The sequence below is a fragment of the Anguilla rostrata genome, chromosome 18, assembly GCF_018555375.3.
Source record: "Anguilla rostrata isolate EN2019 chromosome 18, ASM1855537v3, whole genome shotgun sequence".
NCBI lineage: Eukaryota > Metazoa > Chordata > Actinopteri > Anguilliformes > Anguillidae > Anguilla > Anguilla rostrata.
In genome coordinates this window covers 19,697,657-19,819,552 of record NC_057950.1, presented here as the reverse complement: position 1 = coordinate 19,819,552, position 121,896 = coordinate 19,697,657, and the positions used below count along the sequence as shown (strand labels likewise).

At 42.7% G+C, this 121,896-nt stretch overlaps 5 protein-coding genes across 16 annotated transcripts; 2 read left to right on the top strand and 3 right to left on the bottom strand.

Annotated features, from left to right (window-relative positions):
• Positions 1 to 1,623: 1,623 nt before the first annotated feature.
• On the bottom strand, positions 1,624 to 26,204 carry pcnx2 (pecanex 2). 3 transcript variants are annotated; one of them, XM_064318164.1, is made up of 34 exons: positions 25,478 to 26,204; positions 21,583 to 21,785; positions 20,682 to 20,799; positions 20,188 to 20,224; positions 18,386 to 19,483; positions 17,914 to 18,055; positions 17,630 to 17,772; positions 16,829 to 16,907; positions 16,056 to 16,191; positions 15,803 to 15,945; positions 15,460 to 15,613; positions 15,026 to 15,058; positions 14,751 to 14,922; positions 14,514 to 14,624; positions 14,332 to 14,423; positions 14,001 to 14,110; positions 13,787 to 13,895; positions 13,280 to 13,372; positions 12,698 to 12,848; positions 12,191 to 12,332; positions 11,028 to 11,205; positions 10,663 to 10,771; positions 10,262 to 10,391; positions 9,620 to 9,678; positions 8,432 to 8,647; positions 7,721 to 7,974; positions 7,176 to 7,409; positions 6,272 to 6,375; positions 5,093 to 5,240; positions 4,117 to 4,347; positions 3,527 to 3,801; positions 2,946 to 3,118; positions 2,281 to 2,708; positions 1,624 to 2,016 (listed from the first exon to the last, which is right to left on the bottom strand). In XM_064318164.1, exons 1-34 carry the CDS (start codon positions 25,628 to 25,630, stop codon positions 1,849 to 1,851), a joined length of 6,126 nt encoding a protein of 2,041 aa, XP_064174234.1. In that variant the 5' UTR covers positions 25,631 to 26,204; the 3' UTR covers positions 1,624 to 1,848. The 3 variants fall into 3 exon arrangements, with proteins under 3 accessions (XP_064174234.1, XP_064174236.1, XP_064174235.1); XM_064318166.1 differs by having other exon boundaries at positions 17,914 to 18,052; XM_064318165.1 differs by having other exon boundaries at positions 5,093 to 5,237; positions 25,478 to 26,203.
• Positions 26,205 to 27,899: 1,695 nt separating this feature from the next.
• On the top strand, positions 27,900 to 49,625 carry map3k21 (mitogen-activated protein kinase kinase kinase 21). Of its 2 annotated transcripts, XM_064318167.1 has the most exons (11): positions 27,900 to 29,687; positions 39,853 to 40,033; positions 40,438 to 40,586; positions 41,101 to 41,276; positions 41,475 to 41,715; positions 41,942 to 42,064; positions 42,837 to 42,935; positions 43,992 to 44,142; positions 45,223 to 45,317; positions 45,433 to 46,152; positions 46,863 to 49,625. In XM_064318167.1, the coding sequence occupies exons 1-11, from the start codon at positions 28,904 to 28,906 to the stop codon at positions 47,264 to 47,266; spliced, it is 3,123 nt and encodes a 1,040-aa protein (XP_064174237.1). In that variant the 5' UTR covers positions 27,900 to 28,903; the 3' UTR covers positions 47,267 to 49,625. The 2 variants fall into 2 exon arrangements, with proteins under 2 accessions (XP_064174237.1, XP_064174238.1); XM_064318168.1 differs by lacking the exon at positions 42,837 to 42,935.
• Positions 49,626 to 51,747: 2,122 nt separating this feature from the next.
• Positions 51,748 to 61,371, bottom strand: LOC135245248 (interleukin-22 receptor subunit alpha-2-like). Its single transcript, XM_064318169.1, has 6 exons — positions 55,655 to 61,371; positions 55,424 to 55,562; positions 54,292 to 54,470; positions 53,606 to 53,775; positions 53,010 to 53,184; positions 51,748 to 51,975 (listed from the first exon to the last, which is right to left on the bottom strand). Exons 1-5 carry the CDS (start codon positions 55,713 to 55,715, stop codon positions 53,035 to 53,037), a joined length of 699 nt encoding a protein of 232 aa, XP_064174239.1. The 5' UTR covers positions 55,716 to 61,371; the 3' UTR covers positions 51,748 to 51,975; positions 53,010 to 53,034.
• A 1,893-nt stretch (positions 61,372 to 63,264) lies between these two features.
• Positions 63,265 to 80,284, bottom strand: LOC135244741 (interferon gamma receptor 1-like). Of its 8 annotated transcripts, none has more exons than XM_064317264.1 (7): positions 79,908 to 80,284; positions 65,274 to 65,391; positions 64,740 to 64,790; positions 64,311 to 64,492; positions 63,998 to 64,149; positions 63,645 to 63,828; positions 63,265 to 63,561 (listed from the first exon to the last, which is right to left on the bottom strand). In XM_064317264.1, the coding sequence occupies exons 1-7, from the start codon at positions 79,972 to 79,974 to the stop codon at positions 63,287 to 63,289; spliced, it is 1,029 nt and encodes a 342-aa protein (XP_064173334.1). In that variant the 5' UTR covers positions 79,975 to 80,284; the 3' UTR covers positions 63,265 to 63,286. The 8 variants fall into 8 exon arrangements, with proteins under 8 accessions (XP_064173334.1, XP_064173335.1, XP_064173332.1 ...); XM_064317265.1 differs by having other exon boundaries at positions 64,740 to 64,787; positions 79,908 to 80,280; XM_064317262.1 differs by lacking the exon at positions 79,908 to 80,284 and adding an exon at positions 79,036 to 79,595.
• A 2,954-nt stretch (positions 80,285 to 83,238) lies between these two features.
• Positions 83,239 to 87,662, top strand: si:ch73-52p7.1 (uncharacterized protein LOC100321084 homolog). Of its 2 annotated transcripts, XM_064317586.1 has the most exons (3): positions 83,243 to 83,783; positions 85,238 to 85,537; positions 85,641 to 87,662. In XM_064317586.1, the coding sequence occupies exon 3, from the start codon at positions 85,752 to 85,754 to the stop codon at positions 86,385 to 86,387; it is 636 nt and encodes a 211-aa protein (XP_064173656.1). In that variant the 5' UTR covers positions 83,243 to 83,783; positions 85,238 to 85,537; positions 85,641 to 85,751; the 3' UTR covers positions 86,388 to 87,662. The 2 variants fall into 2 exon arrangements, with proteins under 2 accessions (XP_064173655.1, XP_064173656.1); XM_064317585.1 differs by having other exon boundaries at positions 83,239 to 83,783; positions 85,238 to 87,662.
• The last annotated feature ends 34,234 nt before the right edge of the window (positions 87,663 to 121,896 follow it).

Sequence of the window (121,896 nt, the reverse complement as noted above, 5' to 3'; positions counted from 1 at the left end):
TGGTTGCCTTTAATATAAGACTTTTATATTTTTTATTCAGCATATATTTAGTTTATTCAGCATTTCAATGTTTGTTAAATTAATAAAACCTTTTCTGCTTTGAAATCTAAAAACTGATTAATTGAAATTTAAATTTTTAAATAGTGTTTAAATAGTTCCATTTGTTTGAGTAGTTATGAGCACAGAAATTATTTTCTGTAGAACAAAGAAAAACAGTTAATGTTGTGCCCTACCACTTTTGTACATATCTTTCTTCTGATTTTATAGATTTGTAGAAATCCTACATCCTACATTTAAAACATAATGCTACTGTTTGGGTGCTGATTAGATCACTGTTTATTTTGCATTGGCGTCGATAAAGCATCTGTTAGTTTTTCATTAGGAATAGCTGCCTGCTTCTGTTATTTAAAGGGACAGTGAAAGGTGAATGGTATTAGGTGTAAAAGCATTAATATGAACACCCTCGCCTAAAAATAAGAAAATAAACCCTGACTTACCTGAGGAATCAGATACAGGCCTGTGCGTTGAAGAAAAGATACTTTGTAGGAGTGAGAATCATCATTGTGAGCAGGTGAGCAGGTGAAACTAAGTCCTTCAACGGGGCAAACACCAACATCCTCCCTGCTAAAATACCCCCCTGTTCAATCCACTGGCCTCCCAGAGGCAGGAAGTGAATGGCCTCTCAAATTCATATGTTCAGCATGGTGAATACTGCGATAGAGTCACATGACCGTTTTATTTTAATGGTGAAGACACTCAGGTCTCAGTGGATATGAAGATTGGGATACAGGACAATAACTAAGATTCACTTCCCTGTCATGGTGTGGCAAGACACAGCTGTGATTGTTCCTGCATTCTCTTATTTTCTAATCATCTGTATGCGGTATACGTGTGTGTGTGTGTGTGTGTGCGTGTGGAAAATCACTGTAGAAATACTTGAAGTGTATTTTAAATCAAACAATAAAACAAAGATAGTTCATTAAGAGATTGTTTTATTTTCACTTTTAAATGTGTGGTTGGCTGGATCAGTTCATTTGAGATACTTTTTTAATCATGAATTAGAGGTGATCATGGCAAATTGAACTTTTTTCCTTCTGATGGCAAATCACACAACAATACACCTTTCTGATTAGGGTAAGAACAAATGGCAATTTCTTTGAACAATCAATAACATGAAGCATCCCATTGGTGCTCCATAGTATTTAAAGTCCTTGAAAAGGAGGAACTGCTAAAGTGAATTCAAACTTAAGACACTCTCACTGGAAAGCCTGTATGGAACCTGACTGCCTGAGCAGCAAAATCCAAACCTGGAATTAATCTTTAAATGGAAAAGCAAGGGTCATGTTCTAAAGACATAAACCCAGAACACCTTCACATAATTGTGGCACACCGTGAAAAAGCGAATATATGACTGCACCAACAGTGTATTCCATGCACCAACAATCAATTGAGTGATTCTTGAAGTGCTGAAAACCACAATGTCCTCACTTACTGGCCACACCTACCGGAACTAAGCTCCAGGGTGTCTGGAACATTCTGGAGATGACCTGATTCCACAGCTTCTCTCAACTGAGCACCTATCAGCAGCTTGGGCTGCTTCAAAAGCACTCACATGGCTCGCTATTGTAGTGTAATTTTATACCCAGATACCTCCTTTTGCAACTAGCTGTCTAGCTCTTGAAAAAAGAAACCAAAATATTATAACCGTATGTGTCAAGGGGCAACAAAAGTCTGGGATCGTTTGATAAAAAGGTGTTCATTTTTTCTATTGAATAAAGGGCAACATAAGTGTCCAAATCCAGAGCACCAGGGCAAGCATGCTGACCAGTAGAGACGGTGTCAGTGCTCTCATATAGTCTTTTGTTCTGGCAGTTCGTGGAAGGCTGAGGTGGTGGAATCCTCTTGGCTGTTGTCTGTCCCCTGGACACAGTCTTTATCACCAGAGGCGCTGTCTTTGGGTATAGTCACCACATTGGAGATGGTGGCATCCAGGCTTTCATAGGCCTCTGAGGTCCACTATGAACGAGGAGAGATCAGATGCCATGTCACAATACCTCAAAGGTCCACTACAAACAAGAAAATGTTAGATACTCTGTCACATGACCTCCACGGTCCACTATGAACAAGCAGTGATCAGATACTACTTCTTTTTTTCTTTTTTTTTTCCCCTTTTTTGTGAGGGTCCTGACAGATAAAGGAGAATAAATCCTCACGATGTGTGTGCAGGTAAATGTTCTCCAGGTTTAGTGAAGAAGGACCAGGGAGTGGGTGTGATCCTACCTGTGTCCCTCTGCTCCCAGACCTGCAGGAAGGGCCAATAGCGATGTTGACACTGCTGGAAGACTGGGTATCGGTGGTGTTCCCCCCCTCGGCCGCCGACAGCCCCGAGATGACCAGGCCGCTGGAGAAGCTCCTCTTGCCGAAGAGCAGGCTGAGGGTGGAGCTGGAGGAGGATATCTGGCTGGAGCGGTGATGGCCGGCTGCCTGGGCCTGTGAGCTCAGGGGCCCCCCGGTGGAGAGGCGGGGGACCTGCGAGAAGATGGAGGCGATGGAGGTGTTGAAGGACAGCTGGCTGTTGGAGAGGCGCTGGACCAGGCCGTGAGCAGAGTTAGACCCCTGGTGGCTGTCCAGGATTGGCCCAGACTGGCTGGTGACAGGAAGCCGCTGCTGCTGAGGCTGAACGGACCGGCTCCTGTACTCTCTGCGCGCTGAGGACACAGACATGAATCACTGATCACTGACTGCTCCTGTACTCACTGCGTACTGAGGACACAGACATGAATCACTGACCACTGACTGCTCCTGTACTCATTGACCACTGACTGCTCCTGTACACTCTGTGTGCTGAGGACACAGACATGAATCACTGACCACTGACTGCTCCTGTAATCTGCGTGCTGAGGACACAGACATTAATCACTGACAACTAACTGTTCCAGTGGTACCTGCTGCATTCTGCCTGCCGCTCTGTGAGGTTCTGGGCCGGGCCGGGCAGAGACTCAGGCTCTGGGACGTGATGGAGTTTTGGTTCTGGCTGAGAGAGGAAGAGGCGCCTGTACAGTCCACATCCTCCATGTTGACCCCACTGTTACAGCTGGTCAGATTGTCCTTCCGCACCCTACAACAGACATGTGAGAGGGTACAGCTGGTGGTAAAGCATCAGACAAGCGCGGGCATGCACACACACACACACTCATATGAGAATTAAAGTACTCCAAATAAATTTAAGAGCAAAGTACAAACCTTAAATTTTCTCTAATTCAAAAAATTAATATACTGGAGTGGCATACCCCAGATTAATATATAATGGACCATGTATCAAATGTTTCAGTATATTGATGTCAAATGAAGGCTTTAAATGTCACCTGAATGGCACTGAATAGCTGACATATGCTGCCAATCGTGGGCTGGTCTGAGCCAGCCTGAATGCTGTGCTCTCCCCAGTGTAACGCTCAAACTCTTGGAAGGTTCTATAGCAGTGCGTCCAGTAGCCAGAGATGATCGAGCCCCTCCCCCAGTCACTCACCGCCTCCACTTGGACAGCACCCAGGTAGCCATGTTCTCCAGGCTGATGGGGCCTCCCAGAATGCTTGTCAGCTGCTTGTGGGTGCCCATGTAGGACGTGGTGAGCGGGGACACATACATGGGGTACCCCAGCGGCTGGTCGCAGGACGAGTTGATCATGTTGCGCAGGGCCTGCTTAGAGTTCTGGATGCTTCCGCGCTCTGGGTTGCGGTTCCGCAGGAAGACCAGTTCCTGCTGTTGCCCCGCCCACAGGCCCCGCACACACTCCTTATTGATCTAGGGATAACAGCAGGCATCAGCGGACCCCACTGTCTCAGAAAGCCTCTCATGATCTAATCTTTAATAAATCTCACCACTTGTCACTAATCACTCAAAATGACTACAGGTTCCAAGGGCTCTTTCCAATCACTTATTTTATCCAATCATCTCTCCTCAGTCCTTGACTGGCCCGTAAATTGACTGAGGTCGATATACCCTTGTATAACACACGCTCGTACACACACGCACACACACGCACGCACGCAAGCACGCACTCACACACATGTGCTCACAAACACACTCATACACACACAGAAACCCTGCCCAGCTTACCTTGATGACCTTGAAGCTGAGGTGCCGCTTGTAGAGCATTATGATCTTGTACTCGTCCGAGCCGTCGTCCACCATGTGGCGCAAGGTGAGCAGCGTGTCCTGGCTGGACAGTACCGCTTTTCGCCAGGCGGGGTCGCCCTCGTGGCAGATCACCAGGCTGGTCTGGTAGTTGCTGATGGCCTCATACAGAACAGCAGGCTCCTCTGTCTCCTCCAGACAGGTGAAGTGATCCTGACCGGCGACATAAGGGCCATCAGCCAATCAGCCGGCACAATGACCCATTTGCAGGATTTGTTAGACACGGCAGCTTATCATAATTGTTAGGGAACTGGGCTATTTAAACCAAGGTTGTATGTTTTGTTGTATGGTTGTATGTATGCCAAGTAGAGGCACTGACATTCTACTCCTCAGCAAGATACTTAACCTGAATTTCTTCAGTCAACATCCAGCTGTATAAATGAATTCAGACTGTAAGCAGCATAAATCCCTCTGTATTAGAGCATCTTCTAAGTGCAGCTACTTCAGCTACACAGTCAGAAGCTATTAATATATATAATGTGATTTAACTCTGCCGCTACTGCTACTATTGAATGCTGTGTGTGTGAAGGAGAATTTAACCTTTGGAAAAAGGGTCTTTACAGAATCAGCTCAATCCAGATACCATTCTATCCCTGGCCATTTTTACATTTTTGTACAGAGCACTGCGTGACAGGAACTGGATTGCTATAGAGTTTAAGATGCCATGTTCTACTGAGTTTCTAAATCATTTCCCCACTCACTGTTCTTTGTATTGTTATGTACTGTTGTGTTGCTTCAAGGTTTATAGCTTTATTAACTATGTATGTAGGCCTACTGCTGACATCAGGACCAGGCCTCTCTTGAAAAAGACATTTTTATCCCATCAAGGCTTTCTGGTGACACAAAGTGTGTGAAGGAGAAATGTAACCTTGCAGAAAAGGTGAACCAGCCACAGTACCTGGTGCAGTTTCAGGCTCATCCTCACACCTGGGGCCAGCACCTTCTGAAGCAGATCCACGTCAGCGAACACCCACTCGTCCTTGGTGGCAATGCGGAAGTCCCCTTTGAACAGTGCGTTAAAGCCGTACAGGAAGGACTCCAAGCTGCTGGAGAGAGGCTGCGCTCAGTCTAGGTTTGTGTGATGTGCTGTAGCAGTCTATATCATGGCACTGAAATATCATCGCAGAAATGTTGGGAGAGCCAAATGCCTTTCAAAGACACTAGGAGGCGCTCTCTCCAATCCTTTGTATTGTCGTCCACTGTCTCCACCTTGTGGTAAAGTTTGGAAACTTCCTCCTAATATAAACGTGACTTACTATTCCAGCTGTGATCAAGCAAAATAGCACAGAAAAATCTCATCCACACTGGAAACTCACCTTATTAATATGTGATTTAAGACCACGGCAGAGTCTTATTTAATCGAAAAAGATCAATTAGAAAAATATGCCTGTAAATGTGACACTTCAAAAAAGTCTGTGTACAGTTCTCATGAGTATATGGCACATGGAATACTAAATCCTCAGACTGACAGAGAAGTTCAGTAGAGCCAGCATCTCTCATAATATCGGCAGTTAGTTACTAGATGGGCCTGAGCCATGTTCATGTTCTGAATGAACACTGTGATATTGTATCTTCCATGTGAAATCAGAATGGTTTGATGTGCTACCATTGATCCTGATGAGCGCCCAAAGAGATTCTGAATACAGATGTTATTTCAGCGATGATGCTTCTTTTGGAAATGTTAAAGTAATGACCAGCTAACAATAATGAACAAAGTGGCTCATACACAGAGCAGCTCCAAGTGTTCCACAGCAGGCAAACAGAAAAAATGACAATAGTGTGTTAGCATTGTGAGATTCTGTGGTAGATATTTCCCCAGAGGTTGAGGAGACCACAGTTGTGTTTTAAAATCATTAATGTTATATCATGTCATGTATGTATGTATGTTATGAGTCCTTATCTCCATGATACATTTTTAGGGTAACACAGTTCTCTTACATCCCATTACTGTTTCATCCTGCATTCAGTATCTCAACCCACGTCCGTGGTGGCCATTTTCAAATCATACACATTTGCTTATAACATCTATGACAATACTGAGAGCTCACATTGAACAGTGGCGGTTCAGCGTGCTGACCTGTTCGACATGTTGTGAGAAGCTGTCCCCAAGGATCTTCTGCCAAGAACCGACAGCGCAAAGCAGAGAGTGACCAAGGGGGAGTCCTCATCGCTGTCCAGGGGCTGGGGACATCAGACAGTCTCTTTAGGCCCAAATAACCTTCACAGTTACTCCACAAAAGTAACCTCTTACACAGAAAATATATATTTCCTGTATATGGGCATCTAATATGCCGCCATTTTTGATATGTCATTTACAGTACTGTGACAACGGATGGCTGGTCTGGAAATATTTTTAGCATTTCACTATATTAATTTTATTAAGACATAACATTGACTCATTTGTGAAATGAGAAATGGATACTTGAAAAGAACAACATATTTTAATTTGTATTGGTAGTAAATAATTTTTAAAATTCTTCTGCGAAATATATTGCTGTTTTGGACTCAGTGGGTAGAATCAACAGACTGTATCACTAATGCAAACAACAACATATTGGCATATATCGCAAAATATATTTGGACTGGCTCAATATATTCAAACATATTATTAATATATTATGGTATTTTTCAATATACAGTATGGCAATATACTTTTGTCGGATTAGGGATGGCTTTGGATCACTGTACAAATTTGTATGATCCTCTGCAGAATACAAACACATATTCAAAACATTTCTGTGACAAATGTCATTATACTGATACATAATTAAGTTGATATCAGCACAGAATAGACAGCCTAAGAGGTAAATCACGATGAAATTAATTTAAATATATATTTAGCTAATACAAAACATACTGCTTGTACATTAAACCAGCGGTTTACCAGTAGCATCATGCTAATGTACTACTACAAGTGAGTACTGTTAATGGAGAGATGGTCAGCGAGGCCGTAGCCGCCATCTTGGATGATCCCAGCCCACCTCGTCCTGTTTGCTGGCGCAGTACTGGATCCACTCCAGGTACACGCTGCAGAAGCTGGCCCTGGTGACCCCCTGCAGGCAGTGCACGTAGTCCTCGTCGATCTTGACGCTGAACACGGCCGGGTCCCGCTCAATGTAGTGCCACTTGCTGTAGGACTGCAGCGCCTCCTGAATGGAGGACTCTTTGAGCCACACGGAGAGTTTGGGCGAGTGGATCAGGTAGTACATGACGCTCTGAAGGGAAAGTGACAGGAACAAAGACTGCAGGCGAGCGTCCAACACAAACAAGTTTTTCACATTTTTGTTTGAATAAATAATGAAATCTGTGTGTTATCTGTCACGAGGTTGGATTTACTGTGCGGACAAAAAAATTATTTTAATACTCAATTTGTAATGTGCGGCCATATTTATTCAGAGCTCACTGGCAAGGTCAGTCCACCCTGTGCTCTCCTCCAAAGCACATCATGTCAGTCACAGGTTGTTATCATGGGTCAAGCTCACACAGGCGCTTCACACACAGTGAAGCTGACAGGACAGCTCAGTACCTTCAGGTAGAAGGTGACGAGGAGCTTGCGCAGGTCGTACACCTGCAGCATGGTGGCGGCGTTGTTCTCGCTGATGCTGTAGCCCTCCAGCAGGTACTTGGTGGTGGTGACCTCCCAGGCCAGCCAGCGCAGGTTGAAGGCCGCGTTGCAGGACAGGATGTGGGGCAGGTGGCCCGGCTCGCAGCAGCAGCAGGCGTCATCCTCCTCCACCCCCTCCGTGATGGCCTCCACCTCCCTCTGCTGGCAGTACGTGCCTCGATAAAGAGAAACGCCCAGGGCCCGATTCACTAGCCTGTTCAGCAGGTCACCAGAAGGAAACATTAATCCTGGATGTATGTGGAGTAATTGAGGAGAGGTAATTTATCAACCAAGAGAAATTCTGTGTATCTGCAAAATATATTTATGCCAAAGGGAACCGATGTGTGAAGCTCACATTGAGTACACACCGCTTTGTACAGCTGAACTGAAAACTCTGACTGAAATAGGATGAGGAAGGGATCCTTACTCAGGTGACTTCAGAAATGACTATCCAGAATAAACACAGAGAGCTGGAGCATGCCGAACTGTGATACCTTCCTCAGGCTGCTGAGCACCTATATTTTCCTCTTCATATTGACTGGGTCTGAATTGTACCAGGTGCTGCTTTTGAGCTACGACCTATTATCACAATTCCATCAGAATCGCCAAACCCCAGCCCCTAACCCCCGGTACCTCTGAACTCCAGGCCCCGGAGCTGGAAGGTGACGAGGCCGTTCCCGATCTCGATGAGGTGCACGAAGGCGTTGAGGTAGTCGGAGGCCAGGATGAAGCAGTCCCCGGAGCTGTAGTTGCCCCAGCGGCCCAGGAGCAGGTCCCCGCACAGAGAGTGCTGGAGCGAGCGTGTCAGGTATTCATAGAAGATGGAGTTCAGGTTGTTGTCATCACACCCTGGGGACGGGCATATGATACAAACTTATCCATCTGTCATCAAATCAGCATGTATTTATGCACTGGACTTTGATGACCGTTGTCATAATGCACCTGACAGTGTACCCCAGTGTAAAACCCTCACAAAAGCAAGCCTAGGCTGACAGTAGCAAAAAAGTATCTTTTCTTTCTCCGTCAATGCAACACTAACTAAACACAAGGGACAGCCAACCTTTTCATAAGGAAGACAATGATATGTGCCATGTTTATCACTTGTAAATAATTGTAGGGCAGAGTGGTATATGGTGTCTAATCGTTTGCGGGTAGTAGTGGCTACATGCGTGTCAATGATGTCTCCATTTTTGGCATCAATCGCAAGAAGGGCATCAAGTACTCTATCAGTGCTAAACAACGCAGGCTAAAATAAGCTGAAGCGCTCAAATCAGTGATGGCATGGGGGTCCATAGAGCCCCTAGAAGTCTTCAAGACGATGTTTAACACAAATGTAACAGTATGAATGAAAAATTAATTAAAGTAATTATTTTAGAATAATTTCAAACATAAACAAACAGTAATAAGAATTGAATTGATTTTGAATTTGAATGCTCTTAACAGGCGTACAGCACAGGGGAAGTGCATTCCCCTAATTAATATGACTAATGGTGTCAGACCAGGCTAACAACATTCCTAGACCAGTGAATAACAATATATGGAATGTCACAAAATCGCTAATGCTAGATAACTATGCTAACCAACAACCAAAGTACAAATTCTAAATACATACATATTACATCTATAACAAGCCCAAATAATTAACATTATAAACTATATAAATATAACCTAAAATCAGTATATAACCTGAATCAGTACAAAAGTCAAGAGTGATATGAGTGGAGATGGGAGGGGAACCAACATACAGTCTGAAAAGGTGGGTCTTAAAACCTGTTCATCTTAGAATGGCATTCCAACACAATGTTTAAAATGAGCTGTTACCTGTATCCTTGTCAATCTGAGACACGAGCCTGCTGTTGGAGTTGTCAATGCGCCTGGTGCTGGACAAGCACAAAACATTATTATAATTTTGACATACAAATAACATTTCCAGCAAGAGTACATTATAATAGCATTGAGCACAATGACAGTTAATAACACGTCAAGCTACCAGAACTATCATACTAGCGCCTGTCTCTGCTTGCTGGTTTATTTTCAGCTGAATCTCTGTTTGCACGATTGCAGTGTAAACATGGATCTTTATGCATTATTCACGGCTGAAGTGCCTTTTTTCAGTCTGCAATAACTCAGCCACTCAGCCAGGTCCACTCTACAGCCTTGGAAAGGAGGAACTGAACCCACATCATCTGGACTGTACTATTTTCACAGGGGTGTTCACTGGAGCCACTTAATTCTTTATTCAAAGCAAAGGCATAAATTGCAACAGAATGCAAAAGAAAGGAACATTGCATGACAAAGCTATTAGTGCATGTAAAAGACTTTGGAAATACACTGCTCAGTCATACAGCAATGGACCAGCTGCCTTCACTGAACCAATCCTGCAGGATTTTATGGATGAAGACATTATGCTCTCCTTAGGAAGGGGTGCATGGCTCACCAAAGCAGCCAGAGGGCGTCACTTACTTGTAATTCCTCTCCCAGAATTTGACAGGCCGGGGGTAGGAGGTGATAAAGATGGCGCTGCCCAGGAAGGGGCTGAGAGGGGTGTAGAACAGGGTGGTGACAAAGGTCTGCAGAAGCAACATGGCAGAGTCTGCGTTGCATGTGAAGGAAATCAGAGTCTCCGCCCACCTCAAACTCTTTGTGTTCTGTGTGTGAGTGTGTGTGTGTCTGTGTGTGTGAGTGTGTGTGCCTGTGCGTAAAAAGCCACTGCACACACAAATGCCTTTGTTGTCTGGTGTTCTACACGCTGTATTTCAACCAAAACACATAATTTAAATTCCCTAAATGTTTGATCAAATCTACCAGATTCCCAGAGATGTGTCCATCTGAACCCGGGTTTTTCTGTGACGGAGAAAGGATACGAGGTACAGCGAAGGGCTGAGCAAAGGCGTGAAACGCACTGCCCCAGGAAATCTGCCAGGGGGCGATGTACACCATGATAAAGTTCAGCTTGTACAGAAGATCCCACAGCTGGGGACAGACAGGCAGACAGCAACATCAGCTACATTTCTGAAATTTACTTTTAAGCATTTACAGTACCATTTCTGTTGCTATTCAAAGTTACTCCTGTTATTCCTGTAATAATATAATATAATATAATATAATTTGAAAACCATATCTGAATGGTAACTGTCCAGTGAGTGGAGTCTGTTGAAGAAGCAGCGAGGGACGGTTGTTTTTCCTGTGTTGCCATGAGACAGGCGGAGGAATGGGGAATGGCACTGACCTTATGGAAGACGATAGACATGAGGAAGAAGTCCAGCAGGAAGGTCTCGGAGGCCTTGCTGCAGTCAAACTCGAAGAAAACGACGGTGAAGATGAGCGTGACAAACTGGAAGCTGGGATTGCAGAAGGAGCTGCGGAGAAGCTTCATCCCAGCAACTGTCATCAACAAGACATCACAGCTGGAGCGAGACACAGACACCTGAGAAACTCAGACTGGCCTGGCACAGGGCAGGGGCACAGGGCACAGGGCAGGAACACAGGGTAGGAGCACAGGGTACAGGGCAGAAACACAGGGCATGAGGCAGGAACACAGAGCACAGGGCACAGGGCAGGAGCACAGGTAAGGAATACAGGGCAAAGGGCAGGATCACAGGGCACAGGGCAGGGGCACAGGGTACAAGGCAGGAGTACAGGGCAGAAACACAGGGCATGAGGCAGGAATACGGGGCACAGGGCAGGAACACAGGGCACAGGGTAGGAGCACAGGGCAGGAACACAGGGAAGGAATACAGGGCACAGGGGAGGAGTAGAAGGCACAGGGCAGGAGCACAGGGCAGGAATACGGGGCACAGGGTAGGAACACAGAGCACAGGGTAGGAGCACAGGGAAGGGATATGGGGCACAGGGCAGGAATACGGGACACAGGGCAGGAGTACAGCGCACAGGGCAGGAGCACAGGTACAGTACAGTATCCTGCTGCTATGCTACATACAGCAATAGCCTACAGTGCTACATCTCTGCTGCTAAGCTACATGCACTTCAATACCAGGAGGCAATGGAGGGCAGAGAGTATTAGCAGATAATTTACGCAGCCCATTGGTACATCATATCACTCCTTGTTTACATACTCTTTCTGATTGGTCAACAGAGTATTGCTCACTGCTATCAGTGCAGAAATGCCCTGCATTTCCCCAGTGTAGCAGGGAGGCAGATGTCCCACTTACTGCATCCACTCAACCAACATGCAAATAACCTGGGATTGGCTGGAATACTGAACTGACAGGGAGGTAAAAAGCCACCGGATTCAATGAAATTCAACGGTACAGCAGAAGTACTGCACTGAAAACCCCTATTGAGCTTACTCTATTTTTAAACAGAGGATGCGTGGGGTTCCTGCAGCTTTTATGCACTGTATCTTTTGTGGAGAATATAAGCAGTACTCACTGGATGCCCAGCTTCTTGCGGTGACTCAGGGAGAAGCCGTCGTTGGTAAGAGCACTGAGGACAATGGCCGGGTACACCACATACTTCTCAAAACACAGCAGGCACACATAGAGACGCTCAAACCACATCAAGTGGGCATCATCTGAAACACGACAACAAAGAGAAGACTATCTTACAACATTCTGCCTGTCGTACAGTATACCTAATAAAGCAATACAATTATTCCTATTTCTAATTTAATAAGTAAACACTCTCAAAAAATAGGGGTTCGGCTTTAGTGGTTTAGAGGTTGGGGTTTAAGTCAGGGATACTCAAATCATAGTGATGCTGATTTTCATTCCTTCCCAAGGGACTGGTTTAAACCTGACGCACCAGGTGAGCGTCTCTGGCCAATCAGTGACATTATTGAGCTATGGAACTATCAGGCATAAGAGAAAACCAGTAGTACTGCTACTGACCTTGAGGGCCATTTTTGAGTACATCTGGTTTAGGGTTTTAGAGACTCACCTCTGGGCTCAAACTGGGAGTACTCCTTGCTCTTTAGCACAGGTTGTGAAATCCAGAGCCAGGGGTGGTGCTTGCGTAACTGAGGTATCAGGTAGTGTGTGATGAAGCCTACTGTAGCAGCCAGAGCGTACAGCACTATGGTGACAAAGGGCTGTATGACATGGAGGGAAAGAGCACAGATTGCCACAGGAATCCGTCTGGGGATCTCACACTTTATCTTACACTCAAACCTAATGTGTACACTGTTAAATACAGACTGCTAATATGCTAATGTGTATATACAGTGATGGTTCTGGAATACGATGTTAATTAAACCTTTAGCATACAAAGCTACCATTACCAAGTATATGCTATTGTTACCTTTTTAAATAAGCAATATCAAATACATTTGTTGTGTATTTATCAGTGCATCTCTCATGTTATCTATGCAACACTACTATACATTTATAACTGCTCACAAGTAAAACAGTCTGCAGCTTACATAACACAGTAGTAGTCTACATAGCTGCAGTGTGTGGGTTCTGCATTAATAATGACTGATTAATGATAAAATGAGCAGGAAGCAGTAGGGCGAGGAGTCACCTTCAGGGACAGGAACACAGTGCTGGCGGTCACAGCGAAGGTTAGCACTGAGGCTAGCGTGCACACCACCAGGTCCGAGTGCAGAATCTCCTTCTGCGATGGGACAGAACAGCCACACTTACAACCATTAATACCAACATATGGAGTTATACAGTCTTGCATTAAGCTGGAGGCTGACTCACAATCTCCCGTTTTATGAGAGAAAGCAAGTAGACTAGTAGAGTAGAATAATTACAGAAAAAACATGAATCATTTATTACAATAATACAAAAATAATACATTCATCCTACTTTGTGCATCCAACTAAATTGCTTCTGTCAGCATCATAAGTTCTAGCTGTATACACTAAAATATTTGTAATTTACAAAATAAAGGAAATGTATAATAGAAAACACAATGCATTATTTCAATTCATGTACATTTATATTTGTCATATCATGATATCATATTAGAGGGAGCGATCATTCATAAAGTAAGCAGATGGAAGTGTCCGGTGTGCTACATTACCACTGAATTCCTCAGCTTCTCCGGGAGGGGATCACCCGCCTCCTCCAAGTCGTTTTCAGCCTTGAAACCGTCTCCCAGAATGGGCATCAGTTTGGACTTTATCAGGGACCTTGAGGACAACAAACACACAGAAACGCATGAGGACGCTGACCCTGAGGCCCGGTACTGGGACCCCAAAAACAGCACTGGGGGCGCAGGGAGGCGGGTCGCTCACATCAGTACAGTAGGGTCACTGCTCTGCCGGCTCAGGTGGTAGGACAGGACCACCAGGAGCCCGCAGAAACCGGAGAACAGGGCCGGGATGTGCTGCTCGTCCCACGGCTCCTGCAGGATCACACACCACCAATCAACCAATCGCAAGTGTAGTGATAAATTCCACAGACATCAAGGACAGCTGTGTAACTCCTCAGTTAAAATCCCATTTTAGACAGTCTAAGACTTGGTTGGTCACACTAAAACAAGGTTTCTCCTGAGAAGGTTCAGAACACATCTCATTTTTTTCCTGACGGCTTTCTGATCTGAAGTGGCCTTTAGATCAAACCTACTTTGAGAGCACCGAAGCAGAATCCGTACAGGATGGACAACGCCAGCAGACTCCGTGTGATGCTATAGATGGCCGAGCTCAGCCCAGTGGCAGCTGCCCAAAGGAATAGAAACCTGCAGTGAAACTCAGTGCATTTTCTTCCACCACCAGAGCTTCACTGGAGCGGGGCCAAGGCACACCTACCTGTCCCACCAAAGAAATGCACGTCGATCTGCTCCAGCAGGTAAATCACAAAGGTGTTGATTTGGGGGAGTAGGCCCACAAGAAATGTAATTGGAAAACAATATGTAAAGCCTGCAGAGAAGAAAAACTTTTGCATTTTAATGCATATACACAAACACAGAATTTTAAGCTTGTCAACCTAAAAAAAAACAAACAAACATAGCCTAACTACAACTGTAAATAATCAAATATACTCACCCACTAAAATATCTCTTGTGAACTTAAGGGCATCTGACAGCACTATAGTTATTCCGTATACAGTTGACACGGGGAGATCTTGTCTCTTCAGTATCAGTTCCAGCACCCAGATAAGGCAACAGAATATGCAGAAATACGCCGCCCGGCTGTAGGCCACCATTTGATTGTGCCCCTGAAAAATCAGCCATAATGCAGATGTGTCATCAGGTCAGCCAAACAACAGTTAACAAAATGGTTGAACATGCCTAAAAGATGTGCTCAATGGACACACTCACATGAGTTGGTGAGGCGGCATCGGGCTGAACGCTCTGCAACACAAATAAAAAACATTCACTAATAAAACCTTTTTCATAATAAAAAGCAAAACTATAATAGCTTTGACATTGGAGTGCCTTTCCAGTCTTTATTTCATTGGCTGAACAGAATATTTAATTAGAGGTTGGTGGGACAGATATTACCAAAGTATCACTTTCATATTTCACCATATCATTTTACCACAGCATAGATATGTTTCTGAATTAATAAAAGGGCAAATAAAGAGCAATCAATCATTCAGGGCAAAATTGCGCAGTTCATAATTGTTTAAATATAGACAATTAGAGAGCAGTTAGATAATTGAGAGCTACCTTAAACAGTCAAGCTGGCAAGGCCAGATAACGCTACTTTAAAACAAATAGTACATAGCAAAACCGAATAAAGTAATATTTACCTTTAACAAGGAGTAGTGGCAGCTTGCAATGACCAGACAGAACTGGAACACCCAAATGTCTTTGAAGCATCCATGATTCAACAGCATGAATCCAAGGAAGGCAACCAGGAATGCCAGAATCACAGCCACCATGTTCTCCACCACTTCCTGATTTCTGCATTAAAATATCAGAGAGTTAATTCAATAACTCTTATAAAGTGGGGTCCGCTGCAGCTGGGGAATCAAAGCAGGGGAGCTGTTACCTGTAGGGATGTAGGGGAGATGTTACCTGTAGTAGTGCGGGGGAGATGTTACCTGTAGGGGAGGTTTACCTGTAGCAGTGCATGAACAGGGGAATTCTTACCTGTCTAATAATGCCAGCAGAGTGAGCCGATCATATAAGATGTTCACCCACTTCCCAGGAAAAACCATCAATTTGTAGTAAAATTTTCTGGAAGGCTTTTCTTGCGTAGACGTTTCAGAGGATTCCTCTATTGAGTCCTCCTCCTGAAGATACAGTGGAGATAAGTGTTACAGTTTAGGTGAATCTCACCTGTGGCCTGCCAGGTAAAAGGAGGCCACACCTCTAACCCTTCAAGACCCAGGACCGAGCTTACCTGGAAGACTTCGGGATGCGTTCTCCGTGGGCGGAGCCTGTGTGTAGGGATTATTCGCCGCTGGAAGGGGCAGTCTGAATGCCCCCCTACCAGCCCATCTTGGCACTCAGAGTTGGACGATGTAGACAGAAGGTCACTGGGCACACGAAGGACATGGGTTACCATGGTGATGAATATAAAATAAAAGATAAATAAGCTGAGCTACATATACTCACAGAACTGTGATTTCTTTTTTGAATAAAAAATTACAAAATACAATTTAAAAATAAGACAAATACACAGGTTACATATTATAAACTGCTTGATATGGTGTATCATATATAAAATAAAATACATTTTGACATGTTAACAAGCATATTTCCCACATTTAAACAGAGTATCCCATAAATCTATATTTGGAATTTCTAATCCCACAATTTGAAAGTTTTTGCATAGTGATTTAAAATTGTAATGAGGCAAAGTACCCACATTACCGTGTCTACATACAAACTGATGCACAGCTGTCAACCTATCAGAATTGAGTATTTATAAAAGCCATTGTATAAATACATACTTATTACCAATATTGCATTATATGCACTTCCTGTTTTGTTGTGTAGCCCAAATATCAATGCTATATACACACCAGAGGACATTAATGGTTTGTTATTGTTGTTAAATACATATCTGCCAGGCCAGGTCCATCCATATATGAAAATATTCCGTTTACTCCTACAACATTTTTTGTACAACCAAATGTGCAGAACTGTAATGAGTAATAAAAGGTTTCTAACCACATATTGCCTGTAATCAGCTCTGCTCCAAGGGGCAAATTTAAAGCTCTCTCGGCGTACAGCTTGCGAGGTCTGTCTCCTGCAAAGGAAAAAATAATAAAAGGTATTACATTCACACCACACTGAATTTCTGAAACCTAGTGCTGTAAATGGTTTGGAAATTGCTGTAATTCTATAGTCTTTTATATACCCAGGAAATGATGACTGCAAGACACTTAATTATGACCACTGATAAGAGAAACCACACACTTCATACTTTCATTATCTAATGAATTACAGGCATAGTTATTTCAGTTCACTTGACTACTGCTCATTTGTTCAGTTTCAGGGTAAATTAAGTGCCTCAGTTTGGCGATAAAAGCCCCCCACCTGGGCGTGGACACCAGGAGGTCCACTTCCCAGGTACAGGATCCATTTCTCATCATTGTGCCATTTAGTGCTTGACCCTTTACTTTATATTACAGTGAATACTGAATAGTTTCAATGTCAGGAGAAAAATCGTTACAGCATACCTGTTACCACATTTTAGAGCATGTTATTTAAGGTGTCCGTCAATTCAAATGGATATCTGAAGGCATATTTTACATGGAAGTGATCATTCACCACCTTTTGTTGAAGGTACAGCTTAGTGCAGTGGTTTACACTCACTGTGGACTGTATAAAAGCAGTACACAGGTAGGTACAGGTATTCCCACTCATTGTGGACTGTATGGAAAGTGTACACAGGTAGGTACAGGTATTCCCACTCACTGTGAACTGTATGGAAAGTGTACACAGGTAAGTGCAGGTGTTCCCACTCACTGTGGACTGTATGGAAGGTGTATGCCTCCTCTTTGGAAGTGGCCTCCGGCCTGCATATGACCTGGAGCATGGAGCTTTCTGACTGGGATGTCTGGGAAGGCAGGGAGTCGTAATCCGGGTCCCTGTCCTTGTCTGTCTGAGGACTGAGGAGGAAATGAGGGGGCTGACTTGGAGGCAGTGGCAGTAGCATTTAATTTAAGGTGCTCTTTCATGGCCACGGGACACAGCAGTAAACCATTGCTCAATACTGCCTTCATGCTGACAAGCTACCTGTAAAAGGTTACCTGTCTGGAGACACGATGGGGATGGGTTTGTCTGATGTTGCATTGGCTGCGCCTGTCACGGCCAGGCTAGAGGGAGCTTTCATGCACTCCTGCTGCCTCGCTTTCTCCACCTCCTCCTCCCTCATACCTGCAGGGATATCTTCTGGAAGATGAGGAGATGCCAGAAATATCTCATGCCCAACAAAAATTGGCTTTATGGGAAATTATTTGTGTCACACATTGAACCAGTAAACTGCATAAGGGAGGATGCATTCTGAACAAATCTACTGAGGAACAAAGCCACCATTACTCTGAGAACTGGATGAAACTGAAAACTGCACACAACAGAAGGTCATTCATGGCAGAATGACTGGTCACATGACAGAACATATGGCTCATCTTCATGGGACCAGTCCTTCTGCCATGAATGACCTTCTGTTGTGTGCAGTTTTCAGTTTCATCCAGTTCTCACAGGTCCCATGACATAACTCACCTTCATGGGACGCTTTCTGTCCGTCCTCTGTCAGCTCATCAGGAGGGATCCCCGTGCTGGCCCTGGTGCTGCTGATGGACTCCAGCAGAGAAACAAACTCCAGGAAGTTCGACTCGTTGGGAATCTGGCCCTCCTTCGCTTCCAAGTCCGACTTAGAGGAGGTGAGGGTACGCAGCTTGTCCTTAGCCCTGTCGGCGCTGAGGACGGCGTCTGTGCCGCTGTCCATGCTCAGGCCCCTCACGTGGGTCCTCGACCCCGGGCCGTACTTCCCCGGTGCAGAGGGGATCTGCAGAAACCCCTCGGGGTCCATGTTCAGCTCCGGCAGGTCGGTCTCGTCCGGGTGCGAACGGACATCAATCCCCGAGGAGCTGTTGTCGTTGGTCAGCTGCGGGCTCGGGTGCTCGAACTCCGGATCGTTGGACTCGACGTCTCGGCAGTCCTGGGTGGCCGAGTCGGAGCTCACCTGCTCTTTGGAGAGACGGGCATCCGGCATGGGCAGCTGTGGAAAACAGGTTTCAGCGGCGTCGGGTTTGGGGTCGTCTTCGCTTGCCGCACCATCGTCTTCAGGGGAGTCGAAGGTGATGACGGGAATTTTGATGAGGCACTCCCCGGCGGCCCCAGCCTGTCTCTCCAGACCCATCTGAGCAGAACCCAGGATGCTCAGCTTCACGGACTCCTCCAGCTCGGCGGCCGTCTGCGCGTCACAGCTCATGGTGATGATGATCTTCACAGTGTCGCTCTCGTCCAGGTGGGTCGAGGGGCCGGATGTGTCCACCAGGACCACCGCGATTTCATCCGAGCAGTACGTCTCCTCCAGCTGGCCCTCCTGCAGGGGCGAGGCGGCGTCCTCGTGCTCCTGGCCGGCCTCCAGGGAGTTGTTGTTAGGGTCTTGCCTCAGCTTCTCCACCTCCTGACTGGTCTCCTCGTCGCTCTCTTTGGAGGGAGGCAGGCCCTCGTCCGCCGTGTCCCTGCTGGACTGCGGCTTCTCTTCCTGCCCCTCGCTCGCAGGGTGAGCTGATGGATCCTCTACAGCTGGTCTGTCTTCAGCCACATAATTATTCTCTCCTGGCTTTTCCTGATAGGGGGTGCCGCTCAAGGCTGCCAAAACACAAGAGACGCACAATGATCATCTTCCATGAGTCAGCCAGGTGCGCTAATGTAGTGCTTCAGGTGGAAGGAAAAACGTTGTGGTAAACTGTGCCATTCAAAAAATCCTGCCTCAGTGAATATGTAAATGCATATATGAATTGTCAATACTGATTGACAGATGGCCTAAAAGGATTTCAATAACTCTTTCAGATTTAAGGCAAAACTAAACTGGACTATAAATGCTTTCCAGAATAGGGCACAAAGCATTCGTGTTCCTGTTCACGTAAGCATTATTAATAAACAAACATATGTAAACATCTTCAGTGATCATGCCAGTTGGTGGAATGCCACGTCTCTGAAACGCAGGACATTTCAGAATCTGTGTTTTACAATAATTCACTTCCGTTCTGATAGAAACTATTATAGAACGCAGTGTATTTTTCTCCTGTATTTTTTTTCTCCATAAAATAGCAGAATCCTGGATTAACATGACCACTAATCATCTGCGCATCCATTCTCTCACTGAAGAACATTATTTCACCAAATTAGGATGAAATGACATTCAAAACTGGGTCATTTAGCCTAGGTCAGAGACATGGTAACATACAAACTGCAGGTTTTCAGTGAAGGGAACATATCAACAATACATACTCAAGATAACAATTCCTGCAAAAAATGTAAAATAAATGTGTTTTGTACAAATGTACAAGTACCTTCATTGTTTTTTGTGTCATCAGACTTCATATACTCCTGTGTGAGGAAAAAGAGCATTTTAAAAGAGCGTATTAAGCTTGAATGGAAGAAACATCACAACTGTCATTAAATATTCAGTAGTGCCTAAAATGCAACCACATCAACCCAATAATAGGATTGTGGGAAGATCCATCAATTCAAAACAGCCTGTACAAATTGTCCTTTTCCTCATTTCCTAGCAAACTATTGAAAATGAAAATAATTTTTGCCATTGTTAGCACAGAAACACAAAAATGTCTAAAAAGCCATTAAGGTTGTTTGGCTTTTATCACAAACAAATTATTTCTGAGTAAGTTGGAGAGGTGAAATGGGAAATTGCATCATGGGTAAATACATTAAAACTGTGTCCACTTTCTATAAACCCAAAATATTTTGACCATAGTTGTTGGCACAAAATAAATAATAAATAAAACAAATATATTAAGAAATAAAACATAGATAAGTATACACTGACCACTCCTATTAACCCTGTGTCTGTCTCTGTCTGCTTCACTGTGACCTGGATTACCGGACTGGGTCTGTTTCGGGTCAACATCGTCATGGCAACGCTGTCAGGGGCTGTGCTGCTTTTCCTGTTTATGAAATCAGAACCACACACAAAACCACCCAGTGAGCAAAAGCCGAAATCTAGGTGTCTAGAGAGGTGGAAGTCTTGCTTGAGAGACATTTTAACATAAACGGACTAGGATAACCGCAGTATATAGCCTGGCTATGTCCTAATCGGCTGGAAAACTTTCACTTTTCAAAATGTAGCCGGGTTTTCACCTGAATGCCTTGACAGCATTTCACCAAATTTTCACTGACTTTTCACCTCAAAAATGTTCACTGGTCAAAACCTGCAGCTCCATGTGTGCCCAGAATAATGTCACAGTTTCCACATTATAGACAGTAATATAAAATGACAGAAATTGATTTTAAAAATTGATGATGTAACAGAAAACACTAACTGTCAAAAGGAATCACTTACTCACACTGCTACAGCAGTCATTCTAATTCACATAATTTGTAAAGACCACCAACAGAATACACAGTAGCTGCTATGAAACACATGGGATACAATGCCTGCCCCTCAGATGTGAGTCAAGACTCACTTCATACTATGAGTGTTTCTGAGAATGATGGGAAAAAGACCGAATCAGGACTCAACTCATACTATGACTCCTTCTGAGAATGATGGGGAAAAAACCGAATCAGGACTCAACTCATACTATGACTCCTTCTGAGAATGATGGGGAAAAAAACGAATCAGGACTCAATTCATACTATGACTCCTTCTGAGAATGATGGGGAAAAAACCGAATGCGATTCCATGATCTGTGGAAAGTCTGCCAGTCGATGCATTCCTGATGCCGTACCTGATACTGGCCGGAAGACATGGGTCTGAGGCATCGCTCTTTTTCTCTCCTGCCTTGCTGACATCAGACATGCTGCTCTGGGCCACAATCTCGCCCTGGTCAAACATCACGTGAAGGCGATAATTCACCATCTTAATTAGGATGAAGAAGATGGTCACGGCACTGCAGTAGATACTAAGTGCCACCGTGGTGGGAGGCAAAGCCTTGGAAGAAACACAAACACACACACCCCTGTAAATATAACATAAACCTGTAAATACAACACACCTGCAAATATAGCACACACCTGTAAATATAACATAAACCTGTAAATATAACACACCAGTAAATATAACATAAACCTGTAAATATAACACACACCTGTAAATATAACATAAACCTGTAAATACAACACACCTGCAAATATAGCACACACCTGTAAATATAACATAAACCTGTAAATATAACACACCAGTAAATATAACATAAACCTGTAAATATAACACCTGTAAATATAACACACCTCAAAATATAGCACACACCTGTAAATGTAAAACACCGTAAAATATAACATGATCCCGTAAATATTACATAAATCTGTAATTATAACACACCTGTAAATATAACATATACCTGCAAATATAACAAGCACCTGTAAATACAATACGCACCTGCAAATAGAGTACACACACACACACACCTATAAGCAGCTCACTTGCCGCATAAAAAGTCCCACCTTCAGGCTGGGCACCACAGTATTCAGGCCACACTTTTCCTGTTTCCTTGATGTTTTAGTCCTTATGAGAATAAGACTGGTTTGACTGAATCAGGACAAACTTCAAACTTGCTATAATTACATTTGCCCTTCCAATGTACAAAAAGTGCATCTGACTGAAGTCTGAGCTTACCGTTGCAAAAACAAAAATAGCAGACATATTTGATTGTCACCAAAAACAAGCAAGACATTTGCTATTTAAAGACAAAAATTCTGCATACGGTGTTTTTAAGAAATAGCATTCTGGAGTATACACTGTATAGACATGCTACTAAAAGCTGACAGTGTCCCTTTTCATTCAGTTCTCTGGGGAAATACTGAAGTTAATTTTGCTCTCTTTTTTATTGAAATATATAAAGAACCTGTATAAACATCAATTCCTGTTGTCTTCTCAAAAAATAAAAAATGGATGTTTTATGTAATATACTTACTTTTCCATGCCTTAACTATATTACATTGTGTACTGTCGGGGATCAGGGGAAATCGCTGAATGCTATAAATAGCTCTTAACCCCAGCTCCATGATTGTAGTACACAATATTATGGAGATAAATAATACACTATATAGCCAGAAAAAAATGGACACCTGACATCCAACATCTCATCCAAAATTATGGGCTTTAATATGGAGTTGGCCCACCCTTTGCTCCTATAACAATCTTCACTCTTCTGGGAAGGCCTTATACTCAATGTTAGAGCATTGCTGCAGGGATTTGCTTCCATTCCGTCAGAGCATTAGTGAGTTCAGGCACTGATTGGGTGATTAGGCCTGGCTTGCAGTTGGCTTTCCAATTGATCCCAAAGGTATTGGGTGGAGTTGAGATCAGGGCAGGCCAGACTAGTCCTTCCACACCATTCTTGGCAAAACCATTTCTATATGGACCATTGTCATGCTGAAACAGGAAAAGAATTTCCTAAACTGTTGGGGAAGCACAGGATTTTCTAGAGTATGGTTGTATGCTGTAGCATTAAGATTTACCGTCACTGGAACTAAGGGGCCTAGCGCAAACCACGAAAAACAGCCCTAGATCAAGGGGTCTCCAGATACTTGGTCATATAGTGTACATGTAGATGCCATTCAGGAAACAAGTAATTCACAATACACACTCACCCAAAAATACAATTAGACACACTGAATGCATTGATTGATGATTGGACATTAAAATTGCAGGCTTCATTGCAGCAAAATTCACACCTAGCCTAACCACACTGTCACGTAAATGTAAGAGGTGGCATGCTTTTGCTACAAATTCAGCAGCAGAATTCTATGAGCATTTGCATCCCATTCTAGAAGTCCTGGACTGCACAAGGCATCATGGTCCATCCAATTAGTAATGACAAGCAAGGAAGTCTACCAACTACATGCATTTTCCAAAGACTTGAAGACAATACACCAGTGAGAGATTACAAGACTCCCTCAGATCATTAAGGGGTTAGAATTTAAGTTTATGTGATGTCATACAGAATTCCCAGTGATTCCTCTCTTAAAACATTGGATTAAATGTCCAACTCATGCTCTCCCTTTAAACTAATGCAAGAATAACACAATAGTTAAAGTTCTGAGAACACAAAAATAAGTCATACAAAACAAAAAGATACTTGAGAATGCAACACTACAGTGGCTGAATGCTTGCATAATTATAAATGAAGACAGTACTTGTCTCAGCAGCACATGTTATAGGGTAGTAGGAGGGTATCAAATATAATACTGATCAACAATAAAACTGAAAATTGGCTATGAAGCACCTGGAGTATTATCCAATCAATATCCTTAACAATACAGTATTACCCCTGGATGAACTATGGTAACAAGATAAATATTTCCACGTTGTCTGATAAAAAGATGGTTGTGTGCGTGTGTGTGTTGATCCCAAGATGTAATCAATATGTTAAGAACCTGGAATTTTATTTTTTGACATGTACATTTGTATTTACAGTAAGCCTGTGTAACTAGGGAAATTAATTTACAATAGTTATGTTTAAAATCCAGTATAGGCTAAAGAGAATTCATCTAAATTCAACTACATCCTGAATGTTTGCTTATCTTCTTGAACATTGGTTGGTACAGTGTCAATACCTTCCGTAAGGATAACATTTCTTCTGTAAGTATAGCATGCTTTTATAAAAATGTTCAAACTTATTAGACGCACAAAAGACTGTTTTTAGACTAAAAGGGAGACTACAGCATTTTATTCTAAAACATACACTGTATATCAGATACACATGCGTTCTAGAAGTTGTAAAATTTACATATTAGACTAATTCGTTTATAGTTAATCGTTTTTGCATTATATGGTCCTATGAAGCATGTTCTAATAGATCTCTACTGATGAATAAATTGGATTATATTCTTTAAAAGTCGATTCTTGATCACACGGGTTACATTCCCTGTCCAATTGTAGAACAGGCAATTCCGGAGAAATAAATAAGACGCACTCGTTTAGTTAAATAACAACTAAATACAGCTCATCAATATCACCCGATGGAAATAGCTTTAATCAGGCAACCAATGACCTTCGCTACAACACAACCTGGCAAACGGCATCATTTCCCATTGACAAGGATTCGCGTAGCAGGTTATATCCTTCCGATAAAAGCATGCCCTGCCGATACAAGCAAATGGCTGTTACACACTGTAGCCTATCATACATTTGTAAGCATCCATGCGCACCACAGGGATTTATTCACATCTCTGCATATAAGCTAATTTTTTAACCTTAGTATACCATAGTATACTAAGTGTACTATATAGTAACCATAGTACACGCATTATCCTTTCAGCGGTGAAACTGGGAGTGTACAATAGTCTGCTTTGTCACCTAGCTGCCATGCGTTCTATCATCACTTTACAGTATGCAGACAAAAAATGCGACGATAGCAGTAATTACTAATACAGATAAAAGCGGACCTGGACGATTTAAGAAAAGGCATGTCCCCACTGGCCTACCTTACAAATATGGTACGTAAGGGCCACAATTCAATTTCTTAGCATTACATAGTAGTCGATTTTAACTGACGTCTGATTGCTCAGGGTTATGCGCAGAGGAATTTTGAAAATTGGATACCATCAAAAAATAGCTATTCTTGTAAAATTAATTTACATTGGCTTTTGTCTTATGTCTCGGGCCTATTTCATACTCACCAAATGTAGTGACAGTGGTAACATAAGCAGAAACATCCATAGGTAGAGGTGGCAGGAGTTATTAAATTTGTTCTGGTCCGGGTCATGGTACCAGCCTCCGGTCAGAGATGCCCAGACCCCCTGTCGCAGAGTTTGGACCACCTGAGAGCCCATCTCGCCAAACAGAATGGACGCTAGAAATAACAATGTATGCTATAATCCGAATATGATATTCAGGGCGCTGCCATGTTGAAGCTCCGCGGTTATATTGTTTATTTATATATTTCACCCAGCAACCCCTTAATCCTAAAACCAGGTCTCACGTCTTGACGCATTTTCCCTCTCCGTGCTACACCCCTCTCCGTATACCGTCAGATGGGTTGCGTAGTTCTGCGGCTACGCAGCTACACCAGATATATGATGCAGCCCGAGACAAACACAATAGCCGCGCATCTGCATTCGGTGATGTGACTTCCATGGGTTGGACCAATAAGGTGGGGTGACGAAGTCCGCGTACAATAAAATACAGCCTGCTCTGCGCATATGCGTTCTGTGATCTATACGTTTCAGTTGTATAGATTAAAAATGAAGATGAATGATCGCAAACAGGAAACATATATAAGGTTTTCTGGGAGACGGGGAACTAAACACCTAAAGCGGAATTAGAGAGAACCTAGTTCATGAAAACCAATCAATTAATTATTTTAAACGAAGGAAACAGGACACATCATGCTCAGTGAATATACTGTGCATGAGTCATTCTGTCACATAGGTCTGTGTGCATGGCCTAATCATGACTCGGAACAAACATATGTTAGGCTACAGCCAACCTATAACATTTCAATACCATAACAAATAACAAATAAACCTCGAATGATAATGGAATAGAAGTAGGCGGCACAAAAATAAAAGCATATGACAGTGGCGAGGAATCAGTGTTACGTATGAGTTGCTGTGAAATCCATCTGCCTTCACGTAAGCATTTTCATAGCCTACTTGTAACCGCGGTCGACTATTATAAATACTGGCTGTCATTGCAAACCATATTTTAATATTACCACATATTGGGCTCTCGGTGTTGCTTATGTTGAAAACACATTGGGGAAGCATTGTTTTCATCTCCACATTTGTTGCTTTATGCCTACGACTCATTTCAGACGTATGAATGCGTTTTTCAATAATTACCAAAACACTCATTTAATGGTTTCTTTGAAATCCAGGGCGTTTTTTCAAAGTATTCCATTATTTAATTAAGCAGAGTTTTATGGAATAAAAATTAATTCGTTTTGGTTAATGTTGTCTCCAAAACAGAAAACGTTGATGGAACACAACGCATCATTAAATAACTTTACGAGAAAGCAGTAAAGTAATTTTGTGAATTTCGTGAGATGCAGGCTACACCCTGCATGTCCACACATGCGACGGAATAAATGACTTATCCGGCGTAAGTAAATTTCGGATATAGTGTAATACAGTAATTACGCATGGACAGTACACGGAGCGCGAACTTAACCTTATGTATTTCTGCTTTAGACTTAAAGCACGGGAGTTTTTTAAGTCTATAGCAGATCCCATCGATCCTCTGTCGCCCCCTACTGAAATAAAAAGAGTACAATTAAAAAGCCATTACAATACATTCTCACCATATTGAGAATGTAATTTACTCGCAAAAATAGATCCCATATGAGATTGCACAAATAGGGCTATATTGCAGACAAAGTTGTGAGATTCAAGGATAACATAACTTTAAATTTCCATATGTCAAAAAAAATAAATAAAAACATTATAATATCTGTGGTGCTCCAAATTTAGATCTATTTTTTCAGCCACCCATCCAGGATGATATAGTGCCAGAATTTTCACCTGCATTTAAATAAAACAATGTTGAATATAAACTTGAATACAAGGATTGTTCATCTGAATAGCAACCCTGGGTTAAATCTAAATTTAAATTCTGAATATGAAAAAAGTTTACATTTGACAATTTGAATCTGTGTTTACAAACTGAATTCAGAGTTCACAGCTTGTAGGCTACTTGTGATTTTTTGACCAGATGTACTCTGTAAGAGTTGTTTTAACATTGAAAATTTTACAGTGGGGACAGTCTATGTGGTTTTAAAAATTCACAATTACAAGCAGTGACATATGAATTCAGTTTGTAAACAGATTCAATTGTTCATTCATCAATACATATTGGGGAATGCACTTTCAAAGTGATAGTTCAAAGTTAAATGTTAAAACATTGACAAATAGTTCAGAAATGTGATTAAATAGTTACTGTTCATTATCTTTCAAGGCTTGTAATTAAGGTAAAGTCGCCTGGCAATAGCTTTTCTGAACTTTGTAATAGAGCTGTGTCTGTGACTGTGTGTGTAGCACTTTGTCACCAATGCGCAAACTTATCAACTTTCAAAGGTAGCTCCTCCCGTTGTTTTCTTCCAGGGACACACACGTCACGTGCACCGGAGCCGCCAATCCGCGGGTAATACTTTCTACTTCTCTCGGGTCAGACGGGTCGGAGGAGTCCGGGAGCCATGGCGGCGCCGTATGGATTGTTTTGAGCAGAGTTGTACGGGGCTTTTTGGATCTTCCACTGGATCCTGAAACATATGGAGCGTAAAGATGATCTCGGATCGAAAAAGATACATTCAGACCGAAAGTGTTTTGGAAAAATTCTAGTTAAGAGATTTATCGGAACCTTGTGCCACAAGTGTGGAAGTGTCAGTGTGCATGCAGTGGAAACGGAGGGGGTGAGGGTTTAGAAATCGTTAAAAGTGTGTAAATGAGTGGCAAGTGTTTTTTTAAACAAATAAATATATACATTCGGAAGAGTGGAGTCGGGGATATAGTGCATTCCACTACTTACAGGGTGTTTGAGTAGTTTCTTTTTTCATTTTGGGTGTACGTAACCTAGTCGTAATTTTCAGGTGTCTAGTTACACTTTTATCAGCAACTGTATAGCTCATTCAGTGGCTCACACTGTGCTCGAAGATATGTTCACGTTACTTGGATATTTTATTAGTTCCGAGACGTGAGAGGCGTTGTGCAAGGATTACATTTATGATGTTACTTCGTTTCACGTTGATTTACGTTTTAAAAAGTTACTTTTAAACTTGGTGGCAGAAATTAGGAATCGCGAAGAAACGCTGCCTAACCCCAAACTGGCTACGTGGTTAGAAAGTAACGCGTAGCCGCGAGAACAGGACTTTGGAATGCTTCGAAATTTAATCAGAGCATCGACCTGTTGCCAAATCGGAGCTGCGTTGAAGATATAGTCTCTCAGAACGGTTCGTACAGATCATCCTGGAATAGGTTGATAGCTGCCTAACCTTTTTATATCCTGTGATCGTATACTTGCAAGCGTGATCACAACTTTTTTGGACATTTTCACGCCAGTTTTTGCACCCACTACTCAGCACCTTATGGTGCGGCTGCAGGGACCGAGACATGGATATTTCACAGGCCGGTTTCCCAAACGGTGAAGGGCAGCCGAGCAGTAGCGGTGACCATGCCTGGACAGAGTCCCCCACCGCCCGGGCCTGGGCTCACTCCGCTCCCTTGTGCTCCCGTGCGTTATGGACCGCAGTCTATGACTATGAAGCGAGCGGGGAAGACGAGCTTAGCCTGCGGCGTGGGGACGTGGTGGAAGTGTTGTCTAAAGATGCTGCCATCTCGGGGGACGAAGGATGGTGGACGGGGAAAATTAACCACCGCGTTGGCATTTTCCCTTCCAATTACGTTACCTACCAGCCAGCCATTTACCATAGACTTCCCGCCGGCGGCGCGGCAGGGGTGCAAGAGAGTGGACCAAGTTCTCCCGTTCAAATAATCTTCAACGAACTGGTGTTGGAGGAGATTATCGGTGTAGGTGGTTTTGGAAAAGTTTACAGAGGGACTTGGAAGGACCAAGAAGTAGCAGTGAAGGCAGCTCGGCAGGATCCGGACGAAGATATCACGGCCACCGCAAACAGCGTTAAACAAGAGGCTAAACTTTTCTCCATGCTACAACACCCAAATATAATAAAACTTGAAGGGGTCTGCCTAGAGGAGCCTAACCTGTGCTTGGTTATGGAATATGCCAGAGGAGGGACGTTGAATCGGGCTTTGACGGGTAGGAGGATACCTCCACACATTCTTGTGAACTGGGCTGTCCAGATCGCGAAGGGTATGCATTACCTCCACGAAGAAGCGGTTGTTCCAATTATTCATCGAGACTTGAAATCCAGCAACAGTAAGAAAACATTTAAAAAAACATTTATTTAATACCCAAAACATTCACTGTGTTGTGTATGCAATTAAACATCCCGGTTGATTTAAAGTGTTAATTTCATACGTGTAATACACAGGCTATATTGACTTAAGACTTATGAATGTAGCCTACAAAATTGCACAGCAATTCCATTCACTAGGTATTTCATGTCGCGTGGCAATATGTCTGAAAATTTTCTGAGCTGTTATTTAATGCAAGTAAACACAAATTACGTTGAAATATTTACAAACTATTCACATTTCATTTGGGAAATGCGAGCAAGGTGTAAACATGTTAGGAGAATCATTGCACGTGTCACAGATACATGCGCACTAGGTTATACCATGCTGGACAGTTGTGCCTCTTATAAATTCTCACAACCGTATCTGGGCTAAAGTTTGATGTGAAATCCACGTTTTGAGTTCATATACATATTAAAAACAGGTGGCAGATGGCGAGCTGAAAATAAGGGGGGAGAAGTGTGAACTTAATCGCATTATTGCCCTTGGTGATCCGTTTTTTATTTTCCTTGATTAACAATAAAGTAGATAAGTAGCTGGATAATCAGTAGTACCAAATGGTATTTATAATTCTCATTAATTAGGCTATTTATGTCAGCATACCATTTTTACATTGCAAAATTGTGCTAATTGGCCAATATCCATCTTAGTATTTATAACTGTGAATATATGTAGGCCTGCTCTCTTCACTCTTGTCCACATTCATGGATATATTGATTGAAAAGATTCCGATTCTGTAAGTAGTCAAATGGCACAGAATTCCAAGAGTTTGCAAATTATCTGGACAGTTAGCTTGCTTGTTAAACAAACTAAATGAAAGCAGTTTGCGACCGATGAGTAGTTTCTGAAAGGTCTCCTGGTGGTCTGAACGTTCCTGAACACAGCACAATAACTCCTGCTCTCCCTCTTCCTCTTTCTCTCTCTCTCTCTCATATATTCAGTAGAGTAACTTTGCCCCAATGTCAAAGGTCAACCATTGCCTTGTCCTTCCAGCATTATCAGTTTCACGTTCATCTCAGAATTTATATGCTTTGTCATTGTCCTTTTTTTCTTTTTGGTTGGTTACCCCTTCAATGTTTTCTCCACATGATGTTAAACACTGCTGGCTACACGAGGTCACACTGAAACCTCAAGTAGGAAATAAGTTTGGAGAGTTTAGCCATGGGGCGGAGGGGGCTGTCATCATTCAGAACTAAACTCATACTGATGTGCTAACCAAAAGCGTGCGCTAAGCGAAACTCTATTTAAATGCTGAAGGAACATCCTGCAAAATGGCAGGAAACCAGGACGAATATGCTGCAGCATGGTGTTGGTGTTGGAGTTGGGCCAGCAGGTGTTAACTCATGGGCCAGCAGTCCTATTGCCTTCTCATGTCAAACATGAGCACTTGGATAGGAGGCCTCCTAAGAATGAAGTGTGGGACTATACTCGATAAGGAGGTGAACTGGGCCAAGATCGAACCACAGCCAAACACAGGGCTGCATACAACCGTATATATAACGTGTGTATACTCACTGCGGATTCAAACCGTTCCTTTAATGAGACACTATGCCAGTGGGGGTTGCAGGTTCAAATTCGATGGCTGTGATAGCCACGGGAAACAAGGAAGTGACAATTTTTGGCGCACCAAATGCAGAAAACAACTGCTTGCAGTAAAGGAGCAGAAATTTCAACAGATGAACATTGATTATTTCAAAGTCGCTTTAGTGAATCAGTTCTCTGACACAAACTAAAGGTCCCAAGTCATTGGATTTTTAGTTAAACATTTTTTTGTAAGTGTGTTTATACTACTCTATGAATTTGTTGCACTTAAGAATGATTTAATAATGATTTAATAATGCTCGATGTTAAAGAAAAAGTATTATTGATTCTGAGATCTAAGTGTTTATAGGCAGTCAGGCAGTGTGTGTCAGGAGTAAAGGTGTAAATTTGATGACTGTGCCAGAGCTGAAATGAGCCTGGATAGGTTAACGAGGTGAAAACCTGTTCTTTCAGATGAGGTACTTCTGCCCAGCCAGATGTCAGCCATACTTAAAACGACATGTTTTTCTTTTGTCAAATAAGTCAAATACCACAGTTTCAGCTTAGGAAAGGCTTTCTTTTACCTTGACATGACCTTGTTCCCATTGTATAATCAGGTTAGTTTTTAACTTACCTATGTAAAAATGTGTTTGAAGAAAGCCTACACCCTATTTAAACGAGCAGTGTGTGAGAAGGAGGAAAAAACCACTGCTGTCCACGCACTGACATGGGAAATCTGGTGCCCTGAACCACAGAGTTGAAGTCACCTACTATACAAGCAAACTGCTAGCCGCGTAGTCCACAGTGAGAAAACGTACCACATTGCCATTCTGTTATGCTCCTTGCACACAAAGTTGACAACCCCCAAAAGCATGGTCGCTGGGACCTGTCTGGTGAGTTTAACAGGGAGGCTGGACTGTGTGGACTGACCAGTCAACCAAAATAGGGTATGAACCCAGAAGTTTCATGAGCAATTCCACCTTTTTTAGCTCCCTATGAAGCAATGCATATATTATCTTTGTTATGGTCAAATGTAAAAGATGAGCATTAAACTGGAACAAGTCACACCGATTGGGGGGAGGGGAAAGATTTTTGATCAATTGAAAATCTGTGAGTTGGGGGCAAGAGTCTGAAGTGGTGGCATAATGAAAGCAGCAGGATGTTCTCTTGCGCAATGAAACACTCATCTTAAGGAGTAATTGCACTCAGTTTCAGCCTGACTCCGCCTACTACACAATTCTGAAAAATGCATCCTGGGGTGGGTGGAGTAGGTGTTTCCTTCTCATTTTCATAAGTATTCCACATGCAAATTATTTGTACAGTGTAGGCTCATGAAACACGGATCAAACTGTCAAAACAAGGCATTGCAGATCAAATATGAACCAAGATTCAGCAATTACATGGCCTATTTCTCATCTAAAATGTTTTCAGAAACATATTTTAAATGGACCGTTTTGGTGGAATATGTGAGAGTTTATGAAGAGGCTGCCATGTTTTCTCCGGTTTGAAACCAATCTTGCCAATCAGGTGCCGACAGTCTTCCATCGTATTGAAAAGTAAAAGGACAAATTGTGGGTGGCAACAATTTTTTGACTGGATATCTTGATTGACATCTACATGTCAGTATTACGTGTAGTAGTATCTCCGAAGAGGTACTTAGATATCACGATTGGGGTGGGGCCAGAGTGGAACGCAGAAAGCATTCTTCAAACAGGACCGCACCAGGACTTTTTTTTTAACCAGTTTTTTCAGATAAAAAGATATTATTTCAGAAATGTTGAAATAATAGCCTGGGTTAAAATATTTCATTATAAAGTTGGCTTACAAACATGTTTACTGCTAAAAGTAAAAATAAAAAGTAATCTAGGGTGTAATTGCCCTTTAATGGATTTTTCATGGCTGGTGCTGAGTCTTATGACCCCGTCCCTAGCTTACTCTGCGATTATGGTTCACCTGCTCTGTCCTTTATAGCACGGTCCCTGGTCAGTTTTCAGTTCCTCTGTAATAAACACCAATAAGCTGCATTCTTTAGGACATTAACCAGCAGTTTGGAATGTCTTTCAAAGAGGTAGCATTTTCTGCTAGCAGTTCTCAGCTATAGACAGGCTGTAATCATGTTCCATCATATTATTCTGTATTTTTTGGAGACCATAAAAGTTCATATTCTAATGAAACCCAGCTTGCAACTGGTTGACTATTGGTCATTCATTTCCATGGCTACAAAATGATGGCCTGATTAACCAGGAAGTCTCACTGAGATGAAAATGTGTTTTGAGATTTGGCCTAGATTTTGACTTCACATTCAAAGTTACAAATATTTCAGAGTTCAAAATGACCCCAAAAGCAAAGGGTTTATATCTCTGAGGTTCTGTTGGATATTAGTTCTACACTGGGTAAAGTAAACAATACATATATATATATATATGCAGACCAAAAAGAAAGGTGAAAAAGACTTGATTTGACAATAAGGAAAGTGGACCATCAGAGCTTCCTGAACAACGTGCTGGATCCCCTGTGTGTTTAACTCTCCCAGAGTGCATTTCACCTTACTGCAATAGCAACCATAAAATTATCAAAAGGCATTCTGAACAGCACTTCATCACCCACCAAACGTTTTGCGTATGTTTTTTTATTATTTTTTTTAATGCTCACTTCCTGTGGTCAGATGTTAACTTACAGAAAATTAGAAAAAATGTAAGGGCCTAAGTTATATTACTTTTTGTGCTTCAAAAGGTTTTTATGACTACAAGACTTGAAAGTGTAGACTAAGGTTTGATGTGGTACTTTTGTTAAAAAATACTCACCCTTCTTTTGCATGGCATAGGATTTCTGCAGGATGGTGTCTTTAATGTTCCATGATATGGACTTTTCTCCCTTGTTGATCTCAGTGGAGATCAGTGCAGTTGTGCTAGCTGAAATCCGGCTGGTGTGAGCTCACTTCCACAGAGGAATGGGAAGACTGTGACGTATCCTGGGAGCTCAAAGAAAGTGGAGCAGCTTAGAAACTGAAAGCAAAAACATTAATTGGCTACTGCAGTCTTGAGAACTATGGAATTAGACTGAGAGAAAATGGCCTTTGTATAAAGGAGAGTAGAGGTTGATCTGATTTTTGGTTTTTCATCTAATTGTCTCATTGGACTTTGGACTAAATTGAAGTATTTTGAAGGTAAAGCCCCCAGTTGAAGTGTTTATTTGATGTTTGCTAAGCACACCAAGTCTGGTGGCAGTGTAGCATAATGGTTAGGGAACAGGGAATGCTACTAAAAGGCTGTGGGTTTGATTCCCTGGTGGGGTGCTGTCTTTGTACCCCTGAGTAGAGGCACTTACCCTGAACTGCTTGAGTAACTAATGGATTGTATGTGAAAGAATATAAGCTGTGTAAGTCACTCTGGATGAAAGCATCTGCTAAATGCTTAAAATATAATATAGAATGGACTATCTTTGTTTTTTAACAGGTACCTCTGAATTCATAACTTTTTTGCATGTGAAAATGTGGGCTTTGCAGATATAGCTCTGGCCCGATGTTGAATCTGTGTCTGTGCATTTCTGCGGGTGGTGTGAGTAGGGGGATGTGCAAGATGCTCAAGAGCGGAGGACCTGCACAGGGCGTTCAGGAGGACTCTGTGTGTGGGGCATTCAGGAGGACTCTGTGTGTGGGGCATTCAGGAGGACTCTGTGTGTGGGGCATTCAGGAGGAATCTGTGTCTGGGGCATTCAGGAGGACTCTGTGTCTGGGGCATTCAGCAGGACTCTGTGTGTGGGGCATTCAGGAGGACTCTGTGTGGGGCATTCAGGAGGACTCTGTGTGTGGGGCATTCAGGAGGACTCTGTGTAGTGCAGTGCAGCTGAGCATTCAGGAGGACTCTGTGTGTGGGGCATTCAGGAGAACCATACGTGCGGGGCATTCAGGAGGACCCTGTGTGTGGGGCATCCAGGAGGATGTGAAATGGGGCCAGTTTGCTCAGCTGCACTGCTCAGTCAAGATGTGATGTTATCCCGGTGTCACTGAAATTGCCAAACGTGAAGCACATCAGCCAGCAACACCTGACAAAACATAGGATAACTTTTTATGGGTTCTTAAATTAATATGATTAAATTGAATGGAAAGCAGTTTTACATCTTAATTTTTTACAGCTTTCTATTCAGTTGGAATTGAATGTGTGCTAAGTGTTAAATGCACAGTCTTTACATAAGATAAAGAGTGAATGCCGTGTGTCTCATGTTTGTGAAATCAGAAATTTGCTGTGATTGAGCTGATGTACCCGTGAGAGAATTCCGTTTAGATTATGGTATTATTTTGAAACTTGGGAGGGGCCAGATATCAGGATGTTGACCACACAGCATCTGAACAAATCCTTTGCACTTATTGGTACAAAAATGCTTGGTGTTGGGGGGGTGGGGGGTGGGGGTGGTTGTGGAAGAGCTATGAGCCAAGGACCAAATTATAGTGGCAGTCAGATTGGAGATATAACACATGGACAATGATAACACTGACATTGGACAGTAATTTTTTTTCAGGCATGAAGGAAAATCCAATTTTTCAGGCAACCTGAACATTGTTTGTTTAAATACTGTTGCAGCCAGTTTCAAATGGCCGTCTTTCCTACAGCTGTCTTTCTGTAGGGAAGGGGTGGTGGGGCATTTAAAGGCATTACTGGGACCTTCCTGGCAGTGGATTAGATAAAGTACAGCATTCTATATCAGTGTGCAGCTTGGGAAAAAAAATTGATGTACCCTGTACCCTTTTTTTCTTTTTACTGTCAAATTGACAAGTGCAACTGTGGTTGAGTTGCAGACCCTCTAGGTATGTAAAACACATGACTATTTCTCTTATTTTTCTCTATTTTACAGGTCATTGTAAACTTCACAAACTGAAACTTTTGGTTCTTTTCAATAATCTAGTTTGCACTTCAGTCTGTGCTGGAAAATATGACCTGTGAGACGTATTCAGTCTCTGTGTCTCAAACCATTACCAACGAGCTGGATTCTTAATTTTGGTACGACGCTGTTGAAATGTCACCTTGCTCTGCGCCCTTTAAAACTCTCACAATACACTTCATTTCCTCTCTGGTCTGAGCAGATCAGCTTGTAGCCAATCAGTGAGCGGCAGCACCCTCCCCCACAGACCCCGGAGAACCACTCCATCGTTAAAGGAACGGTTAATCTGTTTGTTTTCACATACATTTGTGACAAACAACCACCACAGCTTGTAGAAGTTAATTGGAAGGGTAATGTGTGTTTGTGGAGGTACATATTGTGTGCTCTGAACCAGACCTTGCTAAAGTTTTTCACCAAAATCTTGGTTCATTGGGACACATTGCAATTTGGCCAACTTGCAGAACAACAGCGTGTTCTACGAAGGGCTTATCTGGTAAATCCACTCTAATGGTAGAGCAAGTAAATAGCAGCAAGTGCTTTTGTTTGTCATAATTACCAGGTTGGGAGAAGAATGTTCAATTATCAACCCTCAGATTGCATTTTAAGTTCTTCCTCTGCACATTGGCCGACTTGATAAAACGTTACCTTAAAGAAATATCAAGAAGTCACCAAAATTGTTTCTTTGTATGTCTTAATCTTTTAATACCTTACTGAAGGAATGTTGCTAATGAGAGGGCAAAAGATTAGCACAAGTCTCCACAAAAGAGTGGTCAAGCACTAGTTGCTAGGTGACCACTAACAGAAGAATGCCGAGGCTCCTGACTCTGAAAGCCGTATTTTCATTATATTTGATCTGCTCGGTGCCTGCTGTTCCTCCTGACTGGGCGCAGGGGAACGTAATCGTACTGTAGGTAGCAGCCCTTCGTCGGTAGTCCCACTGAAACTTGTCCCGCTGCCAGTTCTCATAACACACTTTAATTCCGTAGTTTCGGGCACACAGATTCCTGGGTGAAAGAATGTCAGATATGCATTCGCTGCGGTGTGCACTTGCCTGAAACGCGGACAGGGAACAACAATAGATTCCTTTTAAAACAAGCTGCACTGTCATGCATGTGTAGACCATGACCAACGTAGCATCTTCTTCAAAAGATATCCTGTAACCCACTGGCGTGAATACTGTTGAAGAAAGTTGAGTGTGCTTCTGGGCTGCATGGCTACTTTAGCCTTTTAGTGACCAAGGACCCACATAAGCAGACATTTTATTGCAGCTGTAAGACCAGAGAGTTGTATATGAACTTTCTGCTGCACTGTAGGCGTAATCTTAGCATTAAGTACATCCAAAGAAACTGTGCAACTGTGGAATAACATACAGACTTTGAGAAAGATCAGAAAAGGGATTTCATTAAGTAAGCTATTGCTTATATTTGGTGCACTTACAAAGGCCACCTAGGCATGTATGACATTTAGTAACATTTTTTACTAAAAATGTAAAAGTAATTTCATTTATCTTTGAATTTTCTTAATGTTACGGCAGTGGCAGATCAGAGAAATTGTAAATGGACCCACATAGAGCTTGGTGAATATATTACTGATTATTTTGAGGATGGATTATGTTTGTAGCTGCAAAAGCCAAATGGACAGAGCAACCACACCAAACATTTCAGGAATGGCCTATTACCATATCAGGGATGTTTTGCTTTGAGAGACCAACTTACTTCCTTCTCAGTATAACAGAATAATTTGAGTGCAGTTAGGGACTTTTTCTTGCCTCATCTTCAAAACATTTAGATTAATGAATTCACCAGCATAAAATAGGTGTTCCGCACATATATGATGGAATTTGCTGTTGTTACTGAATACATACTATTAAATACATGTATGGGTACGTTACATTACAGCTCTTATCCAGAGTGACTTCACCTAATTTACATGAGAAACTGTGCCAGACCTGGCAAACAACATTCCCAGACTAGTGGTTAATATATGTAACATTAAAATGCGAATGCTAATGGAAGATATGTTCATCGAGAAACAAATACAATTCCTGAATACTTACAAATTACATTTAGAACAAGCCCTGAGAAGAAAATTGTAAAACCATAAAAGCACCTTAACTTGAACTAGTAAAAAAAGGGTAGGACTCCTACCGTAGGAGTATTATGTAGGTGTGTGTATATTATGTAGGTATCCCTATACCTGTACATATGTTTGTTCATTTTCTTTCAGTTCCCTGATGTAGTGTTAACATACTGCAGACAACTTGGTATGAAATGTAAAAGGGTAATTTCATAAAACTCACTATTCAATGTAAGTGGGACATTTAATTTCCTACCCCTCTTAGAATTCCAGAAAGGTTCAGGTGTGCAGATAAAAATAAATAAATATATATATATTTTTTTTTTACTATTTTTGAAATACAGGAAAAACTTAAACCTCATTTATAGAGAATTTGAAGTTATGAGGTTTCCCCACCCATATTTATGCTCTATAGGGGATGCAGTTTCTGAAATTCAGCAGTTTTTATTCGAGTCTGAGGTGCAAGTAAAACATCTTTTCTTTAATGTCTCCATATATTATTTTTAATATCACAAGAAAGCTGAGATTCCTGTATTTAAGCCATATATGAACCCCCAAAAAAATGTCTGTGGTCAAAACGACACAAAATGGTGGAGCAGGTCATGCCATACTTAATCCAAACTGTTAGCTGGATTGCATTTTTAATCAGGGGGATGACCGCACACTAGTTTTGTGGGGATATGGAATAAAATCTCTTTTTTTTTTACTGAATGAGGAGGTTCAATATGACTCAATATTTTCTTAAAAATTATTGCGGACTGGGTAGTTGGGGAGAGGGTAAATTAACCTTGGCCCAATGTTTTTCTACCCAATGATTTGTCAGCTACCCATGTGCAGCTCTGAATAAGAGAACAAAAGAGCCTCTCTGTAGTTTTACGGCCAAGGCCACCACTAAAAAAAAGTCCATTCTTACAGTGAATGCTGGATATTTTGTAATATTTATGATGCACGCCTTTCATTTCTTCCATTACGATCCTCCCACTGGCGGTAACTACTTCAGTCGCTGTGAGATGGCAGTGAAGTCAAGGTCTTTGCCAGGTTATCTTTTGTGTGTTTAGAAGTAGATGATTATTAAATGTCAACATTCAGGGGCATGGGAAAGTCAAAAAGCACTCTTGTTCATGGAAATCTGCTTGTGTTATTTAATTTGGCGGTCTTTGGCAGATTATTGAGTGTCTGTCATCGCCAATGGTACCATTGTAGTGCCTAAGAACCTGTATAAAATATGTGTTAACTAAAATGACTACTTCTACCGACTCAGTTTCCCAGATATGTGTTTGAAAATATATGAAGCAAATCGATACAGGTGCAATTCAGCTCATTCGTTTTAATTATGGGGCTTGCCCAAGAAATTCATGTGTGAACTGAGGGATCCTTGAATATGGGGTATCAGATTTAGGTATGTTTGTGTAATATTTTTAAGTGGAGGAAAGGAAACACAAAGCATGTGCACGTTGAATAAATGACTAAATATCTAGATGTTGTATTTCTTGTATAATAATATCAATTTTTTCCCTCACAAACCGTATTGAATCCCCCCTATATTGTGCATGGTTTGTGAGGTCTGGAAATGTAGCTTGTCACTGTTGAGTTCATGCCCTGTCTCCATGGTCTGCACCAATCAAACTCTGATTTCTCTCTTTGTGTTGCAGTATTATTACTTGAAAAAATCGAGAACGATGACATAGGTAAGAAGACGCTGAAAATCACGGACTTCGGGCTGGCCAGAGAGTGGCACAAGACCACTAAAATGAGCGCAGCGGGCACCTACTCTTGGATGGCTCCTGAGGTCATCAAGTCCTCTCTATTCTCCAAAGGCAGCGATGTATGGAGGTAAACATGAGTTGTGAAAGTGTGTGTGTGTGTGTTTGAAAGTGTATGGTGACTGAAAGTTTCTGTGTGGTAGTATGTCTGATTGAAAGATGTGTTTTGGCGTGTGTGTGATTATTTTGGTGTGTGTGATTGAAAGTGTATGTTTTGACGTGATCGATGGTGTGCGTGTGTGTTTGAAAGTTTGTGTGATTGAAAATGTGTGTTTTGACATGTGATCGATGGTGTGTGTGTGTGTGTGTGTGTGTGTGTGTTTGAAAGTTTGTGTGATCGAAAGTGTGTGTTTAGGCATGTGATCGATGGTGTGTGTGTTTGAAGGTTTGTGTGATTGAAAGTGTGTTTAGACATGTGACCGATGGTGTGTGTGTTTGAAGGTTTGTGTGATTGAAAGTGTGTGTTTCTCTCAGCTACGGGGTGCTGCTCTGGGAGCTGCTGACGGGGGAGGTTCCATACAGAGGGATTGACGGCCTGGCGGTGGCGTACGGCGTGGCAGTCAACAAGTTAACCCTTCCCATCCCTTCTACCTGTCCTGAACCCTTCGCCAAGCTTATGGAAGGTACACCAACCTCCTGCTCTCATCAGTCAATGGAACAGTACAACCAAAGCACATATTCAGTCAATAAACATCTCTCTTACACAAAGCACAGATCCAGCCAACCAGCACTTCTCTTACACAAAGCACATATCCAGTCAATAAAGATCTCTCTTACACAAAGCACATATCCAGCCAACCAGCACTTCTCTTACCCAAAGCACCGATCTAGCCAACCAGTCAACCTCTCTCCTATCCAGCCAAACTACTTCTCTGTAATGAAATTCATTATTTTTTTCTTAGAGCATAACAGACTTAATTTATTAAAAATCTTATGAGTTAAAATCCCTTTTTGGAAGTAGGCATGGACCAGTATGACATTTTGATGATATGATGCCCTTAGCCAAAATTGCCATGGTACTGTGCATCTCTAAAATGGGTTATTGTAAATTTACCAGATTACAAAACATTACGCATTTTTCGCAAAAAGTGTATTCTGCTTCGTAAAGAGGAGAAATGATTCCCAATGCGTCCCCAGAATGTTGGGAACAGGACCCCCACATCCGGCCCCCCTTCGCTGCCATCCTGGAGCAGCTGACAGCCATTGAGGAGGCGGTGATGGCCACCATGCCCCGGGAGTCCTTCCACTCCATGCAGGAGGACTGGAGAGTGGAGATACAGGAGATGTTTGATGAGCTGCGGACCAAGGAGAAGGTGAGCTGCTCATCTCATCGCTTACTGGTGAATGTGATTATTAAAAACACCTCATCTCATCGCTTACTGGTGAATGCGCTGATTAAAAACATCTGATTTCATCTGGTGAATGTGATGATTAAAAAGACCTCAAAAAACCAAAGACACCTTCCAGAAACTGATAATGGAGGTTATCCCCCACCTCTTGTGCACCCCCAGGAGCTGCGCTCTCGGGAGGAGGAGCTGACGCGGGCGGCGCTGCAACAGAAATCGCAGGAGGAGCTGCTGAAGAGGAGGGAGCAGCAGCTGGCCGAGCGGGAGATCAACGTCCTGGAACGCGAGCTCAACATCCTCATCTTCCAGCTCAACAAGGACAAGCCCAACGTCAAGAAGAGGAAGGGCAAGTTCAAGCGCAGCCGGCTCAAGCTGAAAGACGGAAACCGCATCAGTCTGCCTTCAGGTGAGACAGTGGAAGCCTGCTGCGTAAACCACCCCTTCCAGTTACCCTAATTTTGGACGCTTGTGTGCTAACGGCTTTCTGCGCTACCCAAAACCTTGAGGACAGTTATAACTCAGCTTTGCCAGTAGTTGTTGTGGTATTGCTTCACACAGGAAGAGTACAAGACTGGTTTTGTTGGAAATGCTCAGTGGTTTTTAAGAACATGGCGGTCTTGTGCCCCCCTCAGATTTCCAGCACAAGATCACGGTTCAGGCCTCCCCCACCATGGACAAGAGGAGGAGCTTCAACAGCAGCAGCTCCAGCCCCCCTAGTAGTCCCACACTCATCCCCCGCCTCAGAGCTATACAGCGTAAGTGTTCCTGTCACAGAGCAGTAGATCCCCTGCCTCAGAGCTATACAGCGTAAGTGTTTCTATCACAGAGCAGTAGATCCCCTGCCTCAGAGCTATACAGCGTAAGTGTTTCTATCACAGAGCAGTAGATCCCCTGCCTCAGAGCTATACAGCGTAAGTGTTTCTATCACAGAGCAGTAGATCCCCTGCCTCAGAGCTATACAGCGTCAGTGTTTCTATCACAGAGCAGTAGATCCCCTGCCTCAGAGCTATAAAGTGTTTCTATTACTGAGTGGTAGATCTCCTTGCCACAGGATCAACTACCAAACAATATCCATTTAGCACAGGCAGTCTGTTACTAAACAGACTAGGGCACAAAACCAACATAGAATCACGGGTGAGCAGTTACAGAAATATTGCACAGATAATCGCCTGTGTTTTTTATGTTCTTTTTTTACTGTTCTGCGCAGCAATGAAAGAGCATCTGTGTCACTCTAATCCTCTATGCGGACATGTTATGAAGCTTCTCACATGTCTGAACCATGTGTTCATTAACTAATGTCATGTCATTGTAAGTGACTGTAGATAACTGGAGCATCTACTGGATGGGATGCATTACAGTCCCATACCTTTACCAGGTATTGACTAGAGAAGTTCCTCCAGCTTTTCTTCCTCTGACTCTCCTCATATCTCCAATTTGTACTTTTTTGTGTTGAGCCCACGGTCGCCTCCAGATAGGGCCCCACCCTGCCCCCTCTAACGGGCCTGTAATAATGTTCTTTCCCCTTAGTGAGCTCCTTCAGCGGCAGAAAGGGCAGTTTGTTTGTGTACCACCAGGATGTGGATATCACCAGCGAGTGCGTGCCTCCCACTGGCTTTAAGAAGAAAGGCAAGGAACTGAGGCATTGTGGGAAATCCCCATGCTCTTTACCGATTCTGTTCCCAACCAACAGGGTTCTAACCCAACACTGCCACAAATCTGCAGGGTCCTAACCCAACAGTGCCACCATTCAGCAGGGTCCTAACCCAGCACTGTCACCGTTCTGCAGGGTCCTAACCCAACAGTGCCACTATTCTGCAGGGTCCTAACCCAGCACTGTCACCGTTCTGCAGGGTCCTAACCCAACAGTGCCACCATTCTGCAGGGTCCTAACCCAGCACTGTCACCATTCTGCATTCTTAAAATCATTTACAGACCTGGGTAAAATACATGTTTGTTTTGGATTCAAATACTTTTCTACACTTTACTGATCTTGTCTGCAATTAAAAACTCTCAAAAAGTACAAACCCTGCCTTCTGGTCATATTGGCAGGCTCAATTACACCAGGCAAGATGAATAGAGCACAGAAAAGTATTTGAATCCAAAACAAATATGTATTTGACCCAGGTCTGATCATTTAATATCCATTAATCAGATGGTACTATTAATTTCTCTCTCCAAAACCTCTCTGGGTGTCTAAGGCTCCTTGGCTTTCTTCCTGCTAGGTGGTTGATACTTTGACTACTAGGAGTGACTACTATTTTCACATAATATGGAATGTGTGACATGAATTATATCTTAGCTCTGAAAAATAGTCACTCTACTGTGGTGTGTGTTCGAATAATAGCCATCCTCTTCCCAGAGAGAGAAGCTTTCAGCACTGACTGCTGGCTACATAAAGGGCCATTTGTTCCCTTCCTTACAGCCATTCTAGAGCAACCCAAGGTGTGTTTTAGGTAAACACTGATTAGTGTTACTCTTGAACTTTGAGATCTCTCCTTTCACGGAGATCTCAGTGTTTCTTTCCTGTCTTTGTTTGACTGAGAATGGGCAGGTTGGTTTCTGATTGGCTGATGGCGCACTAATACATTTAATCTTGGTTTGAAATCACGCGGCACGGACGGGGGCAGAGGGTTCGAGATCTCCGCCCCGCTCAGACGTTAACACCCTCTTCTCCCAACTCAGTGACCCTGGACGAGAGCAACAGAACCTGGGGACGGAGCACCATTTACAAGCCAGAGGAGTTTGAAGACGTCAGGAAAGGGTTTAAGAAGAAGGGGCGCACGTGGGGACCCAGCTCAGTTCAGACGAAGGACCGGCCTACCGGTGCTGAAAGGTGCTGAGGTCTTGTGTGTCTGTACTGTGCTAACAGCCTGTCTGTGCTGAAAGGTGCTGAGGTCTTGTGTGTCTGTACTGTGCTAACAGCCTGTCTGTGCTGAAAGGTGCTGAGGTCTTGTGTGTCTGTACTGTGCTAACAGCCTGTCTGTGCTGAAAGGTGCTGAGGTCTTGTGTGTCTGTACTGTGCTACAGCCTGTCTGTGCTATAAGTCTGAGGTCTTGTTGTCTGTACTTGTAACAGCTGTCTGTGCTATAAGGCTGAGTTCTTGTGTTCTGTACTGTGCTACAGCCTTCTGTGCTGAAGTTTGCTGAGGTTTTGGGTCGTACTGTGCTAACTCCGTTGTGCTAAAGTGCTGAGTCCTTTTTGTTTTGTACTTTCTAACAGCTGTCGGTGCGAAGTTCAGTTCTCTTGTGTTTCTGTACTGTGCATCGCTGTCTGTGCTGAAAGTGCTGAGGTCTTGTGGTCTGTATACTAAGTTGCACAGCCTTCTGTGCTAAAAGGTACTGAGTTCTTGTGTGTCTGTGCTGTGCTAACAGCCTGTCTGTGCTCAAAGGTGCTGAGGTCTTGTGTGTCTGTGCTGTGCTAACAGCCTGTCTGTGCTGAAAGGTGCTGAGGTCTTGGGTGTCTGTACTGTGCTAACAGCCTTTCTGTGCTATAAGGTGCTGAGGTCTTGAGTGTCTGTGCTGTGCCACAGCCTGTCTGTGCTGAAACGTGAGGTCTTGTGTGTTTGTAATTTTTAACGGAATTTTAAGGTGCTAAGCATGATTTGTGTAATTTATTTTATGTCACCCTCTGGTGGTAATTTGGAGTTTGATATTTTTGGAGCGCATGACAAGAAATGAGCTCTCAGTGAATGCAAGTGCCTTCCTATTTTTGTCTTCATGGAGGTTGGTGAGAATTCCATTCTCTCACTTAATGATTAGCTTTTCCTGGGTTCAGAGCATTCGTGTGGTTACTGTTATTAAATTTATTATGGGTTCAGTGGAGTAGTTATTACTATTAAAGGTTTTTCCTGGGTTTAGAGCATACAAGTGGTTATTGTGAGTAAATTTCTTTTGTCTGTCTGTCTGTCTGGCAGAGTGCGGCCTCTGTCTGATGGCAGCAACCCCTGGTCCACCAGCCTGATGAAGACGCAGAAGTCTGTGCCACTGGCAGCCTTATTCGTGGAACAGGGTGAGTGCAGGAGTGGTTTAATTAAACTATAATAATAATAATAAGAAGAAGAAGAAGAAGAAATAAAAGAAGAATAATATTAATTTAGATCTGTTTTACCTGATTTTTGTTCCAGGGGTGAATCCAGATGAACTGTCTGCTGCTGAAGGCCTGGACAGTGGCAAACCAAAGCAGCTCAAGTTCCCCAGTCAGGTGTACATCGATCTACCTCTGTGGAAGGATGAGTCGGGTGACGGCGGGCCAGCCACGGAGAGCCAGGAGGACCCCGCCACGTCCGCCAGCTCCACCAGCACCACGCCGCAGCTCACCCCCACCAACAGCCTGAAGAGGGCGCCGCGGCGGCGCACGGACTCGGCCCTGTACGGCTGCGCCGCCCTCCTGGCCTCCGTGGGGCTGGGGGCGGACCTGCGGGACGTCCTGAGGACGGCGGCGGCCGCGGCGGTGGTGGCGGAGGACGCAGAGCCCCGCGAGGAGAGGAAGAAGCGGGAGGGCCTGTTCCAGCGCGCCACCCGCTTCCGCCGGAGCTCCAGCCCCCCCGGGAGCCGCGCCCGGAAAGAAGAGGCCCAGCCCGGCCCCGCCCCCGGACACGCCCTGCTGTCCGGGACCTCCATCTCCACACGCTGCCTCCTGCTGCCCGACCCCGAGGGCCCAGAGTGCAGCTCCGTGAAGGAGGGGCCCCCTGCCACCGCACCCCCCGACAGCAGGCCGCACGCGGGCTGGCAGGCCCCCAAAGCCCCCGTCAAGCCTGAGCCCCTCCCCCCGCCCCCCGCCTCCGACCACAGCAGCAGCACCTGGCTCAGACGCAGGAAGCCCGGACCCCCCGCCGCACACATCAGTGAGTGAGACACACACCATCGTACACTATCCCACAATCCCACTGCTCTGTAACACAGATCCACTATCCCACAATCCCACTGCTCTGTAACACAGATCCACTATCCCACAATCCCACTGCTCTGTAACACAGATCCACTATCCCACAATCCCACTGCTCTGTAACACAGATCCACTATCCCACAATCCCACTGCTCTGTAACACAGATCCACTATCCCACAATCCCACTGCTCTGTAACACAGATCCACTACCCCACAATCCCACTGCTCTGTAACACAGATCAACTATCCCACAATCCCACTGCTCTGTAACACAGATCCACTATCCCACAATCCCACTGCTCTGTAACACAGATCCACTATCCCACAATCCCACTGCTCTGTGATACAGATCCACTTTCCCACAATCCTACTGCTCTGTGATACAGATCCACTATCCCACAATCCTACTGCCGTTTGATACAGATCCACTATCCCACAATCCTACTGCTCTGTGATACAGATCCACTATCCCACAATCCTACTGCTCTGTGATACAGATCCACTATCCCACAATGCCACACTGCTGCTCTGTAACACAGATCCACTATCCCACAATGCCACACTGCTGCTCTGTAACACAGATCCACTATCCCACAATGCCACACTGTTGTTCTGTGACACAGATCCACTATCCCTCAGTGCTGTTATTCTCTGCTTTTTGCACCTAGCTAATGGCACCAAACCCCACGGAGCCCCCTCAGCGTACCCCTCTGCCCCGGGCTCCGAGGCCACTGTCCCAGAGAGGAAGAGGTCCGAGGGAGACAGCGCCCCCGACAGGCCGCGCTCCGGGGACGGCACGTCCAGGCCACGGCCCCTGTCCCTCAGGGGGAAGCCCCACTCCTGGGGCCTCCTGAAGGGCCGAAACAAGAGCTACTCCCTGGGCCACTACTCCGGAGAGAAGAGCGCCAGGAGCCTGAGCATCCTCCTGTCGGCCGAGGCCAAAGATGGCTGCTCCCTGCTGGACGTGGACACCGAGGGGCAGAAGCGGGACTGCACCGTGCCCCTCTGCCGGATCCAGAGCTCCCCGGCCCGGCCCTCGCTCTACGAGCTGGAGAAAGAGTTCCTGTCCTAAAACATGGCCCTACGGGTGTGCCCTGGGACAGGGGCGGGGCAGGGGTGTGAGAACTTATACTGTGCTGGATACACGGCCTCGGGTTTGTTCATACCAACCAGGTACCCCCCCCCCCCTTTTTTTATTTATGTACATCTCTGCTAGTTTATTTAATGTGAGAGGACTTGTGAACACTGCCAATAGCTCGGAAATCAACACATCCTGAGTTAGTTTAGATTATTATACAGATATGCCCTGGTTTTGTTTTCTTTCAAATTCACGGTGGATTTTGGTTCCAAGTTATGCAATCACACACACTTCTCTGAAGGGCACTGAATGGAAATATTGATGTCCTGCATTTTTGTCTTTTTTTTTCCTACATTGAAATTGTGAAAGTGCTTAGGTACTATTGTGACCGTATCAGACGGCATTTGTGCAGTGTTAGCAGATACCACAGTGTTTGATAAATGCCAGGACAAGCTACAGCCGAGACGATATCGGATTTCTCAGACTGACTTCCTCCAGGAAGCTTCTCTGGAGCTCAAGTGACAGATTAATGTAGGGTAATTCACCGGGGACTGTAGAACTGGAACGGCCCTACCAGCTGCTATTTATGGTAGAGTGAGTTTGAATGTGTACGTTATGCTTAAAAACAGGTTGACCTGTAAATCCTACTGAACACACTGTACATTCTTCTGAAATAGAACTGACGGAAAGTTTATAAAAGGTTTAGGATTGTAGAACGCCCCCTGGGGGGCATCTGAGGAGTAACAGAGGCAGACAACTCGGAACATCACCTGTCTGTAAACGCTTAGAGGGTAAGTTTACCCAAAAGTCACATTTGCATGTTTTTCTTTAACCCATGATGTCTATCTGTGAACATATTTTTTCTGGATACTATATGAGAGACTTCCTGGTTTAGAGAACAGACACCATGACTGCAGGCCAGCAAAGATACAAGGATTTGTTTTGCGTTTACCTTCTCCTCACGTTCAGAGTCCGAGCGCGTTGCTGGGACTCTTGGCATTGGCTTGCAGGTATCCTGCACGTATTAAGCTATTTTTCTACAATTTTACACAGGACAGTGATCCCTTTTTCGTTTCCCCACTGCCTCAATTTCCCAGACTGCAATTATTGTACCTTGAATAATTCCTTTGTCTTCAACAAATTTTTGCTATGGCATTCGTACTATAAGGATGAAGGACAAAACCATTCATATGGGTAATATCCTCCTTTAATGGTTCTTATTGTGAGACCCACAGTACCCACTTTCAGTCTTAATGTAAAATACAACACTCCAGGACAAGTGTCCTCTAGCACCGAGTGCCTTGTTCACTTGTCATTTTAATCTTAAATGATATGCTGCAGCATCTCTGCTGAGATACACAAAGCTTTGTAAAGAATGTCTGTTTAGTGTTGGGTGGTGCTGAAAAATGTTGTTTGGTCGGTAACTGGGTAATTCTACAAACTGTGATGGCCAAACTTCAAGTGCGGGTGAAACCACTGTGTTCTGTCACTGAATTGATGGGAGCATTTGAGCGCAAACAGCAATAATAAAATATAAGAAGGAAAGAAAATATGAAGACTGAAACAGAGTCACTGCAGCCTGTACACCTCCCCCCACCCACCTCCACTCCTCTAATTTACACTTTAAATGACAATGAAATTGCATTGACTTGCCACATTTAATGACAATGAAACCCATATCCTTATGGATTCCTTCATACTCGTGGTGTTTTTTTAGCAATCCCATTTCTCAAATTTGTACTTCAACCAAATGTTTAGCACAAGCTAAACCATTCCAAACAAATGGAGTAAAGCATGATATATTAGTGAAAGCGTCAGGGAATCTCCTCCCTACACAGACAATATAAAGACTATGCAAAATGCTGTTTCTTGTCCTTAACCATCACTAGACTGTTTGGGTTTTGCACCAGTTTTGCTGCTGAATTACTAAAATTACACAACAATTCAGTTGAATTGGTCTGAAATATTCCCAAATAGGTATCTTGACAAAAAAAAGTCCATGCATATCCGACCGATTTTAATCCTACCATTTTTACCTTCTTTCCAACAAATATAAACTTGCATTGTGGCCAGTTCTGAAGGTATTTGTTTATGATTATCACTGAAGAGCTTTTATTAAAATACAATCTCAGGTAGATATCTTGGCGCGGAGCCCGTTTCTTGCTGAATAGTGAGACAGGTCATTTGCTTGAACATATCAATATGAGTAATGTACCTGTCCTTATTCTGTATTTGTTTGTCTTTTGTACAAAGCTTTCTCCAGCCTGAATGACCACTGTTCAAATCGTTAGAAGTACTGTAAATTTTTATGAGCACTTTCTGTAAAAAAAAAAAAGAACAAAAGATGAAATAATGAGACTGAAAACTCTCACCTGTAACTCTCCCTGGAGCCACAGTTCTAGTGGTCAGAGTCTGGTGCTGCAAACACACCTGCTATTAACAAAGGGCCTTCCTCCTGGTTAGCAAACCTGCCCTCACCGGTATTTGTATCTAATCCGTTTTCTGTTCTACAACTCTGACAGTAACAGTCTCAGCAGTTAACAGGAATTCAGAATGATGCGTTTTTATATTACAGGACCACATAATACAAAAACCCTCATCAATGGGCCATAGACCACATTGTCCCATTACAAACGGATATTTAACATAAAGAATAAAACTGTATTTAAAATAGGGGCTCTGTGTTCTTCTTACTTCCACATGTATTTTACATGTTCTCTGTGTGGACTTACAGAAGCTGAATTTTATATTACGCTTCTTAATTCTACCCGAGTGAAGGTACGCCAGTGTATTTGCATCTCGCAGATAATTCATGTTATGGTTTTTTTTGGGATTGTCAGGAGTATTCCGCTGTTATAATGTTCCCTGTGTTGAGAATGACCAGACTGGTGTATGGATTCATTGGCATTTTCCTGATGGAATATTTTGTGATTCTGCATGAATCATTAATGAGCACAAAGGGTTCCCTTCTAGACTGATTAGTCAGATGTGAATATTAATATTTTATACCACTGATAAAAGCTGAGGACTGGCAGGAGAAGACTGTCTTTGTGTGGGTTGTAAATCATGTGCAGTGTCAACTTCTAAAGATGTGTCAAAGCAACAGGACTGTCCATCTTCAGAACGTACCTGATGTTGGAATACATGAAATTATGAACTGCCTGATTTTAGATGTGTTAAAAATGAATCTTTAAAAATAAATCTTGTCATCGTTTTATGTTGTTTTAGCAAGGGTTCATCTTGTGCCCCAGAAAGGTGCTGTGATGACTTCTACAGTACAGTCTTTCCAGGAGGCAAAGGAGTAAAGAAGGGTACACCTACTGTGAAAGAACGGATGGTGTGTTAAAGTATTTGTAGTCTCCCATTGGCAAATGCAACATACCGTTTGTGTGTGTGTGTGTGTGTGTGAATGTGTGTGCACGTGTGTGCACGTGTGTTTGTTTCCATGAGAAACAGCTATTCCTGTGCCCTTGTTTGTCCTCTCCAAAATAAAGACAGATGAACAGCGATCTCTCTTCTGAAATGACCAGGGACCAAACAAGCCTGTCTGCTGTGTCAATAATACGTTCACCAAAGCTCCTGTTACCTGTATGTCATGAGGGACACAAATACATTTAAGTATTTTCTTTTACAAGCAGTTGTGTTTTATGATGTAAATGTCAAATTGACAAATGTATTTTTTAAACATGCATTGCTGCATAGTGTCTCTGTACATAACTCTGTTTCAATGACTTTTTTCTTTTCTTTTTTTTTTTGCTTCTTTGGATGGTAAGAATTCCAGCTTTGTTATTTATGACTAGCACAAAGAATTTGTTTTTTTATTGTTTCGTTACAAAATTGGCTGTGGAGTTACCATTAAATCTGTCCATTCAGCATTATCAGTGTTAAAACGATCCATCTGTCCAATGTAAATAGCCTCTGAAAAAGATATGCGTGAAGGAAAAGCTTTTATCACTGTATGATGCTGAAATTGTTCTCTAACAGTACCGGATACGACAAACAACTGGCCCAAATGAGCATGTTTAGAAGTGTTTAGGTATCAGGGCCTAGGGACATCTCTGAGCATGAACCATAGAACAGTATTGTTTGGTTTATAGTGTCAGACATTGAAATCCTGTTACAGGCCCATGGCTTATTTTATAGAAGGTAATACTGCACTTGTATCCATGTGTCTTAATTGAGTGAACTGGAAAGGAGAATTGAAATGGCCACACAGAAATAAATACTGCAGGATGTTTAACTTTGAATGATGTCAGATTACTTGTGCAACTGAAGTAATTGCTCAAAATTAATAGCATTTTGAGGGCTATTTTCCCATCTGTTCTTCTTTTGGTTTTGTTACCATGTGTAAAGCGACTTCAATAAAGCTGATCCAAGACGCATTGTTTGTGTGGAAAAAAAACCCATTGGAGCTGAACTTAATTTAAGTAATTCATGTTTGTAATCTGAATATTACTAATCACATAAAGCACCAAAATGTCAACAGCATTTAATCTCGTCTCGCTGTAGCCACACCCACCTGCAAATAAAGTGATAATCCACATAATTAATTATTTGTGCATTATCCACATAATCCCTGAGGTCTCAAGTGTTTCCTTCCTGCAGAACTTAGGGTTTCCCTGCATACATGCTTCCAGATCATTTTCATGTGAATGTGAAGTTTTCTGCACAGCGGTGAAATTCAGAAGTAGCTCTTCCTCTTCCTGAGGGTGGAGGAAGTGAAGAAGGAAGTCAGAGGTCTAAAAATACAAAATTATCAGCTACTGATTTGCATTTAAAACTGGTAACTGCAACACTAATTTTAGTCAGAGGCCAAGGGCGTAAAGCTCTCTACAGGAAGAGAATATTTTGAAATATTTTGAAATATTTCAGTGGTAGACAACAGAAATGACAGAGCCAGCAACAATACTGGCTTCATACTGAAGGGGGCATCCCAGAGTTCTTTGTATAATCTTTGTGAGTGGCCCTCAATGTGATGTCAGCGTGTTATAATACTGCGGGCACTCCAGGGGAACTACGAGGGGCTAGGGGTTGAATTTGGATTATGGGCAAGGGTAGCCTACATTGGCAATTTTAAACATCACATGCGCTGCCTTAATCAGACTTAAAGTTAGTGTCCTTTTACTGTATTTCCTCTTTTTTTCTGTTGTCAGAGCATTCAACAGCCATGTGTGCAGTTCCATCTTTTACATCTTGTAAGGTTAGACACTGATGAAATAGAATTCAGCCGTGCACCATTCACTACCAATTAACAATGGTAAATCGGTACAATTGGACTGGGGCTGTCAGCAGGCATGTTCTCATCAAAATAGTGTCCTCTAATCAGACAAAATTCTCAACTTTCAGAGCTGATAGGGTCCTGCATATCCAGTGCTTTTCAAGTCTTTCAAGAGCTTGATGCAATTGTGCATGTTGCACCACTGGCCTTCTGTTGTGAAAGCATTTTCAAATAATTCCATTAAATCAAACACTTTGTATTTGAAAATTCGATGTTTTAAATGTTTTAAGACATATTTATTTGCAAATATACGCACATGCTCCTTAAATGTATTTTTAAATACTCAGTATTTGTAAATGCTGTATTTCAAATAATTTCTAAAAAAGTATTTAAAAGTAATTGAAATACTTGAAATATGTATTTGACCCAGGTCTGTTGCCTGTGCTAGGTAATGCGTACCTGTGCTAGATAATGCATGCCTGTGCTAGGTAATGCATGCCTGTGCTAGGTAATGCGTACCTGTACAGGTAGCGGATCCTTCCTCTCAGGGCGTGGTGACGCAGACGGCCTGGCTCTTCCCGCTCCGCCGGCCCAGCAGCAGGATGTGGGTTTCGGCCTGGAGGCAGTAGGTGGTCCTGCGTTTCAGATCCGTGATGAGGACCTTCCTGACACAGCCCTCCAGGTCATGCTGTTCCTGCTCTACCGCGAGAGAGGGAGAAAGAGTGAGAGAGGGGGTGAAAGAGGGAGGGAGAGAGTGAGAGAAAGAGAACCACCTTTATTGGCAATATTCAGAGCCGAAAAACTTAACACACATTCCATGTCCTCAGACTAAGCAAAAAAGAAAAATCAATACGTGCAAACAGTATTCACTGCAACCATCAAAGTACAAAAAACAACAAGGGTTAATATATAAATTCACACAAATAGACAGGAGGCTTTTCATTTTACACAGTCACAGAATATAATTTTCAGATAAGAATACAACAAAAATCTAGTTATTTTGGTTTGCAAAAGCCAAGCACTGATTAGCACAAGTAGACAAAAAAAAATGTCCCCAGTGCAGTCTCAGTGACTTATCATGCACTCTTGTTTCTGGTGTACTCAGCAGAACTTGCCTGTACGATGCCATTGTGGGTGAGGTATACTCTGTACAGCAGTCTCTGCAGCTTCCTCACAGCTATCCGGCTGCCGTTTCGTCTCCTGTAGGGGGAGCTTGGAGGCCGAAGTTGGACCATAATGCCTTGCTCCGTCACATGCATCTTCACCTTGGGAGGGCTGACGGAAGCTACCGGAACCAATGCAGAAAGCAATTGAGACACAAGCGAGAATGATAGCACTGGATCCACTGAACATGCACTAATCCAGGAGTTCTTCAAATTTGCCCTGGGGCCCCACAATGTGAATTGTAACAACCTGTTCATTCATCTTCAATTCCCCACTTTTAATGTCTGTTGTAGGATGATTTGTCTCATTAAGTCAGAAATACGAATTCCATTAATAAATGATCACATCCCAGGACTTCTAATCAGTCAGATCAAAAATTGCTTTCAGATCAAATCAGTAAATTTTCATTAGTGATGTCACATAAACTCACTGGTCTGGGAATGCTGTTAGCCAGAACTATTAATCGTTTAATCAGGCAAATAGACTTACAAAATGTTTCTCCTACAGCGTAAGTCACTGTGGATAAGAGTGGGTGCTAAATTAAAGGAATGTAATGTAATGATTCAGTTCACAGAAGACATTATTGGACAAGACACATTCACCATCACTGTGAATAGCAGGCTGCTCTGCCACTTACTCTCCCAGTGTGAGTTGAACCTGGGGCTGAGGGTCCATGAGGACTGGGCCCCGTGGAGAACCGCCTGCACCCTGGCGTAGTACCACTCCCTGAGTTCTGACATCTCCTGGCTCAGGTCACAGTGAAGTTCTCTGATACCTTGACAGTGAGTGGCGTTGGTCCAGTGCTTTTCCCCATAGCTGGGACAGGAGAGGGGAGTCAGGGGTAACTGCACCTATATCACAACTAAGGTGACCATGTAGATTACAGTACACATTATGACCATATTTGTACATCCCCATCTTGCAGTGTGGGAGCAGGGCCACTCCTACACACTTGCCGCCCTTCACGGAATCAACAGGACTTCCCCTGCAGATCCACTTCAGATCCAACACAAAAAAAATCTGCAGGTATTCTAATAAGAGTTCTGATGGGTGTATGATGTTGGAAGTGTAACGTGAGTAATTCAGGACTGGTACATATGATGGTAGAATGTGAAAAACGAAAATAATTTTGGAATAGAATATTTTTTGATATTATAAGGATAACTAGGGGCAACTTAATACTGTTGGTATTACAGCTCTAAGAAAACTCAAGCAATGCTGAATTAATTGGAACACTTACAACTCACTAAAAGAAATACCGGAAAGGCACTGGAAGGAAGAACCTCAATCATATGCTGATTGGTTAAAACTGCCAATGAATATAGTTAAATTGGAAAAAATATGAGCTAAAACAAAAGGCAAGTGTAAAGAATATGAAAAGACCTGGGATAATTTTGAATCATTTTTTATGCAATAAGGTGTAATTGTATGGACTTAATCTTCTTCAGTGTTTAACTCTCATTTATAGTCTATATCTATTAATAATTATACTTGCACCAACATTAACGGGATGGATAAAATGAACTGGAAGTTATAACTGATACTATATAAGAGTGTACATGTATATGTTTATATGTGTATGAATGCGACAGCAATACTGGTTTATGAATTCTTGCAGTTTATAGGTATGGCGTAGTTGCGCATGTATCTATATAGTGTTCATCCCCTTTGTTTGTGAATGAATGTTTTTATATATAAACAAAAAAAAAACCTGCAGGAACTTTCAGTGCAGACCTAATCCAGGGAAGTCTCAGTCTGCGGATACTCACATTTTGTACTGAACAAAGTACTGTGGGTTCCCATGTACTTGGCCATGGTGCTCCCAGCGTAGAACGTTCCGGTAGTCTAACGACTCAAAGTGCACTTCCTGTGGCGCTACGTCCTCCCGCAGATCCGCACTACCTGGGACTGAAGAAACACCTGCACCGTTACACAACATTTAAATCAAACCTGCGATTTGTCATGCGCTGGTGTGAAGGGACACTGTTCAGCACGCGTACTTTCCAGGCCCCAGGAGAAGGTGACGTTACACAGCAGCAGAAGTGCAGCAGGGATGGTCATGTCCGCAGCGATGCCTAGGGAAAAGAGAACACAGAGACCTGCCCGCTACCTTTTATATGAGGCCAGCCCGATTCACAAAAAAAACAGGAACACTTTCTCACCTCAGGTCACATGAAGGCAAACACATATTTTTCTTCATTTAATAAATAAATACACATTTCATGTTGAATTGTATGGACAGTTATATTTTGCTCATTTCATATTAAAAATAATTGACTGAAATGAAACACTTATCACTGCCTGGATTACTGAAAGTCCCAGAATATTTTAAACAAGGATGTCGGATGGTCAACCATTTTAATCATTTGATGCTTACAACCAAAAAACAAATTTGACAAAGTTTCAAGTCCAGCCATGTACTGAAATTGGCCAAAGAAATGACCATGCTTCCATTCTTAAAGTAACACTGTTAATACGTGTTAAAGACAAATGTCAATATTGTATGTATCATGATGTGTGTGATATTCCACATTATCACAACAATAAGCAGGCACAGCTAGAGATATGTATTCAGGTGTCATTGTGACACTTGCACATGCTCAGTGAGTTCCCCTTTAAACAGCACCTGCTGCGAAGCCCTAAATAATGATCTGAAACATACCCTCAATTACATTTACAACTGTGAGAATTTGAACATTAGTCTCCAGGAAGTGTTCAGTTGGGCTTTCAAATGCAAAGGAATTCACTGATGAGCCGACTGTAAAGAAGTGGGACCCTTCATTGGCCGGTTTCTCAGAGACCCTTCATTGGCTGTTTTCGTGTAGTTCCTCCTCCCAAGGCAGCAGAATCAAACTGGAAGACGTAAATGTCAGTGTTTCCCCACCACCTGGAAGCTGCATGAAAAGGTATTATTCATCTGGCCCTGTGACTCAGAGACTGTGACCTTTCCTTCTGTTCCTCAGTCTTTGTCCCTGTTCGTTGTCTCACTTCCTTGATGGTAAGTGTGACACAGGTGAGGGTACAGTAACACCGTCTGACTGACACCCTTCGGCCACACTCACACAAACCCTTAAAGCTCCAGGATACTGGATTCAAATTGTGATTATATTCCCCAGAAGTGAGAGTTGAGCGTCTTCTTAATATTTCTTTCAAGTTTTTAATCCAATTGGATTAAATTAAATTGCAATGAACACTATTCGATTATTGTGACCTGTTCAGCAGAGAAGGACAGGGTGGGCGTGCATCCTGTGCTCATTAACATTCATATCCATAAGACACATCCATGTAAACCAGTCCTCATCTCTAGCTAGGTTAGAGCCAGTCCGAGCAGATTGTCCCATGCAGTAACTTTACACTACCAGACAAAACAAAAGAAAGCAATATAAACTAAGCTTTACCATCATACAGTTAAACCTGAAGATCATTCAATGTGTAATAATGTGTGACAATACACATAAATAAAGAAAGTCTTTGATTCGACATGTCTAAGCTAGAAAGCTATTTAACTGTGGCTAGTCAACGGTAGGCCTACTTACCGATCCACCTCGTTCTACGAGAAGTTCTTGGTGAGAATGGACACTGAAAATACTAACAGTATGGATTATTGTAACATTGCAGCGCCTGTGGGCTCCAGTAATGAAACACATTTCTTGTAAGTCCCTTAATTTTCTTGGGAAACTAAAAAAGCATTTTGCTTTTTCAACATAGCTTGAATTACCAAGCATTTACATATTACATGTAGAAAGGATTTCACTTTTCACTGGATTTAAGGTTGTTGTTAAATGACAAACATCCAGTTAATCCCGCCTACTAAAACCCTGTCAAGGGGGAAAGCAAGCCAATTCTAGCACTGGTTTTTATACTTCTTTTCCCCCCCCCAAGAATTATTTAAAAATATTTCTTGGCTGTTAGTGAATTAATCAGCAAAGAATTCACAGATTTCTGTTTCCTAGACCATTATGTATTTTAGTTCTTTATTTTGTCTGTGCTAAGTAAGAAAGATTTCCAATGAGGCAAGACTAATTTTTCTGAGTCACTCAGACTTTACTCATTTGAAGATTTAGCATTGGGTTAAGACAATTTCACTTGTCAAGCAAAAAGTAACTTAAAACAAGCTAAAATTTTCTATTTGAGAAGAACAAAAAAATTAAGTCTCAGTACAAGACTAAAACACAAGACAGACATTTCTGCAGGATATACCAGTCATTTATCCAGCAGTTTGTACAGCTAACCTTTCTTTTGGCACACAATATATTTACACAGCTGGGTGTTTATTTAATTAATTCAGGTTAAGTATTGCAATCAATGGTGCGAACAGCAAAACCCATGTGGGAATCAAGACCTACGACCTTGGAGCTGTAAGCTCAGCACATGCTTGCATGACTGCATGACCAGCGCGAAGGCCAGGAACACACACCAGGGAAATAAAACCAGACCTGACACAAAATTGATTTTTTAAAAACAATCATTTTAAAATGATCTGTCCAGGTACCAGTCCTGCACATCACACCAGCCTATTTTATCCACCTGCATTTTACCTTTTACCTCGTCACATAATTTCGGAAATATCACGTATTCGTATGAGGACGCAAGGGTGCTTTTAAAAGGCAGGACCCTGAGAAACTCTGTCTGGTTGCCATAGTCTCACATGTGCTATTCTATGATGCTCAGTTGCTCTAGCAACATAGGCGCCATTCTGTGATGCTCAGTTGCCCAGCAGTACCGTTCTGATGTCACACATTAAGACCGGACCCTGCTTTGTGGCTGCCCCGGAACCTCTGGCTCCCTTCCTAGCTGACCACAGGTTAGGCGCCAGGGAGACACAGCTGCTGCGTGCCACACCGCACCACGAGCCCCGGCGCAGCACAGGCTTTTAGAGAAGTAGGGCCGTCCTGTGCCATCGGCAGCAAAGCGGATGTCATTCTCTTAGTGTCACTTTCAGGTTCACATTCATCCGATGCAATGCATTCCATTTTACTGAACTATCCACTTCCCTTTCCGCTCCGTTCCACAGCTCAGTTTCACTGGCACAGATACAGACACAGATTCACGGACTGAGAGGTCTGCGCAGGGGAGGAGGGACCTCTGACTACACGCTGGCTGAACTGCCACTGGGACAGTGACAAAGGACACTGCTTATTAATACTTAACTTTGTAATAAACTAATGAACCGCTTTAGTTATTTTTTGTCATTTGGACAACACTTGTATCCACTAACGCAGTCTTATAATAAGAACACATCAATCTATTCAATAGTGCAAATCGCGTTCTACAGTGCAAATGGAAGGCAATTCAACAAAACGCTACCAAGTCCACCGTGCTGTAAAGTAGGCTTCTTGATGTACAGCAAACAAAAAATATAAGTAAAGGCATAAAATATAATGAAATGCCATGAAACCCACTCATTGGGAATATTCCTGAAAGCTGTAACTGTAAGTAACCATATAGCCATAACATGAACAGAAAAGCCTATATGCCATTACCTTACTTAATACCTAAGCACTTTAAAGTGCTTAAACTCAACTGTGAAAAAACTGAAATCATTCTCATTGGACCAAAACCCCAGCTCACAAAACTACACAACTTCTCCCTCACCATTGACGGTACCCCTGTCTCCCCCTCCCCCCTGGTCCGCAATATCGGTGTCATACTCGATCCATCCCTCTCCTTTGAAAAGCACATCAACAACACTGTCAAGGTTTCATTTTTTCATCTATGCAATATCTCCAGTCTCAGACCCTCTCTCAGCCATCCCGATGCAGAAAAACTCATTCACGCCTTCATTTCCAGCAGACTGGACTACTGCAATGCACTCCTCACTGGTCTTCCCTCCCGTCTCCTACACAAACTGCAATTGGTTCAGAACTCGGCCGCAAGAATACTGTCCTGCACATCCTCCCGGTCTCACATCACCCCTATCTTGAAAGATTTACACTGGCTCCCAATCACATCACGCATCACATTCAAACTCCTCCTCCTAGTTTACAAATCCCTAAATGGCCTCGCACCCACTTACCTCTCTGATCTCCTGCTCCCCTACCAGCCACCCAGACAGTTACGTTCATCCACTACTGGCCTCCTCACCACTATCCCCTCAGCGCCGTTCTTTTGGCGACCGCGCCTTCTCAGTTGCCGCCCCCAAACTCTGGAATGCCCTCCCCCCTGACATCCGTACCTCTGACTCACTCACCTCCTTCAAATCACGTCTTAAAACCCACCTCTTTTCTCTAGCTTTCCCTTGATGTTTGTCTTCCCCCCTTTTCTTTTTGTCTCTGAATTGTGTTTCATTGTATGTATGTATGTATGCATGTACCACTCATTGTAAAGCGTCTTTGAGTTCATGAAAAGCGCTATATAAAATAAATAATAATAATAATAATAATTATTATTATTATTATTATTAAAGAACATGAGCATGTCCACGTGGAGTCAGTCCGCTGAGATGGCACTGAGGTTCTAGGAACGGGCAAATAACGCTTCGCTAATGCTGCCAATCGAGGGAACCGCGACTTGCCAGCTTCCAACCAGGGGGGGTTTATATCCGACTGAGAAACATTCATGTAAAATCAAATCGCCAACATTAGGTTAGTCAAGGAATGGTTTATTGAAATTTAACCATATAAATCAATTAAATTAAATCGATCAACGTTATTACCGATTAACAGTTAATCGATGAACTGTTAAAATCCCTATTTCACATTCAATTCAATGTCATGCAATTGAGTATTAATTGCAATTGCATGCAATTGAGTAGACATTGAAATACAGAAATACAAAAAAAGGGTAGTTTGAAAACATTTACAACATACAATATGTTTTGGACAAACTGAAATGTTTACAATGGTTTCAGTAGGCAGATTCTTGGCTAGACTCAACTACTGTCAGACAGTATTACAATGAAAAGTGTTTCCAGCAACAAAATATAGTGGCACGGCATAAGCATTAATTAAAAAAAAAAAAGTGTGTATATATATATATACATACATAAGTGCCATATATATATATATATACATATATATATACATACATAAGTGCCAAATAAAGTATGTATGCAATTGTTAGGCTTTGTTGTTAGGCTTTAATGCAAAATTCAGCTACAATGATCAAGGCACACATATCTGCTGAACCCGTGGAACAGTAACTGGGAGAAACTTGTTCAATCAAATTTGACCAATTATCACCTGATCTTTCCACCTCACTCTCTATAGTGAAGTTCGACATTTGCGCATGTGTCACTGGCTGACTGTCCCAAGCAATGATTTTGACCCCCAACTCGTTTGCTTCTATCTTTGAATTGACCTAGGTAAGTATCTTTGTCCTTCTATGCTTTTAAAATGTAACCCTGATGAAGGTATAAAACCAAAACCTGTTGGTGTTAATATCCTAGTGAACTTTTCCCTTCTTTAACACCAAGCCTGGCTGGAATCTCACTTTCATTCCATTAGTAACAAATTCCATGACGAGATCGGATCTTTGCTGACGTTCGGTCATTATGCTTCGGTTTGTAGCGAGAAAATAAAAAAATACGCCACATTTTCATATAAGGCGAGGAAACTGGTTTGACAGAACAAGGAATGTAGACCTTTGTTGACAGCTGTTAAAGGGTGTTGGTTATTCAAGATATTACCAAAAACAAGTAAAATGACCGTTATCCCAGGAAGAAGCAGATCAGAAGGTCGTAGTAAAAACAGGAAGATTTATTAAGCAGCCGGCTACGACATCATGAGAAGTTTCAAGGTACTCGGCATAGATTATACAGTTTCCTACATTGACATTGCATATGTGGAATTCTAGGCCGCATTTAGCACAGTAGGTAGGAACTGGGCTTCAACCGAATCATAGTTCATTCCTGGGTTAAACTGCCGTATACCCTGAGCAAGTACTAATCTGCATTGCTTCAGTATAGCTGTATAAAGGAACAATAATGCATGTAAGTCGCTCTGGAAAGAGCCTGCAATGCTGTATTAAGCACCCCTCTGATTGGTGATACAGGGCCGTGCTTCCTTCCATTGACCATTCAAATCCATTAAGCATGGGGGCTGCACCACAGGGGCCTCATGTGAATTCCCAGGAGGGAAACTGAACCCAAGGATGAGGCCCATATGTCTGGGGTTTCTCCGCCCTCTGGGACTAGATACACAAACTGTCTTTTCCCAACAGGGTACACACCTATCTTAGGTCACTAAGGAACATGTTTTGCAAAGCTACAGATAAGAAAATTTACTTTAAGGCCCTCTAAAGACAGGCAGCTAGCATGTTAGGACTTCCCTCAACCTCAAATACACTGCTTTTACAAGATGCTTGAGCTCCACCAATATTTAGGCCAAAAAGCAGATTTGCCAAAAAAAGCAGGCTCAAAAACTACAACAATGAATTTCATGGCCTGGGACTCAGCCTACAGAGCAACCTTAATAATAGCCTAGGAGCAACGGTAATAAGCTAAGGATGCGTGGTCACCCCCCCTACCAACACTCGAAGAAGGTCCCCAACCAGATGCCATTGTTCCACTTATTGTTACCTGGTGATTGGCTGTGCAATGCAACATCTCACGACAGAAATGACTGGACCCTGACTAATGACATACGACTTGTCCGATTGGATTCATTTCAATAAAGCAGCTGATAATACAGTGCTTTAGAACATGTCGTGGTTTTTTATTCCGTACCTTGAGCGTGGGAAGTTGGCCGAGGAGCAGGTTTGAGATGACTGAGATCTCAGGCCTGGTAGCTGGTCCCCACGCGTCCTGGCTAACTCAATTCAGGAAAACATGGGGCCGGTCGTAGCCAGAGGACTCCACGCCTCGGCAGGCGCTGTTCTCCTGCTCCTCCTCCTCGCTCCTGCTCCCCTGCTCCGATCCGCCCAACCCATCGTAGGTCTGGCCCTCGCTGAAGCTGCCGCCACGTCCTATGACCGTGCCGATGGGGAATCGGGACCCTTCCTCGGGGATGAGAGTGCCTGTAGGGACCTGGCCATCGGGGGACTCTTGTTCAGAGTCAGAACGGGGGGCCACAGACAGAACCTCCGACGTGGCGTCAGTCTCGGGCTGCAGTAACCGCCTGCCGGATGCGGATTGCCGCATGCGCCTCCAAAACAGATACGTACTCTAACAGACACCATTAAGCATACTCATGCCTAACAACTGTAACACAGATATTTATAGTCAGACCTTCTCCCATGTGAATGACCCCTGGGTGAGAGAGAGAGAGAGACCCCACTGACCCCTGTGTGAGAGAGAGAGAGAGAGAGAGAGAGAGACCCCCTGCCTGGTGAGAAGAGAGAGAGAGAGACCCCACTGACCCCTGGGTGAGAGAGAGAGAGACCCCACTGACCCCTGGGTGAGAGAGAGAGAGAGCGGAGACCCCACTGACCCCTGGGTGAGAGAGAGAGACCCCACTGACCCCTGTGTGTGTGAGAGAGAGAGAGAGAGAGAGAGAGACCCCACAGACCCCTGTGTGTGTGAGAGAGAGGGGGGAGGTGACCACTGCCATTTCCCTTAGCTTATTACCGTTGATCCGTATGGGGCTATGTATTAATACCGGTTACTCAATATGTCTCAGCTTGTCAAAACCTGAGGGACACCGAGTGACCATCCTGCATAATTATAATTATCTATTTATTTTATTATTATTTATTTATTTATTTGAATTTGAGAGAGAGAGAGCCCAATGACCCGTGTGTGTGTGTGTGTGAGTGTGAGTGAGAGAGAGAGAGAGAGAGAGACCCCACTGACCCCTGTGTGAGAGAGAGGGAGACCCCAGATCACAGAAACGTACCATAATCTTGGGGAAGGCAGTGCTGCCCTTAGTCTTTCTTCTGAACACCAGACCCGCACAAACAGTAAAGACCACCACGGCAGCACCAGCACCCGCCAGGGCGAGGATTAAGGACCAATTATCTGCAGAATAGGCTCAAATTAAAATTAAAATAAAAAGTACAGCAGGCAAGCGGAACTACAGTACTGGATATTCCAAACTGAAATGTGCAATGCACCTTTCGGGGGTTGAATGGTTAGGGCAGTCTGGTTGAGCTCCTGGAGGCAGACTTCCTCAGCGGTTTCGATGTGTATGTTGTTCATCGTGCCTTTCAGCCGGATGCAGGGTTTCTCCTGGGCCCCGGGGGCCGACACGAGTTCCTCGCACAGGCCCTGCTCCCTCTCGCAGACCAGCCGCATGTTCTCCAGAGAGCCAATCAGGAGAAAGGAGCAGAGTGAGAATGCGGGTGGCCCGACTGAGCATAAAACGTCAAAAACTTACAAAAGAAACACAATGGCCGACGAAAGCTTTTGTGTGCAAATGCGTTTAAAGAGCCCGGGTTCCTGGCCACAGCGCAGTCTCCATGCTCACCTGCCCTAGGACCTCGTAGGTGAAGCTCTTGTAGTACTTTTTATCATTAACGTGACGCAGGGCCTTACGGTAGATGTCGAAGGGGTGACGGAACTCAAGTTTGAGCATGCCGCCTGACTTAGACAGGTTAACGGGCGGGAAATCCAGAAAGCCTGAAAGAGAGAGAGAGGCGGTACAGTCACAGCGCAACTCGCCCATCTGGGAAAACCAACAAAACCTGAGCGGGAAATAAGCCCATTATGCAAACATAATAAGCACGTAAGAGATTCAGAATGACGATGAGACCTGGTTTGAAAGCTGCAGAGAAACTCACAGAGTTTTTCCTGAAACTCGTTTGAGTTGTAGGTGAATTCTGCAGATGCAGCGGGCTCCGACCGGTTCAATCCGACCACTGCTGTTACGTTGAGGTAGAAGCCGAGCTGGATTGAGCGCAGGACCGGCTCGGACACGTTGCAGTGGCGATGCGTGATGTTGAAGCAGCTCTTAACCGAGTCACTGTGAGTGAGAAGGCAATCCGAGCAACCCGTTAATGCAGCACAGACTAGACCATTAATAACAGAAGGACATTAGCCCTGCATTTGGCCTTTTGTCCAGAAATATGATCAATGCCAATGGACCATGTTTTAATCAGAGGGTATTCAGCTTATTTGATAAAAACAAGAAATTGTAATAACCGATCAGCACTGAAATCTTGCAGTCAAGCAGGTATATTTAGGATGGATCAGGCAGACAACATTCTTACCTCTCACTTATACTGTCTGGCTTCAAGTAACGACTGTTCTTTTCTCTGCTGCTTAAATGTGTTGAGATGAAAGGGTTCAGTTCAGAAGCATACGTTAGCACGTGAATATCCACTGCAGACCGTCAGCACATGAACGTTCACTGTGGACTGTTAGCACGTGAACGTCCACTGCAGACCGTTAACACGTGAACGCTCACTGTGGAACGTTAGCACGTGAATATCCACTGCAGACCTTTAGCTCATGAACGTCCACTATGGACTGTTAGCACGTGAAATTTAAATGCTGAACGTTAACATGTGAACGTTCACTGCATAATATTAGCACGTGAATGTTTACTGCGGAACATTAGCACGTGAACATCCACTACAGAACCATCACCCCTGGAGAAGCAATAAGTGTCTTGAGCTTGGTGGGTTTACTGGATCTGCTCAAAACTCGCAGCAGCCTGACAGCCATTACATGAGATAGAGTCGCACAAACATAAATACTTGATTTCACAAACATTAATTCATAGGCTTAATGGAAGCACATACCTGCCATAAGGGAAGAGCTCCACAATGAAGCGGGGATGTAGAGAGGGCTGGCTGTAGTTCCAGTAGGCCACTGTTTTGAAATTGTGGCACTGTATTGTTACGTTGTCTGGAGGGGGAACTACAGGACAGAAAAAAAAACAATTTAAATCAAAAACAGCTGGATTCAGTCAATCAGGACACAGACAACCTGCTTTCAGATACAACTATAACTCAAAGGAGAAATATATACAACATTAATATTGCTTAAAACTTCTCTTGTCAACCAAGCCACTGGATCACTGCTCTGAAAGATCCACAAGGGGGCACTAGCAGTCCATATATTTTAGGCATTTCAGCCTTACAATTGTACTGTAGGGTCTTTGTATCAACAGTATCAAATTCAAAAGATAAAATGTTGAGTAAAACCGAGTTCAAGTAAGGTCTGTTAATCAATGGTTTGGTAATGGATTGCAGGAGTGTAAGGTTTGGTAGTAGATTGCAGGAGTGTATGGTTTGGTAGTAGACTGCAGGAGTGTAAGGTTTGGTAGTAGACTGCAGGAGTGTAAGGTTTTGTAATAGATTGCAGGAGTGTAAGGTTTGGTAGTAGATTGCAGGAGTGTAAGGTTTGGTAATAGATTGCAGGAGTGTAAGGTTTGGTAATAGATTGCAGGAGTGTAAGGTTTGGTAGTAGACTGCAGGAGTGTAAGGTTTGGTAATAGATTGCAGGAGTGTAACGTTTGGTAATAGAGTGCAGGAGTGTAAGGTTTGGTAATAGAGTGCAGGAGTGTAAGGTTTGGTAATAGATTGCAGGAGTGTAAGGTTTGGTAGTAGATTGCAGGAGTGTAAGGTTTGGTAATAGATTGCAGGAGTGTAAGGTTTGGTAATAGAGTGCAGGAGTGTAAGGTTTGGTAATGGATTTGTTACGACCAGCTCAAAAAGCTACAACATAAGGAGGGACACGACACCAGTTTTTACGCAAAAGAATATGGACTTTTATTTACAAAAAGACAACAGGGAAAACAGAAAAACAAACAGAAAAGCTGTGTCTTGTATCAGGGAGTGAGAGAGTGTGAACAGGGCAAGGAGCCTCTTATATAGGCCCAGCCCATGCCTTCACACAGGTGCCCTCACTCAGCTCATCAGTGAGCTGCACCTAGAATTTAAAGACACACACACACAAACAAAATAATAACAGGACAGAGTACGTAACACCCCCTCCCTTAAGATGACAGCCATACTGGTGTCATTCTACTGTAGCGCGTGAGAGGGCATCGGCCACAACATTATCAAACCCCTTTTTGTGACGGATTTTCAAACTGAAGTTCTGGGCCATAAGTGCCCAACACATAAGCCGTTGATTACTGTTATACATACGACTCAGGAACACAAGAGGGTTGTGATCTGTAAAAACTGTAACCGGCTGCGGAGTAGAGCCAACGTAAGCCTCGAAATGCTGGAGGGGCCCAGGGCCCAGAGCATAGCTAAGGCCTCTTTTTCGATCGTGCTGTAGTTACGCTGAGCTGCAGAGAACTTCTTAGAGATGTAACAGACAGGGTGATCGATGCTGGAGGAATATTCCTGTAGCAACACAGCACCAGCTCCAGTACCACTCGCATCAACCTCCAACTTGAACGGTACTGCAAAGTCAGGAGCCGACAGCACTGGGGAGCTACAGAGAAGAGTTTTAACTGTCTGAAAGGCCTGCTCACTTTGCTTCCCAAACCAAACTCTTAGTGGGGCTAAGGAGGTCTGTTAAAGGGGACACAATGGAAGCAAAGTTACGGCGAAACCCTCGGTAATAACCAGCTAAGCCAAGAAAACGACATAGCTCCCGCTTAGTAGTGGGAACAGGGAACTTAGTGATAGCGGTTACCTTAGCATCTATTGGATGCACTTGGCCCTGACCGACCTGCTTGCCTAGGTAGGTGATGGTAGCCTTGGCAAACTCACATTTTACAAGGTTCAAGGTGAGAGAAGCTTCTTGCAGACACTGAAACACAGTGGACAGGGCTTCCACATGAGATTGCCAGTCAGCTGAATAGATTACAACATCATCGAGATATGCCTCACAGTATGCTACTCCAGACAATACCCTCCGCATCAGGCGTTGAAAAGTGGCAGGGGCATTGCACATACCAAATGCCATGACCGTGTACTGCAGGAAATTGTCTGGGGTAACAAATGCAGAGATACTTGCCAGTAGCCCTTGAGCAAGTCTAACTTTGTGACATGGCGAGCAGCTCCAACCCTGTCTATACAGTCTTCCACACGAGGAAGAAGGAATGAATCTGGCTTGGTAACACTGTTCACCTTCCTGAAATCAGTACAAAAGCGTGGTGTCCCATCAGACTTTGGCACTAACAAACACGGAGAGCTCCAGGAGCTGGAACTACGAACAGCAAGGCCATGCTTTTGTAAATATTCAACCTCTTTCTGCATTTGAGCTCTTTTTGTCAGGTTCACACGGTAAGCATGCTGCTTGATGGGAAGACAGTCACCAACATCAATGTCATGTTGCAAGACAGTGGTTTGGGTAGGTACATCTGAAAATAGTGCACAATGATTTTCAATCAACCCGACTATGTCACTCTTGTGGGACCCAGAGAGGGGAGACAGATTAGTCTCCAAATCACCTAACACTTTGGAATTCTGCAATTGAACACACAGAGCATGATCTTCCCGGAGAGAGTAAGAAGGCAACACTGAGGCTAAAGCTACAGGCAACACATCAGCTGAAGTGGATGTATCTGTTTCACCAGACCTAGCAACATAAGGCTTCAGCATGTTAACATGGCATACACGAGTCTTGCGTCTCCTATCTGGGGTGCGAATAACAATCCGTTTCACTCAGTTTCTTTTCAACCACACGGGACCAGCAAACCTGGCTTGCAGTACTGAACCAGAGATGGGAAGGAAAGCCAGCACAGAGTCTCCAGATTTAAAACTTTGTTCAACAGCATTTTTATCAAAGTGAGCTTTCATCTTAGATTGGGAGATTGTCAATGCCTCCTTCGCTACCTCACAGGCATGGTGAACACGCACTCTGAAAGCACTGACATAGTCAAGTACATTTTGTTTAGGAGAAGAATCTCCAATCAACTGCTCACGCAACAATTTCAATGGGCCTTGAACCGTGTGGCCAAACACCAATTCTACAGGACTGAAACCCAATGACTCCTGAACAGATTCTCTGATAGCAAAAAGCAGGAGGGGTACTCCCTCATCCCATTCCTTACCAGTTTCAAGACAATAGGTACGCAACATATTCTTAAGGGTTTGGTGGAAGCGCTCTAGCGCCCCCTGGCTCTCTGGATGATAGGCACTAGAGATCTGATGCTTCACAGCCAACGCTTCTAACACCTGAGACAGGCTTCTCAGACTCAGAGATGGCTACTGAACCATTCATAAGGAACGGTGCAAAGGTTTTGTGCTCATGGCTATCTTTAGTGGACCGACTGGGACCATTTTCTACACTAGGCAACTGACATGGTACTGAAGCTATCAGCCCTACAGGCTTAGCAGCTTTCTGCGTTTTACTGAAAGCATGAGTCAGCTATGACGTGACCAGGCTTTTTACAATAGAAACAAGTTCTCTCAGGGTTTCCATTGCTAGACCTAGCAGCCTTTGTAGCGAAAGCTGAAGAACCAGAACCACTGCTGCCAGTTTTAAAGAAACGAGGAGTGCGAGGAGAAGCATAGCTCTTAGTCTCACGGGATCTATCGCTAAAAACTACCTTGTGAGCCAAGACATAGGCTACTCATCAGCAAGCACAGCAGCCTCCTCCACCTTACACGCTCTCTGCTCACTCAGGTGGCAACCACCTCAGGGACACAATTTCTGAACTCCTCCAGAAGAATCAACTGTTGAAGTTGTTCTTTAGTCTCAACTTTTTGAGATGTGCACCACCTGTTAAAGAGGATTTCCTTCTCTCTGGAAAACTCCACAAATGTTTGCTTCTCAACCTTTCGCCAACCTCTAAAACGCTGCCTGTAGGCCTCTGGGACCAACTCATAAGCACTCAAGATGGCCACTTTAACAACCTCATAGTCAGAGCTTTGGTACACACTGAAACAATAATGTCCAGACATCCTTAGGCTATTCCAAAGTGGTAGCTACACGCTCAAAATGGGAAAAGTATTTTTCCACATCCTTCTCAGAGAAATGAGGAACTAAACTTATGTTCTTACCAACATTAAATCGAGTAGGGGAGACAGAGGATGTATGAGAATTAGCTGTGTTAGGTTCAGATCTTGACCTAAACTCCAGTTCTCTCAATTTGTCTTCATGTACCAACCGCATCTCACGTTCTGCCTCAATCTCTAGCTTCCTCAACTCTTCTCTTTCCCTTGCTCGAACTGCCTCAATCTCCAACTGTTTTATCTTGAACTGCACTTCTAATTCTCTTAAGCGTACAGAATGTTCCTCTTGAGCCTGTACCTTTACCTGCTCTTTCTTGCCGCCAAGAAACTTAAGACTCACTTAAGTCTGGCTCTATATCAGACTGGCTAGACTCCCTGGGCAATACTCCCTGCTCAACACTCCCTGCTCAACAAGTACAGTGGCTATTTTAGTTCTAAGTTCATCTTTCTCACGAGAACCCGGAGCAATTTCCATGTGGTAATGCTCTGCAATGGACATGAGCTGTGCTTTAGTACAACGAAAAAGCTGCTCTGTTGTAGGAGCTTCACTAAACCCCTGTAGATCAAACTCCATAGTGGAATCACAAATTAGGCCTACTTGATGTAGAACAAAAAAAATAAAAATAAATAATAGCAACAATTACAGGAAAGTACTACCGGAGGCAGCACACAAATAAGCTCACTAAAGTAAGCTTCCTCACTAGATAGCTACAAACCAGCGCAACACAACGTAACACTACCACACAGAACTAAAGTGTTACAAAACAGGGCGCAGCTAACATTACTGTAGGCCTACACAAAGCCAAATGTAAGCAATAGAACTTGAAAAGCACTAGGCTGATAAAGTAGCAGTTACTCAAAAACTATTTCAGGCCACACAGTATAGAAATAGCATTAGCAATGCTGCCACTCTTACATGATTCAGTACAACTCAAGCACTAAGCTCTACTAATTTTACTGCACTGAGAAGAAAGTAGGCTATACAAAATTTAGTCCCTGCAAAAAGCATGTGACCACACAAACACAAAGCTCACACCAACAAAATGAGAAAGCCTACTCAAACTGCCAGTCTAATCAGGGTTACAAATGTTACAGAACACAACCACAGTCTAGCACTTAACAGAAACTACTGCGCATAACAAAATAAAATGCCCTAACTCCCTACATTCTCACAGAACGCGGTGCGTGTGAAGAACAAGGGCCAGCGAATGCCACCACATGCTATCACTAGATTAGAATTTGACGTTTCTAACTTACCTACTCTAGAACTTAGGCTACCTGGTTTCCTCTCTGCCTAAGAGACAAATTCTATCTAATTAGAACTCAACTAGTCTTCGTCGGCTTTCCCGGGCACGCCAGGGGCCACCCCAGGGTTACCACACAAAAACAACAAAGTGGTGATGGTCACACCAACACCTGTAGGCTTACTTAACCAGGCAAGCTCAAAAAAATGAAAACTCTACCTCATGTGGCAACATCAGCATGAACCTACTAACTAACAGAAACAAAATAGAAAACGTAGCTCTAGGGGTACAAAGATTAACTCACCTAACTCAATAATGAGCTTTGGACGAGCCCCCAATATGTTACGACCAGCTCGAAAAGCCGCAACATAAGGAGGGACACGACACCAGTTTTTACACAAAAGAATATGGACTTTTATTTACAAAAAGACAACAACAGGGAAAACAGAAAAACAAACAGAAAAGCTGTGTCTTGTATCAGGGAGTGAGAGAGTGTGAACAGGGCAAGGAGCCTCTTATATAGGCCCAGCCCATGCCTTCACCCAGGTGCCCTCACTCAGCTCATCAGTGAGCTGCACCTAGAATTTAAAGACACACACACACAAACAAAATAATAACAGGACAGAGTACGTAACAGATTGCAGGAGTGTAAGGTTTGGTAATAAATTACAGGAGTGTAAGGTTTGGTAATGTATTCCAGGAGTGTAAGGTTTGATAATAGATTAAGGAGTGTAAGGTTTGGTAATAGATTGCAAGAGTGTAAGGTTTGAAGGTTTGGTAATGTATTGCAGGAGTGCAATGTTTGGTATGATGCAGATGTAAGGTTTGGTAATGATACAGGGTTGTATTTGCTAATGATTGCAGAGTGTAAGGTTGGTAATAGACTACAGGAGTGTAAGGTTTGACAATAGATTAAGGAGTGTAAGGTTTGGTAATAGACTACAGGAGTGTAAGGTTTGGTAATAGATTACAGGCAGGCGGCAGAGTTCTTGATGCCACACAGGGTAGGGGTTAGGGTTAGGCTAAATGATTATAGATGCAAAGTTTCTCCTGGGCTCAGTGGAAAAATAGCATGTGTGGTTTCAAAAACATCAATACACCCCCTTGAGTGAGAGGCGCATATGGGTGTATGCAGGTGTATGTATGTGTATGTAGGTGTAAGCAGATATATGCAAGTGTATGCAGGTGTATGCAGGTATATGCAGATGTATGCAGGTGTATGTAGGTTTATGCAGGCGTATGCAGGTGTATGCAGGTTGTGTGCACGCATATAGGCTAAACCCGGGAAGAGGAGAGGTTAAACAAGGTCATTCCTACTTTATTCTGGTACTTTCATAATAAACACAGAAGACAGGACAGTGAGTGAATGAGTGTAAAGGTGAACAGTTAGCAGAGGAAAATTAAAACTCACAATCAACTAGTGCACTGCGTCACCGTTTCTTTGTTTTCATTTCACCATTTCCAGTGAAATCAGGACACTGGTGATGTCAAATTCTCAGAATTCAGATAAGAATCGGTACAGCTAACAGTCTGGAGGTGAAGCTTTGACTTCATTCTGCTTTTCATGCTGAAAATGAAATCAAAGCAGAGCCTCCAGTATAGCAATACACTGGAGACAACAGCAAACTTCTATGGGTCTGCTATTGCTGCCAACTTGGTCAGTAAAACTGTCACTAAATTAAACAGAAGCTTTTTTTGTTTAAATGTGGAAGAGTTATAAAAAAAATTTTTTTAAAACACAGGACACTGCAGTATTACAAAGTACAAGCAACAGAGAAGAGGAACCATTTCGAAATCATGAAACTTCTGATTTCCAAATACAGTCAGTACAAGGTGACGGCGAAAAATCTTTTCTTTGCGGTCACATAATAACCCTACCTCAGCAGTGCCCAAATGCACACGGCCTCTGTGTGATTACATGCAAGAGCTCACGCCATTGAGACTCAGAGGAAACAGGCTACAGTCAGGCTTTCATGTTTTTAAAGGAGGTCTGAGCAAATGATAAAAAGATCTTAACACCTTTTAACGGGAAAAGTTAAAATGTAGGTTAAGGTCAGAGATTGCAGTGGCTTTTTTTGCCACTGAACTTTTGGCCAGCAAAATTTTAAGCTTTCAGAACATTCAGATAGATAGACTGATTATATAGATAGACATACAGGTAAATATATAGATCAGATACATATCGAATGACTACAGCCTAAATAAGGTATCTAGCTATTTTTCATTAGCAAGGATTTCACTCACAGTACTGCATCTCAAAAGCACAGAATCTTAATGGTATTGCCAAAAATAACTTCCAGCAGGCTGGTAGTTCCCTAATGCTTACAGTCTAGGCCTATTTCTACTGGATCAAAATTGCACTGAGAAGCTGCCTGTAGGAGAAGGTTATGCACTAAAACTTGCCCCACATACAGTTTCAAGTAGCTGCCCACATTCAGCCATGAACTATCGCCACAAGTTTAAATAAACTGGGGGCTAGCCTTCACAATAGCCACAATATAATTTATTGCATGTTATAAATAGCCCATTTTTTCTCTGTCAAAACTTGATGACCATGAACGGGCCTAAAGATGAGCATATGATGAGCAAAATGTTATTTGGTCCTGTTAAATAGGCTACATTATTATCTGCTAGCTAAAATGCATTAATGCTCAACTACTGCAGATTCTGGTGCTTTCAAATGTCCACTGAAAACAGCAGGGAGAAGTACAATTTGAGCAAATTATCCACAACAACAAGGCAGAGAGGAATAAGGGTTCTGTAAATGAGCAACACGGTACTGTCTCATAACGCAGTTGTACAGTTCTTAACCACACCTGCGACTGTGTTAACCACAGCAGTCTGAAATGAGTCACCTCCCAGTGGCTGTTCTAACACATCGCCAGTAAGCCTTCACCGTGGTTTCTCACAACCGTGAGGCTTGATTCTGAAGTTTCTGCTCAGTCTCATGCAGAGGGGTCCTTTCGCTTCCTCCTTCTCACAAAACGCCGTGGAATGCCCAGACGCGGAGAAGCGGCTTCCCGCATTGTGGGACGTCAGCAGCTGGACTGGGCACTACACCGGCTCATAACAGTGGGCCTCTGGACCGGCAGCCCTTCCCAATGCAAATAATACTGTGTAAATATGAAGATATTGCATGAGAAGCATAACAATTACAAACTACTTGTTCACAAAGGCACTGCAAACAATGGTGAATTCTTAAATGTAACCCCGAGTACAAGGTTGCAGTGCAGTACAGGGCAGATCTTGTAGAGCAGTGGTGTCAAACTCGTGCCATGGAGGGCCGTGTGTATGCAGGTTTTCATTCCAACCAATTAATGCTGCCTTAATTGAGTCCAATTACTCATTCAGCCATATGCGTTTAACTGCAGTGAAGCACAGAATATAAGAAAATTTTTATTTAGACAATGCGGGTCACCATAGACGTCGGGTCACCATTGTGCACAAACCTGCATCCCTAATTCAGCAAATAATTTAACTAATTATATAATCAAGATCTGAGGCTGGAATGAAAACCTGCATACACACGGCCCTCCATGGCACGAGTTTGACACCACTGTTGTAGAGGAAGCGGAACTGATTATCTGAACGTTGGCATCCAGCACTGCATCAAGCCTGGACATGAAAATCAGGAGGGCCTGTACTGCATCTGCAGCTCTTGGTGAAACATGCCTGCCTTTGATCTAGATCACCACACATTGGCATGGATACAAAACAAGGTGTTTTTTTTGGAAGCCAAAAAGAGGTCACCGTCTACATGATGAATGTCAGTTCCAGGAACCATCAGGCTGCTAACTTTCTATTCTCTCAAACGTGCAAGCAGGGAAGATCTGTGTAGAGTCAGTCTGACCTAAATATTAAAACCACAGTTTACAGGACAGCCAATCGGGGAGGTAAAGACATTGTTGTTTAGGTTTTTTTTAATTTTTTTTTTTAAAACCAATGCAGTGTTAGCACTCTGTTGCATACGCAACCAGCATACATTACTTAACTTTATATAACCACACACAATTCCCTCACACAAGTAGTGACGTTTGTCCTTACTTCTGTTCACTGATCCAGAATAAACCATAACAAAGGTCTGGCTCACTCACGCAGACGCATCACCCAGTAAAAGACTGCAGATCATTCCCACGACGCCTTTGTTCCGCAGACACAATCATTTCCTTAACAAATCAGATGCTCCATGAAGAGCCAATACGTGAACTTCAAAAATCTAGCCAATGACTACAAAATGCACAGGCCTATTTCCTGGCTCATTTCTCGCATTGACCGAAAATGCATCACATGCACGATTATCTGCTCATGATTGTGATGCGGTGGCACGGCCGCTGCTCTCCGTGTGGGATCACGCAGTGTTTCCCTGCACGTGTCCGAGGCGTCACGTCAAACTGGCAGAACGAGCAGTGGTCGCGCTAGCCCATGGAATACTGCGTCTTTGGAACACAGGACATTTTAAAATCTGTATTTTACACCAATTCACTTGCGTTCTGATAAATATAACCATCTTTACCATAATATGCCAACTCAGTAATAATAGGCTATAACAATGTCATTCCTAATTTAATTATGACAGCTGCAGCAGAAGTAGGATGAAATAACAGGACTAGAAGGATGAAATATGTGACAAAAAATGTTTTGCCGTTCAAAATGAATTTTTGCCACACAGGTTAACAATTTATACTTTTTTTTAAAAACCTAGGAGCAATTTCGGTTTTTATTTTCATCATGTTGAGAAAACTAGCAAGAGGCGTGACATCTCATTTTCGACTTTTCATTCAAATTAAGGCCTTCCTATTTTAATTTTGGAATGCTACTAAATATTATGATCAATAAATAACACAACTGTCAGACACTGAAATACTATGATCTCAAAGAAACAGTAGTTTTGTTGTGGTTCAAGACTGGGTCATTGTCCAATGTAATCTTTAAAAAAGACCTTGGAATATCAGCATTTATAGAAGGCAGTGTACTTTTTCTAGCATTGTGGCTCTTTTTTTTCCTGCAAAAAAATGCCAAATTAACACAACCACTGATGAACTGAGTGCCATGAGCGCCTGGCTAATGTGAACCGTCTGAAACCACGACTCTCACACTTCACTTGTGTGAACCGGTTTCAGTCGCTCACCACTGCAGACTAGTCACGGACTCGGATACAATATCAGCCATTTTCAGAAGCAGTGCTCATGTTTGCCTCGACTGGCTATAGCTGACTGCCGGGTTTACTTGGAATGACCACTTGCTTACGGCCGTGAAACACTGAACGTTGTCCTACCACGCCAGCGAGCTCCTCGGGTAGCGACAAGGACTCAGTGTTGATAACTAGAACAGCGCAAGCTTTTCTGATTCGGCTAAACTTAGCTGCCAATGACCATGTGCAAACAGAAATATTTAGTTGTCTTGAACCAAAGGAAAAACTACATTGTGACCATATGATTCAGTGAAGGATTTATTGTGCACGTTTTTCCTGAAAGCACAGTTCTTATTGGTTGTTTGGTTGTTGGGGGGTTTGGTTGTTGGTCTAGCTCGTCCAATGGCAGTGGAGACGCATGCCCAAGGTTGTGCGCTCAAACAGCTGCCCAGAACATAAAGCAAAAACTTATATTTTCTGTAGTATGTGTATTACTTACTAAAACCTGCATGAACATAGATTTCCGGTAATGCCACTGTAAAATAGCTCATCAAAATTAGTCGATGTTGATTGGTTAACTGATGCTAACAGCATGAAACCATTATGGTTACAACCCTTCCATTTTCCCTCCCATTTCTCCAAATGCTGATTTATTAAACAATAGTGGTTCCGCTATTCAAGGATATCAAATAAAAAATGTGTTTATTCAGCTCTCATGGGTTCTGACATGAGTACAAAAGAGTGCAGCTGTTACATGGATCCAGATACGCTATATGCGTATAGTGGTTATTCAGTTTGTTTAGAGAAAAAAACATGTTTGTGTTAAAATGTGTGTGAGTGTGCACTAAAATGTGTGAGTGTGCAGAACAGCAGACCTGCCAACCTTGGGAAAATATTTTGAGTACCACAATAGTCAGTGTAATGCTTAGTTCACATGCTTTCGCACCACTTCGCTTTGCACACAAAAGTCTGCAAGACACACACACAAGCCTTTCTTCATAATTCTAGTTTTGACTGTAGAAATGATCAGGTAAAATTGTAAAATTTGACCTGATTCTAAAATATCACTTGCACTGCTCTGGGCTATATTATGATATACTTGCAAGTCAAAAGTTTGAGTACACCTGCTTAAAACCATTTTTTTCATGATTAATATTTCATTATATGATATGTGTGCCTATGCAAACTGATAACCATAAGTGAATTGCATTTAATTATTTAATAAAAATACAAAAATGTATTTTGTATATTGTAACATATGTTTTCATTTTCAAGTATTTACAGAAACGTATGTTGTAATGTAAAAAAAAAAAGAAAAAAGAAAAAAAACATGTTGCAATGTAAAACACTGTCCTTTATGAATAAAACCAAGTTTCTGTTCATGATTTCCATTTTTATTTAATAATTAAATAATTGATTCAGCTTATATAGGCACACATCATATAGGGCTAATGACAAAAAGTATTCAATTGAAAACTTATTTAGGAATGCAGGCCTTTGTAACCAGAGGTTTAGCTAAATTATTACATGAAGCTTCTTGGTGGCTAATGTCAAAATCATAAATGCACAATGTGCAAAATGCATGGTGCGGAAGTTCTGAGGGGCGGAGGTACGGCCATTGTTCCTGATATTTTGCTCCAACAGTGCGCGATTCAAATTTAGAACAGGGAGTCTCCGTGGCGTTTGAGTTACTGCAGCTAAATAATTCCATCAGTTATTCACACGTCTCGTAACGAGGCTAAATCGTATGCGAGCTACTACTACGGCTAACTATATACACAAATTTATCTCGTTAGGATATAGGCTACCCCTTGAAATGAATCATGACGTAAAGTTACCGAACATGTTTCAACGTTTTATGTTAACATTATGGTCACATTTTTGTGCTTGATTATTACTCTCCCACTTCTCATTTTACCTCAGCAATGTAGCGTTACGCCTCGGTGGATAATAAAGTACCGCTGCGTATCAGTGGATGTTGAGTGGGTCGGGGAGGAGTTACAGAACCACAAGCACAAGGTCGCATCTGGTCCAATCCGAGGGATGTAGTTTAAATACCGAATAAATGTACGGCATTGTTTTGTATTGATTGTTTTCCGTAATTAAATTAGAATAATTTTTTGTTCTTCTTTTGCGTAGTTTCAGTTGGCATTTCGTACATGCGTATTTTGACCAAGAATTGCGTGGTTGGTACACAAAAAGCGTGCAGGTTGGCAGGTCTGGAACAGTGTTCTTTTACTTATGCTGACCATGCTGACCGTGTACTTCCTTATAATTACGCTGACACTGTGTGGTGATGTATTAATACCATGTGATGAATAACATGCAAGAGGAATAATAGAGGAATAATATGCCATGGAAATTTCCAACACCAGCTTCGCTTCTGACCAGCATTTTACTAACACCTCAGCAAGAACGTGCAGCAACCAGCTTGTCTCCGACATACATAACGCATTTGTAACAAACTAGCAAAACACACCGCTAAACAGAAATGACACAGGGAAGTGATACAGACACGCGCACACACGCACGCTTGCGCAGACGTCAGGCTTCTTCTGATAGCTGGAGAACGACTAAAGGTCAGCATGTCAAAGAGACAGAGGCTGACAGCCCAACTTAGCATGCCTACTGAACAAGCTATCCAGTGGTGGTGACAAGAACATTTTTAATGGCCAGGATGGCACCAACAGTTATTTTGGTGGTATATAGCCTATATGGTGGGCCCTCTGTAAAACTTTATTTCTGCTGAAAATGTGATGGTGACAGGAACGACTGCCCACCCCCAAATCTCCCACTGCAGCACTCTGGACCCAAATGAACTATTCCACAATACAGCAACAAGACACTGGGATTCTCACCAGTGGTTTCTGGGTCTGTATACAAAACACTGAATTGTCTTATGTAGGACAATGTGCATATGTAGTTTATTCTGAGTGCACCTGAATGACCACATAGCTACTGGTCACAGGTTAGTGTTATCTTAATAGATATTTAAATGAGGCCAGATATGTGAGTCTAAATATAGGCCCTGTGTACATTCATATCCAACGAGGTTGACCAATAAGATTTCTCAATATGCAATACATATGGTTGTCTGTTCACACCAGTATTGGACACACACAAAACATTATAAGCATGGGGTAATATAGTGAAGATTAGATGGATGCAAGGTCACCATACTCCACAGGCTTCTTGGACGTATCCACCAATCAATGTTGGCATTTTGATTTATTATTATTATTATTATTTTTTTTTGCTACCATCATACCCTGTGATTGGAGAAGGTCTTCTCTGGCTTCTATTCGAAAGGTGGTAGCCACATGTCCCATCCCCGTAATCGGCATGTAATATAAAACGCAGCCTCACGATTTGTCTACAATCTTCACTAACACACTCATCTCACTTCACTGGCTCCCTGTTAGAGCACATCAGATACTGGCCCCTTAATGGAGGAAAACACTTTCCAAACTGGCCAGAACATCTTGGTCTTTATCCAGTTTATGTCTGGAAAAGGATGACTGCAGCAGACTGTGGTTCTACCCAATTATAGGAGTGTCTGCTTGTAACGTACAGCATCTGAAGTGTACATTTTAAACACACACAACAGGATATGCAAGGCATTAATATCAGTGTAAGCCACCACGGGTTTACATAATTTACACAAAACACAACTGTCACCTGCACTAGATAGGAGTGTAAACAAGGCCTTAGATACCAGCAGAATCCAAACAAACCTTTCTCCAGATGCCATCAAATACCACGCACAGGCCTCGTAAAGAAATCGTAGCCTAAATGGACCCTAAAGATCATTTTACCTTAAACGTGCTGCCTACATTTTTTTAAATTCATGCTAGAATTACAACCTCAACATGCTTCCGCAAATACAACCGTTCACTGTAACAAAGGAAACAACTAGAAATAAATAAACAAATAAAAAAGTGAAATGTTACTCTCAAGGCACTTTCAGTTGTGATAGGCTATAGGCTTTTGATGACATCGGAATAGAAAATCAGGACCGATCGACAAATGAGAACCAATATGAAAACAAAGCGCTTTGTCAGAAACAAACTCCGGGCACACCGATAGCGTTTCAATGTGACGACCGCTTTCAGTTCCTAGACAGTACACGAGGACACTTACCGTAAGAGAAGCCTTTATCCAGGAACAACTGCAGTAGCATGAACACGGTCGGCGCTACGCTATACATTGTCAATATGATAACTGCTAAACCTAATGAACACTAAATTCCAAATTAACGCAAAACTGTTCCGTCGGTAGGCCTACGTGAAATCCCTAGATTTTCAGGAAGCTGTTTTTTGGTAATGAGACTGCGTCGGACGGCATTTCCAGAGGACGCACACGCTCAGACGCACTGAGCACCTTATTGGACATTCGGGAGGTGGGAGGGGCTTCCGAGAATACATCTGATCGGGAAATCCCAAAAAATTACAGCGAACTATCTGTAAAGCTAACAAAATGTCGGCATATCGTCCATTTTGAATGCTTTTTTTCTCTCCGCATTTTGGCATGCAGCGGAATCGATAAATAACTATTACAACTGACCTATTCCATTACAATTTATAGAACATCGTTGCACATGTTGTCTTGGCCAGTTCAGATCAGTGATTCGCAACGAGACGAAACGGTTTTAGAATGTTGCAGAGAAAATTGCAGCGGTGTGAACTGGTTAGTTGCAGAGTGTCTAAAGCCGTTGCCTGGGGGTCTCAAAAGACCCACCTTGTCAAATCGCCAAGTGCAGTTGTAGAAGGTTTACGGTCAGACCTCTTGGGATTTTGCAAGTTGCATCCAGTCTCGTTGCGAATCATTGATCTGAACTGGCCTTTAAGAACGCGCGCGCGTGTGCCAGTCACACGTGCGGGTCTGTTCGATTTGACTTTTAAAGAGGCTATTGACATAAAACTGAGGGAAAGGTGGGTTTTTTAAATGAACCAAATTCAAGTGGTTGAAGCCGATATGAATGCATAATTTTGTAACTGGGTGGGTGACTATACATGTTCTTATTCCCTCATTTCTGATAAGCGTAAACAATGAGCCTGTCCCCGAGTGGTCATTATAAAATAGTACAAACCTGTCCAAAAAGTGGAACAAATCTGCCATATTGACTGACTGGCTTCCTGATGCCCAATTGGCCAATGCTGTTACTGACACTGTTTGCATTTGTTATGCTATAGTTATTATGATATATGTTAAATAATATTGTTTCTGAATTTGTGTCTGCTTTAAACATGGGATTTGTATGCTATAATAGCTGGAACTGGATTTGTAAGACATGCAAATGCTTCATTAATGTGCGACTTATTCTAGAAATATAAGACATTCTTATTGTTCAACCTCTTCACACTAGTCTCCTGATATACATTCAAACTGCCTGCATTGACAGCAGTCACAATCATATTAAATGAAATATTTTTCATGTGTTCAAACATGGACATACAGCCAGAGGATAAAGGGAGTTGTGTGTAAACTCACTGTTATGCACCTCAGCTGCAAATAGAGCATGTGAAGTACATAATTAAGTACAATTAGCCTATACTATCAGCAGAGGTTTCTCGTATTAATATCAAAGTACCATTAAAATATGTTTCTCATATTAATATAATTCCAGGTTAACAGAACCGCATCAATCAGCATCAAACAGTCACATGAAACGGATGTTTTAAAAACCTCGTCTACAGTCAGGATGTAGAACATCCTCAAATGGACCCTGCGCCATCTGGTGGAGTAATTTCACAAAAACGCTGTAGCGGGAAGTGAAAAGGTGAAATGCGTGAAACAAAACAAGACTAGGATCCGGCCGACCAATGGTGTAACTTCATAACTCAGTCACTCAGTCAGTCGCTGTTGCGGTCCAGCCAAAAATATATTTTTCTTGTAAATATGTAAATCAGACCAATTTGTGAGATTCCACCTTAATAGGGGGGTAACAATCATAGTGTTCGACAAGCCAGGCATGAACCGCACTAGAGAACGTGTGAAACAGAACACTGGTGTTCTAGTAGGCTACTAAAAGGAAACACAGACCTACATACATTTAATGGTCAGAAGTTTGTAACTGACTGCATATAACCACATGAGTATACAGTATAACTATTACAGTATATTAAATATGAGTTAGAGTTACTGAGTTACTGATTATGAGTTAGATTGAGATACTGATTAAACCAAAATCATAATATTCCAAATCCAAACTGAATTAAATGTATGCCTTGAGAACTCAAGGATTAATGTTGTGAAATAACCTTTATCAAACATTACAGTTTGGTAATCCATCATCAAATCTTACACTTCTGCATTCTTTTACCAAATCTCACACTCCTGCAATCTATTATCAGACCTAACAGTCCTGCAATCTATTACCAAATCCTACACTCCTGCAATCTATTGTCAATCTATACCTCGCTCTGCATCCACTGGACGTATTACTGTCTCCTCCCTAAAGGGTTCCTCCTCTTGATCTCATTTCCTCTCTACTCTGGCCCCCCAATGGGGGAATGAGCTCCCCACTGCAGTCAGGACAGAAGAGCCACTGCCTTACTCCCACCACAGTCTGAGAACACACCTGTTGATACTGCATTTGGTCTCAATTAACAGTGGACCTAGTGACCACTATAATCCTTTGTGACACTAGGTGACTTGGCATTGTCTCAGCACGTTGTATAAACATTTATGCATGAAATTTTAGAAGTTTCTGAACACATTCCATTCCAGATGATTTCATACCTCAGAGGTTATGTTATATTTGGACCACATGTGCGGGCCCATTTACAAGCTTTTGTTTCCTCACGGAACCGATCCAACAGCAACATAAAACAAACAGGCCTGCCCCCAACCTGCCTGGTTCCCAGTTAGCAGTAATTCCCTGCAGCTTACTCAAGTCTAAATCTGTTGTTCTGTTCAAGGTTTTTCCTTTACACAATACCATTTTTGGTCATCCTTGAGAACTTCGCAATGCGGAGCAGTATAAACATAAACACACACACACACACCACAAGCCAGTGAGTCACAGGAACCCCACACTTCTGCCAGGGCATTAAATCATGCACCACAATTGATTTTGCTCTTAGAAGCAGACAGGACTCTAGATTATCCATGAGCTGCTCAGGCTCTGTTTTCACTGATTGGCAGTGACATAATCTTTGTTAGAGGGGCACTTTCACATTGGAAGCGGCTGCATTGCTTAGCCTGTGCTGCATAGCAAGGTTCTGAGGACAGCGTCTAACTCTGGGCTTGGCACAGCCTTCTTGTTTTAATTCAGAACATGCCTGCGGAGGACTACTGCAAACCTCGCTCTGCCTCGACTACCAAAAACCCTGGAGTTCCTATGCATTTCCCTGAAAGGGCTTTAATGTTTAATGACCGCCGTTAAACTTTGACATGACTGGCTCTTTTTTGCTTTCACACTTTTCATTTATATATTTCATTAAGACTATTTCATTTATAATGCGAATGCCCAAATGGAAACAGATGCTAATGATTCAGAGAAATGAGCAGGTAATGAAATCCATGTGTGGAGGAGGCGTTTGCATCACGCTGGTTTCACCCCTCGATAAGGGTTCATACCGGATATGTTCAACTGCAGAGTAAACAGGGTCCGCACATAGCACTGCATCCATTCAGAGACACATTTAATCCAACACAAAGATTTCATGCTTTTAGTGGCTTTGTGTTCTGCCTGACCAGGCTAGAGCAGGACACACCAGAAATATTTATATTCAGATCACAAGGGGTGGAGCATTTTTGCGGAATGAATCAGTCCCCTAATGACGCTGCAAACACGTGTGCTGTTCTCAGTTAAGACGACTTGGTTTCTGGACACCTGATTCTGGGATATGCACCGTTAAAACCGTGATGGATCTAGTACATGTAAACAGGAATGTTCACAGGGATTTTCAAGAAGTCATTAAAGCAGACCAGCAGAGTTTAAAGGCACGGGAGCATTGCTATCAGGACGAGCCCGTCCCGTCCCAGGGGACGAAGCAAAGGAGGGGCTAGAGGGTGAGTCCGTTTCCTTGGAATTGATAAGAGTGCATCAGGTTCCCTGGATGTTGTTAACCAAGACATGTTTGGGAAAACATTAATGGCAGCTGAGCAAGAACAGAGCTCTGAGCTTTATTACACTGTTACCTGCGCTATGCTTAGGAAACTCCAGATCTGCACGAGAACTGGACTTTCCTCTGGGCAGAAACCTGGGACTGGCAGCTTCAGAGTCCAGAGTGGAGCGCTTCTATTACACCCATGAGTTACTTCAGCAAACACCCAGCTGTGTCATGTACTGCTGTCTGCAAAAGGATACAAATCATGTGATTAACAATGTGATTTCCTTTGTAAAGGAGTCAGTGTTTCCAGGCATTATTTCTTGAGGGCAGTTCCATGGAAACACAGATTGCCTAAGACTTTCAGCTACCGGTTTTAATCCTTAAAACCTTGTTTCTTAATGCTCTGTGAACATACATTATGGTTCTTTCACAACTTTAACATATGTATCAGCTGTCCTGCAACTGATATTCAAATAATTCATGCAGATCATTATTCCTACAGTGGTTTGGTTGGAAATTATATCCTTAGAGGGAAATGCAAATGTAGCTATTTTAGCAAGCAGAAATGTGGAACCAATGTGTGGAGTTATATACAATAGCCAAACAGCCATTAAAGTATTATAGTATTCATATACTGTACATCATCATATATTCAAGAGTTATGGTTGTCAGTTTGATGCACATCAAAATAAAGTATTTGTGGCATTATTACATACTGTTGACACAAAACTAGGACAAAACTGTGAATTATTAAACATCCAGAAGTCCAGGGGACAGAAAGTGAGTCCTGCCATGCGTTTCCTCTACCCATTCAGCCATGAACCATGAATTCTAGAATTGTGCTAATTAGCAAATCCATGTTATTGGTACAAAATACTGGGGAGGAGTTTTTAGTGTGTGTGTGTGTGTGTGTGTGTGTGTGTGTGTGTGAAAGAGAGAGAGTAAGAGTGTGTGTGTGTGTGAGAGAGAGAGAGAGAGAAAGAGAGAGTAAGAGTGTGTGTGTGTGTGTGTGTGAAAGAGAAAGAGTAAGAGTGTGTGTGTGTGTGTGTGTGAGAGAGAGAGAGAGAGAAAGAGAGAGTAAGAGAGTAAGAGTGTGTGTGTGTGTGTGTGTGTGAGAGAGAGAGAGAGAGAGAGAGTATTTCTCATCTCAGTGTTTATAAATGTATTTGGGTTGTCATAAGTGCAGAAATGAACTGTGACACACCCAAATGAAAGACCAGGGCACACACCCTTCTCTCTGACAGTGGAATGAATCAGGGACAGCTGCTTGCTTCCTGTTAGTTTTAAGGGGAAACAAAAACAGAGGTTACTAACAGGCATCTCCCCACTGTTTGCACAGCACCATAAATGTGCTTCAAGCACCATCACAGCTGTGGATTTAACACTAGTAACTTCCCCTTTCTCTTTTTACAGACTCTGTCCTGCAGATAGGGGAGTGACTGCGCCTGAAGATCATCCATTTCCTGCTTATTTCCAACATAAGCCTTAAAAACACACATTTTAATTCAGATGTGCTCAGTGGTTGGCCATAAACCTGCTCACATAAAAAAATGACAAAAATGACATCAAAAATGGCCCCAGCTCACATTGTTCCATTCATACTGCAAGCCATGATCTAGCATTAGATCCATCCCAAAAACAGCTCCAGATCCACTGTCTGGCTTTAGAACCAACCCAAAACAGCTTCCACAGACAGAAGAAATCCAGACCAAGGTTTGTGGTTATGACTGGCTTTTTGACTGTCTTTTAGCCTTGAAAGTTCACAGTTTCCAGGTGCAGTAACTTGGTGGTTTGTGTGTTTGCTTGTGGTACGCAGTGCTGCGTTAGCCTGACTGCAGTAGGTTGCAGTAGGAGTTTCCCCCGCAGTCTCCTGCACGTCCTAATGAATCAGAACCAGAGCTGAGGTCGGCTGGAGAAGCAGGCGGAGATGCAGCTGGCCGGGCGGCTCGGCCGGGTGGTGCTGACCTGCGTGATCTGGACGGCGGTCCCCGTCCTCCTCTGGTCCGACTTTAAGCTGGCGTACGTGACGGAGCACAGCCTGTACATGTGCTCGTGCGCGCACGGCCTCATCCCCTGCGGCGTCATCAACTCCAGCCAGTGCAGCTGCAAGGACCGCCCCTTAACCGCGCTGCGCCATGGCGACGGCTCCGGCCCGGTGCGCGCCAAGCGCCTGACGGTCTGGTACACGTCCCCGCTCAACGTCGCCCTCCTGCTCAACAACTCGGAGGTGCGCCACCTGTCCCTGGTCAGGTGCAAGGCCCCGGGCGGCCGGGGGGGCTCCTACCAGTACTTCTCCGTGCAGCAGCTGGAGAGGCTGACCGTGTCCCACTGGCAGGCGGAGCTGGGCCACAGCATGGAGCTGGGGAAGGACCTGGGGCCCCACACCGAGGAGGCACGGGTGGCCATTATCCACACCTCCGTCCTCACAGGGAAGGCCGCCCTGAAAGCCTACACTGTGCGGGCCACAGTGGACGCCGACGGGCTGCTCCCTTTCCCCGATATGAGCATGTCTCCGGCCGGGCTGCCGGCCACCGCCGTCATGTTCGTGACCTTCCTGTACTGAGACCGGTCTGCTTCAGGCTGACAGACACGTCTTATTCACACTGGTCTCCTGGACTCCTGCTTGGCAAGAACTACGGTCGCCCTGGAAACAAACCCAGAATTTCACATGGGAAGTTTTTTGCCTTAATTGTACTGTCAGAAGCTTTGTTCTGGGCTGTAATAAATTTTATTAAATTTTGCTTTGAACTATGGAACCATTTCCAGTAATTACCAAAAACATAATGAAGTCGTTTCATAACTATTAGCAATTTTATTCTTTAATAAGATTATATTAATAAGATTATGGTCTACAAGTACACTGGTGTAATTTTGCTTGGTACAGTACTACATATATTGATGTGATTTTATGCTACAATATAAACTCTAAGAAAAACAAATTGTTCATTCAATACCATGATTTCGAGGTTCAGAATGTGGTGGTTTTGCTTTTCTTTAATTTCTAGAAAAATACATAAAACACCTCTAAGACCTGAGAAACCAGATTGCCTGTTTTATCTGTTTTATGAAAATAGAGAGAGGAAATTACAGCTAGATTTATATGGTTCATAAATAAAGAGGAAATATGAGGGACGTGTTAACTGACTGAATGTGTGTCACCATTAACCACATTCTAATGTAACCCCTGACTTCACTAAATGTTAACTGACTGAATGCGTGTCACCATTAACCACAGTCTAATGTAATTCCTGACCTCTCTGAATGTTAACTGGCCGCATGTGTCACCATTAACCACATTCCAATGTAACCCCTGACCTCTCTGAATGTTTATCTGACTGAATATGTGTCACTATTAAACACATTCTAATGTAACCCCTGACCTCTCTGAATGCTAACTGACTGAATGTGTATCATTAATAATCACATTCTAATGTAACCCCTTATCTCTCTGAATGTTAACTGACTGAATGTGTATCGTTATTAATCACATTCTAATGTAACCCCTGACCTCTCCGAATGTTAACTGAATGTGTATCATTACTAAACACATTTTAATGTTACCATCAGTATACCGATTTCCTGAGAAAATAATGACAACAGACAAAATTGATTTTGTGAAGCGAAATACTGCTCCAACACAGTACTACTGTGATTATGTAGAAAAATATTTAATTTTATATCCATATTCTTGTGTCTGTTGATTAATTTAGGTTAGTGTAATGTCACTGCTATATACATTAAGCAGCCTGTATGAAAATATATCATTTCCATTTGTGCAATGATGTGTATTTTTCAATGTTCCTTCAAATCATGTCAAATAAACAGCATCTTAATTCTGCTTTTAGGAGCAGAGTTGTGATTGGTAGATGTTAGTGATGGGAGCATGTCATTAACACAGTGCAGGGTTGGAATGTAGGGCAAAGCTGGCACCTGCAAGCCCTGACAGTCAACAAGCCGACGATAATGCTGCTAACGTATCTCATGTTTCGCCTGCAGGGGGCAGTGATAATGCCGCTAACGTATCTCATGTTTCGCCTGCAGGGGGCAGTGATAATGCCGCTAACGTATCTCATGTTTCACCTGCAGGGGGCAGTGATAATGCTGCGAATGTATCGTATGTTTCACCTGCAGGGGGCAGTGATAATGCTGCTAACGTATCTCATGTTTCGCCTGCAGGAGCAGTGGATTGGAAGAAAAAAACACATCCACTCTCAATATTTCTGACCAGAGCCCAAAGTTCACCTAAGAAAAGTAACATAATTTTTTTTCAATTTCTTTGATTTCATATCAAGATAAAAATACAAAAAATGCCCAAGATAGAGAGTCTGGCAGAAGATGAGGGAAAGCCTGTACTGATTCCTGGGTATCACGTGTTGATCTCAGTTCTGTTTCTCAATAGGATCTGAATATGAAATTTAACAGTGGAAATTCAGAGGTTGATATCAACAGTTGATGTTTGTCTGCCCATGTTGGCTGATACTGATGCTGGTATTTCCAATTCACATTATACCACAAATGCAAGTTGCTGCTAAGTTTCCACATTCGTGCAAGTTGTTATATTTTTCCTTTGTAGGTGAATGGCTGAGCATGAGTGTTGAGAGCTAATAAGTTTCTGTATAGCTTTGTTGGGGAGTTGGCTGGTAAAAATGATAAATTAAAAATAAACAAGAAATGAAAGAGGTCCAGATGACTATAATAAGGCTACTTTTTGAGCATGGCATTTTCACATAACTTAAAGCATGCGCATCATCAAACCTGTGGCTCATGGATGTTACATCACCATCGACCATAATCATATCATCTGGTCGATGCTAATAAGATATTGTTGGTTGAAAAAGATACAACCATAATATTATTGTGCACCCCCACTTTAAAATAGTTTACTGTATGCTAAGTGTACATTGATTTGTAAGTTTTCTCATATACTATGAAATGTCGTAATAACTTGGTAATATATTTAATTTCAGTATATTTTTTGTATATTCCACAGTGAAATACTGTTGCTGCTATTGTTCCACTCTGCTTGCAGTATTTTTGGCTTGGTTGTCTCAGAGCACAGTCAGAATGTGGTCATTCCTACTCGAAACTCATGCTGTTGCGTAACCAGGCTGCATATGGCTGTCAGTATTCCTAGTCCTTACTCTGTGAGTTTCCTGCTGAAGGATTTTATTAGCAGGAACCTATGAACTATGCTATTCTTCAGGAACATGAGAATGTTCATGCCTTCCTAACAGGAAGCTAATGCTCTTGATCTCCAGCCCAACCCCCGGACACACAGTCCCTCAGGCTGCACAGAACAATGTGTTTCTCATGGATTTTCTCTTTGATGGGGCTTTGATGGGAAACATTTTTCTTCTGGTTGTCTCAGACATATTTTTTGCAAACAGCTACACAGTAAAATGTCCAGTGTTAATTCAACTCTTAACGGATAACATTTGGTCCCATTGGATCAAATGTTATCTCTTAACAGTTAAATTAATACTGTTAGAACTGAAATAACACAGGACATTTTACTACGTACTGTTTTGATATTAAATTCTAAGTTGCTAAATACATGGCGATTTGTTCTTGATTGTATATTTAATATCTATTGAATTTGGGGTTGTTAAATACATGGAGAATTATCGTTGAGGTTATATAGAATTTTTAGTTACAAATGTGAATTGCTGCAGATTTCATACTGAATTTTGGGTTGCTAGGCGCTCCCGATCACAGCACACAGATCAGGCGATGAATGATGGCCGAACATTCCGAGCCAAAACAAGGGTAAATGCAACAGGACATGAGACTGGGGGTGCAGATGGAAGAGGTGATTGGTTCAGCACTGGCTGGCTGCCACGACATGGCCTTTAAGACCAGCGCCGTGTGTGTGCCAGGAGCTGACTGTGCCCGCAGGGAGGCATGCATATGCCAGCCCGCGCTCCCCGCTCCCGCTCGGCGCTGAATAATTCAAGGCTCTGCAAATGGCATGCGTGACATCTCTGTTGGGCGATTTGCGCTTTGATGGCTGCACTGGAAAAAGAGGAAGTGCGCACGCTTGTTGCGGACACACAGAAGCGGAGGCGTTAATGTCTCTGTGTGGGCCGAGCCTGCCACCCGCGCCACTTTATTCCCCACTTTAAAAACATCATTAAGACAGGAGGGCACGCTGTCGCAGGGGCTGCCAGGCGGGGAAGTTACGCCATCTGTGAAACGACTTTGAGTGTCCTCCACAGGGCACACCTATGTAACAGGGTACAGGGCTGCACAGGGCACACCTATGTAACAGGGTACAGGGCTGCACAGGGCACACCTATGTAACAGGGTACAGGGCTGCACAGGGCACACCTATGTAACAGGGTACAGGGCTGCACAGGGCACACCTATATAACAGGGTACCCGCTGCACAGGGCACACCTATATAACAGGGTACCTGGTGCACAGGGCACACCTATGTAACAGGGTACAGGGCTGCACAGGGCACACCTATGTAACAGGGTACCCGGTCTGCAAGGTTTACCTGCCTAACAGGTATAGACAAACACACACAGACACATATAAACACACACACACATACACACACACACACACATGCACATTATTTAAATTCCTGGTTTAATGAAGAAAGTGACATGTCAGGGCAGCAGACACAGGAATATGAACAGATGTTGAACTTTAACCTTCACTGCAGAAGTTTCCTCTGTATGCGACTGACCTGGTTATATTAAGCCATTTGCGTTGAAATGGTGACATCCGTCTTTCATTACCAAAGATGGCCACTGAGCCATTATTTTCTTATCCCTGCCTTGTTCACCAGCAGAACAAAAACAATGCATTGTGGGGCATTTTAGTTTCAGTAATTGAAACTGTTGCAGAGAAACATATGGGCCAAATCCTCCTTTTTAGTTAACGTCCCCTCCTGAGTTACCATCTCTGCAGATAAAAACCGGACAGTGCTTTATTTCAAACCTCTGTCTCCAGTAAAGCCACAGCCCTTCCCGGTGCCAACAAACCTGACACAAATGTAAGCTGTTTAAGCACCTGTCTTAGTCCACTGAAAATTTTAACTTTGAAAACTCATCACATTTTACACTGCCAGTGCAGTATATACAGAAAAATGCATAAACCTGTATGCATATACAAATGATGACAATAGTTTTTACACTGTACAGTATATATTGTGTCATTGTGCACAAACGTCAGATACAAACTTTCTCTGAGATATTAATTTATTCAAAAGTATACCATCTCCTATTCCTGGTTGAATATAATTCCACATAACTCCGTGAAACCATCTACTACTTTTAAGACTCTACATTTGGTTTTCAGACTTATTTGCAGTAAATAGGGTGTATTTAAACAAACTTTCAGTCAATGAATACTTTGACAAATGACCTCACAGACACAATTATGTTTTGGATCATGGGCAACTTTACAGTAAATATTGTGGGTCATTAGTGCACCAAAACATCAAAGATGGAACAGAACTTTTCTCTTGAGATTATTAATATTATTCATCAAGTTTACACAATTTCAAAAATAATTCCAAAATGAGTTGCACAATGCATAAGTTCCACATATACTCACAGGAATGTAAGCTCACATACAGTATGACTTCTTTGGTCAAATGACATCGTTAATGTCTTTTAGTCATTGGTTGTCATTAGTTGCTGTTTTTTGGGATATTTTATGATGAGAAATTCACACAGCACTCACACATTACTATTCATACTGGCTAAAGACGATAACCAAGAAATACATGTTTAAAATGCAGACAGTGCTCTATTGTGTGCTCTACTTTGACCCTGCCTATCCATTGAGGAATACATTCACACTTTAAACAATAGGATGGTGCTATACCATAATGAACCACTTGGTGGCAATATAGTCATAGCCACATCAATGCGTAAATTTGAATAAACGTGAGCAGCTTGATGCTATGCAACAGAGTATGGACATCCATCCCCCTTTATAGAAAAAATAGCCCTGGACGCTCTCTATAAAACATTGGTTCTGTTGATCATTTTGTTTGTATTAAAAGGATGTATCAGCTGTTATTAGGAAGGATAGCTTCCTAAATAAAATATGATACATTTATAGAGTAAAAAGTTAAATTTCTCAGCGCATTTATGAAAACAAAAGTGTCACCCCACTTTCCCTGCACAGATACCCTGGAATGACCAAGACCCAAGATCGATCAGAGTTCAATTTTTTCTCTCTTAATTCACAGACACAACACAGAATTCACAACACAGAAATCTTGAAATGACCGTCTTCTTCACCGGTCCCCAAAAACCACTACAGTTTAACTCAGTTCATCTTTGTTAATAGATGTATTTGCCATGTGTAGCTCATTTAACATTGTGGCGTACCAGGGCCAAGTAAAGCATTACCCAATATGGAGTATAATGCTATACTGAAGGACAGTTACTTTGGTGGGTTAGTTTGATGGCACATTAAATCTTTGTCTCTGCTCTTTGGCTTACCTTTGTGTGGACACCAAGACAGCCAAACACACAAATGCAGAACAAGTTTCTCTGGATAAGTAAGTCTGTTAAATGTCCAAAAGAAATTTAAGTGCTTCTCTGCATAGGAGTCTCTTAAATGTAACGTAAGTATTCCTATGTGCAGATTGTAATTAGGATACTGCTCATAACAAAAACAGAGAGCTGTGCAGGAGAAGATCTTGCAAATGTGCTGACAAGTATCGCATATCATGATGGTTTCAACGATACAGAAAGAAGGAATGGTCCTTAAATCAAAGACATTGGAAAAATAACAAAAAATTGAAGGCAACAATTATATGCATATCTAGGAGAACTGAAAGATCTACATATTCATTACAAAGCACTGAAGTATTGTTATGCACTGTCTAAAGGCTGGATAAATACCATATGACCAGAAGAAAGATTATATAATACCAGTATATAAAAAAGCAGACTGTGCTGTGATCCGCCCTGTTTGAGTAGTAGTAAGAATTATTATTGGGGTAGGTGGAAGTGGGAGGGGTTGAAGTGATAACATACGTGGTTTTTTGCACAGCAATTAGTGGAGGGCTCATCTCTAACAAATGTCCGTCACAACACTGCCCTTGCTTCAGAACATTTTTACAGTTATGTTGTATATAGGTCCCAAACACATATACTTTCTTCTCTCCACAGAAAAAAATATTGAGGATGTTTTTGTGGCCTGACAAAAAATACACCCTCTCAACCTTCCAAAAAAAACTATATTTCATTTTAAGCATTTAAAATAACTTCCAACATATACAGTGTCTTCACATTTTTAACTTCAGTGTCATCTGTGTGGTGAATGAGAAGACAGTCAATCTAGCAGTGTTAATTGGGAACACAGAAAGTGCCAGTATAAATATTTAGCTTGAGTAAAATTACCAGTGATGTGCCTGAAGCACTGGAACATTCAGTCACCCCACAAGAGTTGTGTGCTTTTCATATAAGCCAGAATAATGAAAATCTTTAAAACTTTAAAATATATCTGAACTGCTCAAAAAAGATTAGACTAAAACTACATGATTATGACTTTTAAATATGATAATCTTGTGCCTTCTGCCATCCTGACATATGGTCCATTTGTGCAAGGAAAAGAGTAGTATTCCTTACCATAATACTGTGGGGGAATGCAAACACTTGCAAAGAAGAAGAGAATAGCTACATCACAACAATTACCAAGAACAACAGTCCCAAACAAAATATTATTGAAATACAAAAATTTTGGTCTTCTGTTCTGTCGTTCAGCAGTTTTTTTCAGTGGCTGACTTTATAAATGTTTGCAGTAGTAATGGATTGTTCCAATCGCTTTGTATGTCATTTTTCAGTTTGTTTTGCCATCTTTTTAGTATGGAATACATTTGTCAGCAGTACCTACAAACAAAACAGTAAACAACAGCTGTACCATAAAAGACCCCAAGAAACATTTTCCTCAAAAAGAGGATTGATTATGTTATTGAATGATTAAGAATCAATTTTAACTACGCTGTCATTTGTTTTTGCCTAACTGTTTCCCAGGAGTGATCTAAGCGACTTTGTGAGTGCGTTTGGAATCCAAACTGACGAACGAAGAGAAAGATTCAGATGTTTAACTGGCCTTGTGACGCTTATTTTTTTTTTCCTTGGCTCCGGCAGACCCTCTGCACACACAGGTGTACAAAACCGCAATCTGCCGAGATCACAACCCGGTCGCACAATTAAAGCCCGTCTGCAAATCGGGGCAGACGGAGAGACAGACACACAGACCGCCTTTGTGCGGCGGCTGTCGTTTCCAGCGAGAGGAAAGAGCAGAGAGACGGGCCATTACAGTTTCCTGGATGGAGATCTGTGGCCGCGCGCCTGTCAGTCTACGCAACCAGATGCTGGGTTTTGGAAAGCCGATGTGATTTCTCCCGTTAATTAGCGCGGACACTGCCAAAAGAGAGAGAACAGAAGGGAACACCTAGAATTAAGGAACACATGTAAAGGATCCTGGTCCTGACTCATTAGTAAATGAGCACTGCAGTGACCCGTTTGGGAAACACTACATAATAACGACCCGAGCGTGTGGCACCCAGGACCACGCCCGCCGGGCGGGGCTGAGGAGGCCCGTCTCAGAAGCCGGCTAATTACACCACCTGCGCTAATGACAGAAAGTGCCACTACCTTTTGCAACTTTTTATCTGGTGATTATGAGTAATTTGTCTACAAGCAATCATGTAAATTTTAATGATTGCCAATCCTGGCTTAAGATTAAACGGAGCACTCCCACTGTTTATGGAACACAGGGATGGGTCTGGTCTTGGTCCTGCTTTCCACTTCTGAAATATGGGCCTGTGGATGAAGACAACAGAGACCCTGCGCTTGGTAGTAACCTCTGTATGCAGCCAGACCTCATTCATATGTCTGCTGCTCTTTAATCTAAGGTGAGTTTTACTTCAATTATATGACTGGTCGCCAGGGAGACCATGAGCGCTGGTGCTAGCCGTTGCCCTTGACTGTCCTCCTTCACTGACTCGATGTCAGACTGGGTCACCTGCATGACATCACATCGTGTCAAGCAGGTGAGAACTGGGACCCACTGGAGCCTGCGCTAGCTGTGCCGAACTGACTGAGTGACCTTAATTCAACAGACGAAGCTGCCCTGCTCTTAACAAACCGCTTTTTTCCCAGAGGGCAGTTCTCAACGCATTGCTTAGCCAGTGTCTGTCAAAAAAAGTACTTTAAAGGTCAGAAACCTAATGTAAATTCAATGTATTTAAAACTCTATATATTTTCATCCAGTATGGAATCTACATTATGCATTTCCTCCTTCAAAAGTTTTTTTTTTTTTTTAATATTTTTTTGCTAAATGTCTTTTGCGGTATCATTCTACAATCCATGCAATTACTTTGGCCTCATGCTATTGATAAAAAAGAGAGTTGACAGTTATTACCAAAAAAAAAAAAGCTGAGTGATTTTAATGGCAGCAATCTTGTATCTTGTTTGTTTGGGAACATACACCCAACAGTATTCAAATTGCTTTATGTGCACTGTGCTTCAGCTACAAACGCACAACCCTGCTAAATATATGCAGGATCCAGAAAGCCGGCTTTGATCAGGGCACCTTCTCTGGCACAGGGCCTCTCTCTCAAAGCCGAGGAAATCTTGTTTTTATTAATGCGATTTCATACATTTTTGTTGAACGGAACACTAAGCAGCATTCTTACGTAGTTGCTATGGGTGGGAATTGTTGAATATCATGTCACACATAATGCTACACTGAGTCCCCCCGCTGGGCTGTGAACTGATCCCATGGTCACTCTGACACTTACCGTGGCAACGAGGGACTGGGAAACAGACGGAGGCGGAGCCACAATTCCCATCCCGCCCTTTTCCTGCCCGCTCCATCTCATTTGCACAGGACATATTCAAGGGTTTAAGGGCATTGTGCACACACACACACACACATACACACACACACACACACACGCACACATACAAGCATACAAGCACACAGAGCGTGTACAGGAACACACACACAAACACACAGCAAGCACATACACACACTCACACACACACAGGCATACACACATACATACACTCACAGACACACACAGTGTGCACACAAATAGACAGCATGTACATGAACACACATACACACCCAAACACTAGCAATGTGCATATATCATACACACATATATATAGTGTGGTCCATGACGTCTGGGATAAAAGCATATTTTTTCTTGATTTGGCTCTGTACGACACAAATTGTAATCAAACAATTCACATATGGTTGAAGCACACATTCTCAGCTTTTATTTAAGGGTATTTTTTGTATACATTGGTTACATCATGTAGAAATTACAGCACTTTTTATACACTTCTACTTCCACAAAGTGTATAAAAAAACTCTAAAAAATAAAAACTGATGTGCACTTCAACTACATAAATGTGAATTGTTTGATTACAAGTCTAAAACTGATTGTGGAGTACAGAACCAAATAAACAAAAAATAAGTTCTTGTCTTAAACATTATGGAGCTCACTGTACACATATATGTACGTATATGTATAAACTGCATGTTTTATATACAGTTTAAGATTGATATTTAAAAGGTATGTGTATGAATCTGTGTTGAGAGAGAGAAACCGCAGTCTCAAACAATTAAAATGTGTGCACAAGCATAAAGCCTGCACTCCTGCATATTACCATCCTTACTGAAAATCCTGTTTATGCCAAATATCTTTTTGGCTGATACCAATTCATAAACTGGACTGCCTCTATTACCTACACAGTAATTCATTTCATTTAAACTCAACACAGTCACGGTGTGACTTCAGACTGAATGGCCCTGAAACAGATGAACAAACATCCATTTAATGGACTGTATTAAAAACAGCTATTAAAGCCAAAACCAAAGAAAACTATGAATGAACCAACAATACAGAATTTCACATGAAATTTGGAAAACCACAGCATCTCCTCTAATCTGATTTCCCCCACATTCACACATACATTTTATTAAAATGGAACAAGCAAGCATCCCTCTGTGGGAAACACTATAGCCAGTCCTGCTAACTGCCCCTCTCCCTCTGTGGGGAACACTATAGCCAGTCCTGCTAACTGCCCCTCTCCCTCTGTGGGGAACACTATAGCCAGTCCAGCTAACTGCCCCTCTCCCTCTGTGGGAAACACTATAGCCAGTCCTGCTAACTGCCCCTCTCCCTATGTGGGGAACACTATAGCCAGTCCCTCTAACTGCCCCTCAGTCCCACTAACTGAATTTTCAGTTTAGCTTTATGGTTTGTTTGATTGAATTCAAAAAATATGTTAGCCAGTTTTGGCTACATTTATATTTATATGTTAGCCAGTTAGCCACATTTGATTGAACCTGTTCAGATATGCCTGTTAATGCATCCTGTCCAGTCACAGCTCATACATGTGCTAGTGATCAGTGATCATGTTTCCTGGCCCCGCTACACTAGCCAATACAGACATTTATTATCATAATACAATGATATCATTATGTACAAGGAGACCATTGCTATGATATGTAAATGGCCACAGTGACGTACATCAGTTTCTGCTTATAGCCCTGAATTTCCCACATCAAAGAAATGTAAATGAAACATTGAATTAACCTTTAATTATAAGGAATAGCTCATAATATCCTCTGGAGACCAAGCATTAAAAAAGTATTTTAATTTCTTTGACATACAAGTGTCTTGGATGACAAAAACATGTTTCCGTTACAATATTTTTCAAAATATTAGTTATTTTAACATTTCTTTTCCTTTTTATTGTGAGTATCAGCATAGTATACTACATCATTTTTGAGATTAACTCATGTCCCCTACAGGGGACAAAAATTAATTTGAGATTAGCTCATAACAGACAAAACAGACCAATGTATTGGCACAGGCTCTGTGAATCACTGCTTCTTTAAAGGGTGTGAAATAAGGAAGTCTTTTTCATTCCTGCGTACAGATACTCTCAGTGTGGAATTACTACCCCCCCCCGCCCCTTCCCATATTCTGCTGTCCTTGTTGCCACGGTACTGAGGTATGGAACCCACACAGGGACAGAACTGTCGTGCTGCAGAGCTGAACGGCCAGCGTCTCAAACCCTTGCACTGGACACGGAGGGAGGGGCCGGCAGGGCCACGCCGCCTCTGAGAAACGCGAGGAGCACCGGGAGGACACGCTCCGGATTGGCGATCAGCACCCCTGCCTGTCCGGGACAAAGGGGTCCGTGGGCAGTGAGCCAAGCACATACACATGCAAACCGCCAAACCGCCGCCGCTGCGTTCCCAAGGCCAGGGGCCGCAGGCCATGCTGGGCCGGGGGCAGCCCCACCCCGCCGAGAGAGTGGCGCTTCCTCCCAGTGGGAGGGAGGGGGGGGAGGGGTCTGGGGCCAAAAAGGGATGAGGATCTGGGGGCTGCTGCAGCATGAGGCAGGTGATGGGGAAGCATGCATTTCATCTCATTGCCACAGGGAGACTCTTCCTATTAACTGCAACATCGAGACTCTGCTTCCTGTTCACTGCCACAGGGAGACTCTCTGCTTCCTGTTCACTGTCACAGGGAAACTCTCTTCTTCCTGTTCACTGCCACAGGGAGACTCTCTGCTTCCTGTTCACTGTCACAGGGAAGCTCTCTTCTTCCTGTTCACTGCCACAGGGAGACTCTCTGCTTCCTGTTCACTGCCACAGGGAGATTCTGCTTCCTGTTCACTGCCACAGGGAGATTCTGCTTCCTGTTCACTACTATAAAGAGACAAATCTGTTTTCTGTTGACTGCTATAGGGAGACTTTATGCTTCCTGTTCACTACTATAAAGAAACAAATCTACTTCCAGTTCACTACCCGTAGATCGACCCTCAGTGCCCTGCTCACTGTTATAGGGAGACACTCTGCTTCCCTCACACTACAACGCACCTAATCACTGATTATGCAGTTATTGAAAAGAACCATCACATCCTAATCAACTCCATATGCAAATCTACCCAGAGCACTCAGTCAGACAGCATGTTCATTGCATACAAAGTGCCTATGGTGATGTTAGTCTGCCACTCTCATGTTAAAGTGGCTACCAGTGAAAATGAACCCTCTGTGGCTAAAGCGCATGAACACAGGAGCACATGGTAATCCTGGTACAGTCTTTGCTTTGGGGTGCAGAGCTATGTGACTACACTCTATCTGCGCAGTTACATAGGCCATACTGCATCTCCATACTGCATACAGGCATGCACAGGGCTGCAGATGGAGGAGGGGGGGGCAACTGGCCCAGGCCCAAGGGGGGCTGAGGATATGGGGTGCAACTACTTTTAATTTGTTACAAAAAATATTTGGGGGCCCTTGCAATTTATTTTTGTCCTGAGCCTGAGCGTTCATATTTGCGGCCCTGGTCACACAGGGATGCAGATCCAGCCGAGCTGCGTCACCACACCGTAGCTTTCCCTTTAAAGACGCCTGCATACAGACCAGCCGGTCCATTAGCCTTGTGGGTAAAACAGTGGTTCCCTACACGCGGAGCCGCCTGGGAAGACCGCCACAGGGGCCGTCGCCAGGGTGCCATCGCCAGGACGCCGTCGCCGGGGGCTGGGAGAAAGGGGCGGAGCCGGAGCGGAGGCAGAGAGCCGGCGGCGGCGGGGAGCCTCATCAGTCTCTCCACACTTCTGCTGTCAGGCCCATTGTGAGGCGAGCATTACTCAGCCGGCCGCCGCCCGGCTCCCGGGTTACTGCGGGCCCGTCCCGCCCGTCCCGCCCGCCTCGGCCCAGCGCCCGCCTTTTGTCGGCATGGGAAGAATGGGGGCTACCTTACTTTCATCTGCGGCTCCTGACATCAGTCAACGTGAGGTGGCTGTTTTAAGAGGGCGGGGCCGCCCCCTCCCATTTATCTTCCCTGTCTGCCGCTGCGTTCCTGGGACCCCGCCGTCTTTTATCCAGATTTTAAAAAACATGAAACTATTTATGCACTCATGTACGGCTTACATGATGCAATCAGAACAGTGCTCATTGAATAGTGTAAACCATTCTAGAGTTTGGAATTTTTGTTCATTTTTGTTAAGTTTCTCTTCCAATGAAAAATATTGTGGAACAACTAATTGAAGATTAGGAATCTATAAATCTGTAAAGACACTGTTTTCTTGGTATCTGAATAAGTCATTAACTTATTTTGATAACAAAAATGAGCCTATGCACGCACTCATTTTTTGCAAAAGAAGCGCATCGAAAAACAATATGATCTGAAAAACTTTGAGAAACAAATGTCACTATTTGAGATGAAAAAATATTAGTCTATTACAGTCTGAAGCTGAAAGAGAACAATATATTAACCAATACATTTTATTTGAATTCTTAGTGCGGGAGTGTCACTGGTAACTTTTAGAAATTAGTTTTGAATTGGTGGTTAGTACATGACCAACTACAAACTGCAACTTGCAGAAGTAAATGTGAAAGGCCAGAATCACTCCAGAATGTACAAGAATAGAGTAAGAATTTTTCTGTGTTGCACTTTGTGGCTCAGCTAGGCGTTTTTTCACAGCTCTTGTTTCCGCTGCATTCATATCTCTTGTGATTTATAAATGAGGCCCTCCTCCTGGGATCAAAGCATATAGAAAGTTCAAACAAATAAACAAAGTATAAACATGTTAAATGTGCGCTTGGGTACCATGCTGTGTATTTTAAACTCTTTATTTTCCAGAGACCACCTTCCTGGTAATTAGCTCTGTTTTAGTTCACGTAGCACCATTCCACAACATCTTCAACAAAAGTGGGCTTGGCTTATTTCTGTTTAAACCATCGCAAAGGTGTCATTTACATTTAAAAGAACATGCAGCAAAAGCCACTTTCCTTGTCACTCACCAATTTTTTTAATCCTAAAAAGTTCAAAGCCATTCACCATCTTCCATTGTTGTTTCAGCAATTACTCGATACGATGACATCACTTGACAGGGTGCACGTTAGACATGAGAAAACACCAGTGTACCCTTTGGGGCCCGAGGCCAGTGCGGTTGGTAAATGATTTACTTCAGGGGTCTGCCTACTTAAGTGCCATCACTCACTTTAACACCACGCTCAGCAAGACAGAAACATTTACACAGGAGGGAATGGGCAGAGGCCACGCCCACTGGTCAGAGGAGAGAGCGGGAGTTGATCAGAAGACATGACCTTTGACCTCCGGTCTGCACTCAGCCATCACGTTAACGGTTGGTCCACAGAGCGGAGGCGGTGTGTCAGGGGGGCGGGCCGTGAGATTATCCCAGGATAATTAAGCAATGGATTTGGGTCAACGTGGACAAATACATCAAACTGATAGTTTAAAAACCACAGCTGAATGCCTCCGATTGAGCAAAAACAAGGAAGGACCCCGTGCTTGTTACTCCCTCATTTGAAGCCCACTAGCGTCCTACGCATTATTGCATTGCATGAAAGCAGGCTAGGGGCGTATTGTGTGGGAATTTGAGTAGCCATCAAGGATAGCATCAAGGGTAAGGCTCAGGATTAGCATCATATTTAGCATCAAGGGTATGGCTCAGGATTATCATCAAATTTAGCACCAAGTACAAGGTTCAGGGTTAGCATTAAGGGTAAGGCTCAGGGTAAGGCTCCAAAATTGCATCAGGATTAGCATCAAGGGTAAGGCTCAAGATTAGCATCAGGATTAGCATTAAGGGTAAGGCTCCAAAATTGCATCAGGATTAACATCAAGGGTAAGGCTCTGGATTAGCATCAAGGGTAAGGCTCAGGGTAAGGCTCAAGATTCACACCAGGATTAGCATTATATTTAGCTTCAAAAACAAGGCTCAGGATTAACATCAGGGTAAGGTTCAGGGTTAGCATTAACGATAAGGCTCAGGATTAGAATCAAATTTAGCACCAACACTAAGGTTCGGGGTTAGCATCAATAGTAAGGTTCAGAATTAGCATCAAGGGTAAGGCTCAGGATTAGCATCAGGATTAGCTTCAAGGGTCAAACCCAATGTTAGGCTCAGGATTAGCATCAGGATTAGACTGACAAATTGTCAACAAAGTCTACAATTCTGGGGACTACATTTTCAGTCCCTTATCTATGCACTTGGTATTAATTCTGGAGACAAGTGTCCACTAAACAGCAGTAAATTAAGGCAGGTAAGGTGAATGTTCCAGACCTTTTTTATTAACCAATTCAGAAACTTATAATGAAAAGTTTCACTTCATCACAGTTGCAAGATCCATAATGTGCACCACTTTGGAGCAGTTGGTATATGTAGTGGGACTTTGAAATGTGTTGAAAAAGTGATGTTTGACATACACTGATAAGGAAATAAGGGATATATAGCAGCAGTTTCACATGCTCACAAACAGAATTGTGCAAAAACATTCCCACCTCAGATATGACCTCCATTTGACCTAGGAAAATGCGTGTGTGCATTCTGACAGAGATGCTCTGGTCCTACCTCTGAAACATTATTACTTTTCCATATGCCCATAGTGCTGAGCGGTAAGTGTTTTTTGAGTTTGGTTCGATTTTGATTCGGTTTTGAAAAATCACAGTTTTTGATGAACATACCATGAAATAATGACAACTGAAATTCTTCTGAATATTTTCTTATTGAAATTTTAAACACTAACTTCTTTAAAAAGAGCTTTAAACTTTCAAAGGCTCCAATGTTGTCACCACATATTACAGCAAATAACTAAAAATGATCACGTTGGTCTTTAAAAATATATATGAATTTCAGGTGTGTATACAGTACATAATTTATTTCCCTTATCATACTCTATTGGCAATGAAAGTAAAGAGATTTTCTATTTGGCAGGCAGGCAGCCAGTCAGCCAGCCATCACCACTGAATGTTACCAGCCTACTGTTTTCGGTGTTTCTCACAAGACATGCTAGCAAGTTGACTAGTAACGTTAACAAAATATTTAGACCAATTTTGAGGCAGATATGACATTCTACAAAGTAAAAAGATCAGTCAGTTAGAAATGTTGTTATGAAATATATATGTGTTGTGGGGTACAGTCCCAAACTTTGGTCCAGTTCCAATATCGTTTGTGTTGTGTGAGTACCAGGTTCGAACTGTCTCATGATTTGCGTGTATGTAGGCGCAATGGAATGTGGTCATTCTAGTTATTACGATGCTTATTTTTGTGTGAACTGTGCTGTGCAGCTGCCTTTTAAAAACTACAACTTAAAAAGTAACACACCAAGCTTGGAAAAAAACACAATTTATCTACCGAATGAAGGCAATTCAAATAATCAAACCATTGTTGATTGATTAATTATTTAAACACCAAAAGAACACCGAAGTGTTGGATATTTGCTCACCACTGCCTGCCAATAAATAAATAAGATTTAGAGTTTGCGGGAGAATGATTTATTTAGTAATCATCCTCTCCAAGCACCTGTAGGTGGATAAGCCAGGTGTGTAACCATCCTCACCAGTATATCAGTAAAACAGTAATGATATAATACAATATAACATAATATAATGCAGGCATTTAGCAGGCACTCTTATCTAGAACAGCCTAGTCTTTTTTGAACATAAATCCATTTATACAGCTGGATATTTAATGAAGTATTTCAGGTCCAGTAACTAACTCCATGGTATAATGACAGTGCCTGGGTACTGCCACAGTTACAGGCCCAGTTTCCTAAACACTACACCACACGTCTGCCCAAAAACAGGGGTAATCAACAGGACTTTTATATTTACAAAGCCATCAGTGGACCTGGCCCAAAAGGCCCTGCCTCTGATGCCTATGCAGGTACTCTTAAGACAGGAATGGGTTTTTACAGGATAGTATAGTGCAACCTTTGGACTCATTTTGCATGTTTGGGTTTTGTCTTCTGAGCAACAGTTTTTACTTTAAGGAATTACCTAAGAATGAATTAGAATAGCAATTCTGAACAGTAGAAATAATGCTACAGCAGAGTCAGCATGTAGCAACTGATCAAATAAAGTTTTTGCAGCAGAAGCTCAAAAGGTAGACAGGAGGCTGCTTCTGTTGCCTTCAAGTTTGTTGAGTTCACTGCTTTTCAGAATATTTTAAAGGTCCAACTTCATCTAAGCATCACTATTTCAGAAGAATGGCCAGGTATTTACCGTCTAATTCCTGCTCCAAATGGAGTCTGCATCACCCCTACTCCTTTTCAGGAGAGAAGCCGCAACTAACTACATGCCCCTGGAATGAAAAAAAAAAGGAAATATGTCCCCCCCCCCCCCTTTGCGATGTGAAAGGCATCCATAAGTTAGCAGGGCTTGTGTGGGTAGGTGTAATGGCCGATGTCGGAGGATGAAGGCAGGCCCTATACCATGTCAAATCGGCCTTTCTGCTGGGGGTCAGGACATTCTGTCTGGGTCCACTCGCATGCTTCCCTCAGAACTCTCCCCATTCAGTCGCACAAAGCAACTGTCACTCTTAACAACGGCTCCTGCTTCTCCTGGCTCCACGACTCACAGGGAAACACAATATTTCACAGCACCAAACAATCGCCTGTCTGCCTGGGCTAACCATATGGTTACTATGGGGTGCAATATTGACACACATCACTAATTATTCATAAGAATGGGGTTTGGGGTTTGGTGGAGGAGGAGGGGGGTGTATAATATCGGTCCCACTTGAGACCATTGTGTCACAGCCTCGGATATCTGGTCCCGTGGCTCCATTTGTGTTCTGTGAAGGAGGCTAGTACTTTCACATTCTGCTATTTGTAGACAACGTCAAACTCCAAATCTTACGCCAACATCTGTAAAAATGGCTGCCATACAATAGGTCTTCCAAATGAAAACCGCAAATTAATTGGTGCCATTGCTACAAACATAACATTCCAATACCAGAATAAAAAACACAAAATACAAACGTAATGAGAGGACTGTAGAATTAAAAAAATGTGAGTAAAGCTGGGGCTACTTTTAAGCCCAAAATATCTTATAAATATATCTTATAAGTACATTTACCATGTATGGTACTTTTAATGTTTAAGTCATGAGGCCACAAGGGTCATAATTAACCACTCACGTGAAGTAAGGCAGTGCAGATTTCTGTTTGTAACACTTCATATTAAATTAATAGTTTTGTATTTATACTGTACAACCCCCAACCACATGCACTCCACAGAACACTGGACTTCCCTCAAATGAAACCACATCCCCAACCAACCCCAACCACATCACCAACTGAAACCACATCAACCAACCACAACCACATCCCCAACCCCAACCACATCGCCAACTGAAACCACATCAACCAACCACAACCACATCCCCAACCCGAACTACATTAACCAACCTCAACCACATCCCCAACTTAAACCACATTCCCAACCCCAACCACATCCCCACCCACATGTAATCCACAGAGTACTGGAATGGCACTTATCTTTGAAAGTAAAGTTACAGTCACACTATGGTACATCATTACTGTAAATGACATAAATTACCATTGGTTGTATATAGTAAGCTTAAAACGCTTCAGTTATTTATTTATTTTTTAATTTTATTGGATTAAAAAAGTCCTAAGATTTACTTGCTTATCAAGGGTACTACAGTGATATGTTCTTAATATACAAACAGAAACGTGACAGAAACACGTCATCTTTGTACAGTATATCAGGAGCACATTCCCTGTGAAGCAACGTGAAGATATCGGCTCCATAGCAACAGAAAGTCAATTATCATCCAGTGGACACATACTTCAAATAACAACAGTAGGTTTTAACCTCTGGAACTCAATAACATCCAACAGCTGCCAATACCTCTAATTCAGACAAGTATGTGTACATTTTTAGACTGAAAGATAAAAACAAAGCCACATTAAGATGTTTTATTGCATCGGTAAGTTTACTAATTGCCTTGAAGCAGCTGTACTGTGAAATTGTCATATTATTGTTTAATTGGGCAATCACACTTTGTGATTATAGCAGCCTAATGTAAACTGGGTAAAGATTTTGCAACACATCCATATTATATTCTTCATGGGAGCTTACAGTTGATGCGTACTGCAATCAAATATTTAAGAATTTAAATGAATCAAGTTAAATGTGTTATTCCTAAAATAATTATCATTTAAATTGATAAAACTTTTTACAAAACAATTATAAGTTGGATACAGTACTTAATGTGATATCATATCCAACAGTATGTCTTCACAAATTCACAAGGGAACTCATGTCAATATGGAGTAGTAGAAAAAAAACGCAAAGAAAGCATTTAGAAATTCTGTAAATATGAATTTGTGTGACTCTAATTAAAAATTGTAAGTCAGTCTCCAGGCTCAGTTCAAAGGGGCTGAAATGTCAGTTGCTGTGCTGTCTCAGAGCCATAGATGCACACAGGCCGCAGCAGAGCCAGTCCCGCAGGTCCAGCCGCAGCCTGACCCCCTACCAGGTGGGAAACTCCACATGTCCATCAGCCCATGGCAGGCCCATGTTGAGCCAGACTGCTGGGCTGTCAGGCTGATTGACAGCCTCTGACTTTCTGTCTGACTCAGGGGGCGGGGTTTGCCTCAGGGGGCGGGAACTCTATGCTGTCACACACAGTGGGTGCTCAGCTGGATGCCGCCCCCTCTGCAGCAGAGGCAACCTGTGTACACGGGGCTTACGGGTTTAGAGCTTAAAACATACCAGCCCCTCACTGATGGGTTTAGAGCTGAAGCCATACCAGCCCCTCAGTGATGGGTTTAGAGCTGAAGCCATACCAGCCCCTCAGTGATGGGTTTAGAGCTGAAGCCATACCAGCCCCTCAGTGATGGGTTTAGAGCTGAAGCCATACCAGCCGCTCACTGATGGGTTTACTGGCATTTCCCACCATTACCCACACCCAGGAAGAGGGACATTTTAAGGGACGGGGTGAACGGTCTGGTGCTCCAGATGCCGGGCTGGTGACCGGCCCTCGATGACCCTGCGCTGCAGCTCGGCACATCTGCCCGTGCAGAAACACGCCATATTGCGCCCCATCTGGCCGGGCACCCGTGCCACGCCTCCACTCCGCCTGAGAGCTGGCAATTTCAACAAAAGCCATAAATAGTCAAATTCATATTCATGAAACAGCAGATTTTTAATGCTGCTCTGAGAACGGGTGGGTCTTAACCCCTGGCTGCGGAGAACAGGCTTTTTCAGGATCCGGTGGCTCTCCCCCAATATTTTCTGTGGGCCCCCCAGCAACCTGGGGGTGCAGAACAAGCCAGGATTCTCTGGTCCCGAATAAAAACGGAGCACAGGGCCAAAGAGATGCTTTAATGTGAATGTCACCCCTCTCTCAATGCTCCACCGGGGAGACGGACTTCTCCGCCCCGTGCTGTCCTCCACCATATGCTAATGTTTTCATATTCCAAAAAGATTAGTTTGGGGACTCGTAAAAGTTTGAGAAACTCTGAATTACACCCTGACGATGCAGAATGAAAGGTATCCCTTCTGTTACTGAGTGAAGAGCGGCCCTCCTCTGGCACAGAGATGCCGCGGGCATTACCGTCGCTTATCCATTTTTTATGTCTAAATCTTCTCTCGCAGCTTAATTAGGTGGTAAACATTGCCATTACTTCTGGAGGAAGCCAGCTTGCTCTCGGATTTACTGATGCCGCGCTATTCATCATAGATTAGAGCTTCTGTTCAATAGCAGGAGGATAACAGGCCGCACATCCAGCCATCCCGTCATACCGACATTAGACGCTTTCTGTCATTGTAAACGGAAAGAACAGGAAACACGATCAGCCAATCATAACAGGCGCCACATGCTACTCTATTCGCTTGAGCAAGCATTCAGAGCATTACAATTATTTACCTCCACGGAATGTTCTGGAATAAATAGTAAATATGGCATAAACGAGTAGATCGCAGATAACTAGAACTACGGCATTAGCTGTGCAGCTGAGTCCCACGGTGAAGCTCCTGTGCTGGGGGGGCGGGCGGGGGGGGGGGGGGGCTTTGGGAAGTGTCAGTTCTGAGCGCGCTCAGACCCCTCCTCCCTCCAAAGTCAGCAGGTTGCCCTCTGGAGTAGGATGTAAAATCCAAACCGGGCCGCAGCCAGTGTCCCTGCGTCCAAAGAGCAGGCCGCTCCGCACAATGGCAGCCATAACTTCCTGACATTAAGCTGTGTCATTGCTCAAACAGTTCCCTGGATGCCCAATCAGAGCTGTTATGTAAGTCGTCAGGTTTTTTAAATGTGACGCTCCGATATCATTTGCGGCGGATTAGCGCTCGGCGCGCAGGCCGACAGATGCTCCGTCCAGCTGGTGGAGAAAAAGTTTACAGCCCAGTTGGAACGGGGTCCTTACACTCTCTACAGTGTTGGCCACCATCGCCTTTTTTAATGAGTCACGAATTGCCTGTTTATCTTCTGCTCCCTGCTGTTTCGGCATTTTCCCGTCCAGAACAATCCCAGAAACACATGCTGGTGCAGACGCCAGAGCAATGAGTGTAGACATTTAGAGCCAAATTGTTATAAGGAACACAGTTTTTTTCCTTTTGTATTAAAAGAAGAGAGGCATTACATGTACTGTAATAAAACAGTATCTCAGATGTTCGCCGTGACCTCCTCAATATGGCCAGCCAGAGAAAGCTGGGCCCATTTGAAGCCTTAACAAACACATAAATGACTCTATAATTGGTATGCTTTGTTGTTCATGTTTTGGCTCTGGTGAAACTGCGCTAAACACTTTGTTTAATGGTGCTACATTATGACAACACATGGCTCTCGCTAAAGAGGAAAAAACTGGCAAAGCCTTGAAAAAGTAGCAGGTGGCGCTGACAGTTTTTTTTTCTTTTTTTTTTTACGAAACTCTTCGAATTAAAAAAAAAAAGTTATGGCAACTACTGATGATAGGAGACTGGAGGCTCAGCATCAGCGTGGCCGTCTGACATACAGCAGCCTTGCGTGTCCACTGAGAAGACTCGGCCCTTGCACAGAACAAACACAGAGCTGGACATAAATCAAGCCCAGCAGACACAGAGGGGCCTTGTGGTGACTGAGTTTTAACCAGGGAAATCTGCCCGTTTCCAAGCCTCCTGGGCCACTTTCATTCCAGTAGATGAAAAGCAGCCTTTAGCAGATGCCCTGTGGATATAATCCCTGTGCGTCAAGTTTGACAGAAGACAGCTTTTTCACACACAGACAAACACACACACGCATATATATATATATGCGTGTGTGTGTTTGTCTGTGTGTGAAAAAGCATATATGTGTATATATATGTGTATATATATATAATATATATATATATATACATATATATACACACACAAACACACATTTTTAAACAGAGGTGCAAGGTTTGTCACACTCCAAACAAGAATCTATTCAATTTATGTAAATAGCAATAAGCAGTTACAGCAATGCTTTTTAAGCACTCAGGTTTACATTGAGGATAAAGCAGAAAACCCGCACAGAGCTAAATTAATAATAAACCAGTAAAATGTGAACTAGCTCCTGTGCCAACAGACAAACGCATAAACGCAGTCCATTCTGGTATTTCTAAGGTGCAAGCACACAGAATGCAGTACCGATGCCAATTCGGCATTTTTATTTAGTGCTTGCACCAAGTGGGTGGGCTGGGGGCTGAGTCGATCACTTGGGGGTCTGGACTGAGCAAACACAGTGCAGTTTGTGGCACTGCATTTTAGCGCATTTAAGGGGTCTAAGTAATCCACCACTGCTCTAGGGCAAATGTAATCTTTCACCTACAGCATCAGCGGTGGTTAAAATGAGAAATGTATAATGTTACACTAACAATATCATAACTGAACACATCAAAATAAATTATATTGCTTAACTGTCTTAGTTTTTTTATGAAAAAATAAGATATTGGTAAACATACAATTTCCATTGCAGTACAAGCATAGGAATGTAAATCAAATGTTTGTGTGTGTCTGTGTTGCATTGCAAGATACCAAAAATGTCTTGGACATAATCATTTTGAATGCTAGTTATGCTTGTACTGCCGTTTACAGACTGTTTGCATCCTTAAAATAGGACCCTAGGTCTGCTGACATTTGTCTTTGCTTGCTTCGTTTGTAAATCTGTGCACCATTTACAGCCATTTTGAAAGCATGTGTCAATGTGTCAAGAAAGCCCATGAAAACACATGTTTTATTGTACCCAGGAATTATTCTGTTTCATTGTGCCATTCCTTCGGAAACTTGCCCCCGTCTCATTGATATTAGATGGACTACACATAAGAGGACTTGTAGAACGATGGATATACAGGGCTATATGCTAACATTTGTTTCAAGTTTAAAAATTTAGGAGCACACTAATGCATCTCAGTTAGTAGATGTGCTCCTAAATTATTTTTCCAGGTAGCTCACATCAAATTTCAGGAGCAAACTCTCCTAAAATGGGAGCACTGTACAGCACTGATATAGGAGGAAAACCGCAGTCTCTGCCCCATTTAAATTCTATAGGAGAAGTTAAAAACACTGCTAGAGAACCTTTTATGTGTACTCCTTCTCTCTTGTGTAAAGTTTTTTGCACTTGTTTATCACATTTGACAAAACAAAGCGATAACTTCTAGTTCGATTTATTATGGAAGCATTCAATAGAATTGCAGAACATATGAACCATAGCTGAAAGTAGTTCATAATCGATATTAAGATTAAAAGTAATATCCAATGTTAAGCCAAACTCCGGAACACTGAGGACTGTATGGGAGCCAGGAAGAGTCAGAACGCACTTGAGTGTTGCTATGCTGCCCCACTACACCAGCATTGGGGCAATCCCAGAAAGCTGCAGAATATCTGCGGAATCTTGGCATAAGAGGGAGAGCGCACAGCACCATGAAATTTTATTCTGCGATTGTCTCCTTTGTCGCGAGCCAAGAGGTCAGGGCTCGGCATTCTTCTGCGTGTACAGGGGTCAGGACTGCAGAGGCGGGGAGGAGAAAGGGTCTCTCTGGGGGAAACAATGGCTGAAGTCGGCCTATAAATGTGGCCTCCTCAGTAGCGGCCCATTGACTCCGAGATTCCCCACCAAGACGCCCCTGTTAGACTAGCTCTCTTTAAAACAGCTTAATTAGCTGAAAGCAGAGCGTTGTCTGAGCATGTTTGTGTGGAAATAAAAAAGAAAGAGTAAAAAGGGCCTCTTCCCCTCTCCATTGTCCTTGCGCTCTCTCTTGTCAGAAATCTTGGTTTCTTCAGAGGGGAACACAAATATAACAACATTCCTTTGGGATGAAATTAAGTGCCTGACAACAAATTTCACAGAGCCATTTCTGGGGCTCCATTGTTCCTCATCTGCCATTTCTTATTAGCTGTTCAAAGAAACTGGGAATTAAGCTGCATGTTTATTGTTCTGCCGGAAGTTAAACAAACCTGGTTCTAATTCACCAGGTGTTAAATTAACCTCATTTTTATTGGCCAGGTGTTAAATGAAGCCAGGATTTTATTGGCTTGATGTTAAACAAACTGAAGTTTTTTTTGACAAGGTGTTAATGAGTTTGGGTATTTATTGGCCGGATGATAAACACACCAGGTTTTTACTGCCCGGGTGTTAAGTTAAGCAGGTTTTAATTCACCGGGTGCTCAATGAACCCAGGTTTTAGTGGCCAGGTGTTAAATTAAGGAAGGTTTTTTTCAGCCACGTATTAAACCCGGGTTTTTATCAGCCAGGTATTAAACCCGGGTTTTTATCAGCCTGGTATTAAACCCAGGTTTTTATTAGCCAGGTATTAAACCCGGGTTTTTAATCAGCCTGGTATTAAACCCAGGTTTTTTTCAGCCACGTATTAAACCCGGGTTTTTATCAGCCAGGTATTAAACCCGGGTTTTTATCAGCCTGGTATTAAACCCAGGTTTTTATTAGCCAGGTATTAAACCCGGGTTTTTATCAGCCAGGTATTAAACCCGGGTTTTTATCAGCCTGGTATTAAACCCAGGTTTTTATTAGCCAGGTATTAAACCCGGGTTTTTAATCAGCCTGGTATTAAACCCAGGTTTTTATCAGCCAGGTATTAACCCCGGGTTTTTATTGGCCTGGTGTTAAACTCAGGTTTTTATCAGCCAGGTATTAAACCCGGGGTTTTTTAAATGTGAATTTGCATAATGTGTGATTTTACCATCTGTGCTATAGAGGTATAATATGCGATCGACTGGGTATCACCAAAAAATCTAAGCTGTAAAAAGATCTTGAGATGTAAGCTGTTATGACCTGGAATAGGGTCAGACTGAAACAGGGTAAATGATAAGGGAAATGGGTACACTACAGGCCTCAAAATGAAAATAGTATTGCACAATTTTGACTTACAATCATTATCAGAAGAAGAAATGAAACATCTCAGACCTATAGTTGCTCAAGCTGGTCCTTTATTATTAATATAAATAGATAGAACCTGTAACATTCATCATGAGTAAGATATGAATTATATTTAATCGCCATGAGGAAAATTGTCCCTCACATGTTTAGCTGAATGATACGTAACAGTACTGTCCACCTCTATTTAGTCAAACCCAATTCCCCATCTCCCTTTCAGATCCGTCCGACAGTATTCTTTTATCCCTTGTTCACTTCAAAGACTTGAAACAGATTGATTCTCATGTGAACACAGGCAAAAGGAGGCCCCTGCTTCCAGCCTGGCTTTGAACCTGTGGAGCCATGTTTACTGCTGTTTGTTTTCCTTCATGTGCGGATCGACCGTGGAAATCGGAAAACAAACTCCCTTTCAGAGAGCCATGTCAAAGGTGAGCGCCAGGCTTTAGAGTCGCCCATGGAACCAAGGCCTCCCCTTGGGCCTGCGAGCCCGCTCAAAACTGTCCCGCCATCTCCATGGCGATGTACCTGGCTGCAGCAGCCTACAGTGTCTCTTGTCTGTGTGGGAGGGGCTGAAGGGCTCTTTGTCATGCCGGTCAAAGGCAGCGATGCTCCTCCTGGCAGCACACAACAGGGCAGGGACGTGAACAGAGGAGAGTTAACATGGTGTCAGGACTGAGGGACAGCATTCCGGGCTGAGGGACAGAATTCCAGGCTGAGTGACAGAATTCCGGGCTAAGGGACAGCATTCCCTGCTAGGGGACAGGATTCCGGGCTGAGTGACAGGCTTTCTGGGCAGAGGGACAGCACTCTGGGCTAAGGAACAGCATTCTGAGCTAAGGGCCAGCCGGGCTGAGATTCCGGAATTTAGAGCTGCAGTGTCTAAATTCCGGAAGTCCCAGCACCTTGTGGAGGTCACTTGATGGGGATTCAACAGTGCTGTCAGGAGTACTTCAGATAATTAGTCTATTGCACATGAGCCTGACCTTGCAAAACATCAGATCTGATCCTGTACATCCCTATTCTTAAGAACACGATCTTTTAAGATGAGCTTTTGAATACAGTTTGGTTACGGCTGCATACCATAATTCAATCAGCAAGATTTACTCTGTGTTTTTGTCAATGTTTTGCATAAATAAAAATTAAGAAATGCATCCATATTTTAGATGCAAATATGATTATTGGTCCTACACATGTATTAATTGTGCATGTGTGTGTGTGTGTGTGTGCGAATGCACACGCACATAAGATTGTATAACCTGACTTGAGCATTACACTTTTAAACAGGCAAGGTCTATAATTGTATTTATAGGGTTAATTTTCTATGTCTCCAATACTGCTGATTGTGCAGTCAAGAAATTATTTGTACAGCCTTTGAATTCTCTAAAAAAAAAGACTAAATCATCTACTTTAATACTGTACAAAACACTAAAATTCATTTTTATACTGCACTAAAAATGCCCTTTAATGTTTTGATGCATTTATTTTAACTAACTTGAAACTCCATCTGCTATTAACGAAAAATGATTTTACATTATAATGACGTTATCTTGTGACACAAGCTTTTAACACCCTTAATGTAGCATTTGAAATGAATAACCCTTGGACATTTAACCAGAGACCAGCATGATTTTTCTGAAGTTGTTTTGCAATGACTCGATGTTACGTGCACAGTTTTACCACAGGAACCCATGTGGCCTGACTCTGGTATAAAGCGATGTGAGTGTGATATCAGCTTTGTCTGGCTTTTCCTCCCCCTGGGTTTAATGGTCAGCCCAAAAACAAAGATGAGGGTTCTCTCTTGGAGTGGTTTCCAATTCAACTTTAATGCATGAAGTTCAGACGTGGGACAGCAATGCGTTACCCACGGAGTGGTGTCATTTCTGACGGCAAAAAAAGACTTAGAACCAACATAACTTATTTTTTAACAACCGGGGGTGTTAAGAGCTCTTTGGATTGAACCATATTTAACCCTTATGTCCGGGACCTCCCGCCAGTGTCTGTGTTTGAGAGTGACCATTCAAACCTGGCGCGGCGGTGCCACAGAATATGATATAGAGCAGGGTCCGAGGAGGCCGCAAAGGAAAGGCTGAGATTTATGAACTACAGGACCCAAACATCTTTAGAACTGTCGCAGGTCTCAGACAAAGGGGCTCTGGATCACAATGAGGGAGCAGCAGGAATTGCCTTGCGTTTGAGGGAGAGGTTTTTATGGAAGCCCCCGCTTACTAAATCCCACCCCCCCCCCCCCCACCCCCGTTCCCAGGTTATGGAGCTCTAGGGGTATCTCTGCCTGGGCTCCACGTTTCAGACCAGGGTGGCTGGAGAAAATACTTATTACGTTAGTACGTTACATATAAAGATACGATTTAGGAAAGAAATGAATGATAATCATGCTTAAAGAGGACTGAGTTTTAGGGTGATTATTCTGAAATCATTTTTAATTCTTGATAATGAAGGATTAATTGCCATAAAACATCAGAGTTAACTCAAATAGATGTGACCTTGAAACAATGAACTGGTATATTACACTGCGCAGGGTGTGGTAAAAGGTTCTTGTTTTGGATTCAAACTTCATTTTCTGCTAGGTTAATAGGGTAACCTAGCAGAAAATGAACATTCCACAAGTCTAATCACACTGTAAACAATTAAACTAAATAATATTTTCCAAAAATAACTTCAGAATATCTGTAAGACAGGTCTTGTAATGTAGACTTAAAGCCTAATGGCTGCTTTATCTTCTCTGCTTTTATAAAAACATGCAGGTTGCAGGTTTTATTCATAAGTGAGACACTGTCATTGTACCTTCGAGCAAAGCACTTAACCTGAAATGCTTCAGTAAATATACTCAGGTCTATAAATGGACTGCATGCAAAGAAATTCCAAGTTGTCCTGGATAAGAATGTCTGCTAAATGTCTGTATTATACTGTTATATTTTGCATTATATTATGACTGCTTTACTGATCCTCTGTGTTAGCTTCAGGGGTAAGAGCACATGCTAAATGCCTAAATGTGAATGTAAAATGCCAGGGTAATCAGCACCCCTACACTTTACTTGCTCATTCAAAAAACAAAAAAAACACTTTGTGGACGCAGGAGTTTGGTAGAGATGGGTATCATTTAGATTTTGCCAATACAGACACTAAAACAATACTTCTAAAATGGTGCTGGTGCCTAAATGATGCCCGAACTGACACCTTTCATTTAAATGTCTCAATTATATTTCATACGTACAGTTTAGACTGTTTTGCTTTTAGCATTTTGAAGTTTAAAGTTAGCTAGCCTGCTAACAGTACCTGCTGTCACTCGTGTGAGCATGTAGACTGGGCTGATGTGGGTCTGTAGACTTGGCTGGTGTGGGTCTGTAGACTGGGCTGGTGTGGGCCTGTAGAATGGGCTGGTGTGGGTCTGTAGAATGGATGGGTATGGGCCTGTAGACTGGGCTGGTGAGGGTCTGTAGACTGGGTGGGTATGAGCCTGTAGAATGGGTGGGTATGGGCCTGTAGACCGGGCTGGTGAGGGTCTGTAGACTGGGCTGGATTGGGCCTGTAGACTGTTTGGGTATGGACAGTGCCCTATTGCTGAGTAAGTCCACCTATCTCCCAGATGGTATTGTTGAGGCTGCCTGGCTCTAGTTTTTGTTTCTTGCATGCACATGTACATGTTAGCCTTTATGGCTCCCATCTTTGGGCTTTAAAGGGAGAAAATACTGAACATCTAACTTGCACTTATTATATTGCTAAATGGGTTTTTACTTGCTGGATATTATGTACAGCAGATTAAAATACATTTTGCAGAACTTCAAACAGTGGCAATGTTCCCTATCACACTTTTGTGCCATGCAAACCGTCAGATGGCAAAATCAATAGCTAACAATATCAGTAAATGAATATGAAATAAACTGTTAAGAATATTATCCCATATTTCAGCCTGGTTGCTACAAGGCCTTTTTAATACGGTGCATGTTACTGGCTGGGTTGCTTCCCATGAATGCCTTCTGTTTCAGTGTCTTTCCCATACTAGTCCTAATGGGCAAATTTTTAAATGGTCAGATGCCACCCCCAACACCCCCCCCAACAAGGCATCTGGTGGAGTTAAATACAAATATTCTGCAAAACAATTAATCATTGCATAATGAAAAGATTTTAACCTTCAGAGAATACTAGGTAGGTGCTAATTGTGTGCCACAATACCCAGCATGCTGTGCTGTCTCTTTCACTATGTCATGACCTACATTTATCAAAGAGGAATTAGACTTAAAAATAAAAAAGTATCATATTTTTAAATTAAACTTATTATCTCTGTGATTTACCTGCGAGATCTAAGCTCACACATCTCATTGAAGTACAGGTGCAACAGTTTCAGGAAGGGTTTGTCTTCCCCAAAAATAACGTCCCTCACAGAGGCCATTTCAGCCCCACTGTGTCCCCCCCCCAGTTGAACTTAGCAGTAGAGCAGAGGTCAGTTTAACCCCTACTGACCGAATGTTGCTGGACAATCGCAGCAGATTAATAATTATTGTGATGAGGGAGGGATGGACTCTGACCTTATTTTTGCCAGGTCTGGGTGGGGTGGAGGGTCAGCACATGCCACAGGTGATCGATTATGAGCAGCGGGCTCCTTTATGGTCTTCATCAAGGGGGTCAGGTAGACTGCTGCTCCTCTTCTCACTGATAACGTTCTGTGTTACCCCTTTGACTGCTGAGGAGAAAGAGAATCAAAGATCAAAGGGAAAATGAATGATAGAAACACAAAATTTACCTCCCCCCACCCCTCCACAGTGGCCACATCTGTAAGGCCATTTCCTTTCCTTCTAGAACCCTGGCGATGTGGAACCAGGAATCAAAATCATGGCAAGTGACATCACAACCAGGTACCACCAGTTCCCTGCTTTTCCTCACAAAGTTTATGACTTCACTTTTGTTTAAGCCAGCGGTTCTAAAACTGAGCCCTGGGGGCCCTGTGTGATCAACATTTTTAGTTTTGTGTATTTTTCCCCCTTTTTGCAACTTTTTTTTAGGCCCACTGGACTCACTGTTGAATGCGAAGGCAGTGTTCTCTTCAGTTTTGACAATGCGACAGATCGCTCTTCCAACGCAAGCGCACTATTGATGTGAAAACAGTGTCTAACGTATATTTTGTATATTTGTATATATTTATTAATAGAAGGTTACTGCCAAGATTTAATTCAGCTGGAGTCCTAATAAAAGCAAAAGCACCATCAAAAGTGTGCTGAGATCAGTTAGGACAAAGCAGCTCAAATTTGTTTTAAAGCATGCTCCAAACTAATGGTTTTCTTTCCTTTTGTAAAAATGCAAGCCTCCCACAGCACACATCACAGAACCATCTAAATACATCAGGCATAAACCTCAGGTAGTGATGTTTCAGAATGATAAAGGAAGTTTTAGCACGCAAAGAATGCTGCACGAGGCATACGCCTACAAGTGATCTATGGAAAAATGTCAAATTTGGGTTTTGAGCGAACATTAAGGGGAGTGGTCGCCAACATTTACATGTGAGACCTTATTCTTTTGCAGGTTTCAGAGTTCAGTTCCTAAGGACTAATATTGAGCTAATCTTAAAGGATTGCCATGCTGCCCCCGGAGGCTTGTTTCACCAAATATATGGCAGGCCCGATAAAATGTGGACTGTATGTTGGCCATATTGGCCGTGGCCAAGGGGTGAGCCGTCCGAAAATGTTCCAACTAAGCCCAACATGTTTGCCAAGTTGCTGCGGTAAAGCAAAGTGGTGATATCGAAGTCCACAATGGAAAAAAGTATGAAATAAAAAAATAGATGAATACTGGCAAGAACAATAGGCCATTCCAGCTCAGATGCCTAATAAATGCAACGGGAACAAGGATACATGATTACACAGTAACTACAGCAGTAAAATGAAGAAATTAAAACAGGACAGAGACAAAGAAATATTAAGAATCAGTGAAATGAGAAACATCAGTGAAGCCACAGGAATTAAAATACCAGCAAAGCCAAAGTATGCTAAACAATCCAGACTATACATTATTGGTTACTTGACAATTAATGAAGTTGTAGGTAAATGTATTACTTGAATCTGAAATAAGTCTTTTGAGGATTGTCTTGAAATCTTTGAATCTATTCAAGACACTATTTTTTCACATATGCAACAGCTGTTGCGACAATATCACATCACAATGCCTGAGAATACAAATACACATCTCTGCTAACAGTTATGGAATAAGTGTTCGCACTTCAAAACAGCTTTGAACATCTTACAAATTGTGAAATATGAATCATATGCATTTATGTAACTACATACATCATTAAACTACTGTTCTCATTTGTATAGATTTTATAGATTGTGTATTAAAAATGTTTTGTTACTCTAAGGTTGAATACAACGAATGTACATGTTTAACATGCCCTGAGGCCTCTGTCAGTGTTGGACTCGACAATAACTAAAGTGTCAATACTGTTAGGGAAGACTGCCACCAAAATGTATTGTCCCAGTACTCATAAATCATCCGTTGGACAGCTTGCCTAAATGTTGCTCTAATCCTTTCACATGGACCACAAACTAGCCTCCAGAGGCCAACATGAAGATGACAACAGGCACAAACCTGCTTCAATGTTAAAAACGCTTTGGCCAAAAACTCACACGTTCTCTTTGATTCTTACAGTTATACATAGTCTTGAAAACAGTTAAGTTCTAGTCTTAAAATGCTATAATCTGGCTTTCCATTTTACCATTTCAGTTTATAATTATTAAACCTTCAAAGTATAACCAATTCATTGATTAAATTTGAAATGTAACTTATAAAGTGTAGGAACAAACATTGGATTCCTTCTATATTTCCTGCCCTATTTCCTGCCCATTTCCTGTTTCCTGCTTCTGGCTTGTCTTTGGCATTTAGCATCTGTGGGAATGAAACTCCAGTGCCATAAAGCTGTGCCTTACTGCGTGGGCTGCTCCTGTTACTAAACTGTTACAAATCTCAGACTCCTTGAGAATCACGCACACGGCACTTCCATTGTAGTGAAGGAATGGCATGCCCTGTGATTTCATTCATCCTGATAAATGTAAGAGTAACCTTTCACTCGTTAGAAAAATGTCTAAATTTGATTGTTGAACATTTATTGATTTTGTTGCAATTAAGATGTGTGAATTTTGGACTTGACACATTAAATGCAAATTAGTTCTGATGTGTTTATGAATAACTGTATTAAAATTATATGCTGTTTTTACATATTTCTGACTACAAAAAATAGACCTAACATAACATTTAAAAAACAGTCAATACTATATAAAGCAATTTAGATGGTACCATATTTAACCTTCATGTGCAGGATCACCCTTAAGTTTCTTCACTTCAAAACTATTAAAACTACTATTCAAACTCATTATTCTACTATTGCATGAATGAACTATTTTGAACTCGTGTTTCCAGGCAACGAAACTGAGCCAAATTGGCTGGATTTCTGCATTATTTGATTGATTTAACTGAATGTGCTCTGCTTACAAAAAGTACAAGTTAATCAGAGGATGTGTTTAAACTGATTTTGCACTGATATCCTGTGGCCCCTATACTTACTGCTATTCAGCCATTTTCACTGCTTTACTGTAGTTTGGTTCTATGATCTCATGTGTAGTTTACTCATGTGTAGTTCATAATAGGTACTATTATGAAACAGTCAGCCCTATGACAATAGTAAGAAGCAATATAAATGTTTGAATTATTGTAACAGTTAAAATGTTTCATTTATCAACACTGTACTAGTGTTAGACTACAGTCTTACACTGTAGATAGATTCCTGGCATAGAGTGAAGAGAGAAATAGAAAATGAAAATGAAATATTAAAAGAAGATTTTGGCAATACTGCATTAATATAAAATATTGTATCATTGATGCATATTAATTTAAATTGTGTTTTTCATTTGGAACCCTGGTGAAACAGCAAGGAACTTAAAAGTATTGCCGGCCAAAACAAGTCAACAAAATCTGTAACTGTGAATATTCCATAAAGGATTTGGTGTTGGCGGGTATGAGAAGTATTTTGTTTTTTCTCTCACAGGCAGGCTCGGTTGACCTTTCCTTTTCTGAACATGCCAGTTCCTGAAGGATTTTAAACTCATCCCCTCGTCGTAAAAGCAAACAAGCAGGATGAATGTATGAAAAGCAGGGAGCAAACAGACGAGTCTGTAATCACTCTGGCCATAATAGGGAAAATGAATTATGATGTCTTTAACTAACTGACAGATTACTTAGCTATTTGGATGAGGCTGTTTTCACACTTAGCTGGCACTCACGGGGGAATTTCATGCAGTCTCCGTAATGCCAGAGCTATTTTTCACACAATTTATTTCCAAATGATGGCTAACCTGAGGTCTTCCCTCTGTGCTGGGTTTAAGCAATGATTAATGGCGAGGGTTTCGCCGGCTCCACCTGGGGAACTGGCCCATCTGCGGAGGGATGTCAGGTAGAGCGGGACGCCCGCGGGGCGCGCGTTTGAGTGGCAGCTTCCCTTCGCCTCCGGCACGTCGCCGCAGCGACCGCCAGGTCTTAAGCGGCGCCATGGTGACGGCTTGCGCCGCTGTGTCCCGTCACCCGCTGCACGGCCCCGCGCGACACTGCCCTAAATCTGTCCGCCTGCTCCCCGAAAAGACCTCTCCTAATGGCACTCCTATTGTGCGTCTATGTGCCCTTCCTCTGTTCATAACCTGGGAGACAGACGCTACAACGGCTTGGTAGCAACGAAAAAGCTCCAGCCATCCAAACCATGGCTGTGATTTGTTCAGTCATACGAATGCAGACGCTGACATGGCTCCGTACATACTTCTGTGTCTTTTTAATCAGTTGTGCCATTTTTTTTTCCATTATTTTTTTAAATTAATGAAGGATTGAAAGCACTCTCTGCTTGTTTTTAAAGACATTTAACCATGCCCACAGAGGTGTATGCACTTTTCCTGTTAAGAATGTATCATTTTATTGGAAAAAAAAATTGACCACTTCAAAACTCTCACGAGTTACATAGTTTTCCATAAAGATTTATATTCAAAAGTTTTGTCCATCTCCTGCCAGCACAGGTCTCCGAATGTTATTTAGATGTCCATTAAACGCTTGAATGGCCTGTCTGTTTCATTTCATCAAAACCAAGCTCCTAGAAATGGCACAGATGCTGGTCGGAGAGTAATCAAATTAGATTTTGGACAGGTTTACGACCACTCGCTGTCAGCTCCTCTCTGCTCAGAGATCACCAGCACTAATACAGTTTTGATGGTGATTAATGAGCGCGCTAATCAAGTGTTTGGTCCCGGGCTGATAGACACATCACGGGGGCTTCTCAGCTGGCCGCGGCTCCCTCTGATTTCCTGTGGGGTGAGGGCCAAAGCCGCGCGCTCGGGGAAGGACGAGGCGCTTGGCAGCGGTACAGTGGAGGCTCTCTGGCTGATTACGGGGACGACATTCAGTTACAGTTTAAACCGGGAACGGGGCTTTTATCAGCTCTTCCCTCTAAGCGCTGCATCGGGGCAGAAACGCCGTCTCCCCCTCGTCTGCAATACCTTGCTTGCTAATTGTGCTGGTGCAGGAGCAAACGCAATGTGGCTCAGTGATCCTACCTCAGTCCCTCAGCTTTGGCTTATTCTCACATCTGCGTTTCCCATCTCATTTACCGTGGGGCGGATTCCTTCTCCCTTTTCTCTCATGTCCTGATGTTGAATTGGTAATCATGCCCCACTGGATGAGACGATCTCTTTCAAGACTGTCCGATGACTCCAAGAAGTGATAACATTTTAACTTCACTGGCTCATTCATGTAGAGAAACACTCTGTTGGTACAGGCAGGGAGAAGAAAGAACTTCCCATATGCCGTGTGGCTAAACTGGCAAAACAACAGCACATGACTTAATCCTCGTCACAAT

What these genes read in the sequence shown, in the direction of transcription:
- pcnx2 (XM_064318164.1), bottom strand. Translation starts at nt 25,630, where the DNA reads ATGGGCTCTCAGGTGGTCCAAACTCTGCGACAGGGGGTCTGGGCATCT. An exon ending in TGACACAAAAAACAATGAAG is followed by an intron (nt 19,484 to 20,187) that starts GTACTTGTACAT and finishes GTGTTTTGGCAG; the next exon opens with CCTTGAGCGGCACCCCCTAT. An exon ending in CACCTTCCATACAGTCCACA is followed by an intron (nt 16,908 to 17,629) that starts GTGAGTGGGAAC and finishes TTTCCTTTGCAG; the next exon opens with GAGACAGACCTCGCAAGCTG.
- map3k21 (XM_064318167.1), top strand. Translation starts at nt 28,904, where the DNA reads ATGGATATTTCACAGGCCGGTTTCCCAAACGGTGAAGGGCAGCCGAGC. An exon ending in AAAGGCAGCGATGTATGGAG is followed by an intron (nt 40,034 to 40,437) that starts GTAAACATGAGT and finishes TGTTTCTCTCAG; the next exon opens with CTACGGGGTGCTGCTCTGGG. An exon ending in AGCTGCGGACCAAGGAGAAG is followed by an intron (nt 41,277 to 41,474) that starts GTGAGCTGCTCA and finishes GTGCACCCCCAG; the next exon opens with GAGCTGCGCTCTCGGGAGGA.
- LOC135245248 (XM_064318169.1), bottom strand. Translation starts at nt 55,715, where the DNA reads ATGACCATCCCTGCTGCACTTCTGCTGCTGTGTAACGTCACCTTCTCC. An exon ending in CTTCTCCTGGGGCCTGGAAA is followed by an intron (nt 55,563 to 55,654) that starts GTACGCGTGCTG and finishes GTGTTTCTTCAG; the next exon opens with TCCCAGGTAGTGCGGATCTG. An exon ending in GTTCAACTCACACTGGGAGA is followed by an intron (nt 53,776 to 54,291) that starts GTAAGTGGCAGA and finishes TGGTTCCGGTAG; the next exon opens with CTTCCGTCAGCCCTCCCAAG.
- LOC135244741 (XM_064317262.1), bottom strand. Translation starts at nt 79,111, where the DNA reads ATGCCGATTACGGGGATGGGACATGTGGCTACCACCTTTCGAATAGAA. An exon ending in CCAGACAGTATAAGTGAGAG is followed by an intron (nt 64,493 to 64,739) that starts GTAAGAATGTTG and finishes TCTCACTCACAG; the next exon opens with TGACTCGGTTAAGAGCTGCT. An exon ending in AACCATTCAACCCCCGAAAG is followed by an intron (nt 63,562 to 63,644) that starts GTGCATTGCACA and finishes TTTTAATTTGAG; the next exon opens with CCTATTCTGCAGATAATTGG.
- si:ch73-52p7.1 (XM_064317585.1), top strand. Translation starts at nt 85,752, where the DNA reads ATGCAGCTGGCCGGGCGGCTCGGCCGGGTGGTGCTGACCTGCGTGATC.